Genomic DNA, 144,179 nt, shown 5'->3' with positions numbered 1-144,179 from the left:
TCCAGATGACATTTTGTTTGTTGAATTTTATGTGCAAGACCTGAGACAAGAAATACCTTATCCAAGGACTGAATTTGACCCTCAATTCAATTTCAAACTTCGTCATGGTCTCTGTGATCTTGGACAAGCCTCAGTTTTCTCCTCTATGAAATGGAGATGTAAGCGTCCCTATTTTACAGAATTACTGGAATGATGAAATGGCCCATGTAAGATGCTGAGAATAATGACTGACACAGTTTTTTCTAAACTGAAATAGTATGAGCTGTAAAAATAGGAATCTACCAAGATTCTCCTTTAAAAGAATCATCCTCTTCTTATAAAATTAATTCATGATTATAGTTGCAAGATCATAGCATGGCTTTCACTTCAGTAGCAATATCCTAAAAGACCACAGGATGGGGAGATTTCTCCATGTAAGGAGTAGGCTAGCCATTCTATAGTATAGAGCATATTATCATCAACTGCACGATTTATGTCCTTGCTGGAGGAGAGGAAAGGCAGAATTACATACATGCTAGAGAGGTAGAGATAGAGGTGGAGATAGAGTAGATTCAGATAGAGCTTGATATGTTAGTGTATTTATTTATAGACAGATACCTCTATTGATATATATATGTCGATATATGTCATGCAGACGTTCAATTCTAGGGGAAATTGTTTAAGGCAAATATTAAGAAGAAAAATACCAGCTTAAAGATAAAATAAGAATAACCTTTAGACTTCCAGGATGGCTTGCTAAATAAAACACATTATTAGACATCCAGGTGCACTTAGAAGCAACAATAGCAGTTTCTCAAAAGTTAAACTACAGGCACACATCCCCGCAAACTCCACCAGTTTCACAGAACCTTCATTAGCAAAACAAAAAGGTCTTTCTTTGGAGGAAACAAAAAAAAGGAGAGGACCTTTCATAATGAGGAAATTGCCCATAAACAGACGCGTCCACTAAATGTGGTAAATCAGATGCAATCTACAAGCCAAGTGGGTCAACACTGAAACCAGAATCTTTAAACCCACCACGGAGAAAAGGGGCTGCTAGAAAGAGCCGGGCGCACAAAAGCCGCATTCAGATGGAGATGACTTGGCAGCCTGGGCAGGAACCTACTAAAGCGAGATGTGTGGCCAGGCCAGGGAGGGGGCGGGAGCAGGCCTTGCCTCTCCCTCAGGCTCCCCATCTCTCAGGCTCCTTTCTCTTTCCACCTCCCGCCTGGCTACAGTCTGCTCTTCACCTTCTGTGGGAGGTCCTCACTTTCTTCCTTTCATCTACTTTCTTCTGCACGTCTTCCTCCATTCTCACCTAGCCTTTCCTTAACAGAGATAATATGGAAGTGATAACAGAGGGAAGTATTTATTTCATAGGGTTTTAAGTCTGTGCTTACTTTAATAGCAAGTGGGTTACATTTTTTTCTCTTTAAAGAAAGTTTCCCTTCTTATTTCAGCGCAGTTACATTATATATATGCATTTGTACACATGTATTTTTGTCTACACATATGTGTACATATACATGCATGCACACATGTTTAAATTCTGCACACATTTTCATATATATGTATATATATATTCCTCAACAGAAAAATATTTTAACTCCAAATTACACAATGAAAGAAAAAGGTTTATAAAAATTAATACATTAATAGGAAAAAGGCATACAAATTTAGTTATGCTTTAAATCAAAATTTATTGATTTTGGATTATATTTTCCCCAAAATATTGCATTAGATTATTTTATACCAATACAGCTTTTGGTAGCTTATGATGACAGTGTCTAATTTTTAATACTTCTCTGCCCATACTCTAAGAATTATTATTTTAAAAATCTCATTTAGCTATCAGTCGGTTCCCAAAGAAATAACTTGTTCCAGTGAACTGCTTCCTATGAAAACTCTATTTATAATGACAGAGAAAATAGGTAGCTCAGGCCTGGTATCCTATGAAAGTCCAGGATAATTGCAGTAGCACGGTATGGTTAGTAGAAGTATAATTAATATTATAATTCCTATCTTAGTCATCACTGGCCTTCATGTCAAGTTTAATTTTTAGACTACTGTTTTCAAAAGCAAATAAAGGAGCCCATATAGTATTTAAAACACTTGACAAATATAACAAATAAGTGACAATTTCAAAATAGGAAATCTATGTCCCATTAAGGCAAGAGAAGAATGATGAGAACATCTGGTAATGTAATTAGTATGATTACAGAAACACATCCGTAGAATTTATGCTGCAGGGAAATGTCATGTAACCCGCCCATCTACTGCAGTGCCTGGACAAATGCCAGTCTCTTTAAAAAATAAAGAAGAGAAGATATTCTCCTGCAAGAGATGGTCAACCATCTATGAGCTTTTTTTTTTTTTTTAAGTTTTTTCATCCCGTTGTTTTGATTCATATAAAGCCATGTTCTACCTTTGCTACTGTAGGGGAGGAAAAAGGTTTCTGGCTTGTTCTGAAAGTTAAACTGACAAAGAGATTAATAGGAAAAAAGCATACAGATTTATTTAATAGTTTTTAATAAGTTTTACATGACATGGGAGGCTTCATAAGGAAATGAAGATCCAAAGAAACAGATCTGAGTATTTTCATGCTAGGATTGAGGAAGAATGGGGTCGTGGAAGACTAGGATAAGTTAAGGAGTATGAAGTAAGTGTAGTAAACTGGGGGATACTTAGCAGTGCTTGTTTGTTTGGATTCTTCTTTGAGTCCCTTTGTCTTCAGAGACAAGGGTGCTCCTTTCTTCTGGTTATAAGGCACTCCTCACGTGAGGGTTTTATGGCGTGTTTCAGGGAGAAGGGCAGAGGGAAGGTGACCTTCCTGCTTCTGCCATTTTCTCAAACCCCTTCAGCTTACAGTATTTAATGTGCCAGGGTGTCATACTTTGCAGTAGTTGGTCCTGAACCCCATCGCTACTCTTGAGGGAAAAAAGTTATTTTGAAACATCAATAAATTGTTTCCTCAGCTTGAGGAAAGCAGCAGTTAGAATGTTCTCTTTGGTTCCTCCTTACGTAACATATTGTTTTTTAATGCCATAATATTTATAGTTTATGCCACAATTGTCATTTAAGTCTATGGTAATTATGCTTGTTTATATTAGTTTTACTTTTGGGGCAATACAAATCTGGGAATGGTAAGTAAAAATTAGCATTCTTCAAATCCTGGGGATGGGGTGCAGAGAAAGGGAAAGGCCATAACAAAAAAAAAAAAGCAATTTGTGAAATGATTTTTCAGTTTATTAGACATCAAGGAAAAGAAACTTAAAAAGATTGATGCCTTTTTCTTTAAGAAAAGATTATACCCAACATTGTCATAAGCTCAGCAACTTTTTAGATATTAAAGATTTTTTTTTTAAAGCACAGATTTAAACATAAAAAATATTTTTAAATGAGTCACATAGTTTAAAAGGAGTTTCAAATTTGCTTCTTCTATTGGTTAAAGGTCATTTTAGTTTGAGGTCAATATCAAAGAATTAAAGTAGAACTCAGGGGCTTCTTTCTATTCCAGCATCATTAACAAAATTATCCCCCTCTGCTTTAAGTCTGAAATGTAGAAATGTCTGAAATGTAGAAAATTTAATTCCAGTGCAATCTACAAGACACTCTAAGAAAATGCAAAAGCCTCTGGTTTTGAAGGAAGATGGGCTTTCCCATCCTAAAACCATCACAATTTCTCAAAAAGAGCATCAACGAATAGAAGGGTTTGTTGAATTATTAGTTCATTTAGGGCTCTAGTTTCCTGTCCTATAAAATGAATCCTATCTGTCATACATATTTAATGTGATTATTAACTGAGAAACATAGGTGAGGCCACTTTATTAACTGTAAAGAACTGAACCAGTATTAACTGGCAGGAGGGCAGCAACAATAATAGCCTTTTCATTTTTATAACTGATGCTTAAATAAATAGTTGGTGTGCAGTATATTATTAATATGTATTTGTGGAACTAAACTGAATCAAGACCAACAACTTGAAAAAGAAACAGAAGAATAAATAAGTATGATAGAATTTGAAAAGAAAAAAGGAAATATATTTGAAAGCTCTCTATTGTAAAAGAAGACTCAGATTCCAGAATTAGAAAAACTAAAAATGAATCGCTTAAAAGTTACCCAAATTCAAGATCTCCCTTTTCGTAGTAGAGAAAAGTAAATTAAAACCAAAAGGAACTTGGCAAATAGTGTAGCATAAATAATTAGAAAAAATATATAAAAGGAAAGAACAATATCTGAAAAACATGTCAATATTTATGTACCAAATATCTAACATGCTTCTGAAGGCAATCCAAGAGGAAGAAAATAAGACACAATGATGCAGGTGGAAGTGATGGTGGTGGTGTGGTTTTGTGTTGGTATATTTCCAAGCTCCCACAGGAGCGAAGCACTGACAAGTCAGCTTCTGCTTGTTATCAACCCATTTTGCACCTGGTGGAGAAAAAGAAAACAAACTATTCCAGAACACCGTGGAAATGTTCCAGAGAATTTCATACCATGTCACATAAATCTCTGTAAAGGGAAAAACCTGGTATGCAACTTAATAGCCACTAAGCCTGCATGCTATGATAGAGTAAATTATCCAATTAGTGATTTGTAGGAGGACGTTTTTCTTGGAAAGACTTTCAAATCTTAAGGAAAAAAACTACCACCACAACAAACAAACAAACAAAAAAAAATGATTACCGTTTTTGAGATCATCTTCTAAGGAGAAGTTTTAAAAGACAGAAAATATAATTGGTTACAATGCTAATGCCGTTAAATACATACATACATATGTGTGTATATTTCTAACTAAAACAATTTTGTTCTGTTGACTGCCATATAAGCATACAAAGATACCCTTTTTCTCTTCTGATCCCATTCTCTCTTAATGCTGTTGCTTTTTGTCTATTCCTGTCTCTTCTTTTCTTCTTTGCTGCTTGTCTGCAGTTCCTAAAAGAGAATCAGAGGAAGAAACGGTTCTTAGCGTTGGAAGGAGCCTCACAGGAACATCTGATCCACTCCCTCATATCATTCTCTCCATTTTACTGCTCAGAAAACTGGGTCCCAGTGTGATTAAAGGGCTTCCCCAAGGTCACAGAACTATGATCAAAGAGAAGATGCCACCCTGAGCCACATCACCTCACCTCGTTCTTTTTTTTTTTTTAAGACTTTATTTATTTTGAAAGAGAGAGCCTGCGCAAGCATGTGGGGTATGAGCAGAGGCAGAGTGAGAGAGAGAATCTCAAGCAGATTTCACACTGAGCACAGAGCCCAACATGGGGCTCAATCTCATGACCTTGACATCATGACCTGATCCGAAATCAAGTGTCAGATGCCTAACGGACTAAGCCACCCAGGTGCCCTGCCACATCACCTCATTCTATTTCCTTCCAGTAATTTATCACTATCTGACATGATTTCATTTATTATTATTAATAATTTATGTATGAATTTGTATGTATATTGACAGTCTTCAAATACTAGAATATACATCCATGGATTTAAGGACTTTAACTCTCTTATTAGTACCTGTATCCTCAGGACTCATTCATACATATTTATTGAATAATAAACTAGAATAATGATCTTTTGTTTCTAGAGTATACTTTTATAAATGACACCAAATTATCCTATGGAAAATACTGTAGAATAATTAAGGATATCTGAATTGTTCTATCTAGCTACAGGCCTATCATAAACATTAACCTAATTTATGCATTTTTAAGTAGCAAAAATATCTAGTGAGTTTTAATGTTTTCAACTCTTTGACATGTATTGAATAGTCTGTGCTTCCTTGAGATACCCCAGGGAAGAAGAGCTTTCCTGAATTCTGTTCATTTGGGAAGCAGATATTGCTCGTTGCAGATATTGTGAGTTGGAAGGTGGCCAGGTTCCTTGTCTAAAATATTTACTTTTGGGGCACCTGGGTGGCTCAGTCAGTTAAGCATCTGACTCTTGATTTCTTGGCTCAGGTCATGATCTCAGGGTTGTGAGACTGAGTCCCCCGTCAGTCTCCATGCTCAGCGGGGAATCTGCTTGAGATTCTCTCTCCCTCTCCCACTGCCCCTCCCCCCTGCATGCATGTGTACTCTCTCTCTCTCTCTCTAAAAATAAATCTTTAAAAAATATGTACTTTCTCCAACTCCTTTGCATTGAGGGGTAGTCTTACGGCACAGCTCTAGTCCGGTAAGACATTAGTTGGGGGCCTCTGGGACAACTTTGTTTTCCTGCTAGATTCTTTCCCTTTTTCTTCCCACTGCTCTTTTTGCTTAGAACAGACTGGATGTCTGAGGCAGCAGCTCTCTTGGGACCATGAAGTCACAACTTCGAGAATATTAAGGAAAATGAAAAGTGTCTGGATACCCAATGGAGTCTTGAGCCACACAATTCCAGTCCTGGACATTTTATTGCATGACATAAATCAGCCTGTATGCTACTGTTTGCTGGGTTTTCTATTATTTGCTGTCAAATGCTTGTTCTGAATAATAATGAAGAATCATTTGCCAAACATATTCTAATATTCTGCTACTTCTAGGACTCTAATCCTAGTGACATATACTCTGGGTTTACTGTGCTCATTGCTTCAAATTAGGCTCATTGTTACTAAAAGTAAGAGAAAAGGGAAAAAATACTAAGTCACATTTGTAGAGTGAGAAACAAAAAATGAAGATGAATCCAATACCATTTAATACCATTTTTTCCCCTCAAGTTTTTAGGCTTCTTTGAGTTCTCTCCTTTGCCTACTTCTTCTACTCTCATGTTCGTCTGCCTTCTACAGACCAAGTCTCTCTATCTGCATGAACTAAGTATGAAATGCAAGGAGGAAAGTGACTGCACCAATGTCTGTCCACAGAATGAAGAGGACACACAAGATAAATGTCAAGAATAGTTCTGGAGTTGAATGATAGCCTCTTTACAAAATGCAGTCAAGTACCTATGCATTCATGTAAATTATTTAATTCACATAATATTGCAAAATAGAAACCTTCACCCCCATTGCTGTGTGAATTAGTGGGATGTTTGACAACTTTAGCACCTTAACTACTTACAGTGTCACTTAAAACCAAAGATGCCCTCCATCATTTTCCTAAAATTCTTCCTCTGATATTTAGTTTTCCAGAATATCATGATGTTTGAAATCTAATAATTTAATTTCTTTAAACAGATTTCACATTTTGGCAGCATGGACATTTTTAATAATTAATACACCTGCTGGAGCTTTGAAAACTGGTTTTTAGAATTAGGGTCTTAGAAAAGTAAAGGCATTTCTTCTTTCTTCATCTTCAGAGAAAGCAAATATTCAAAATCACTATGAGCATTAACACTTTAATGTAATTAGACATGATTTTTCTATTACTCAGTGTGCACTTACACTGCTTTTAGATATGGATAAAGAAACAGAATTTTTAAATTAATGCAATATAAGTGGTTTATTTATAAATTCATAAATCCATATTGCCATTAAATGAACTCAACAATACTTACACTTATTTGCTATGACCATACCCAAAACCAGTGTTTCCAAACTTCATTCAATTGTATATCATTTGGTGATTTTGAGGTACCACCTCTACTATGGTTATTTAATATTTTTCTTTAAATTGATTTAAAATATATTCACACATTAACCTTGCCTCATCCTAAGCAACAATAGCAATAAGATCATGATTATGTATCTTTTCTAATATGTATTATGACAGTATTTATAAGTATAAAAATAAAAGTAATTTGTCCCTTACCAACCTAAAATGTTTCCACAATGTAGAAAACATTGCCATAATTGAATTAAAATTTAAAATGGATGGTGAGAGCTTTTTTAAGAACAGAAAAAGTCTGAGAATTTTGTTTTTTATAAAGACCCTTACCCTAGCCAACTCTGGGAAGCAAAAGGGCTTACAATATTATTGTCTAATAGAAAGAATCCTGGTCTAGAATTCTGCTCCGCCCTGCTACATTCTATGCTTCAGTTTCTTATGTTTAGGGAGATTAGGGAAAAAACCCAACATATCTCCCTGACATAACCTTTCTTAGATTCAGTATACACAATTAAAGAGGATCCAACAGCAAGTGGCCAGGATGATGAGAAAGGTTGGGAGGACCTGGTGGTGTTTTAACACAGAGACGAGGCCACTTGGGAGAAGACATCACAGAGCTGGATGGCTGTGATCAAGGAGGTGAAGTACAGAAGAAAGAGTTTCATACAGAGAAGAATAGTTAAAGCTCTTTAGCTGGGTTTGGGATTCAGCTGGAGTTAATCAAAAAGGGAGGGGATCAATCACTGGTCTGTGATGTTGAAGAGGATCATGTGTTGGGTAAGGCTTAGATAGACAGCATCAGGTCCTTTCCCACCTTGATAACAACAACAGGGACCGATTACTAAATGCTCCCTAAGCTGGACTAAGCATTTTAATGTGTCTTATCTCATTTAATTTCCACGATAATCTATAGGGGTAGGTATGATGTTACCCATTTTACAAATGGAGTAACAGTCTAAAATTTGATAGAGATTGAATTTGAACCCAGGCCAGAGTGACTCAAAGCTCATCTATTAGCCATTATGTTATATTATAAATGTGGTCTGGGAAAGATAAAGTTTTTGTTTTGTTTTGTTCAGAAAGTTTCTTTGACCATTCAGCCAAACTGAAGCCAAGTTGTCTTCTTGAAAAAATTTTGTTGTAAACTATAATTGTGTGAAAAGGAAACTGAAAAGCTATTATCTCAGCTGGCTTCCTTCAGATTTCTGAGAAAGCCAACATATTTCCCAAGGAAAACTTATGCTTTTAATTGTAATCTCTGTTTTGAGAGTAGAGAACAGAATGGAAGAAACCAACATTTCCTAAGGAAAACTTATGTTTTTAATTTTTATATTTTTGTATTTTTAATAGAGAACAGAAGAATCCAGAAGCCATGCTACTTATTTATCCAAATGATGTTACAAAATCAGCAAAAGCTTTGATTTCTTTTGTTTGTCTGAATCCTTTTGAAAAAAAAAAAAAAAACATTTTGAAAGTATGTTCAAGGAAAGGGAGGGCAAATTTTATTTTTTAGCACCCTGGGGTTATCTCAAATAGTCTCTAGGGGTATCAATGTTTTCTACAAATAATTCAAAATCATGTAAAACAAATCTGCGCCTTAATCATGTTTTAAGTAGAAAGAAATTTAGGAAATCTAACAGTCACAGCAGGTGGTCTAGAAACTCCAGAAAGTTTTGATTGAAACTGGCTTAATAACAGCAACAAACCCCATAAAAGGCTAGGGGTGGGGGTGGGGAGGAGGAGAGGAAGGAAGGAAGGAGGGATGGAGGGAAGGAGGGAGGGAATAAGGGAGGAAAGGAGAGCAGGAAGGAGGAAAGACACTTGGAACCAGAGTGCTCACTCATACTTGGTGATACTACTTATCAATGAGTTTTGCATTTATTTTCTTGAGGAAAATATCCTAAGAAAAATGACTGTTATCTCTACTGCATTGTCTAATAGATTCACATATTTCTCTTAATCTCTATATTGTAAAACTTGCATTCAAAATTAAAAACAATAGTTTTACTTCTTTGAATCTTGATATAAGATCCCACAGTGGATTTCACATTTGCTTTTTTTCTTTCCATCTTAAGTTCCCTCTTTACTGACTTTTGAGAAACGTTTTCATTTTTTCCATCCATGAAACCATTGAACTTCACCAGTATCATCAGTGTGGGAACCAAACTGAGCATTCCACCATCCTCACTAAATTTTATGGCATAGATATTTTACCTTGAAATGCCATAAATCATTAATGGGGTGCCTGGTGGCTCAGTTGGTTAAGTGACTGACTCTTGGTTTCCCCTCAGGTCTTGATCTCAGGGTTGTGAGATCGAGCCCCATGTCAGGCTCCATGCTCCACAGAGTCTGCTTGAGATTCTCTCTCTCTTTCCCTCCCCCTCTGCCCCTCCCCCTGCTCACACACACACTAAGCTGTCTCTAAAATAAGTAAATAAAAATCTTTAAAAAAATAATTAATATTGTCCTGGAGGCCAGAACTTTGAATAACCAAAAGCTCTATTCAATAAATATATATATATATATATACTGTCCTGGAAAACCTTGCTTTATACTGATGCTTTACCTTCTCTGCCAGTTTTAAGGATGAGAAATTATCTTTCCTTTATTTTTATAACCCCCAGCAAAGTCGTTTGCCAGAGATAAACTCATTAAAAATAGTTATTGAGTTAATGAATGACTATATGCATGAATTAATGGAATTTCTTATTTGATGAAAATAGAAGATTTACAAAATGCTAATCATTCCTTAAAATGCAATAGGAAATAGCTCATATTTCAAGTAATAGCCAAAAAAGTGGCAGGGGAGATTTTGGCATATTTTATTTTAGATTTAACATTTTTCTTTCTTAAAAGCTAGTGGAAATGCTGAGAAATATATCTCTCACTGCTCAGAAAAATGAGAATTCTGCAGTCCTTTAGCCATTAACAAGTTGGAGGAAAATGGATGGTTAATACCTAAAGACCAATATATTATGATCTTTTGAATCAAGAAATTGGGCATTTCTTCATCATTTTGAAATAAATACCACATACTGTTCTGTATACAGAAACATGATAAATGAAACTTAAAAGTTTCCTTAAGGGGCGTCTGGATGGCTCAGTCGTTAAGTGTCTGCCTTCGGCTCAGGTCATCATCCCGGGGTCCTGGGATCGAGCCCCCGCATTGGGCTCCCTGCTCAGTGGGAAGCCTTCTCCCTCTCCCACTGCCCCCCTTGTGTTCCCTCTCTCGCTATGTCTCTGTCAAATAAATAAATAAAATCTTAAAAAAAAAAGTTTCCTTAAAATATTCCTCTGTAAGTTAAACCCAGACACACCATGTCTAAATGTATTTAATATTTATTTTTTACTCTTAAAGTGAAGCTATTTACATTTGACCTTAGAAGGCAAATCACATCAGTAGGACATCAGGGATTAAGCTCTGCAGTATTAAAGTTAGAACACTCACATATTTGCAAATGTCTATGCAAATGTCATTAAAAAGAAAAATCACCATAAAATAAATGCTTATTCTTTAATTTTAAGTAATATCGAACAATCTGTACTTGGCTCTAAAGTTCAGTCAAGGAGAGCTTCCCAGGAGGTGTATTACTACTGTATGGTAGAGAGCAGAGGTGGAGAATGCTTCTGGAGGTCAATCAGGGAGTGGCCTTCCATGGGATATTCAGAAAAGTTAATGGTTCAGTTATTCCCAAGAAGCCTTCTTGCTGCAGACCCGTAATTAATGTTCCCACTGCTCCTCTCTTTCGTTTACACCTTCTTCTTCTTCAGGGAATGCTGATTCATTCTGGCCTTTCAGATGCTTAACCCCTGAAATTATAAAAAATTATGCTCTATTTAAGTGAAATTTATTTCTAGCAGATTCATTGCTTTGCTGCAAGAGATAAAGAAAATGAGTGGAAAGTTTTCGAACCCAGGCCAGAGTGGTATATACACGTTTTCTCCAAGAATTTCAACCATCTAACCCTATATAAACCTTTTAATTCACTGAGAAATCAAAACACACCAGCCAAATTTCCATTAGAGACAGGCTTCCTTTATAATTAAATCTTCTCCATTAAGAATTGCATCACAGCCTATTAAAAACCTGTTAACTAAAAATCTGCTCACAGGCTCTTACTGTAATTCTGATATATTACTTAGCTCAAATATTTCTTTTGGCATCCCTGAACTTCATTACAAGCAGAATCATTGAAGAAACCCCTAGGAACAAAGCGGGGTGTGCACCATTTCTGTAACTTGTAAACAACAAAAGAATCACAATATTGTTAGTCTCCTTCAGGAATCAGAACATATTCATTTGATTACGAAACTTCCATAGACAAAATTCTCCAGTAACCCCCCACCGCCCACAGAGGGGCAACCCACTGGCACCCTCTGCCTGCTCCACAGGCTGATAGATCCTGGCCTCTCCCCACCTATTTGGCCTCATTCCTTCCCAGCCCTTCCTGCTTCCCCCTTTCACAGTAATTTATGAGTTACTAGTTAGGGACACTAACCCACTCTTCCACATTCCCTGATCATTCCGGGCTCCTTCCAGCCTCCATGCTCCTCTCCTTGCCTTCTCCCTGCCAAATAGCTTCTTCCTACTTCCCCACTGATAATCTCCCGCTTATGCCTCCGCCTCAGCTTGCCTCCTCTGGGAAGCTCCTCTAATTTCCCCAAGCGGACTTGGCTAGCTTTTTCTCATATTTCCCTCCTGCTCTTGGATCATTTTCTCTTGTATCAATTAGTTTATAGAACTGATTTGTTCACATATCTTTCTCATTGGAGCGAACTTCTTGATGTCAAGATTACATAGTTTCAGTTTGGGGTCTCAGGCACAATGCCTGGCAAACAGTACGTACTCATCCATATTGACTGAATAAATGACTGATATAATTAATAAATAACTTGGTGTATGTCTTTGGCATATCTTTTTTTAAGATTTCAAAATTAACCCAAATTTGGAGTATAAACCAGAAGGCAACTACCACAACTATATACTCAAAATCTACAGAATTACCTTCTGTTTCACTTGGGTCTGTTCTAACATCATACCAGTGGACACTTCATGTGTCCATTGCTACTTAACATGAAAAATTGTATACATATTTTATATTTTAGAAAATTGGTTTATAAGATTTTTCTAAGTATTACTGAAAAATATTCTGGTTAGAATTGATAAATGAAAGGAAGTCACTGCTCATGTTTGCTATGAAACAAAGAAACTCAAAAAACGTGTGGATTTGCATTTACTGCAGTCAGCAAGCCTCAGAGTGCTGTTTGGCAAAGAATGACATCCTTGGGCTTGGTGGATTATCTTGCAAAAATATTTGATCAGTTGTAATAATATCTAAATACTTTAATTTCATCTGCAAACACAGATCCCTCACAATTCCTGTTGACTCAAAACTGTAGATGGACATTTATTATTAACAAATGGAACTTATTTTATATTATTATAAATTACAGGGTGGGAGGGAGATGTCTAAATGTTAAGGAGAAGGTAAGGGAATTCATTCATTCAATAAGCATCCAATCAGTTACTCTGCTAAAGTCTTACATAGCTTAGTCACTAAACCTCACAACTCCATGACAGAAATACCTGGATGGTGAAATTTAGACTTGAAGAAGGGAAGTAATTTGTTCAAGGTTATAAGGATGGCACAGTTTTAGAAGAAGTTATGACACATCATATTTCCTCAGTATACACTGATGACTAAGTGAATAAATAGTGAATGAGGCATAAAGTTGCATTGTCAGGAGACCCTAATTCATTTTCACCTTTAGCTTTTTGGATGTTGATATAGATTTTCCTGTCATTCTCTAGGATTTATTATAGGTTTACAGTACCTATTAACCTTGCTTAGACAATGTTGGGATTGACTCTGAAATATTAAAGCACAATAATCATTCAGCCACCTGTCACTCTCTAAGCTGAAATTGTCTGTGCCTCTCTCAGTTTGAAAAGGTTCTATTACCTCTAGAGCTCATCCCTTTCATCCACAAGGTAACTACAGAGTAACAAAGTTATGCTTAAGACAATTTTCTTTAAATTAGAGTTAATAACTTAATGGCAACATTGATTCATTTATATGAGGGGCTCAAACATCAAGAAAATATGGTAACCAAAAAGTCCAACTTACTAAACCATTAGTCAATTACTTCCCTTACTTGAGTATAGGCCTACTTGCTTATCCTGACCCATATTTAATTTATTTTATAACCCAATAATGGTCACAAAGTTATATGAGGAAGCCTTTTTAAAAGTAAAATCACTCACTTGGGCAAACCTTGGAGGATGCCTTTTTTAGCCTTTTTCAAGTGTGACATTAACTGTTTCTAGGTGAAAGACGGGAGGTGATATCATGAACATCTCTACAGAACCACACATTCCTTGGTTCTCAAAGCACTTTGCATTCATGTCATCTTTCCATTGAATAACGGATAGTTGGTTAACTTGTGTCTTGAATCTTTTTTCCTATCAGTAATATTTGTTTGGTTACAGATGCAATTGTACTAAGATTAAAGTGTGAGGTCTATGAGGACTTTCTAATAATTTCTGTCTCCCCACGCCCTCCTCCTATTCCCAAACACACATATACTTTGTGTTTACATTTTCTTTAAACCTTCATTTAATATTAAGGTAATTCTGAAGGTGGAAGAAAATAACTTGGTCTGGGGGCCTGCGAAAATCCTCAGAGCCAGAGCCGCCTCTGCTGAATGCTAACGAGCATATATTGAAACACTTCGCCTGCACAGGACTGACTCGGCACAGCATACAGCAAAGAGCCTCCTGGAACAAACGCAGACTCAGCCAGCCCTGCACAAAGCAGAAGGCCAAGAGATCCCAAAAAACACAATGAAGGTTCTCTTCTCCATAGCAAATGAACACAGGATAAGGAACCAAATGTAAGACCAAGATATGCAGTATGAACCCATGAAGGAATGAAGAAAACAGAGTTTGAGGAAAGGAAACTAATGAGTAAAAAAAGAAAAGGAAAGGAAATAAATGTTGCCCCAAACAGGACATAATCCTCCTGCTCTTCTCCATTCTATAGATCAGGCAGTTAAATGTGAGTTGGATGAAGCTGGGAAGTGACAGAGCAAAGAAGGATGAATAATGAATCCACAGAGGGAAGCTTGTATTTGGCAAGCCATGGGTCAATATGTTTATCAATTAATTTGGAGTGAAAAAAAGGGCAGGCTTATTTACATTTGTAGATGGCACAACACTTGGAGGGAAAGATGGCATGATGAAGGACACAACTAGTATTCCCAAAGGTTTCTAAGAGTGGGGAAGAGGCTGATGCGGGTCAGGTGCAGGCCAACAGGGAGTTTTGCTTTTAGAAAGATTACTCTGCTTTTAAGAAATAGAGAATGAGGGCAGTCTCGATTGATTATAGTTAGGGGTTTCAGGTGATCACAATTCCAACAGGACCCAGCAGAGGCACCTGTTTAGGGACCAGGCTCTTGGTGGTGTTAGCAGCCTTCCTAACATCAGGCAGCAGGCAGCAGGAGTGACTCCCTAACCGTGGGTTGTAAGACCTTTTCTGGAATATACTTACTAAGTGTGAGCTCTCTGTTTCAAGAGTTCTATTGAAGATGGTAATTGAGATTAAAAGTAGTCTTATGAAATCACTTTTCTAGAACAATTGTATTTGAAACTGAAATGCCTGGCATAGAGAAAATTAAGAGAGGACAAAAGAGGCTGCCATTGAATCCTAACAGACTGGAAAAAAAAACTGAAATTTATCTATGTAGCTCCTGAGAGCAGAAATAGGGTCAATAGCGGACATTTACATGGTGAGGGCAGACTATAGCTCAAAAAGAAAAGAAGATTCCTAAACTCTTTGTTTGCCCAGCAATAAACATGTGAGTGAGCTCTCGTCACCATATGGGCTCAAGTCTAAATGTCTATCTCTGAGATGGGTCATAGAAGGAGGCCCTGCATTGTGCAGCACGAGGGACTGACCACTTCACTGACCCTGAGATGCTATTAATCCATAAAAGAGATCTTCTTTCTACTGAAAAATTTGCTCTGCTGTATTTTAAATTACAAAAAAGTAATTATGACTTCTAATGACATAAATGGCTCAAATCCACATTTTAAAACTAATTCACATTGGGAGTAGCAAATGTAAATGGATTTTTTTTTTTTCAACCACATACTTTAGACCTTAAAAATCATTCTAAAGTCCTCTAGGGAATATGTGGGTGGATTTTACAGAGCCTCTGACACTTTTAGAATTCTATTTATAGTTGTATTTGTGCTTTTTGGGGGGAAAAAGGCCCATAGTTTTCAGCAGAATCTCAGAGTGGTCTCTGACCCACAAATAATTGTGAATATGAATCCTGGTCTAATCTGCTTAGCTTAAAGATGAAGGAGCAATATCAGATGGCAAAGTGACTTGTTTAAATTCACACAGCAGTCATTGGCTGAGCTGGGACACAAATCTTGGCCCCTAATTCCTACTGGGGGCTCTTCATCTGGGTCACCAGGACCCAATCTTGCCCTGTCATTGGCCTTTTCCCAAGTTAAAACCTGAAGGAAAATCAGGCAACAAGATCATAAGAGCTTTTTTTATTATCACATTCCTTGAAAGAACTTTACATACCAGATAGATTTAGATGTAACTTGCCAGTCTTTTGTTGTTGTTACTGTTTTTAATGGAATTTGGAATCAGAAAGATAGAGAATTTAATCTCACCCAAGAATATTCCCAGAATAGAACCAAGTTATAAATAATGTTCAGGTTATCGGAAAAGAAGCAGCCTTTCTCTCTGCCGTGATCAAACCTGAGACAGGACTCTGGGAGACCCAGAAAACATGTCATGGTCTAGTCTGGGAGATGAGACATAGTAGTCATCAAGCAATATGAGTTAAATATCATAAAGTAAAAAAGCCCCTACTGTGTGTTAGGCACAGGAGAGAGACACAACTACAGATCAAATGGGGATGAAGGTCAAGAGGCGATGATGTATACATAAATGAAGTTAATTCTGTGAATATGTGTTACAGACCAGTACTACAAATAATACATTTGGAGAGTTCTGATATGGGAAAAAAGAGCTCCAACTTGGGAGATATTAATTTGGAGAGCTATTTATTGAGCAATACACTGGATAGAGTAAAGGAAACAGCAAGTCTGAGTTCTATATAAGAAAACTATTTGCAAAATACAGTTAACAGCCATTTATTTTCTGAAGGCCTACTATGTACAAAAGAGTGATTTCAGTGGCCCTAGAAAGATTATGTTCTAATGGTTCCTGGTATATTGACCCTTCAAATTTTATCAAAATAATCATGCTAGATATACTTGAGGGATATAATGTATCTTATAACATGGTACAGCTGGGGGATGCCTGGGTGGCTCAGTCAGTTAAGCATCTGACTTCGGCCTAGGTCATGATCCCAGGATCCTGGGATTGAGTCCCACATCGGGTTCCTTGCTCAGTGAGGAGCCTGCTTCTCCCTCTCCCTCTGCGTGCTCTCTCTCTCTCTCTCTCTCTCTCAAATAAATAAATATTTTAAAAAACAAACAAACAAAACATGGTACAGCAGGGCCCATCATCTCTCAGCTTGAAAATGTGCTTTCCATTTCCCAAAATGCTTTCATATGTATTTGTTTAATCTTCTTGTCATTCTTTTATGATGCCTAGCTATATATTAATACACTTAGGGTCACAGAGATCAAGAGACATATCAACTTCATTCCAAAGCTAAACACATTATCATGTCCTGAACTCACCCTAAATCTATCCCTTTCTACTTTATCTGAAGTAAATTACATATATGCAGTACAGTTAATCTGTTCTAATATGGTAACTGATCAGTTAACATAAACTGCAAATCAACACATTGTCATTTCATTTAATACCCTTTTACTTAGGGAAGCATTTTTCTGGAGAGGAATAAATGTGTGATATGCTTCTCTCTTCATCATACACAGAAATAGGGGCAGCATGTTTACGTGATATTCATAACTGTGAGTATTATATATCTTATGTATATTTTTACTATGATATATTTCACCAAAGCTCTTGCCCAAGAGTAAACCCTAGGTAAAAGATTTAGCAGTAAATACAAGGGAGAAGGTAGGGGAGGAGGTACATTTACATACTGTTTGTTAGAAGTGTGAATTCAAATAATATCTTTGGAGAGTAGTTTAGTCTTACTTAAAATGTAAAGTACCCACATCTTTGTCAGTAAGTATGAGGTAGGAGCCAGAATTTTGTGAGAATCCTACTACTCAGCCTAGGATGAGAATCACTTTGATGGACTGAGTGCCTCTTTTGCCCTCTACACTCAAGTGCCCTTCTAATACTCCTTTTGCTTCTAAGCTAATGCATTCCCTATGAACTCAGAAACAGAGTTAAATTTTTAAGCCTACATATAATGGAGCTAAATGTGTTGAGCAATTTCACTTTAGAAAGGGACAGAATGGCTCCCTAGCTAGCAAGACTTGACTGCCATTGATTGAACACAATAGCATGTCTAAAATAAAGAATGCATCAATCAGCAGGAGCCAGTGGTTAGCCTGGAAAGCACTAAAAATAAAATAACGAAAGGGGAGTTGCATTTACAGCCACAGAAGCTAATGCTGTCTGTGTTTTTTAAGCACGCCCACAGGAGGATGTCCTGTGCTGGCATTTTAAAGGCTCTGTTTCCCAGGCAGGGTAGTTTTCTATTGAAGCAATGATCTCTATAGGCTACCATAGCCTGATGCCAGTATATGCCCAATGACACAGCCAAATCATCCAGCTCTGATTCTAATCTCACTGAGAAACCTTCTGACAACAACAGAGCTTCTTCACAAGGAGAAATGACCCCAATTAGACATAAAGAAGGTAGGAGTGAGTCGTGAAGCTATCTGGAAGACTGTTCCAGGCAAATGGAACAAGAACTGTAAACACTTTGTCTGAAGCACACCTGCCATGGTCAGAGGACAGCAATGAGCCTGGAGTGTTGGGAATGAGGTAGTAGGAGGAGGTAAGCTCAGATAGCCGAACTCAGGCTGGGCAGAGGAGGAGCCTGACAATGTAGGACCTCAAGGGACCTTATAAGCATTTTGCCTGTTATTCTGGGAAGCTACTGACAGATATTTTTGGTGTTTTTGTTTGTCTGTTTGAGTAGAGGAGAAACATGATCTGATTTTCAAAGCATTTTCAAAGAATTACGGTCCAAGATGTAAGAGCTTAGATGTCATCACTCTATTCTAACAAGTAAAAAGATGAACTAGCTGAAAAAAATCAACAACTCTTCTTAGATCCATTAGAGAAGCAAGGTCACAGAGCAAACCACTGCCAAAATATGGAAATGCAGAAAAGTGGCTATAGAAGAACACAGCTTGCTGGAGCAGAAACCCATGTGGAAACCAGTGCCAGGGTAGGAAAACCTGAACTATAACTGATGAATGCCTGAAGGCTCAGTGTGGACAACACAGACAGATTAAAAACTCTGGGGACAGAAGGGCAACTGTTTACGGCCCTCACAGTCTTGTGTATTTTACCTCCTGGAGCTCTAATAGGTTCTCACAGTAGAAATCAGAGAAAAATCTCCTCATGCTTTTGACAAGGAAGGGGGATAGTAGCCATTTTCAAAAACAGAGCATTCTATTCTTCTTAACAAGGTCTGCTCTCAGGAGGTTCTTTACTAGAGCCTAACCTTCTGGGATTATATCAAAGACTAACCTACCTGGGGGCGGGGGGGGAGAGAAATACCAAATTCCATCCCCTTTAGCCATATTATTCCACGTAGGTGGGGAGGAGCAGGACCAAGAAGTACTGGTGAGGTTTATAGTCCATAGGCACAGACTTGCTAAAAGGCTGAGACCTTTTCATAGACCGTAGAACACTTCCTCTCGACCCCTTACCACCACGTTACTAAAGATCTGTTTACCACTGTTCCTTTTAGCCAGTACATCATGTTCACCTTTCCACAAAAATTACAAGGCATCTATAGGCAAATAACACAGTTTGAAGAGACTAAACCATCAGAACCAGAGTCAGATGTAACAGGAATGTTGGAATTATCACACCAGGAATTGTGTTTTAAACTACAATTAATATGCTAGGGACTTTAATGGAAAAAGTAGATAACCTGTAAGAACAGATGGATAATGTAAGGAGAGAAATGGAAAGTCTAAGGAAGAATAAAAAAGAAATACTGGAGGGGCGCCTGGGTGGCTCAGTCGTTAAGCGTCTGCCTTCGGCTCAGGTCATGGTCCCAGGGTCCTGGGATCGAGCCCCGCATCGGGCTCCCTGCTCCGCGTGAAGCCTGCTTCTTCCTCTCCCACTCCCCCTGCTTGTGTTCCCTCTCTCGCTGTGTCTCTCTCTGTCAAATAAATAAATAAAATCTTTAAAAAAAAAAAAAAAAAGAAAGAAATACTGGAGATCAAAAACACTGTAACAGAAATGAAGAATGTCTTTGACAGGCTCATTAGCAGACTGGACATGGATGAGGAAAGAATCTCTGAGCTTGAAGATATGATAAGAGAAAATTCCAAAACTGAAAAACAAAGAGAAAAATACAAAACAAAATATGCAAGAAATATGGGACAACTATAAAAGATGTAACATGCAGGTAATGGGAATATCATTCTGGTATGAGAAAAAAGAGAAAGAAATAGAGGCAATATTTGAAGCCATAATGACTTGAGGATTTCTCTCTAATTAACATCAGGCACTAAACCATAGATCCAGGAAGCTCAGAGAATTCCAAGCAGGATAAATGCCCAAAATACCATACCTCTGTATATAATATTCAAGCTACAGAAAATCAAAGATAAAGAAAAGAAAAAAAATAAAGAACCCAGAAGAAAAAAACACCTTGCCTAGAGAGGAATAGAGATAAGAATCACATCCAACTTCTCCTCAGAAACTATGCAAGAGAGGAGTGAAGAGAAATATTTAAAATGTTGACAGAAAAACCCAGCAACCTATAATCCTTTACACTGTGAAAATATCCTTCAAAAATGAAGGAGGAACAAAGAGTTTCTCAGACTAACAAAAATTGAGTGAATTTGTTGCTAGTACACCCGCCTTGCAATAAATGTTGAAATTCTTTAGATAGAAGGAAAGTAACATAGATCAGCAACATGGATCTACATAACAAAAGGAAGATCATCAATGAAAGAGTAAATGAAGATAAAATAAAAACTTTTTCTTATTCTTAGCTGATTTAACAGCTGATGTTCCAAAACAATAATAGCAACAATGTATTCATTTATGTATGTTTATGTATATATGTTATATGTTTATGCATGCTTATATATAAGTGAAATAAATGACAGTGATGATATAAGGTACAAGAGAGAATAAGATTATTGCATTATTATAAGGGACTCACACTATCTGTGAAATGGTATACTGTTATTTGAAAGTAGACTTGGATTAGTTGTAAATGTATATTGCAAATTCTAGGACAACCACCAAAATTTTTTTTAAAAAGTATAACCAATAGGGTGCCTGCGTGGCTCAGTCATTGGGCGTCTGCCTTCGGCTCAGGTCATGATCCTAGGGTCCTGGGGTCGAGGCAAGCATCGGGCTCCCTGCTCTGCGGGGAGCCTGCTTCTCCCTCTCCCACTCCCCCTACTTGTGTTCCCGCTCTCGCTGTGTCTCTCTGTCAAATAAATAAATAAAATCTTAAAAAAAAAAAAGTATAACCAATAGACTAAGAAAGGAGAGAAAATAGAATGATACAAAATGCTCCATAAATTGGGGCGCCTGGGTGGCTCAGTCGGTTAAGCGACTGCCTTCAGCTCAGGTCATGATCCCGGAGTCCTGGGATCGAGTCCCACATCGGGCTCCCAGGTCAGCAGGGAGCCTGCTTCTCCCTCTGACCCTATCCCCTCTCATACTGTTTCTCTCTCTCTCTCTCTCAAATAAATAAATAAAATCTTTAAAAAACAAAACAAAACAAAACAAAATGCTCCATGAAAACTACAAAAGGCAAAGAGTGGAAGACAAAAATGGAGACAAAGAACAAGGGCAACAAATAGAAAGCATGATATTTACTAATGTAACACCCAACTATGGATTGTCTATAAGAAATTTCTTTAAATAGGGGCACCTAGATGGCTCAGCTGGTTAAGCGACTGCCTTTGGCTCAGGTCCATGATCTCGGGGTGCTGTGTTCGAGCCCTCCATGAGGCTCCCTGTTCAGCCAGGAGTCTGCTTCTCCCTCTGCCTCTCCCCTGCTCATGCTAGCTCTTGCTCTCTCTCTCTCTCAAATAAAATAAATAAAATCTTAAAAAAAATAAATTTCTTTAAATATAAAGATGTGTACAGATTAAAAGTATAAATGGGTGGAGAAAATATATTTTGTTAACAATCAAAGAAAGCAGGAGGGGCTTGGTGGCTCAGTCTTTAAGTGTCTGCCTTCAGCTCAGGTCATGATCCCAGGGTCCTGGGATTGAGCCCCGCATAGGGCTCCCTGCTCAGCGGGAGGCCTGCTTCTCCCTCTCCCACTCCCCCTGCTTGTGTTCACTCTCTCGCTGTGTCTCTCTCTGTCAAATAAATAAATAAAATCTGAAACAAACAAACAAACAAAACAAAGAAAGCGGGAGTAGCCATATTACTTTTTCACCAGCTAGAACCCAAGACCTGACCTTTACGCCCACCTGCTTGTACTAACTCATCTCTGTCCCACATTTTTCTTTAAACTCTTTTTTCCACCTTATCCCTAAACTCAGGTAAATGGAAAGCGAAATTGCCCCTTGAGCTAGAGTGACTGCCCAGACCACCCAGACCAGTTTGAGCATAACCCCAACTTGGGCCTGCACAGATGGACCATGGGGTAACCTCTAGAATGACCAACAATTACACTTACCTCATTGTAAAACTAAAATCTCTGCCCAAGGAGAAGCACAAGCCTCATTTACATTACATACAATGTATGTATAGGCATGTTTCCTTAAGGCATAACATTACTCCTGCCTCTACATGGTGACAAGGCTCCCCTTTTAAAATATTTATCCTAACCCTAAATAAAAGGAACCCATCCACCCTTGTTCAGGGAATCATGGCTTTGGAAGTTACTCCCTGTGATCTCCTTATTTGTTGCAAAAATAAAGTTGACTTTGTGCGACAACTCCACCTGGTGTATCTATAACTCACCAAGGAGGGAACTCATGTTGGTTTGATTACGCTTCCAGACTGAATAGACTTCAAAGCAAGGAAAATTATCAGAAATAAAGCAGGGCATTATAGCTGACAAAACTACAATTGAGATAAACCCAACTTTACATTCCTAATGCCTGAACCTAGACAATGAAACACAACGGACAAAAAGCTTACAACCTTGAAGACCACTTTCACATAAAACTTTTAACCACATTTCTTAAGTAAGCTTTAACATTTCCTGAAAAACACTTTATTTTCCTGTTTAAATCATTAAATTTTTTCACTTCTGGAACAGTGCCTTAGTAGCATAGATGCTCAGTTCATTTTAAGTGAAGAAATAAGTGGCTTCAATCTCACTTTCATTAAAAGTATTTCCCATTCAGAGTATACAGAATTTTCAACCTACTCCTTTCTTTTTTTAGATGAATGAAATTCTGCCCCACCAATATAAGTCACATCTTCTATGGCAGAAAAATTAGAGTGTTCTCAGTCTGAAGTTAGTTTGTTCTTCTCAGGCTCCTATACTTTTTTGGACTTACTTAGCAATTACAATTCAAGAAAATGTGTAGTAAATCTTAATGATGGAAACAAGAAATGGTACTTGCCCCAGGATATAATGTTGCTTCGATACCCAAACACAGGTAATTAATCCCACTGGGTATATAGCTTTTATAACAAATGGATTTAAGTACTGAGGTCTCCCCAGTGTTTCTCTTGTTACTTAAAATCTTCAGGAAAGTGCTAATCCTGATGACTTGCTAGTTAACATCCAGTCTCAAATTGTGCTCAGTTCTCTCCATATCCTGAGGCTGTTTTCCTCCACTTTGTCTGTGGAGGGCCTCAGCTCAGTTTGCTTCTTATTATGCAGCTCGCTTGCCGCCAGGAAGCTTCTGAATGACGACATTGTTCTGCTGTTTCATCCTCTGCCCAACCCAAGGACATGCAGTTCATACTCTGAGCCTTGCAACTGTTTTGCTCTGACCCTGCTTTTCTGTTCATTTACCATTGTTCTTGTAGGCATTCTTGTTCACCGGCAGCTTAACTCTCTGACCATCCCTTTGAATAACAGCAATTCATTGTATTGCCATGGGGCTCACTGACCTACTTTCTTCTTTGATGTGCTGCCCTACAGTTGGTCTGTTCCACTTGTCTCCCATATGTAAAATCACAGTATCTCTTCTTCTTACATATCTTTAGCAAACTCTCCTTAGATGAGCTGATACCATTTTATTTCTTTCTTCTTAAATTCTGATTTTATTAAGAATACTTGATGCAAAGGAGCAATTGTATACTCATTCTACAGGCAGTAGCAATTTTATATGGTTTACGTAAGGAAGAAAAAAATTAAAATTTTTCCTTCAAATTGTAATTTTCTGTTATTTCTATCTTATGATATTCAAATATAATAACTGGGGGAGGAAGTATTCACTTACCTAATTTCCTTAGTTTCTCAACACTTACCTGAAAAATTTTCTTTTCATTACCAAAATTGGAACCCCCCAACACGCTCAGACATTATAAATTAATTGCTCTAAAATCATGGCTTTTGAATTTTCAAATTCTTCTCTTAAAAAAGTAAACAATCTTAGTTTCAGTGTATACACATTGCATTCAATTTATAAAAATTTATTATCTTTGTTTTAGAAAACTTCTAAAATTATTAATAAAAACTGAAGTTTTTCAAACCCCATGTTGAATTTCATTTAAACCCATAGTTTGAGAGGAAGAATTCTCTTAAAGTATATTTATGGCTTATCACACCCCAAAATGATGTAAAATCATTTCAATATGTTCCCAAATTTACTGCACATCTATCTATTTAACTTTTCTGAGTTACTTATTTTTATTTCTCCCTCAAACAGAAACTACTCTGAGGAAAAAAATATATAGATAACCAGTAAGGTAATCACCAGATTTTTAGAAATAACATGAAATTATTGAGAATAAACAGCACTTTTATTTTTGGTTTGATACACTGACTAGAAATAGTCTCCAATTTACTAACACAAGGCAGCAGCATCTCTCACACAAAATGCCAGAGGGTCATTTGGCTAGTGTCTCTTATGCACAATTGGCCATGAATTAAACTTTTGGTATTTTTCTCCAAATGAGTCCACAAATACAATCACAGATATTTATTGACAAATTTAGTGACAATTTTTTTAAAGTATATATCATTAAACTTCACAGACATTTGACTACTGGATCATTCTACCTGGATTATGCCATTAATTATTCTTTTTTATAAATATAATTATGAATAATTTAATTGTATCATATCATAAGTTTTGCTGTGTCATATGAAAATATTGACAAATCTATCCTTTTTGCAATTCTGTTTTGGCATTACTTCATTTGTTAACACAGGAAACCTCAGAAAAGGAGAGTGGCCAGACTCCCCATCAGCCAGAGGGTTTATTAAGAAAAACATATAAATCAATGGACACAGAAGGAAAATAGCTTGCGCTCCTGGCCCACTTCCCTTCTAGTCCCCTCCCCATATAACTTAGCTCAAAGAGCTGTCGTCCCTTAAGTAGCGATAGTGCTGTAAGAAAGTGCATTTTCTCAATCACAGAAGTACAAGAGTTGAAAGCACTTTAAAAACCAGTCTTGAATTTAAACAGCAGTCCAACTTACCCCTAACACACATACATACACACCATCACCACCACCACCACCACCATCATATTAAGATGTGAAAACCAAGACCTGTTTTCTGAAGTCTCACAGCAAGTAGTAGTCACTCAATCTAGAACACAGGTTGTGAGACTTTCATTCCATATTCTCTGCATCATACTGCACCAGACACAGAGAGTGCCTGGGAATCCCAGCAGAGTTCCCTTTCCTGCCTTCTCTTACCCAACCATGATCTGGTTGCTTGGTGTCGACTATGAGATAAATCACTAAGAGGTAAAATGTACCATGGTGTGTGGAAGCTGGGCCCTTTAGAAAGATACTCTAATGAATGTTCAGTGACATTGAAATGGACTGTTACTATAATAATTTAGGCATATTATATTCTACTTCTATAAACTGACCTAAAAAAATACCACTTGTAGCATTGATTCTATATATTTTGAGATCCAAATCCTTTAGAAGTCAATTTTCAGAACACAATCCTTTTTTATAATTGGAGGCTGCATGTTGGGAAAATTCACCAACAGTACTACCAGAATATAATTAGAAGTAGGCAGAAATAAGAGGTATAATTTTCTAAGTTTCTAAGGAAGATTTATTTCTCAACAAATAATATTATCCCCCAGGTGTTCCTGATTTGTTCTTTATAATGAGTATCTATTGATAGTCTTTTCAGCAATGCTCTCTACCCTCCCCTGTTTACAGGGAATGACTCCTTTCCACTCACCTTCCTTCAGGAATCAATCCAAACACAGAGAACCATAAGCGCTGCCCGGTTCTCCTGTCGCCTTGCCCTCTGGCCATCGTGCCAAGATGAAGGGCCCTTTACCCATGCTGGGCCAATCATAATCCTTCCCCCTATGATTTTGCTGTCTGAAACCAAGTCTTTACATTAGAATTTTGAAATTATACGTGGTATAAGATGTTAAACTTGTTTGCATGGCCATACTTCCTCCATGAGGAGAGGGCTCATCTGCAGGGGACTTAGAGGAGGATGAAGTTCACAGGTAAAGTGAAGGACATGGAAGACATGGGAGCCTTTGATTATCTATTTCCTGAGGCTCAGCTGCTTCCTCTCTTTCCTTTCCTAATAGTTTGTTTTCCTTTAATGTAAAGTAACTGAGTAATCTTTCAATAAATTTCCCTTTTGCCTGAACTAATTAGATTTGGGTTTTGACATGTAAAACCCAAAGTGACCTGAACAGTCTATTCTCCCTATCTTATATCTTCCTGGAAACTTATTTCAGCATGGAAGACAGAAAAGAGAAATGGAAGGCAACTGGGGTATCTCTTTTTTGTTCCTTCTTTTCTGCCTCTGCCTCCAGCTTTGAATGTAACATATGATGAGCTAAGAACCAGACAAAATGGGAAATGTTCCATTATATCTCAGGAGTGTCCTTCAAATTAAATCTAAATCTTAGACTCATTACTGGAACTAAAGTAATGAAGAAAATTTAGGAGATTTTTTTACAAAGTCAGTAATTGTCTTCTTATGGGCAAGGCAACTTTTGAAGGATGGATATCATAGACTTGCAGGTGAGATGTCAAAATCATCTTATTTCATGCTTTCTTTGGTTCCTGAGGCAATAATTTTATTATTACAAAACCCTGAACATTTATGGTCAGCTCTCACTGTGTGGATTTGTAAATAATTTGTAAAGATGACAGAATTTGAGTGATTCTAAAAGAAGTGGTTGGCCCAGAATTATCACAACTTAGGCTTTATAATGCTTAAAATTTGTCAGTTTTCTCAGATTAAACATCTACTTCAGTAAATTGTGAAGACATACAAGATATTGACACACATGATGTTATAGCACATTAAAAGCAGTCTTCTGAAGACTCTAGAAAAATATAGCAAAGAAAAACTTTTTAAATACCATAGTTAGCTCTTGAGCTTCCTCCTTACCATTATTTCAATTTGGCTTTGAAATACAAGTAAATAGTATCTACAATTTTTGATGTCATACATTTGCTGTTGTTCATCTCTGTTTTCCCACTCACCTAGTTTACCCTTATATTATGATCTCAGCCAATTCTAGGTAAAATTAAGGTTCAGCTACTGCATGGCTTACCTCAACCTCTTGGTGGGACATTTTTTTAAATTAACATATAATATATTATTTGTTTCAGGGGTACAGATCTGTGATTCATTAGTTTTACACAGTTCACACCACTCATCATAGCACATACACTCCCCAATGTCTATCACGCAGCCACCCCATCCCTCCCACCCCCCTCCACTCCAGCAGCCCTCAGTTTGTTTCCTGAGATTAAGAGTCTCTTATGGTTTGTCTCCCTCTCTGGTTTCGTCTTGTTTCATTTTTCCCTCCCTTCCCCTATGATCCTCTGTCTTGTTTCTCAAATTCCTCATATCAGTGAGATCATATGATACTTGTCTTTCTCTGATTGACTTATTTCGCTTAGCATAATACCCTCTAGTTCTATCCACGTCATTGAGAATGGCAAGATTTCATTGTTTTAATGGCTGCATAATATTCCATTGTGTATATATATACCACATCTTCTTTATTCATTCATCTGTTCATGGACATCTTGGCTCTTTCCATAGTTTGGCTATTGGGGACATTGTTGCTATAAACATTGGGGTGCACGTGCCCCTTCGGATCACTACATTTGTATCTTTGGGGTAAATACCCAGTAGTGCAATCGCTAGGTCATAGGGTAGCTCTATTTTCAACTTTTGGAGGAACCTCCATACTGTTTTCCAGAGTGGCTGCACCAGCTTGCCTTCCCCGGTGGGACATTTAATCTGTCTTGGGGTAGAAGATTACTTTGGAAGGTTCCTTCTCTTTCCTTTCTTTGTACCTTCATCCTATATTATCAATGTTTATGATTAACACTAGCTAACCTAAAATGGGCCTCCGTTCTGCTTTTCCTATTATTTTCCTGATTTTAATTCTATCATCCTGTTTATTAATAATAACAACATATTATAGCACTTTTCAATTTTTCAGGGCAATAAACATTTTTCTATTCTTAACACAATGCTGAAAAGTGGGAGGGACTACTGCTATTATTCCCACTTCACAGTAAGAGAATTTTTATCTGCCAATAATTAAATGAGTTGCCCAAGATCTTTTAGCAAGACAATATCAGAATGAGCATCAGAACTCAAAATTCCTAAATTCTAATTTAGTTCTTTTTCTACTAGGGCATCTGCTTTTTCATTCCCTTTGGGTCAAGATCTCATTATTTGAGTTATAAGCTCTTCCTAAATTCCCTGGAGACATAATATGATGAACATTTTTTTTCCTGGAGAATTTGTATTCTTTTTTCATACCCCTGAAAAAAGGTTCAAATAATGGCAGTAGGTGAGATGATATAGGAAATTAGGACTCTGTATTGCCCCTTTACATCATAATATGTAGATAGGTTTCTGTTCTCTGCCTATTTGCAGGGCTAATGCTACTTAGGGAAAAGGCAGATATTTTTCTAGAACAGTACTACTTTCAAATATTCTTAAGTACTTTTCCCATAAATTATGGAAATATCTTAGGAATTCCAACATCTCCTGAACTACTTCCTGTACCATTATTGCAAAATTGCGAATGACCTCAGTCCTGATTTTTTTCCTAGAAAATATCATCACTAAAAGAATGTAGAGAGATAGATTACATCTGTTGAAGAGTTGATTACTAGAATCAAATTTTTCATGTTTTTTTCCTACAAAGTTATTTTAGGAAGCTTATTATGATCTCCCAATTACTTTTAGATATTTGTTCTTAGGTTAATACTCTGTACACAAATAATTGTAGATTAGTGTGTGTTGAGACAGAACAGCTTGTACCTTTTTGTTACATAATAAATATCATCATAAGAAACCACATCCATCATATTCAAAGAAAATCCAAAAATTAATGAGCATTTTTTTCTATTTCCATTAGTCAAGAAGTCTACAAATTAAGAAGAGATTGTGTTCCAAAAATGTGTTCATAAGGTTTGGAACTCAATCTATTTTTTTATAAGGGCAGATGTAAAATGTGGGGAATTTTGTTTTATTTTTCTAGATTGCTGACATACAAATCCTCCAGAGGAAAAGACCTACATTTGCTGTTTTGATAAATTCATTAATCATGGAGGCTGGGGCTTTGGGGCCTGTGCTATCAGTTGGTATCTAGGATTCAGAGAAAAATGTAGGGCTATGCATGTGAAAGAAAAGGGAACCTTTTGCTTTTGGAAGAGAGGGGACAGAATCAGAAGGGCCTGGGCAGCATCTGAGGTAAGGGAAAGGGAGGGGATGCCATCTGTTGGATTATAGGAGAGGTAGAGATACCTAAAAAGAGAGCAAAGTCTCATGAGAATTTTGAGAGTTTACATTGGAATATTTGATATTAGACCCTCCTCATTTTATCTTATGAAATTGTCAGTAAATTCTACACTGCTGCTTACACCTTTGTGCAATACATGTACTTGAAGGATCAGGAAAAGAAAAATGGGAAGACATAGTTTGGGTTTCATGATAGTTATGAAGGAAGCCTTCAATGCCTATTCAACCCATAAAGATCCAGAAATGCAAAACCGGCAGATCCATTTTAAGCCAAATCAAGACTGGCCTTGTTTCTGTAACCAAATACATTTCAAGTTATAATGGGAAGTTCCAGAAACAATTTTCTCAAATCCCATTATTTCCCATAGATGGAGTAAAGGGTTGAATGGCACTCTTAGTCCCAGTAGTAAACTAATTTTTTATTCTCAGGTCAATTCACTCAAAATTGGTTTGGGGGTGGTGGGGAGGAAAGAATTCTCATCGTTTGGCTTTCTGTATGAGTGATTGATTCCTAACTGGTATGTTTCCTATGATGTACTGAAAAACACATCAGAATAGAGAATGTGATATGTGTGAGGGTACATGTACAGGAGTAAATAAATATGTGTTAATTTTATCTACCCCTTAGGGACAGATGATTAATATTTCAAGTACACTAATCAGGACTAACACTCCAAGGAGAGCTAGCTAGCATTTGAAGGACCCTAATGGAAAAGCCACTTCAGAGGAGCACTATTTGTAACTCTAATCAATATAAGAAAGTTTATTAATTAGTATATAATGTGCTAGAAATAATTTTTCTTCATGGAAATGAGTGTCAGTCAAGATATTTCTACTGGCTAGATACATTGAATGGGCACACTTGTATTTGCATGAGTAAGGTTTGAGTATCTAATAAGCCTAATAGCATATATTCTTCAAAGTAGAATCTAGGGAGTTCAATCTGTTCTGTGTGCAGTTTTTGTCACCTGGTTTTCCTATCAATTTAAATTAATCCTGCCACTAGGAAACCTTCCCCCTTGCCTTGAGTAAACCATTCATGCAAGCTGTTTGTTAGAGAACTTAAAAGGGCAGAAAGCTGAAATACACTGAGATTTCAGAACAACTTGTATGGTTCTGCAGGAAGGAGCTGCTTGTTAATGCATGTTTGCACATGTGGCAAAATTAGCAACCAGCCATGTTGATTATCTGAAGGAAAGAAATTGCAGTAAAGGAAACTGAAAATGTAAAGGCATACAGACTGGAGGGAGCTTGACATATTTAAGAAAAAGGAAGAGGGCCACTGAAGACAGAAAATAGGAGTGCATTTCAAGCCAAGTGGAGATTGTGAATGGAGGTCAGAGGATGGGAGTAGCCAGCTCATGCAGGGCCTGACTAGCCGTGGTGAGGAGTTTCATCTACTTCTAAGGATACTGGAAAATCCCATTAGTACACAAATTACTTGTTAGTTGAATACTATCAATATTATGGATTGTAGACACATTTGCCCAAAGAGGCCAGGCAGGATGAAGCAACCATAATAGGAAAAATAGTAGCTCAAGTTCAATAATAAATGGTGACTGACCGTAGATTTAAGTGTTGAGGATATCCTAGCGAATGGGTAGGACTTTGGCAAATGAAGAGCACATGTTTTATCTTGTGAGACTATGTCCCAGAGGGTGGTGGTGAGGGGAAAGCCTTAAATCAGATCCAGGTGATTGCTGTCATGCAGAGATGAGTCAAATATCGCCACATCCTCTTGCTTTCCAAGACAAGCCATACATCTGAAACTCTGAGTTAAGTCTAGTGTTTAAATGATGGCAACTTATTAAAAACAAAATAAACTATCATATGAGATAAACCAATGATGAACTTAAATAAGGCTTGTGAGCCATTTAAATAGGGCTTGTGAGTTACTCCACAAATAACATCTGATCAATACAGTGAATGTTTAACTTTCAATATATATGAAATCTCTCTTCACCTTACCTTTCTTGTAAGTTGCAGCTTAATTATTCCTACTTAACATGTAAAAAAAAAATCTTTCAAGCTAATCCCAACATTTTTAAAAATTATACAATCCAACATCTTTCAACAAGTATTTATTGAAAGTCCACCATGTTCTAGGTGCTTGAAATATGTGAATGAACAAAAGATAACACATCTCTGCCCCTGTGAATCTCATAGCCCTGGGAGGACACTTCCATTTAAAGGATAAGTGGGAATAGTAGGAAATGAAAGGTTCACAAAAAGAGATTGAGGCTAGAGAGGTGGAGAAGACAAGTGATAAATGTAACAAATACATGAATTATATAGTATTATGGAAACTAACCAATGCTGCAGAGAAAAGAAAAATAGAGCAGGGTAAGGGGGTTTGGGAGTGCTGATGGTCTTGGGAGGATTCCCACACACATCCTCAACTCCAGTCTGCTCAGGGATCTGCCTCTACCTTCTATCTAGAACTTCATTCTCTCCTCTTTCTACTGCCTTCTTCTACTCAGTTTGTAAAACGTACTCAACTATCTTCTATCATAAAAGTAAGCAAACAAGCACAAACCTCCTTTAACCATGCATATTCCTCTTGCTTGTATCTTACTTATCCTGAAAGAAAGGAGCTGTCTATTCTGCTGGGCCCACTTTCTCACCTCTTGTGCACTCAGTCACCTACTCTGATATGATTTCCATTCCAATCTCTTCACCAAAATTGTTTGTAGTGACCTTTGATTGTCCTAATCCAACTGGTGTTCCTCAAGCTTTAACCTAATTTCACCATTCCTCCGTCTTTGCCACTCTTTCTTGAGGATTCAACTTCTCTTGCCTTCTGAGAGATCATTCTACCGGTGGTCCCTGTGCTGCACTTAATTAATCCTCCTTCTCAGTCCCCTGTTTGTTCTATTTTTCTGCTTTTACTAACTTCTTCTTAAATGTCAGTATTCTCCTGATGTAATTTATTACTTCTTTAAGGTTAAAAAAAGTCCTTTGCCAACACAAAATCAACATATCCAAAACTATATACTCGCTTATTCTCTTTTAATATTGATCTTGGTTAACTGCTTTCAGTATCTGTTTGGGGAAAGGAAGGCAAAATTTTTGAATAATTTGATCTGCCCTGAGAATCAGGTTACCTATTTTTTTTCAAATTTTATATTTTTATTTTTTAAATAATGGTTTATAATAATGTGAAGACTGTGCATGTGTGAATAGGGAATTTGGGTGTTAAAAATTTAGTTTGAGGCTTTGCATGTTATGGGATACTTACCAGTTATCATCTGAAAGCACCTGACTTTCAAAACCTGGCATATTACCTAAATTTATTCTTAGAGAAATTAAGATTATATTGCCATTTCTGGGAGATTGCATTAAGAATATTTTTAATCTATTCATCCTAGACTATCTTTTCAAATAAGATTCAGTGTATCGTATGGAAGCTCTATTTTCAACTTTTTGAGGAACCTCCATACTGTTTTCCAGAGTGGCTGCACCAGCTTGCATTCCCACCAACAGTGTAGGAGGGTTCCCCTTTCTCCGCATCCCCACCAACATCTGTCGTTTCCTGACTTGTTAATTTTAGCCATTCTGACTGGTGTGAGGTGGTATCTCATTGAGGTTTTGATTTGGATTTCCCTGATGCTGAGCGATATTGAGCACTTTTTCATGTGTCTGTTGGCCATTTGGATGTCTTCTTTGGAAAAATGTCTGTTCATGTCTTCTGCCCACTTCTTGATTGGATTATTTGTTCTTTGGGTGTTGAGTTTAAGAAGTTCTTTATAGATTTTGGATACTAGCCCTTTATCTGATATGTCATTTGCAAATATCTTCTCCCATTCTGTCGGTTGTCTTTTGGTTTTGTTGACTGTTTCTTTTGCTGTGCAAAAGCTTTTTATCTTGATGAAGTCCCAATAGTTCATTTTTGCCCTTGCTTCCCTTGCCTTTGGCGATGTTTCTAGGAAGAAGTTGCTGCAGCTGAGGTCAAAGAGGTTACTGCCTGTGTTCTCCTTTAGGATTTTGATGGACTCCTGTCTCACATTTAGGTCTTTCAACCATTTTGAGTCTATTTTTGTGTGTGGTATAAGGAAATGGTCCAGTTTCATTCTTCTGCATGTGGCTGTCCAATTTTCCCAACACCATTTGTTGAAGAGACTGTCTTTTTTCCATTGGGCATTCTTTCCTGCTTTGTCGAAGATTAGCTGACCATAGAGTTGAGGGTCCATTTCTGGGCTCTTTATTCCGTTCCATTGATCTATGTGTCTGTTTTTGTGCCAGTACCACACTGTCTTGATGATTACAGCTTTGTAATAGAGCTTGAAGTCTGGAATTGTGATGCCACCAGCTTTGCTTTTCTTTTTCAACATTCCTCTGGCTATTCGGGGTCTCTTCTGGTTCCATACAAATTTTAGGATTATTTGTTCCATTTCTTTGAAAAAAGTTGATGGTATTTTGACAGGGATTGCATTGAATGTGTAGATTGCTCTAGGTAGCATTGACCTCTTCACAATATTTGTTCTTCCAATCCATGAGCATGGAATGTTTTTCCATTTCTTTGTGTCTTCCTCAATTTCTTTCATGAGTATTTTATAGTTTTCTGAGTACAGATTCATTTCCTCTTTGGTTAGATTTATTCCTAGGTATCTTATGGTTTTGGGTGCAACTGTAAATGGGATCAACTCCTTAATTTCTCTTTGTTCTGTCTTGTTGTTGGTGTATAGGTATGCCACTGATTTCTGTGCATTGACTTTATATCCTGCCACTTTACTGAATTCCTGTATGAGTTCTAGCAGTTTTGGGGTGGAGTCTTCTGGGCTTTCCACATAAAGTATCATATCATCTGCAAAGAGTGAGATTTTGACTTCTTCTTTGCCGATTCAGATGCCTTTTATTTCTTTTTGTTATCTGATTGCTGTAGCTAGGACTTCTAATACCAGCAATTGCACTACTGGGTATTTACCCCAAAGATACAAATGTAAGGATCCGAAGGGGTACGTGCACCCCAATGTTTACAGCAGCAATGTCCACAATAGCCAAACAATGGAAAGAGCCAAGATGTCCATCAACAGATGAATGGATAAAGAAGATGTGGTTTATATATACAATGGAATATTATGCAGCCAACAAATGGAATGAAATCTTGCCATATGCAACGACGTGGATGGAACTGGAGGGTATTATGCTGAGCGAAATAAGTCAACCAGAGAGAGACAATTATCATATGATCTCACTGATATGAGGAATTCTTAATCTCAGGAAACAAACTGAGGGTTGCTGGAGTGGTGGGGAGTGGGAGGGATGGGTGGCTGGGTGATAGACATTGGGGATGGTACGTGCTATGGTGAGCGCTGTGAATTGTGTAAGACTGATGAATCACAGACCTGTACCTCTGAAACAAATAATACATTATATGTTAAAAAAAAAAAAAAGAAGAAGAAGAAGAAGATAGCAGGAAGGAAAGAATGAAGGGGGGGAAATTGGAGGGGGAGACAAACCATGAGAGACTATGGACTCTGAGAAACAAACTGAGGGTTCTAGAGGGGAGGGCGGTGGGGGGATGGGTTAGCCTGGTGATGGGTATTAAAGAGGGCATGTATTGCATGGAGCACTGGGTGTTATATGCAAACAATGAATCATGGAACACTACATCAAAAACTAATGATGTAATGTATGGTGATTAACATAACATAATAAAAAATAAAATAAAATAAAATAAAATAAAATAAATAAATCTTAAAAAAAAAGATTCAGTGTAAATATTGAGCACAGAATTTAAAGAAACTGAGTTTGTCTAATCATCAGAGGTTAGAGCAGAAAGAAATTCTCATCTGGTTTTCATCTGTTATAAAGGCCAAATGTCACCCAATTTACTACTTGTTTAAGGTTGAAAAAAAATCCTTCACCCAGCAGCCTTATTTTAAGAAAAGTATATTCAACTACATAGCTTCATCTCTCCCTCTCTTTCTCTCTCTCTGTCACACACACACAGACACACACACACACACAAACTTACAGTTCAAGAGAATCCTTTAAAAGTAATAAAAGTAATATATTATTAAATGCTAAAAGCAAAGTGAAAAAGTGCATATAATATACATACACACACACGAAAAAAGAAATAAAAGCATACACTTATTTTTCTAATGAAAAAGCTTACCTATAGAAGGTACATGCGACAGACAGGAAAGGATGGCAATAGGAAGTAAGATTCCTAAATAGATCTTCTTATATAGTTTTGATTTTAAACATGTAAACATTTTATATTTTCAATAATAAATTTTAAAATGACACAAGATCAAAGACTAAAGTTCAGTATGAACAGTAATAAACCTAAATGCATATTAAAATGGTAACAAATTGGGGCACCTGGGTGGCTCATTTAGTTAAGTGTCTGCCTTCGGCTCAGATCATGATCCCAGGGTCCTGGGATGGAGTCCTGCATGGGGGCCCCTGCTCAGCAGGGAGTCTGCTTCTCCCTCTCCCTCTGCCCCCACCCCCCACCTGTGCTCTCTTGTTCTCTCTCTGTCAAATAAATAAATAAAATCTTTTAAAAAATAAAAATAAAATTGTAACAAAATCTTAGAAAATAAAAATTTGTGCAAGTAAAAAAAAAAGTAATTTGACATAATATCAGATGACAAAATGAATTTTGGCTTAGGTTTTCAACTGCTACCTAATCAGAATTAGTATTTATCTTTATACAAAGTATTTTTTTGGATAGATTTGTTAAGTCTTGATAGACAAGAATGTCCAAATGAAACATATATAGCATACATGTACACTGAAGGAAAATAAATCCATTTCTTCTTGAGAGATTAAATATTTATACTTGAAATGATTTGCTTTTGGTCAGATGTTCAAATGAAAATCAAATTCAAATGTATAATTTAAAATATGTGAGTATTAAGAGAGAATATATTATAAGCATGTAAAAATGGAATAGACTTAAATAAATTGTTTTAAAATATTTGTGCTTTGGAAGATAATGCTGGGCACAGAGTTAAACTAAGGAAACTTATTTACCTAGACAATGAAATTGTTCAATCTAATTTTTAGAGATTGATATGTACTATTATTCATTTCATTAGTTAACATAGTATATAGCTAAGAATAGTACCAAATTAATTAGCAATATAGTGATGATTACTATGGTTAAAGGAAATTGCCAACTGGTTATCTACCATGTTGCTCTGTGAGTATTTTTGTATACTTTAAATAATACTTTATGCTGTGTAATGAAAATGAAATAATCTATAGAAATATCTGTACCTGCTTGCATTTATAAAAAGGCAAAACATTGTGCCCATTTTTTAAACTGGATTATTTGGTTTTGGGTGTTCAGTTTTATACATTCTTTATATATTTTAGATACTAACCCTTTATCAGATATGCCATTTGCAAATATCTTCTCCTATTCCATAGGTTGCCTTTTAGTTCTGTTGATTGTTTCCTTCACTGTGCAGAAACTTTTTATTTTGATGAAGTCCCAACAGTTTATTTTTGCTCTTTCTTTTGCCTCAGGAGACATATCTAGTAAGAAGCTGCCTACTGCCAGTGTCAAAAAGGTTGCCACCGGTGTTCTCCTCCAGGATTTTGATGGTTTCCTGTCTCACAGTTAAGCCTTTAATCCATTTGGAATTTATTTTTGTGTATGGTGTAAGAAAGTGGTCCAGTTTCATTCCTTTGCATGAATAGACATTTTTCCAAAGAAGACATACAGATGGCTAACAGACACATGAAAATATGCTCAACATCACTCATCATCAGGGAAATACAAATCAAAACTACAGTGAGCTATCACCTCACACCTGTCAGAATGGCTAAAATTAACAACATAGGAAACAACAGATGTTGGTGAGGATGCGGAGAAAGGGGAACCCTCTTAAATTATTGGTAAGAATGCAAACTGGTGCAACCATTCTGGAAAACAGTATGGAGGTTCCTCAGAAAGTTAAAAATAGTACTCTACAATCCAGCAATTGCAATACTAGGTGCTTACCCAAAGGATACAAAAATACTGATTGAAAGGGATACATACAGCCAGGTGTTTATAGCAGCATTATCAACAATAGCCAAATTATGGAAAGAGCCCAAATGTCCATCAACTGAAGAATGGGTGAAGAAGGTGTGGTGTGTATGTACACACACACACACACACACAGGAATATTACTCAGCCATAAAAAAGAATGAAATCTTGCCATTTGCAATGATGTGGATGGAACTAGAGAGTACTATGCTAAGTGAAATAAGTCAGCCAGAGAAAGACAAACACCATATGATTTCACTCATATGTGGAATTTAAGAAACAAAACAGATGAACATAGAGGGGGGAAGAGAGAGGCAAACCATAAAACAGACTCTTAAGTACAGGGAAAAAACTGAGGGTTGCTAGAGAGGAGGTGGCTGGGGGATGGGCTAAATAGGTGACAGGTATTAAGGAGGGCACTGGTTGTGATAAGAACTGGGTGTTATAAGTAGGTGATGAATCATTAAATTCTATACCTGAAACTAATATTGAACCATATGTTAACTAACTGGAATTTAAATAAAAACTTGAAAAAAAAAAGAAACAAAACAAATGAACATGGGGGAAAATAAAAAAGAGAGACAAACTAAGAAACAGACTCTTAATTACAGAGAACAAACTATGGTTACCAGAAGGAAGGTGGGCAGGGGATGGGTTAAATGGGTGATGGGGATTAAAGAGGGCACGTGTGATGAGCACTGGGTGTTGTATGTAAGTGATGAATCATTGAATTCTGCACCTGAAACTAATATTACACTTCATGTTAAGTAACTGGAATTTCAATAAAAATTTAAAAAAATAAAAATAAAAAGGCAAAAAAAGCTAACTGTGAAACAAAATACACAATCCACGAACAATTATGACTACTGAGGAAATGCATAAAAAGTTTATCTCAAAACTGGCAAATTTTAAATTTTCCTGGAAAAGGACTATCTTTTCCAACTGGGAAATATGCACATCTAGCAAATATTCATTCTCATGCTTGAAATAATTTGAGACACCAAGGGAATTGAGGTAGTTGGGCCAGTTAAAACCACGAGCGAGAATTAATCTCTTCCTCTTACTATCCTTTCCAAGCTCCTGCTGAATGGGAGGGCTCTTTAAGGATTTGGCTTTTATGTACCTGCAACTCCAACCCAGAATTTACTACTGATAGTCCTTTTCATGGCAGTATTTAGTTGTTCTTGGGTTGAGATAATCTAAATAGCTGGAATCTATTTCAGAATTGTCTGACTCTTGCAGGACATGCCTTTACAAAAAAGCCTCCTGTTCAGAGCTGGATTTTTACTGTAATCACAGAATTTAGTTTATAAAACCAAGCCATAAATGGTGTTCATGCACAGGGCCAGTTTGACCTGGTTGCCTAAATAGAAGAAACCCCAACTGCTTATTCATCCTTTTTCTCCACTATTTGAGATTATCTTAAATATATATATACATATGATATGATATGATATCATATCATATCAAAAAGGTTTGGTGTAGAGGTCTAGTTCCTATTGGGATTTTGTTAAGACAGTATAAATGAATTTAAATAAGAAATGTTGTGTGCACCAAGTAACGATTCTGATTCATTTACATCAAACGTGTTTACAGTGTGCTTGCTCCTAGAAACCCTATGAGCCAAATTGTTTATCTTAGTTTTGATTACATTGAAACAAACATGTAGAGCTAAGGAAAGAAACACATTACCAAGGAGCAGGGGTAAAGGAATAGTCAATGTAGTTGAAATATCCATGAAGCTTTTCAGGGTAAGAGGAGTTGAGTGATAAAAAAACTGCCAAACTCTCAGTCAGCCCTGCCAGATGTCAGTCTCTGTGTCATCATGGGAAATCACACATCTTCCTTATAGCCTCACTCTGTGTCACCATCACCTTACCACTCCCCATGAACTCTGATGACCAAGCAGGTAGATAAACACCACTTATGGGGCAGCTATGGGTGAACATCAACAATCCTCCTCTAAACTTTATCCAACTGTGGTTTCCAGTTTAGTGATAGTTTAGAAGTCTTTTGAAATGTAATTGTGGACTAGAAAATTTCTACAGCAAGAGTCCCCCAAAATTTCTTTTTTTTTTTTTTTAATATTTTATTTATTTATTTATTCATGAGAGAGAGAGAGAGGCAGAGGGAGAAGCAGGCTCCCAAGGAGCAGGGAGCCCGATGCGGGACTCGATCCCAGGACCCTGGGATCATGACCTGAGCCGAAGGCAGACGCCCAACCATCTGAGCCACCCAGGCGCCCCCCCCCAAAATTTCTACAGCAAGAGTCCCCCAAATTTGTAAATTATGTTTTTACTAATCTAAAGCATGGTGGTCAGAATTTACCAATAGTAAAGTCCCTGAGTAGGAAATGGAGAGTTGTTACTGTCTCCTTATTGGTTATATCCTGGGAAACCACAGAAAATGTTCAAGGCAGTTGCCTGAGAGAGAGAGAGCTATCTGTAAAGCTTTGAATCTTCCATGCAATGTCTGTCTACAATTAGAAAATGTATATAGGTTTTAAAATTTTCAAAATAAAAGTGAGGGAGAAAACCACCACAAAAGTTAAAAACAGCTACTAAGAATTACTGGGAAAAAAATTTATTACTCAGAATGTAGCCAAGGAGAGATCTCTCCACTCTCAGAGGACGGGGATAGCATTTGGACCAGGTCATGTTCATAGCATCATCTGCAGCAGCAGGTGATTACCATCACTCCATTTCTTAGTCTATGGTTATGCCCTATGGGAACTCATTAAGTACTTACTATCTTTGTGTAGCTTATAAGGCTTTGTAAGTATTATTAATTTGAAGAAACAAAGAAAAATATATGCTATCATAAACTATGGACTTGTGACCAAAGGTTGTGTCATGATTAATAAATCCACTTCTCGTTCTCATTCATCCATTCATTCATTCAGCAAATATTCCTATAGTATACTAAATGCTAAACCATATGCTAGACTCTGGGAATCCAGCAGTTACCCACATAGACATGATCACAGCTTATAATCATTTATAGTCCATTAATTCACTCAATGGATATTTCTGGAGTATCTACCATATGGCAGGCATTCTTCTCTATACTGGGATATGCAAGTAAACAAAAAAGAAAAAAAAATTCCTGACCTTGTGGGGCTTATTTTTAGTGGACAATTTCCAATAATAAGCACCAAACATGAAAAATAAATAAATGATAAAATATGCTAGAAATATAAAAGTATCATTAATGGCAAAATATAAAGCAGGGGAAGGGATCTCAGAAGTTCAGATCGACTGGTTGTAATTTTAAATATAGTAGTCCACGTAAGTTTCATTGAGAAGGTGACACATTTGGGAAAAAACTCAAAGGAGCTAGGAAGTTGGCCATGCAGGTATCTAGAGAACGAAAGTACTGGGGCAGAGAAAACAGACAGTGCAAAGGCCCTAAGGTGAGTGGATGACTGGCATTTTCAAGAAGGAAAAAAGAGGCACTGCTTCAAGCAGAGAGAAAGTAGCAGGTGAAGAGGTCAGAGAGGTAACAGGGATCCAGACCCTGGGCTTTGCAGGTCTTACGAACAATCTAAAGTATCGCTCTTGCTGATGTAGTTAGAGCAGACTATAGTGTACAAAGTTAAAAACAGACCCAATAAAAGGTAATTGCCATAATCCAGGTGAAGAGTATTGATAGCTTAAGCAAAAGTGAAATATCTTCTGAAAGGAGAGCTAGTGGGATTTCCTAATGGACTAGATGTGAAATGTGAGAGTAAAAAGAAGTCAAGGAAGACTAAAGTTTTTGATCTGAGCAATTGGGAGAATGGAAGTGTCATTACCTGGGAGAAAGAAGGTTGCAAGAGAAGCAAGTTTTGTTTTGTTTTCGTTTTTGGGGTTTTTTTTTCCTCCTTAGGGAGGGAGTTGCCAGAAGTCTGGAGATTATGGTTTCTGTTAGGGGCATATTAAGTTTGAGGTGTCTGTTACATATCCAAGTGAATATCCCTTATATTTCCAAGGTGGTTTGATATGTGAACATGGAATTTAAAGGATATAAATTTTGGAATCATTTGTGTTTAAAGGCACTTGGAGCTGCTAGGCTGGATGACATTACCAAGGAGGTGAATATGGATAGAGCTGAGGACCCAAACTAATCGCTGGGTCATACCACCAGTGAGAGGTCTGAGAAAGGAGGATTAAAAAAAAAAAAGAAAAAAAGGAACCAAGAAGGCATGCCAGTGAGGTGGGAGGAAAACCTGGTAGGAGCAGAGCCTGAAAGTCACCGAGAGAAAGTACATCACGGAGAAGGAAGTAATCACATGTCAAATCCTGCCAAGCAAATCTTGTGGTAATTCACCATAGTAAGGGAAAGACCAGAAAAATCACTAAAAATATGATTAAAGTCACAAAAGAACCATTTGTAATAGACCTTCTCAGTGATATGTAGTAACTGATCACCAGCTAGTAATAAATTTTCTTTCAACTCTACAAATACTAAATTGTGTGGTATTCATCATTTCTCTCATTGATTCATATATAAACTTTAATGGCCTAATCTTAATGTAGAAGGTATAATGTCAAATATACTAATATCCTAAGGTAATGCTATCTAAACTCACCTCAGTAAAGGGGAGAGAGAAAGATATATTTTTTTAAAGATTTATTTATTTGAGAGAAAGAGAAAGAGAGCGCAAGCACACATGAGCAGGGAGAGGAGCAGGAGAGAATCTTCAAGCAGACTCCCCACTGAGCCCAAAGACTATCTCAGGGCTCAATCCCAGGACCCTGAGATCATGACCTGAGCCAAAATGAAGAGTCGGACGCTTAACTGACTGAGACACCCAGGTACCCTGAAAAAGAGATTCTTTATACAATTTTTATGTCACTATGGACCTTCCAATCTGTTTACAGAAGACTATATTCTTTACCTGACAAGAAAAATAGAAGAAAAATGTACTCCCTCAATACTACCCATCCATGAAAATTGTATCAGTCACATAGTAGGTGTTACATAGGTAGTTACTGTGTTAATTAATGGATTTATATGTTTATGTGATATGAGATAGATTTAGATATATTAACTGATATTTTGTGTACAAATGTAGAACCCTATTATTTAAATCCTTCAGTTCCTATCTTGATTTAAAACTACCTTTCATACTGGTAACCATTGTTAATATTGCTGTATTTTTTTTCCCATTTTCACTATAAAATTGAGATCATACAACAGATAAGGCAGGTATCCTTGTGAATCCAGGTTTTTTTCACTTCATGTTTTATATGGTTATTTTTTCCATGTCATGTTTATAACAGATCCATGAATGCAGAATTTTGTAATAAGAGGTTGAGTATTTTTCTGTTTCTTGCAAAAGTGGAATCAACTTATATTCCAATAACAATGTATAAATGTTTCTTTTCCCACACTCTCACAAAGTTTGAATATTGTATTTGTAAAGAGAATTCTAAATTTATAGGTTTTTATTTTATATTTCTTTAGTTATAAAGGAGATTTAGCTGTTTGAGGAAATTAATATTTTTCTACAAAGTTTTCATGCCTTATTTAATTCATTCTTCTTTTAAAGGATTTGTTTTATCAGCCATGTTTTCCAGTATGCCACTTATCTTTCAATAATGTTTTGGTTTTCAGAATTTTTTCTATTCACTTCTATAGTCCTCTCTTTCATTTTTTTATTCTCTGTAAAGTCTCACCTTAACTTTTCATTTATGTCTTAGATATATTCTATAAATATATTTCTATTTCCAGACTCAATATTTTGTACATACCCACATTGTCTTCTAGGTTATTTTACACTATCATTTTAAAGTTTTTATTCTATGATCTATCTAGAATTCATTTTTAAAATATATTTATCAATCTACTTTCATTTGACCAAAACACTAAAATAAACTGGAGGGCAAAATAGACCAAACATGTGTGTTATGTGATCAACTTTCTTATCTGTCCCTTCTCTATTTTAAAACAATTTCCCTTGGGGCATGTTGTAGTGTAGTTTATTCATTGAAGAAATACCAAATATTTGAACTTCAAGAAATATAACTGGGGTCAATTCTGTCATAGAGTCAAAGCCAACAGTTGCTTTAGATAGAAAAAACATTCCATGCAGCAAATTCTTTAGGGATTGCTTTTAGTGTGAGAAGCTAGAGGCGATAAAATACAAGACACTTCCCAGTTCGTCTAAAGTGAATTGAACCAGAATTTAATTATCTCTTAGAAGTATCATCTTTGGCACCCATATTCACATTTATATTCCAGTGGGGGCTGGAGGGTAAAGCTACATAAAAAACTGATAAATATTTTAGAAAATAATTTTTAGTAACTACCTATTTACTACAATAAAAGGATGAATATTCAGAATGTTTTACTTTTATTGGAGAGAACTGTACATTTTCTACAACCAAAGAACAAATACTTAGAACATTTTACTTTTATTGGAGAGAGTTGTATGTATTTATGTGCATGGAGATGAGCGTGTATAATGGAAAACTTGCAAAATAAAATATTTAAGGGAAAACTAATTTTTATCTTTAATCTAATTATTCAACTCTGTCAGTTAGAAGACTCAAACCAAAAACCTATAAACAATTGGAAATACGAAAATTTGGGGCGCCTGAGTGGCTCAGTCAGTTAAGCATCTGCCTTCGGCTCAGGTCATGATCCCAGGGTCCTGGGATCGAGTCACGTGTCAGGCTCCCTGATCAGCAGGGAGTCTGCTTCTCCCTCTCCCTCTCCCTCTGTGCTCTCCCTCTCTCTCTCAAAAAAAAATTAAAAAAAAAAAAAAAGGAAATCCAAAAATTTAATCCTTTATAATTTGACTTTCCCAGACTTTAGCAACCTGAAGATATAATGGGGTCTTAAAAATCATTGATACTTCAAATCTCTTTTTTGACTGCTGGACCCTCCTTAGACCTCTTTAAAAATCCACTCTGTCCTGGCCCTGCGTTCCAAGGCGTTCAGGACTTTTCAGAGTAATAGTGTGTAACAAGTGTTCATGCATAAGTGTATTCCAGTGGGACTGTATTGACTCTGTCCCACCAGGTACAGCAGGCTCCCACTGAGTGTCACCAGACTCCACTGAGTGCTGCAATTTCCCATCAGGTGCATCTTTGCTCCATAAAGTGTTGTCAACTAGACCCCTCTTGATATTAAGGCAAAGGGTGGTCTGGGTCAAAGTAGGAAAAAATATCCTTTCTCCCTTCATATCCCAGTTGATTAGAGGGGCCCCCTAGTAATATTGCTTAGGTCTCTGATGTTCGATCATGCCTTTACTGGAACAGCTCTTTCAATCTCTTAGTCTTTCATATTTCTCATGCTAGCATAGTCAACATATATTTAGCACTTATTAAGCCTACATTCTTCTAGGACTCAGACATGGGGCCAATAAAAGCAGAGCAGGAAACAAGTGTGAGTGACAGAATGGACCCTGAGCTCAGATTCAGGCGTCTTCTATGACTAAGGCTCTCTTACCATGTCAAACTGAAACTCCGTGAGGTGGGTCTCTTAGTCCTTCAGAGTAACTTTCCAAACATGATTCCTATGCCATAGACATGCAAATATGCTTTAGAGGCAATGCTTCATGATTTTGTCAGACACAATCTGAATCCTTAACAATCAGGTGAGATTTCTGCTACAAAGTATTTTCCTAACTGTATGCCCTCTGATCACCTTTCTATCACTTTAAAAACAAATGACTTCCTGAAAATAGAGCTACCATATGATCCAGCAATTGCACTACTGGGTATTTACCCCAAAGATACAAAAGTAGGGATCCGAAGGGGTACGTGCACCCCGATGTTTATAGCAGCAATGTCCACAATAGCCAAACTGTGGAAAGAGCCAAGATGCCCATCGACAGATGAATGGATACAGAAGATGTGGTATATATATACAATGGAATATTATGCAGCCATCAAAAGGAATGAGATCTTGCCATTTGCAACGACGTGGATGGAACTGGAGGGTATTATGTTGAGCGAAATAAGTCAAACAGAGAAAGACATGTATCATATGACCTCACTGATACGAGGAATTCTTAATCGCAGGAAACAAACTGAGGGTTGCTGGAATGGGGGGTGGGGTGGGAGGGATGGGGTGACTGGGTGATAGACACTGGGGAGGGTATGTACTCTGGTAAGCGCTGTGAATTGTGCAAGACTGTTAAATCTCAGATCTGTACCTCTGAAACAAATAATGCAATATAGTTAAGGAAAAAAAAAGAAGAAGAAGAAGATAGCAGGAGGGGAAGAATGAAGGGGGGGAAATCGGAGGGGTAGACAAACCGTGAGAGACGATGGACTCTGAAAAACAAACAGGGTTCTGGAGGGGAGGGTGGTGGAGGATGGGTTAGCCTGGTGGTGGGTATTGAGGAGGGCACATTCTGCATGGAGCACTGGGTGTTATGCACAAACAATGAATCATGGAACACTTCATCTAAAACTAATGATGTAATGTATGGGGATTAACATAAGAATAAAAAAAACAAAAACAAAAACAAATGACTTCCAATATCATGTACATGTACTCATCTGTTGCTTTATGATGTGTTTCTATCCTTTGTGTGGGTGCAGTGAGAATTCCTAACCAGCTCATAAGCTGTTTTTGTGTGTCCTTTTGGGAAGCAGGGTGGTAAGTAAAGGACAATATGCAACCCTGCACAAATTTCAATATGTTGTGATCTACTTTGTCAAAGTAATACCTCAGTGTTTATTTCTTTAAGCTGCTTCAAAAAGACATTTTAAAGATGGATGTGTGTAGGGGCACCTGGGTGGCTCAGTCGTTGAGCGCCTGCCTTCGGCTCGGGTCATGATCCCAGGGTCCTGGGATTGAGCCCCGAGCCCCGCATCGGGCTCCCTGCTCAGCGGGAAGCCTGCTTCTCCCTCTCCCACTCCCCCTGCTTGTGTTCCCTCTCTCGCTGTGTCTCTCTCTGTCAAATAAATAAATAAAATCTTTAAAAAAAAAAAAAAGATGGATGTGTATATACGTAGTTTGAACTTTTTGGTATTTATTTTCCCATGAGGCTTCTCTCTTAGACATTTATGACCTACTACTATGGAGGATATTGTTAATATGTGTAATAAAATATGTATCCATACTGAAATAGACATGGCCTTACACAGGATATGAGGTATATGTAAAGAGTTGTCTGAGTGTTTTCAACCACACACATTAGACTCAATTAACGTAATTGCTGTTAAATGCAGTTTTTATTGATGGCGTGTTATTTTTAAAAGAAGTCATCCCGAAGTTATGAAAGCTCATCTCTATTTTGATCCTGCTAGTTTTATCTCAGAATTAAGGCTCTCGTTCACTTTACTGAGTGATCACTTTCAGCTGATCCAACATGCTTCAGAATCTCAACATTCAATAGGTGCTGAATATATGTTGATTGTTCTAACAGTAGAAATATAAGGATTTTAAGAGCTTCTATCACAGTGCTCTAATTCTTTCTGCCCAGATATCTCATGTAATTTCTGCACCATAATGGATTTTTTGAGTATAATCGACACATAATGTTACATTAGTTTCAGGTGTGCAACACAGTGAGCCAGCTTCTCTGTATGTTATGCCATGCTCACCACAACTGTAGCTACCATCTGTCACCATGCAATGCTGTTACAATATCATCGACTGTTCCCTATCCTGTACCTTTTATTCCCATGACTTACTCATTCTGTAACTGCAAGTCTGTATCTCCCGCTTCCCTTCACCCATTCTGCCCATCCTCCCACCCAGATCACATCCTCTTTTTTTTTTTTTTTTTTAAGATTTTTATTTATTTGACAGAGAGAGAAACAGCGAGAGAGGGAACACAAGCAGGGGGAGTGGGAGAGGAAGAAGCAGGCTTCCCGCGGAGCAGAGAGCCTGATGTGGGGCTCGATCCCAGGACCCCGGGATCATGACGCAAGCTGAAGGCAGACACCTAATGACTGAGCCACCCAGATGCCCCACATCCTCTTTTTGAAAGAATGAAAAGAAGTTAAGAGCACCCATTGATATTCACCTAGAATCTGAGACCCAAAACACTCTATTATGGACAGCCATCATTTACTGAATGCTCACTGTTTGTTGTTTAATTCTTGTAACACATTTTAACCCCTTTTTATAGGTAAGAACACCAGAGAGCACTAGGCTCAGAAAGAGTACATCCCTGCCCTAAGGATTTGCCCAACAGCAGCTAATGACTCTGAAGCCAAGTTCTTCCTAACAATTGCACACACTGCACCCAAATCACAGGGCTTTGTTAAAATGCAACAGAATCTGGAAATACACTTTAAATGAAATGAGCCATCACATGAAACAACAAAGAGGTGCAAGAATTTTAGAGGATTAAGCTCTACAGGATTCTAAGATTATATCTAATAGTTAACATTTATTAAGCATGTGTTAAGGGCATAGTACTATTCCAAAGCATCTTACATATAGTTTTCTCATTTAATTTTTATGTCAAACTTATGGGTAAGTATAACCTTAATTAATGAATGATAAAGCATCATCTGTAGGCTTAGAGAATTTAAATAACTCTTTCAAGGTCACATTTTTACTAAGAAAGCTGAGGCCAGGATTGTAAAATGTCTGGACAGAATCCATGCCAGATCACCATGCCTTTGTTTACATCTTATAGATTAGAAGCATAGTAAATATTTTCCTTTTCCCCCCCAAAGCTTCTCCTTTCTCTATAATAAAGCTAGCTCACATGCAGAACTACTAAGCCCTCTTTATTGTATATTATAGCACATATTTTTTCATTAAATCATTAAATAGACGTAATATCTGAGTTAAAGGAAATGTAGTTATTTTTCTGTCCTCTGAATTACATATGTGTGTGTGTGTGCATTTATTGTGATTTACTCTGTGACTGTATTATGCTACTTCTCATCTGGGGAATATTAAAGAAGCCTGACCTGGAAGGGAGAAAAGAGAGTATAACAAGTTAATTGCTCTCATGGTACACTCAATAGGGCCAAAAGGTTGATTAGATAATATAACAAAGAAGGAGGAGTTATAAATGCTGAGGCTTTGAATCTTGGGAAATGAAGGACAGGTAAATGGGGTTGGTGATACCACTTATAAGAATTGAGGAATCCAGTGGTTCTCGTTTGGGGTGAAATTGAGGGCAGTTTTAATTGGCTTGTGTGTAAGGTACAGGGGGCCACTGTACATATTTGTAACCGGGCATCTGTAATGTGGGTGAAACTGCCTGAGCTACAGATAAAGTTTTAGAAGTCAACCTATGAGTTGTCCTGTGAGGGGTGTAGTAGTTGAATAGTGCCCCCTAAAATTCATGTCCATTTGGACCCTCAGAATGAGACCTTATTTAGAAATAGGGTCTTTGCAAATGTAATTAAGATGAGGTCTTACTGGATTGGATACCAATACCCTCAGTCCAATGATTAGGGTCCTCATAAGAAGAGGGGGGGCACTCAGAGAGGACAGACCACGTGAAGACAGAGCCACAGGCTGGAGATGTGCTGCCACATGCCAAAGCACAGCTGAAGCCACCAGAAGCTGGAAGAGGCAAGGAATGATTCTTCCCTAGGCCTTTTCGTGGGAACATGACCCTGCTGATAATCTGGTTTCAGACTTCCGGGCCTTCCAATCTGTGAGAAAATAAATTTCTGTTGTTTTAAGCCATCGAGTTTGTGGTAATTTGTCAAGGCAGCCATAGGAAACTGATAAAAGCATACACTTTTATATCAGCATTTTATCAGGGAAGACAGAGAAGCAGAGATAAGGCATCCCACGTACTCTCTCAAGGTCACAGTGCCAAATAGACCTAGAATTCAAACCCAGGTTTTCTGACTTCAGAGTTCTGCACTTAACCACTACCTGTTCTGCCTCTATTATTTTTTTATTACCTAATAAAGAGTGACCTAGCCTGTGCACATAGAACTAGAGACAGCACAACTCTCCCTAAAGGTAAACTGTCACTCAGAAAATATAAACATGAGGCTCGAACCACTTTTCCCTATCCTGCTATTTGATTGTGAAACCACTATTTACTGTCTTGTCAAACCTAATAGAGTAAAATAAACACTTTTACTGCATATGTAGCAAAAGAGAGCTATCAAAGATATGAATTTATGTGTAATAATCTATGACAAACTCTACAACTCATTACCTAAATCCTCTTCATCAGAATATACTGTTTACCTAGCTTTACTTTTATAGCCCAATTTAATAGGTTTCTGGGACCTACAATTCCGTAGGGTCAACTATACTTCTGACCTTGTCTCCATATCAAAAGAAAAAAAAAAAAAGAGGATTGGATTGTAGATTGTGTAACCATAGTGAAATCAAATCACATTAACTTTTTTCAATAGAAGTTATATGTTTTATATGATTGAACATATGTTATGTGGCCACACTTTTAGAATTTTTGGAAGGGACGTTGTTTCTCTTTGACACTCTCTGGATCATTTGTTCACTGGAGGAGAAACCCAAATTTCTTAGTAATAGTGGTAACTACAATTAATATATATCTGCTACACGCCAGGCACTATACATACATGACTTTACTTAGCCTTCTGAGGCTAAACAATGACTCTCCGAGAATTTTATCTCCATATTATAGATGTGAACAAGAAAGAGCAGAGAAAATAAATAACTTGAAGAAGACTACACAGATTTTGTCAAACCTGGGATTCAAGACCATGTTTCTCCAACTTCTGACCTCCCTTTTTTGACTACTGTTAGCCTACAATACCAAATGAAGATGCACAGGACTTTAATTGATCAGTTCGAAAAAGATGTTTATTTCTTTACATCTTTCACTTGCCACCCCTCTAGATGGAATAAGGGTAACGTAAGGCCCCCTGTGAATAATGTCCCGACTTATGGAGGGATAGAGCTATTAAGGTGGACCTGATAGGCTCATGAATCTTACTTTTGTTGGAGTTGTCCAGAAAAATTACCTGCCTACTGTTCTAAAGCCTGCTTTTTATTGCAGAGAGTAAGATCGTACAGGCACACAATGGTAGAATGATTAAAAACAGAGTGAGAAGGGTGGCTCACAGCTTAAGAAACATAAAAATAAGGAGCCTTTCTGTTGCTGATTTCTTTAGTTTAATGCCCTTGCATACCTGAAATGACACATTTTTCTCTTAAGAGGCTCTAGTTCATAACATTGTCTATTGTACTTTTAAAACTTTGTGAACCAGCAGAGGGAGCTATAGGGTCACAAGCAGTTTTTTTCTTTTTAAAATGATGTAATAAGTACTGAATGTGAAGCTCTTCTTTCTGGTTTCATTGCCAATGAAGAAAATATGACCCTCCCCCCTTTCCCATATAGTGTTTATTTAAGGGATCAAAATACTCCTGGGGGGGTGTCTATTGGTCAATTACCAGGGGTAGAACAGAACATTATTTACACAGCACACACTGGAGTGGCTCCATGGGATCTGTTCTGTTCTATTGAGTAATTATATAATTACGTGAAAAATATATTTATCTCAGAGATCAGAAGGGATTAAAATGTCTGTCTGGAAAACTAGGAATGCTGATATAAATGAAAAGAATTCTTTGGTTTGGCTTTACAAGTAAAACATGGGACCTATGGTGATTCAACAATTAATTAATCTTAATATGATGAAAGAAAGCTTTGGCATTAACAAGGCCTTGCAATATTTACTTTTGGAATATTTTTCATTGCTAACTTTAATAAATTGATAAATTAATTAAATTTATTTGCATTAAAATGAAGGCTATGCGGGTGTTTCTCCATTTTATCTTGGTTCAGCTCTTAGAAAATATATCTGAATCCAAAAAATTCATTTAAGTTTATGACATTTTAAGTTATTCAAAAACAAATAGCATACTGTAGCAATGTTTAAGTAATATGAAATTTGAAACATATTTTGTCACACTTTGGGATTCCTTGAGGTTATAAAGCACAGTTCTAGTTTTCATTTTTCAAGTGTGTATTCATGTGCTTCTTAAAATTTGAACATAGACTAGAATTTTTAAAAGTTTTCATTACTTTTAGAACACATCTGTATGTCCAAGTAATTATAGATTAATTAAATAATAATCAAATGACATTTGCCTATCATCATCTAAGAAAGCCCAAAGTAAAATTACTTATATTATTATTATTTTTTCATAATGCTTAGGATGAGTAAGACAGGTACAAAGGAGTATGTAGGGATCAACATTATCATATAGGCTAAGATTCTTTGGCAAAGGAATCTCCTTCCCATATTTCTTCATGCTAGAATTTGCAGGTGTATTATAAAAACCCAGTTGAATTTAAATGTTGAAGAAAATAGCATAAGCAGGATACTATAGGCATATGTAATTGGGAAAGATCAACAGAAAAACATTTTGGAGGAAAGTACTGCATAAGTGCCAATTAGTTTATTGTTTAGAGGAGAAATTACATCAAGGAGTAATAGTAGGGTTGGAAGATTTAAAAAAAAAACAACTCTGATCAACTTCATTAGCCATCAAGGCTTAAAGCATGAAAGGGGAGCAGTGCCGGAGGGAAATTTCAACTCCAATAATCCTTTCCTCCATTCTTCTAACCTAATGTTTACATGTGTTCTTTCTTCCACAACATCAAAAGTAAGGGCAGGTATTTTTTTCTTGTGCGTTTTAAGAAGATGAGCAGATGGAAGGAGAGGACCTCTCTTCTTGCCCCATTCTTCTAGAACTTCAAAATCCTTGATAGTCACTGTTGGAGACACTAACCACTGCCCCAAAAGATCTAGACTAATTCCCACAATAATAGAATAAATGTTTTCAAAAAAAAAAAGAATAAATGTTTTCAAGGCAAACATCAAAATAATAAATAGAACTATTTATAACAGTCATTATAAATGCATACTAAAAATACATTTTTAATCACTTTTCAAAACTTTTTTTTTTCCCCCGTACAGACTCTGTATTGAGACCTGTTGTTACACAAGGTAAGGGTCATCATACGGTGGTGATTTTCAATATATGAATATGTTTATTTTTCATGTAAGTACGATAAGAGGCAAAACTGATAATCTAGAGATTATCAAATGAACCATCTTCAAAATTTTAACTGCAATGCTTTGACTTCATAGTTTCACATGAAATGGAGAGAATCTTGCTCAGGGTCAAGAGTCAACAAGAATTTTAAATGAAGTGATATAGTCCTCCAAGTATCATAGTATGGAAGAAAGATTTATTATTACTCTATTAATTATTTCCTGAAATAGTCCATAAAAAGAGCATTTCAGTGTGGTTATCTGTGGTTACAAATCCTGATGGCATTGGCAATTTCGCTCCAGACTGCTCACCACTACAAAATAAAAAATAAAAACACTTCCTATTGTTTCAGAGTGACCCTTTTAACTTTCCAAACCAGATGAAATTCTTTGTAGGGACTGGAAGAAAACTTGAAAGTTGGTCTTCACCTTTAGATTTCTGAGAAAGATTTTAAAGGAAACCTCTGCTGCCCATAGGAGGTAAGGTGCTTACCTAGGAACATTGCTTAAGTAGGCCAACTTTGTTTTCACACCCTTCCGAAGGTCCTGGAATGACTAGAATGCCAGTGTAGGAGCTGCTGAGCTCTAGATCTCTCCCCATCTCCTGTCATCTCACACCCTCATTAACCCAGTCATCACTCTTCAAGACAACAAGAGTGGGTAGGCACCAAGGCTTCAGAAAAAGGAAGGATGACAGAATGTATGCATTTGTATTGCTGTGGAATGAGAATCACATACCACATTGAATACAAACTATTTTTTTTTAAAAGCAGGATCTAAAATCTTTCATTGTGTAGTTTCACTTTCCTGTGTTTTAAAATACATATTATAGGGGCACCTGGGTGGCTCAGTCATTAAGCGTCTGCCTTCGGTTCAAGTCATGATCCCAGGGTCCTGGGATCGAGCCCCGCATCCGGCTCCCTTCTCCATGGGAAGCCTGCTTCTCTCTCTCCCACTCCCCCTGCTTGTGTTCCCTCTCTCACTGTCTCTCTGTCAAGTAAATAAATAAAATCTTTAAAAAAAAGAAAATAAAATACATATTATAATTAAAACAGTACGAGTTTTTCCTTAGTGACTCCAGCCCACTGTTTTGGTCATCTTTTGTCCCACGCAATGCTGTAGTCGTGTACATTTGCAGTGCTTCTGCTTCTTCCCTGCTCAGACGGCTCTCGTAGCTCTTGTAGTCATTTTACTTGTTACTTCTCCTGCTTACTTCTTTCCTTTCTTTCATTTGACTCTAGACTGCCAGGATCTAGGAGGACCAATACACTATCAAGAATTAAATATTTAGGGCGCCTGGGTGGCTCAGATGGTTAAGCGTCTGCCTTCGGCTCAAGTCATGATCCCGGGGTCCTGGGATCGAGTCCCACATCGGGCTCCCGGCTCAGCGGGGAGCCTGCTTCTCCCTCTGACCCTCTCCCCTCTCATGCTGTTTCTCTCTCGCTTGCTCTCTAAAAGATAAATAAAATCTTTAAAAAAAAATAATAATAAATAAATTAAATAAAATAAAATAAAGAATTAAATATTTAACAATAGACTCAGCAACAGCCTCAGATGGAGAAGAGACAGGATGACGTCATTTCAAACGCTCACAGTCCTTTGTCAATTCTAGTCTAGCTGTATGTAAAGCTAAGATGTCTTTTGGCTGTTAACCTGATGGAAACATGTGAGAGCCTTGCCCTATGACGGCTTCTTAGACATAAGATATCAATAAGATAATTTTTTAAGGATTTTTCTTTTTAATTTTTAAGTAATCTCTACATTCAACGTGGGGCTGGAACTCACAGCCCCAAGGTCAAGAGTTACATGCTCTATGGACTGAGCCAGGCTTCAATAAGATAATTTTAAGTTTGGTTTTGAGAATAAAATCTTACAAAGTTACTCAAGAGTGCAGTGAGTAAAATTTCTGTAAAAGACGACGTATAAGGAAAGCACAGCATGGTTCTCATTGGTGATTATTCCAGAAAGTAGGGATTATCATGCCATTTTTATCTTGTAGGCCTAGTAATTTCCTGAAACTGTAACCTTTGGACATTCTTTCTTCTACTTGGTATTTTGTCCTTTAATGAAAAAAACCAAAATAGTAAACCGCCCTCAAAATTTGACCTAGGGTCATTTGTTTAAAGTAACACACAGCTCAGAGCTTAGCACGGAGTTTGAGTTAAATAAATATTTGTATACTGATTGACAGCAATGCTGATACCTCTGTTAGCCTATAATAAACATGCCACAGAAAGAGTACAGCCAGCTCTGGCAACTGAAATGTGGGATATTTGGTCACGAGGATCTTTTGGAAAAGGAATTAATGAAACTTTAAAAAATTATCTTGAGATTCAGACCTTTTTTTTAAAGGTTTAGACAAGAATGTAAGGTTTTTGTTTTTTGTGGTTTTTTTTTTGGTTTTTAAGAATGTAAGGTTTTATAAGGGAAAATGTTTAGAAAAGTTTCATAGACTGGCACAAATTTGTAAAGAATATAATCCTATCTTAAACTTGCCCCACTAAGCACTAGTTTCTCAATTTATCTTGACATTTTTATAATATAACACATTACTAATTGGATTTTCATTAACTTTTTTTGGAAGATGATATGGTGACTATTTTGGCTTCTCACAAGTCATAGCTATTATTTAGAAAGTCTAAATGCAGTAAAGAAAAAGAAAGTGAGGTTGGTACTAGTAGTTAGCCATTCTTATATAAATAAGAGCATTGGAAACAGGCAGATGAACTGAGGCAAATAAAATCTAAGGTAGACTGACCTTTAAAAATTAGCCCTGTAAATCAACTTCTTTGTTCCTTCCCCCTGCCCCCTATTTTCAAAGCACTCAAGAGAACATGGTAACATATCATGGAATTTTAGAAATTGTCCAAAAGTCCTTTGATGTCTTGGGATAAATTCCCAACACATGAGCACATGACATACAGGACCTTTGTTTGACAAGTGCCCACCATCTCTCCACACATTCTACCCCCAGCTTCACAACGTTACAGGTTCACAAGCCCTTTCACATTCTGTGCCTCCCCATCTGCTCCACCCTTTGCCTGGAATCCACCCCTCAGGCTTCTCTACGAAAATCTTGTTGAATCCCTCAACTAACAGGTGATGTTTATCTCTTCTTCGAAGTCTTCACTATCTGTGACAGGGTGAGCTAGTGATTTCCTCCTCTGCATCTAAATACTGCTGTCCAAAGCAAGAAAGAATGTCCAATTGAAAAAAAGATAGTCTCTTCAACAAATGGTGTTAGGAAAATTGGACAGCCACATGCAGAAGAATGAAACTGGACCATTTCCTTACACCACACACAAAAATAGACTCAAAATGGATGAAAGACCTAAATGTGAGACAGGAATCCATCAAAATCCTTGAGGAGAACACAGGCAGCAACCTCTTCAACTTCAGCTGCAGCAACTTCTTCCTAGAAACATCCATCGCCAAAGGCAAGAGAAGCAAGGGCAAAAATGAACTATTAAGACTTCATCAAGATGAAAAGCTTTTGCATAGCAAAGGAAACAGTCAACAAAACCAAAAGACAACTGACAGAATGGGAGAAGATATTTGCAAATGACATACCAGATAAAGGGCTAGTATCCAAAATCTATAGAGAACTTATCAAACTCAACACCCAAAGAACAAATAATCCAAGCAAGAAATGGGCAGAAGACATGAAAAAACATTTCTCCAAAGAAAACATACGGATAGCCAACAGACACACGAAAAAATGTTCAACATCACTCGGCATCAGGGAAATTGAAATTAAAACCTCAATGAGATACCACCTCACACCAGTCAGAATGGCTAAAATTAACAAGTCAGGAAACAACAGATGTTGGCGATGATGCAGAGGAAGGGGAACCGTCCTACACTGTTGGTGGGAATGCAAGCTGGTGCAGCCACTCTGGAAAACAGTATGGAGGTTCCTCAAAAAGTTGAAAATAGAGCTACCCTACGACCCAGCAATTGCACTACTCGATATTTACCCCAAAGGTACAAATGTAGTGATCCGAAGGGGTATGTGCACCCCAATATTTATAGCAGCAATGTCCACAATAGCCAAACTATGGAAAGAGCCAAGATGTCCATGAACAGATGAATGGATAAAGAAGGTATGGTATATATATATATATATATATATATATATATATATATATACACACAGTGGAGTATTATGCAGCCATCAAAAAAATGAAATCTTGCCATTCGCAATGACGTAGATGGAACTAGAGGGTATTATGCTAAGTGATATAAGTCAATCAGAGAAAGATAATTATCATATGATCTCACTGATATGAGGAATTTGAGAAACAAGACAGAGGATCATAGGGGAAGGGAGGGAAAAATGAAACAAGACGAAACCAGAGAGGGAGACAAACCATAAGAGACTCTTAATCTCAGGAAACAAACTGAGGGCTGCTGGAGTGGAGGGGGGTGGGTGGGATGGGGTGGCTGCGTGATAGACATTGGGGAGTGTATGTGCTATGGTGAGTGCTGTGAATTGTATAAGACTGATGAATCACAGATCTGTACCCCTGAAACAAATAATATATATTAATAAAAATAAATAAATGAAAAAAATACTGCTGTCCATATAATGTTATGGAACTTATCGTTACTTCTTTTTTTTTTTTTTTAAAGATTTTATTTATTTATTTGACAGAGAGAGAGACAATAAGAGAGGGAACACAGCAGGGGGAGTGTGAGAGGGAGAAGCAGGCTTCGCACTGAGCAGAGAGCCCGATGTGGGGCTCAATCCCAGGACCCTGGGATCATGACCTGAGCCGAAGGCAGACGCTCAATGACCGAGCCACCCAGGCACCCAACTTATCGTTACTTCTTTTTTTTTTTTAAAGATTTTATTTATTTATTTGAGAGAGAGAGAATGAGAGAGAGCACATGAGAGGGGGGAGGGTCAGAGGGAGAAGCAGACTCCCGGCCGAGCAGGAAGCCCGATGCGGGACTCGATCCAGGGACTCCAGGATCATGACCCGAGCTGAAGGCAGTCGCTTAACCAACTGAGCCACCCAGGTGCCCCTTATCGTTACTTCTTACACAACTTACTTTTTCACTTGACTACATTTTTCCTAAGTACAGAGACTGCATTTAACTCATTCTGAACTAACAGAGCCTAATATATGACCTGGAAGAGAGTAGGCATTTTATACGTGGTTGTAGAACGAATAAGTGAGTGAATAAAATATACACCAGAAATTTATAATTTTTTTCCATATGGCTAAAATTAAGCTATTAAATTCATATTTTTAAACCAGAAAGATTATTCACTCACTGATTCAGCATTTACTAAGAGCCTTCTGCAAGACAAATGGAAGACAAATAAGACATTGGTTGTGTCCTCAAGGAATTCTGTCTAGTTAAGTGGGATTACAGATACATACAAATAGGTGTGTATAATGTATTCTGAGTCTCGAACTACCACAGCTCAAAGAATTTAGAAGTGGGGGCGGGGAACAGAAAAAAAAGCGTTTTATGCAAATGAAGCTTCAGAGCAAATGCTCAGGCTAGAAACCATGTATTATTTTCAAGGAACTCAGTACAGCTCAGCATTGCAGGGGCCTGAAATACAAGAGGCAGGAGGTGGGGCTAGACAGGTATGAGGTGCCAGATCTTACACAGTCCTCCACATTCTTTCCAGGGCCTTATTCTAAAGGAATTGGTACACATTTGAAAGGTCATAAAACAAAATGTCATGGGGTCAGATTTGTGTGGTCAGTTGTCAGGGGTTAGAGGAAAGGTGGATTGGAGAGAGACAAGATAAAGGCAAGCTTAGTCTGAGTACAAAATTGTTATTATATAGGGACCTATAAGGTGAGCCTAAAATACAAAATAATTAAAAACAAAGGTGCTACGCATTCCGTAGGACCTTTGGCAAAAAAGATCTTATAAAAACTTTCCATTAAGTTATGAGGTTGAGGGATCACTGGATTTTATTAGGGTAAACAGGATGGGTACAGTAAATGGAAAACATGAGGCCTATTGTTATTCTAACAAAAAAGCAAAAAAGGCTCATGTCACAAGTTAGCCTTGTAAAGAAGAATGACATTTAACATGGGAACCCTGCTCTTCTGTGAACCTCACTTTCCTCTAAAATAAAAGATCCTGCTTATCTTATAAGCTTGCTGTAAAAACAAATAGATTATACAAAAACATGTACGTTGCAGCACTACACAAGTATAAGGTGTTATAAATGTTACTTCTTTAAATCTCTGATTTAAGTAAAGCAAATAACCAATCTCCAAGAAGACTGCATATCTAACTCCACATCCATAAAACAGCAATACAAATGTCATCCCAGAAACATTGTATTAGGTTTTAAATGAAGGAAGGCAAGCCCATAAAGACAACATCTGCTCTTAGGCGCTGTTTTTTCTTCCCAGAATTTCCATTAGCATTAATAAGAGTGGAGAGTGTACATCTGTATGCTCATAGTGTAGCATTAACCCTCCTAAATGCTAATGGATATGATCCACATACATTTCTGCAGAGCAAGAAATAGATTTCTCTATTTTTAGTAACTACCTACTGATGCATACATACATTTTACAGTATACTGACTCAAACAGAAAATAAAATTGTAACGTGAGGGCTTCTTGGAGAAAAGGTGATTCTAAGACTGGGGCAGGAAATACACAAATGAGCCTGGAGGATCTTGAAGTGCCAGAAGGTAAGAATATGCTAAAACAAACAAACAAACAAATGAATAAAACAACAACAAAACCCCCATAATAATGGGTATGTCCAAGGGAATAGGGATTAACCAGAAAAACTCCCTAGACCCAAACCTGGAAGAATTTGTGCAACAAAATAAAGTCGTGCTGATTTATAATCTAAAGTATAAAATAAATATCCATGACTCCATACTGATAAAAATAAGTGATTGAATAAATAAAGGGAGGAGAAGAAACAAATGTCCTGTGCAGAAAAATTCCAAATAATTTATACATTTCCTTCAAGAAGGCGGAATACAACCTCTCCCTCATTAAGTGTGAACTACATGTGGGGACTTCATTCCAAAGAGTACAGGATGGAAAGGAAGTAAAAAACAGTAACTTTCCCATAGAGCATCTTGGCAAATGCCACCTCCAGTCAGTGATCAAGGTCAACAACAACAGTGGTAAGTCAGGGTAACTGTAGGTACCTTGGATACCATGTGATGAAAAGGTATATCTGCAGTCTTTCTCCCCAAAACCCACAAACCCAGTCTAATCAGGAGAAAATCATCAGACAAATCCCAATAGAAGAACCTTTTAGAAAATACCTGCCCAGTATTATTCAAAACTGTCAAAGTCATCAAAAATAAGGAAAGTCTGAGAAACTGTCACAACCAAGGGGAGCCTAAGAAGACTTGATAACTAAATGTAATATGGTGTCCTGGATGGGTTGCTAGCACAGAAAAAGGACATTAGGTAAAAATTAAACAATAGTAAATAAAATATGGACTTTAGTTAATAATAATGTATCAATATCAGTTTATTAATTATAAAAAATATACTATATTAATATATGGTATAAACCCAGTAGGGGAAACTGAATGCAGGGCCCATGGGATCTCCGTATTATCATCATAATTCTTCTGAAAATCTAAAACTGTCCTAAAATATAAAGTTTATTTTTAAAGTATAATTTGAGCTGGAAATTACTGCTTTAAAAGTAACCTTCTTAAGAGGAAAGACAAAGATGTGAACCAGAACTTTTAAAATGGAATCAAATGCACAAGGATTTCCAAATGCTTTGGAAAGTGTTGTCTTCATAGTCCATTAGTGGGACCTCTTTAAACTTTGTATTGCAGCAGAGGTCCCATGCAGGATTTCACTCTCTACACTAGGCTGTCATCGTAAATGCTTTTCAAGTTCACATGAATAGGAGGAATGAAAATGGTGAGCTACGTATTCCACTTTTCCATGACCTGGTCTGTTTTACTCTCCAAGCATATGTGTACAGATAACTGTTCCTTCTGTGATATGAAAGTGGCTTCACTCTCCTGTCCCCCAGGCCTAGTAAGTCTTCTCAGATCTCTGATAACTCTGTCAAATCCCTGTTGAAGGATTCACTTGGATGTGCTCTACCTGTGTACTTCAGTGTTGCTTCCTTTAGATTGGTCTACCATTGGGAAGAGACTTTGCTTTTCATCTCTGTAGATACGACAGTTTATTGCAGTATTTGATACACAGTGGAAGCTCATATGTGATTTGTGGAAGAATATGATTAGTGTTTATACAACTGAATTTTACAATTTACATATTTGGAAATAATCTTGACACTGTATCTCAATGAATCTGTTCCAACCAAATGCAAAAGTTTATCTCCTTCCCTGCTTCTAAGATACGAGGCAATTTTTAAAGTTGCATATTATTTATACAACAATGTAAATTTAAAAGATTAATTTAAAAATAGGTAAATATACACAAAAACACGAATGGAACCATATTGACAAATAGTGGTCTCCTTTTCAAAGTATAAGTAGTACCACATGAGATTAAGTTTCTTGTCCCAAATATTAAAGTTGCAATTTAATTCATCTAAGGTCCTTTAGGCCTCTCAACCTAATAATCACTGACAATGCTATAAAATATGAAGTCCACTCATACTTGCTGGCATTTTCCTCTTGCTTCACTCTCTCTCAGTGTTGAACTCAGAAAAAAAGACATCATAGTGGCTTTCAAGAAAGGGACAATCTCATATCAGTTTTCCACACTAACACCACCCTCTCCACTTAAAGATAAGAGGAAAGATGAACAAATACTTAGTGGAAGAAATTAAAGAGAAGTGAAGGAAGTGGATCTAGAAATAGAAACATACTTTTTTTTTTTTAAGAAATAAGCAAGACTTGTGTATCTTTAGAATGTTCCTTGTTATCTAGAAATCTGTTAAAATGTTTCTTGAATTGCATAAATAAACCCTACCCTACACAGTAAATAAATCAAATCAGCACAAACAAAAAAGCCAAGGTTTAGAAAGGCAAATGTGATGAATACCTGGAAAACACCCACAGAAGGACAGAAATGTTTTAAAAAGAATGTAGTATGGTAGAGATTGCCTGATGAGAAATTAAAAGATCTTGCAAATTCTCTCTCTGCCTTCAATTTTGACTGTGCAGGGGGTGATAAGAACAGGCTGATCTATTCCTTCTGGGTATTCTTTCAGTCACAATTACAACAGGCTTGATTTCAGGAGGAAAGAATTGGTTACAATTCAATATAATCATTGTTAATCTACCTTGGTTGGCTAATTATAGGCTGAATTTATATGATGTGATTCCTGCTCATCCTTCTGGCTAGACATATCTTTTGCATAATCTTTAGCAATCCCTAAATTCACCATTAACCATCACTTTGTTCTTATGCTTTTTTGAAATATAAGATTTATAAATTAAAAACAAGTACTTCTGCAAGGGCTGTTAGCTGGGAAATGAGGGACACAGTGTCTGAGGTGAAATGAAGGAAAAGCCAGTTGGGTTTTGTTGAAAAGGAACTGAAAGGTCAAAGACTAGTTGCACAAATCCACCTAAGACAGGTGCAAATAAAAGTGGAGCAAATGTTGCAAAGCTGGGTAATCCACATGCTTATCAGATGGGCACTCTTAGGTGGATAGGCACCTTATAGGATTGGACACCTCTAACCCTGACTTTTCAATTCCCACCAGGGTAAGAGCAAAATCCTGGCATGTATTTCATTCTCCCCCAAGTCCTTTTCTCCCCCTTCCATCCCTCTCCTGGGTTCCTTCCTCCCTTCTCCCAGTCTCAGTGGAAATGGAAAAGGAGTGCACCTGACTCTTCATCCAGGGTTCAAAGAAGTATTCGAAGTAGTTCCTGCCCAGCCATGCCTGTTCTAAACATGCTCTTTTCACATATTGTTTTCTTATGTCTCTACAGCAATACTGTGGGGTAAGTATCATCAATATCTTACCGATGAGAAAAGAGAGGTTAAACTCCTTGACTTGCTGAAGCTGAAGAGTTAATAAACAGTGGCGCTGAGGTTTGAACCCTGATTGCTTGCCCCCCAAAGTCCATGTCCCTTCATGTTGGGTCCAGTAAAATTATTATGACCAATGGCTTTCCCTGATTTGAAGATTATCCTTCAGTTATTATTATAGGTCACATCCTTGCCACTGTCATCCACCACCCTCTAAAAACCTATTCAGCTTTTTTATGGTTTCCCATCCTAGGTTATTCCTTATTTGCATTTTTTGCTTAAGTATGAGAAGAGGCTGAGTTAAGATAAAATATTGAGATCACAACCATCCTTGGAGAAAATAAAATGTAGGAGTTCCAATGCTGCAAGCATTCAAAGACCTCTTTGACATACCAGAGGAACAACCTCTGGACACCAAAGTAACTAAAACTTTCTTTTAAAGAAATTACAAAGAATGAGAGGATCCTTTTTAGAAGTACACATAACATCCGACTTACTATGCATTAAAAATGGTAATGTAATACTAACAGAGCCTGCTATACAATGTAATTTTCAGTCAGCTGCTTCATTTCATGTTCAAATTTCCTTTTTAAATCAATAGCATTTGCTTTGCTTTCTTCAGTTGAAGGCATTTTTGCATTCCAGTAAAACACGCACACACACAAAATGAGGATGGAAATGAGTCAGCTATTTCCTGTCCCAAGACTCAAACCTACTTTTGCTTTTCTGGAAACGTGATTCAAGCTATCCAACAATAATTTAATTGGCTACGCTGTAAATTACAAGGCTGACCACCATATAAACACCAAAAAAGTGCACATGAGTATTCAGTAGTCAGCTGTCATTTTTCTGATAATCCTCAGAACTTTCTACTTACATAATGATAAAGCACTATATTACAAAGGGTAATAGAAAAGTCTGTTTTCTATGCAAACTTCAACTTCTGTCATTTCTATGCATCAAACACATTATAAATTTATGACTCATCTGTATAGATGAAAAAATGTAGTCAGCACAAAATATCTGAAACACAACAATGTATCTAACAATAGTGTTCATAATATCCTCTGGTTTTATGGGATGGAGTCCTGATATAGAAGTCTATTTGATAATTGGTTGAAAGGTGGCTTTCAGGGGGATTGATGTCAACTAGAGAGAGATACGTATGCTACTAGGCCCTGTTCTGTTTGATATGTTTTTCACAAATGTGGATAAAAATACCAAAGATAAGCTTATCTTATCTGTGGATGATACATGATTGAGATAAGAAATGGATGATAGAATCACAGTACAAAATATGACATATTCATGTGACAGCCTGATTCTAACAAGAGGAAATTCAATTGGGATGACAACACTGTCTTACTTTTTCGTTAAAAAAAGACGTATGTTAAAATGGGAAATGCATGGTGAGTAAGAGGGCTTAAAAGCAATACATAAAAAAGGCTTGGGGGCGCCTGGGTGGCTCAGCTGGTTAAGCGACTGCCTTTGGCTCAGGTCATGATCCTGGAGTCCTGGGATCGAGTCCCACATCGGGCTCCCTGCTCAACAGGGAGTCTGCTTCTCCCTCTGACCCTCTCCCCTCTCATGCTCTCTCTCTCTCATTCTCTCTCTCAAATAAATAAATAAAATCTTTTAAAAAAAAAAAGGCTTGGAAGTTTTGAGTTTATAGTAAGTTCACTATTTTTCATCAATGCATATGGCTGCCAGAAAAAGTTAATAAGATTTTAGGTTGCATTATTAGAGTTAAATAATCTGGGAGGAAGGAGGTGATAGGCATAATGGAAGTCTCTGTTCTATTCCGATCAAACCACACTTAAATATAAGGTTGCTATTGAATGATGCAGTTCTAGAATAATATAGGCAAAGTGGAGCTTATTAGGAGATCAAGAAAGAATGTAAAAAAAAAAAAAAACCCAGAATGGTAGGCATAACTGATATTGAGATATTTTAACCTTGAAAGACGTAAATTAAGGGTGAGGTGAGGACCCAATAAATATCCTGAAATATTTAGATAGTTGCAATTTTAAATTTTGCCACAAACAGTAACAAGATATAAAACAATACATGAATACAAATTTCTAGGGCCCTCAACAGAAAAAAGGTCTTTCTAATAGACCAGAGAAAAGGTAGATATCATTAGGAAATGACTGATTCACCAACACTTGTGCATTGGGTATATTTTTAAAAATTATTTAAAAATATATTTATAAGCATTGCTTATGTCCCAAGCATTATGTGAAGCCCTGCAGATATGGTAGTAAATAAAATAGACACTATCACTGTTGCCACAGACATTACTTGCAGTCTAGTTGAAGAGAGAGACATTAGTAAATAGCTGGACATCATATTTACTTGCTAGGAAAGAACTGTAGAGATTATAACGATCAATAGGGAGTTTATAGCTATAGAGAATTTAGATTGGAGGGTTAGCGAAAGCTCCTTTCAGAAACTGATCTTTAAGGACAGGGCTTGAATGATAAGTAGGAGTTCGCCAATAAAGAATGGGGATAAGAAGGAGGCAGGGAAGAACATTCTAGGTGAAGGGAAGAATGTGTGAATCTTTCCTGAACCAGCAAAGAGCTTGGTGTATTTCAGAAGCTGGCAGAATACCAGCATGTCTGGGACCTAGTCGGGGAGAGAAGAGGCAGGTTGGAGCCATGGGCCAGTAAGCTTTGAAAACTTTGCTCTGGAATAGGGATTTTATCTAATGGAATTGGGGAGCTATTAAAGAGTTTTAACCAAGGAAATAGCATATAAAATTCACTTTGGCTACAGTATAGAAAACTCCTGGGAGGCAAGAAGAGAAAGACTAGATGTTGTTGAGTAACCAGTTACAGGCATAGCTTGATTTATTGTACTTCTCTTTATTGCACACTGTAGATACTGAGTTTTTTTTTTTTACAAATTGAAGGTTTGTGGCAACACTGCATTAAGCAAGTCTATTGGTACAATTTTTTCAATAGCATTTGCACACTTTGTGTCTTTGTATCACATTTTGGTAATTCTCACAATATTTCACACTTTTTCTTTTCTTTCTTTTTTGAAGATTTTATTTATTTACTTGACAGAGAGAGACACAGCGAGAGAGGGAACACAAGCAGGGGAAGTGGGAGAGGGAGAAGCAGGTTTCCCACAGAGCAGGGAGCCCGATGTGGGGCTCGATCCCAGGACTCTGGGATCATGACCTGAGACGCTTAACGACTGAGTCACCCAGGTGCCCCTATTTCACACTTTTTCATTGTTATTATATTATGGTGATCTCTGATTAAGGATCTTTGACATTACTACTGTAATTGTTTTGGAGCGCCAGGAACTGTGCCTAAATGATGGTGAACTTAATTGAAAGGTGTGTGTTCTGATTAATTCACCGAACAGCTATTACCTACCTATCTCCCTCCTTCTCCTTGGGCCTCCCTATTCCCTGAGACACAACAATATTGAAATTAGGCCAATTAATAACCCTACAATGGCCTCTAAGTGCTCAAGTGAAAGGAAGGGCCGCAAGTCGCTCACGTTAAATCAAAAGTTAGACATGATTAAGCTTAGTGAGGAAGACATGTCAAAAGCCAAGATAGGTCAAAAGCTAGGCCTCTTGCGCCTAGTTAGCCAAACTGTGAATGCAAAGGAAAGTTCTTAAAGGAAATTAAAAGTGCTACTCCAGTGAACACACACATGATAAAGAAGTGAGACAGTCTTACTGTTGATATGGAGAAAGTTTGAGTGGTCTGGATAGAAGATCAAACCAGCCTCAATATTCCCTAAACCAAAGCTTAATCCAGAGCAAGGCCTTAATTCTCTTCAGTTCTATGAAGGCTGAGAGAGGTGAGGAAGCTACAGAATAAAAGTTTGAGGTTGTTTTTTGTTTTGTTTTGTTTTGTTTTTAAGAGAGAGAGCACACAAGTTGGGGTAGGGGGTGGGCAGAGGGAGAAGGAGAGAGAATCTTAAGCAGGCTCCATGCCTAGCATGGAGCCCGATGTGGACTCCATCTCACGACCCTGAGATCATGACCTGAGCCGAAATCAAGAGTTGGATGCTTAACCGACTGAGCCACCCAGGTACCTCTGGTTTATGAGGTTTAAAGAAAGAAGCCATCTTGGGGCGCCTGGGTGGCTCAGTCGGTTGAGCGACTGCCTTCGGCTCAGGTCATGATCCCGGAGTCCCTGGATCGAGTCCTGCATCAGACTCCCTGCTCGGCGGGGAGTCTGCTTCTCCCTCTGACCCTCCCCCCTTTCATGTGCTCTCTCTCTCTCATTCTCTCTGTCAAATAATAAATAAAATCTTTAAAAAAAAAAAAAAAAGAAAGAAAGAAAGAAGCCATCTCCACAACATAAAAGAGGAAGATGAAGCAGCAAGTACTGATGTAGAAGCTGTAGCAAGTTATCCAGAAGATCTAGCCATGATAATTAATGACTAGAGATATGGCTACGCTAAACAACAAATCTTCAATGTGAATGAAACAGCCTTCTGTTGGAAGAAGATGTCATCTAGGACTTCCACAGCTAGAGAGGAAGAGTCAATGCCTGGCTTCAAAGCTTCAAATGATAGGCTGACTCTCTTGTTACGGGCTATGTAGCTGGTGACTAAATTGAAGCCAGTGCTCATTTACCATTCTGACAATCCTAGGGCCCTTAAGAATTATGATAAATCTACTCTGCCTATACTCCATAAATGGAAAAACAAAGCATGAATGACAGCGTATCTGTTTATAAAATGGTTTACTTAATATTTTAAAGCCCACTATGAGAACTACTGCTCAGAAAAAAAAGATTCCTTTTAAAAGATTACTGCTCAATGACAATGCATTTGATCACACAAGATTTCTGATGGAGATGTACAAGATTAATGTTTTCATGCCTGCTAACACAATATCCATTCTGTAGCTCATGGGTCAAGGAGTAATTTTGACTTTTGAGTCTTATTAATTAAGAAATACATTTCATAAAGCTATAGCTGCCATAGAAAATGATTCCTCTGATAGATCTGAGTAAAGCAAATCAAAACTTTCTGGAAAGGATTCACTATTCTAGGTGCTACTGAGAACATTCGTGATTCATGGGAGGAGGTCAAAATATCAACATTAATAGGAGTTTGGAAAAAGTTGATTCCAATCCTCATGGATGACTTTGAGGGGGTTCAAGACTTCAGTGGAGGAAGTATCTGCAGATGAGGTGGGAACAGCAAAAGACTAGAATGACAAGTGGAGCCTGAAGATGTGACTGAATTGCTGGAATCTCATGATAAAACCTTAACAAATGAGGAGTTTCTTCTTATGGCTGAGCAAAGAAAGTAGTTTCTTAAGATGAAATCTATTCCTGATGAAGATGCTGTGAAGACTGTTGAAATGACAACAAAGGATTTAGAATACTCCATAAACTTAGTTGATAAAACAGTGGCAGGGTTTGAAAGGATTGACTTCAAGTTTGAAAGAAGTTCTATTGTGGGTAAAATGCTTTCAAACAGCAACACATGCTACAGAGAAATCATTTGTGAAAGGAAGGGTCCATTGATGCGGCAAACTTCACTGTTGTCCTATTTAAAGAAATTGCCACAAGGGCGCCTGGGTAGCTCAGTTGGTTAACCATCTGACTCTTGATCTTACCTCAGGTCATGACCTCTTAATGTAAGATCAAGCCCCTGGGATCGGCTCCATGCTCAGCAGGGAGTCTGCTAAAAATTCTCTCTCTCCCTCTTCCTCTGCCTCTCTCCCTGCTTGCACTCACTTGTGTGCCCTCTCTCTAAAATAAATAAATAAAAATCTTAAAAAAAAAAAAGTAATTGCCACAGCCACCCCAGCCTTTGGCAACCGCCACCCTGATCAGTCAGCAACCATCAATATGGAGGCAAGACCCTCCACCAGCAAAAAGATTATAGCTTGCTGAAAATTCAGACGATGGTTAGTATTTTTTAGCAATAAAGTATTTTCAAATGAAGGCATATACATTTTTTTTTAGACATAATGCTATTGCAAACTTAATAGACTACACTATAGCGTAAGCATAGCTTTTATATGCACTGCGGAACTAAAAAATTCATTTGATTTGCTTTATAGCAGTGGTTTAGAATACCTTCAAGGTATGTCTATCTATCCTGGCAAAGAGATGATTGTGATTTGAAATATGGTGGTGATATTGGAGATAAGAGAAGAGAAAAGATGGGAGAGATAAGAGATACTAATGGGGGAAACCCATGAGAGCTAGTGTTCTACTATTGAAGAGAGTGAAAGAGAGGGAGGATCCCTGGAAGCTCTCAGAACTCGGCAATATTCAGCTAGGCAGATGGATATTCCACTTGCTGAGAAGGGAAACAGTACAAGACAAACTGATTTGGTGTTGAGAAGATTCAAAAGTCAGTCTTGAACATATTAATTTTGATCTCATTATTATTTTGATCTCCATGAGACATGTTAGGTAGGTGATTGGCTATTTGAGTCTGGTCAATCTTTAGACTTGCTGCAGCAGAATCACTTGGAACTTTTGATTATCTGACTCCACCTCAGGCCTAATATACTGGAATCTGCAAGAAGACATAGCCAATGTAATACCTTGAGGTTAGATGCAGTGGAAAAAATTCAGTCATCACTTGATAGTTGCCCTAGTTAACATTTAAGCTCCTTGAACACGCTGAATGCCTATAATGTTATGAATAGAAAGACAGCCAGACCAAGTACTAAATCTGTTATTACATTCTAAGAGTAAATGTGCTGGACAAACCATGAAACGCCTCTGAAGGAAGACAGCCATATACAGATTCTTCTATTTACATTTCCATATTTATATCATATGGTGCTGCCACCTTGGCCATAAACTAATTGATCCAGGTACCAGGCCCTAAAAGGCAACCACCCAATGATTCCAGTGGTCACGGAGATGATCTTTCTTAAGAATCCAGTCCAACTGATGCATCATTCTGGATGGTAATTCATTTACCAAATCATATTTTTCTCTTTGACCAGAGGGGAGGGGAGTGAGAAAAATTAAAACTAGAAAAACAGAAGCATTGGATAAGTAGACCTGGACATGTCTCTGTTTGCTGAAACCTGGTGGAGACATAAGTACCACTGTTAGTGAAAGAGAAAAACTAAATGTACTTAAGAGATAGACTAACCTGTCCATGCATTAATTGAAACAGAAATAGTTGGGATGTAGCATCTCTCCCCTCTTGCCACTTTGGTTTCTATACCTGGTAATTCCTCACAACTGAGCAAAGGAAGGGAGAAGGAAGGATTTTGGCCAGTTTGTTTTTGTTTCGTTTGTTTTGTTGTATTTTGTTTTGTTTCACTAACCAGTTATTTGCTAGGTCTTTCAAGAAGTCCTCCTTGGCCTTTCTGTAGAGTAATTTTTTTAGAACTATTAATCACATCTGTTGCTGCTTTGCTCTCTTAGCAAAAAAATTTTTTTGTACTCAGTAATGTATAATGATGTTCCACTGCATTTTGAAGAAAATTACACATTTCAGAGCCATTGTATTATTGTATTTAGTATCTCAATAACATTTCCTTTGCTAATTCATCTTTCTTATGATTGATTTCTTAATGTGCCCACAATGCACCATATGTTACCATAGCTTAATTTTGTCTTGAAATATTCATTTCTAGCTCTTGGGGACAGGTAGACTGAATAAAATATGTGGATTTGGCTTTCTCTCTCTCTCTCTCTCTCTTTTTTTAATCAGAAGCAGGAGATTTACCCAGGTATTTACTGGTTATAAATGAGGACCTAAGTGGCTTGTAATAACATCCTGGTAGCCTCTTGAAAGAATTACTGTGCTTTCCCAAGCCTTTAACTCATGACCAAACTGACTGTCACTGAACAGCCATCTTGGAGAGATAGACAGTAGTAAAGTAAGGTCACATGTGAAAATATGCAATATGACTAACTTCCCTAAATGTTAGGATCCCACATTCTTATGATATTTGAGAGCTAAATATAACCAAAGCTCTTGGGGCTTTGATTTTAAGAATTTCCTTTAAAAATAATATTATTCTCTGAGGACATGAGAACAGTATTACTTTATTTAGTTAAGCCATCCTAAAATAGAACAGAGGAAATTATGAAATTGTGAACATATATCTTTTACTGTTGCCCATTCATGCCAAAACTGATGCGTCTTAAAAGTACAAGATGACTTACAATAGGAAATAGATCTTCAAATGAGTATATTAATCTTTGGAGAGGGAAGCCTGATACTCTCAGTAATTACCCTGGAAATACAGTACAATACTGATGACTGTGTTATTTACTGCAGTCTTACAAACAAACAAACAGGGTATTTTATAGCTGCACAGGAAGGAAGTTTACTGAAAGTAGTTATTAATGTGTCCATTTATATTTCACCTCCCTAAAAAAAAGCCTCAAATCTAGAGAGAATACAGAGTGGAAAATTTCACTCCCAATTTAGACATCTCTCCAGACTCCAGAGGAAACTGCTCAGCTGGCCTCTCTTGTAGTAGAAACTGAGCTTGATGAGCCACTGGGCCAACAGCCCAAGTGACAGACTGGAACAGGAGCTACTGGACTGAGCACACTCTGCCTCATGTCAGGAACGTTTTTGTGTGAGAAATAAAAGAAGCCTTCCCTGGAACTGGTGTCAGTCAAAATTCTGACACACTTAGATGTTCTTTTAGCAGTTCCAGTTTTGGGGGAGAAATCTGGGAAAATGCCAGGATCTGAGCTAGCATTTTTAGTTGTTATTTGAACAGCTGTTACATGTACGGCTAATCACTGTTTCATTGGGTTTCTTAGAGCTATTCTTGACATAAGGCAATGAGGCAACACTTTACAATAAATATGCTCCAAATTCAAGTTATTCTACTTTTCATAAGCTAAGAAAAAAAATGGCAATGGTCTGGCATCACTGTCAAGGGTAATTAGGGATTCTGGAAAGATCCCTTCAAAGAAAATATGTGAGGAAGGGTAAAAGAAAAATCTTTGTCATTATTTTGGAAAATGAGAATTTCCAGACTGAAATTCTGAGACATCTCTAGTTATTCCTTTTTCAGCTACCTATTTTACTCTTGATGAAACTAAGTTTTAAATGGGTAAAATATCTTATTGAAAGTCACATTATCAAGTTGTAGAGCTAAGACTAGATCAAGCTTATAATCAAGCATATGGTCAATGAAAAGAGACAGCCTGCCAGCCATGAACTCAACACTCACAGCAACCCGAAACAGTACCTGAACAGTACCTTTCATGGCCGGTGGTGTGTACACGCTCTGCTTCCTTTGCTTTGGGGATGCATTTTGTGACTGTGGACAAAGAGAAAAGAGGAAAAGCATTATTTGAGTAAAAATAAGCCCTGTGAGGGAAACAAACACTGTGCCATATTTCAAAGAGCTTTCTGATTCCCCCTGTTATGACATACAACTCAAATCAATGAGAAATTATATACATGTTCGCTGACAGCACAGTTTTAAGAGATATATAAATCAATTTCATCATACAACTCTTTATCACAGTCCTGAAATTACTCTTTTTCTCACCTAGTAGCATTCATTTATTTTTAAAAGAAAGAGAGAAAGAGACACCAATCCCTTTTGTTTGGGAGAAAAAACACAACTGCCAGAACAATGTATACTCCAAAAGGTATGTCCATGGGATAACTAACTATACCTGCTCAAAGGATTTTTGAGTGGTTCTGGATAGATAATGAGGGTTTGGGTACGTAATATCAATTTATAAACTTCTGGAATTGACATGTTCAATCTAACATCTCCATTTACTTGGAATTAGTGTTGAGATAATATTCTCTTCTATTTTCAACAGATAAATAAGTCCTTTCCTAACAAAACTGCTGTGTAACACTTACCTACATATACTAGATCAGGACTGAATTATTGAAGAGAGAATTTTTGCATTAAAAATTACAAAAATTAGAACATAGAAACATATTTCATGGTTAAAACCACAAACTAATCATATATATGTGAATATGTAAATAGTATTATTTATTATGGTAAAGTACATATATATGGTCTATACCCCAATCAGAATATGTCAAAGATTCCTTTTTAATAGTGTGTTGATTTATGTTTCAATGTGGCAAAGGCAGTGGTCTTAATCAATGAGTTTTTGTGCCTTGATCATTTTTGCTTTGAAAAGGTTAGGTATAAGTAGTTACAAGACTCTTTTTGGGAATTATTCTAGGCAAAACTAGAAACTGTTTCATTGACAGTACACAGAATTTGAGGTATCTTCCCTTGTACATACTAAAGCTTATTTGCCTTCAAAAGTATCATCAAGATAGACATTTACTTGATGCAAAAACAATACATTAAAAAGTAAAAAATTTCAACCAATAGTTGTCAAATCCATATCAGCCAAACATATGGTACAAGCAAATTTCTCCAAAATAGAATGTTTCAGTACCACCAGTTCATTATGCACAGGTATAGACAGAGCGACCCTATATTAATGTTCAATGTGTGGATGATTGATATTTCTGATGTTCCTTTACTGTATTCAGTCTCATCTGGTTGATTTCAAGAAACAATCACTTTTGGGATTTCTCATATTTATTTCCATATACACATTCAAAGATCAAGTGGAAAATTAATCCTACAGAAAAGTTTGTTTAGTACCATGTAGTAAAACTTCTTAAGCAATAAAAACTGCTTTATATGTATGTAAGAGTTCAGTTGTCAAAGCATTTTCACATACACAATCTCATTAAATTTTTAGAAAAGTCTTAAGAGATACTATTTGATATTTTGTTCTTTCTACATTTTCCTCTGGGTATTGTATTGCTCTATGCCTAACTAATGCAGCCATGGGAATTGACTTGTATGTCTGCACACTAGTCAATATTTGTTTTATTTCTGAGCATAAGTTTACTCGCTTCCTTGTATTCAATATATTTTATATTATCAGCTCCCCTAGCCTCCCCTGGTTCCTATTTTTCCATCTGAACTCCTACATGTGTATGTGAACCTCTGACCTCAGGGTTGCTCTTGGCTTCACATTCCAGAAGACCCTTTAAGAGGTGCCTGCTCCCTATCTTCTTGCTCCAGGATTCCAACAGTGGCTGGCCCTAGCCTGTAGTTGGTCATAAACAACTAGTCACTAAATTGAAAGTATCAATACTGTATCTTATCACTAAAAGCAATGGTTTATTTTACAAGTTTTTTCAGGGGTTGGCATTTCATAGGTTGAGAACCAAAGTAGCACAGAGGCAGAGATTTAATGACCCCATTTTACTGTTTCTTCAGTCAGGAAAAGCAAACTAGTTCTTATATCAATTGTCTTGACATATTTTATAAAACATTAAACCAACCTAATTATGTTTTTAATTGATTTGAACACCTATTTGTACAAAATATAAGGAAACTTACTTCGGCTTGGGTGTTGGTCACCCTCTTGTCATCTATTTCTGCAAGAGAAGTAGATATATTTCATTAGAAAGGTGGTTTCTTCTTTATAATATGCATATTAACATTTTCAACAATTTGATAAAAAATAATTTAATAATCACCTTGTGTTTTTTTTTTTAAGATTTTGTTGATTTATTTGACAGAGAGAGAGAGCACAAGCAGGGGGAGCTGCAGGCAGAGGTGGAAGCAGAGGGAGAAGCGGACTCCCCACTGAGCAGGGAGCCAGACGTGGGGCTCGATCCCAGGACTCTGAGATCATGACCTGAGCCTAAGGCAGACGCTTGGCCACCCAGACGCCCTGCCTTATGTTTATATAACATCTGTGGCTAAGGTAAAGGGGGACAGAAGGAGATGGTTTCCTTCTGAGATAATCTTTTCCCTAAGTTTTAAAAAAGGCAGGGGGAAAAAAAAAAGGCATCTGTGTCTTGAAATTCCAAATTGCCCTCCTTCCAGTAATCCAGAAAGGAAACCAGGGAAATGGCCCTTGAATCAACTATTGCTGTCATCAACCTCACAGTGTTAAGGCATAAATAATCTCCTCTGTGGATTTTGCTGCCAGTCTACTCACTGTAGCTTGACAAATTTCCTCAAGTTGGCCACTAAGCTGAACAAAGCTCCTTTCCCATTCTGCCCAATCACTCTGACTCTGAAAGTGGCAGCACCCTCTTTTCCATAGGCCCATGGAAAGAACCAGTTACTTTGAAAGAAATATTTCTTATGACAAACCTAGGGAAACGTGTAGGCTGTCTGTATAAAAAAGAATGTAAGGAGGCAGAGACAGGAGGAAGAGGAGCTCACATACTGCCTTTCAATGGGTGGAGGACCTCTGGGCTGAATTTCTTTCATACCTCCTCATCTACTTTACATGGATCTTGACATTTTTAAAAATATTTAGATGTTTAGTTGACTTCCTTAAAACATCTGTCCCTCTCTCATCTGTACTGCAGAGGCTGGGTTTCTCCACGTTTCAAAAACTAGGACTTGGAGGGGCACCTGCATGGCTCAGTCAGTTGATTGTCCCAGTCTTGATCTCAGCTCAGGTCTTGATCTCAGGGTCATGTGTTCAAGCCCCAAGTCGGGCTTCACCCTGGACATGGAGCCTACTTAAAAAGGAAAAAAATAGGACTTGGAGACTCTCTTCTCCAACCAAACTGCAGCCAGATGTTGTGCAATCCCCTGACTGCCAGGTGCCAGGGATTACTGCAGCATCACCACTACTGGAGGTGGTCAATGTGGGTTCCCACTTGGGGCCCCTGGGCAGGGGTGGGGGGTAGTTGTTCAAGTTTGCAAACCACAAAGCTATCCTATATTACCAAAGCCATCTGACTTTAATTCTCCTGAAACATCCAGACATGCAGAACCTAGAGCTCCTTAGTCTCCTACCTTTTAAAATGTTCACAGGCTTTGCAGTTACCCTAGCCAGCAATTGTAAGAAACCCTGCCCCATGCTGGGTTTCTTACTCCCGACTAGCCCTCCGGCCCCTGTGAGGAGGCAGTCTGGCGCTGGCTGACACACTGGCGACTGCTAATCTCAGGGAACACAGGACAGAGGTAGGAACACTAACCTGGTTTTCTACAGCAGGCTGAGTTTAACGTTCCTGCACTTCATCCTATTTCTCGCTGCAGTGGTGAAGGTAAACCTTTTATTCCACTGAGCGGCACATTTAATACTGAAGGCTGGAAATTGAGCTGTGCTCCGTGGCATTAAATTTGTTCAAGTTTAACAGAAAGGTCCTACACTTTGCACCGCTTGTGAAATTTGGCACTAAATTCACACCCAAGAAACGTGCCTCAACACGGGCTCTGTCTAGAGCTCGCGATCTGGGTGGGATTTCGGAGGGCCTCTATCAGAAGAACCCAGATGTTCTGCACAGGCGTGTGTCTTCACTCCACAACGCAGCCGGAGGGCTTGAGAGTCAGCCGGTCAGTAAACCACCCGGAGCCGCCACTGTAGGCTTCCCGTGGAACAACTAGAAGCGACTCTGAGGATGTCTTCTAGCTTCGCATAGCAGATGAGGGTGCACAGCTCCAGGGCAGCTTTCTGGAACGGGTCGCCAGCACCTGCCTCCCCGCATTCTCGAAGATCACAGGCCTGCACTCCAGGTTCAGCATGAGCATGGACATGAGCCGCGCCTTGGTTCGCTCCAGCGCCACCACCCCCACATTCCAGCCACTAAAATGAATTTCTTCGTGATGATTTCCACCCTTTCTCGAACCTGTCCAGGGTCGGCCCTGGCGTGGACGCACAAGAGGTCCGTGTCCCTGTAGCTGAGGGCGGGGGGGGGGGGGGCCTGGGGGGCGCTGTGCTGTACACCCGGTGGTGCCTGTTGAGCACGCTGACGTTGAGCCTGGCAAATACTCCCGTGCTGCGCCGCCGGGTGAGAAGGAGCCGCCGCCTCCCACCCTGTTCTGCACAGGAAGGGATGAAATCTCCCTCCAAGAAGTAACAGCGCTCCAGTCCTATCCTGACGCGCGTGAGCTCAGGGAACGGGGCAGGGCCCAGGCTAACGTCGGACGGGTCGTTTTCCAGCCTGGCAACCCCTCCCCGTGGACACTGATCTGGCCACGTCCTCAGCCTCCTCACAGGCCCAGGGGCGGCGGGTTCCCGGGAGGTACTTCCTGGCGCGTTCCACCAGGTGCGCATGCTCCGACCCACCCCAGCCCACGCCGTAGTTTGTGAGGAACGAAGTACTTGTCCGTCTATCTTCGCTGTATTTTCTGTGGCGCAGAAACGGTGGCGACCCACTGTGTTCTCCCGCTAAGCGGCCCTGGGAATCACCTCGGGGAGAAGCGGTTCTGGGTCCGGCCGCCTGTGGAGGGCCTCCAGCTCAGACGGCCATTCGCGTCTTGTCCCGTCTTCCCCTGTGAGCCTGGGCTGCGGGACGGCGCCGGCCTTTACAGTCAGCGGACGCGGTGCACGAGGCGCTCTCGACGCCTGGCTGACACGTAGAGTAGCCTGCGCTTTTCCAAGGTAAGCAGAACTTCTTTGCTCAGATCCATCGGTAGGAAAATGCCAGTTTCTCCACTAAGATGTTTTGCCTCATATCGCGATTCTGAATTAATAAGAATTCCTACCGTACAAAATTGTCCACACTGGTTTGGGGATGCCCCCGGAAGCGCGTTCTCCAGTGTGGTTACTTCAGTTTCAAACTCTTCCTGTCCATCCACGGTAGCCAAAACGGGCGTGGGCACTGCGGGGAAGGGTGAAGAGAGCGGGGGTACGGGGAAAAGCACCGCTGCTGCGGAATTGGCTGTGCGCCGGCTGCAGGGCTGGCCTCCCGCGGCGCCCTGGCGCCTCTGCCTCCCCGACCCTAGCCGCCATGCGGAGCGGGGGCGGGACGGGGGTCTCCCGCCTCTTGACTTACTGGCCCAGTTACCCTTTCCTGCCTCTGAGCCAAAGCTGAGAGACTGAGCCCGTGGTCCAAAAACCGAACGAGCAGTTCATCAAAGAGTAGCTCCCTAAAGACAATGATACAGATCTGCATTTATTGACATGAAGGCATATACTGTATAAATTAAAAGGATTTCAAAACTATAGGTATGGTATTTTTGTTTCATAAAGTATAGATAAACTATCTGGAGAGAGATGATAGAGAAATGAATGTATAGTCATAGAAGGATATATTCAGTATCTTAACTGTAATTATCTCTCGATGATTGAATAACTCATTCCATCTTCTCTCTCCCTGTACTGTTTCTTTTTCTAGTGAACATGCATTACTTTTATAATGAAAAACTGTATGTATCGTGTGGATATATAGAAACACGTATATGTAGTGAAATTTCTGTGTAAGTCCACAGTGCAGAGTGTTGATATTTCATATAGTAAGAAACCAAAATAGACAAGCAGCAAAAAATAAATAAGTTTAAAAAATAAAAATAAAAAAGTAGACAAGCAGAATGAATAGTATATAGCGCTATTGTTTATTTTATTTTATTTTATTATTTTTTTTTTAAGATTTTATTTATTTATTTGAGAGAGAGACACAGCAAGAGAGGGAACACAAGCAGGGGGAGGGGGAGAGGGAAAAGCAGGCTTCCCGCGGAGCAGGGAGCCCGATGCGGGGCTTGATCCCAGGACCCTGGGATCATGACCCGAGCTGAAGGCAGACGCTTAACCGACTGAGCCACCCAGGCGCCCCAGCACTATTGTTTATTTTAATCTTATATCTTGATTACTAGATTTTTAGAAGTTATGGAACCTTCTAATGAATTTCCCCTCCCTTGTATAGGGATAGGCAAACAGGAAGTATTGGCTGAGGACAGCAATCACAATTGTTTGATATAATCACTGGAAGTATCTGGGTGATTATCAGATAGCTGTGAATATATTGAATTGAGCAATTCTATCAATGCAAAATCTTTTGCTGTCATCTTTTAAGTAAATATCAAATATGATCCACTTTAACAATGCATGTATTCTGATCCATTGGATCATTAAATGCCAGTGGTGTTTTTTTTTTTTTTTTAAGATCTACTTATTTATTTTAGACAGAGAGCACAGAGGGGAGGGGCAGAGGGAGAGGAAGAGAGAAACTCAAGCGGACTCCACCCTGAACGGGGAGCCCACTCAGGGCTCCATCTCAGACCCTGAGATAACGACCTGAGCTGAAACCAAGAGTTAGAGGCTTAACCCAATATGCCACCCAGGCACTCCAATCAGTGGTGTTTCTTAATATTTAATTTATGCCCTAGGAGTTTTCAGAATTCAACCCAGGACTCAGAACCTATTATTTTAAGAACAAAATGGTGTCCAGTCATTCAGCCTTGTGCTTTCCTACTTTCTGACTATAACACACACTAAAACAGTGTCTTTCCAAGGCAACTGTGTAGACTTCACTCATTGCATAATTCAATGAAAAAGGTTTTTATTCTTCTTGGTTAGTTTTTCTTATTAATATTTGTCTTGAACTGATTAGGTTAGCCAGATATAAAGCCTTTTTAAAAAACATGGAATTTTGTTTTATATTATAAGCCTGTTTTGCCTAACTCCAAAATAGCTTATATTTCTTCTCTACTCTGAGTTTTTGGGGAGTATCAAAGACAGAAACATAAATTACATTTTGTTTAGAATTCAAACATATGTTTTTTTTCCACTTCACTCATTGGAGACTTGTTCTAATTAACTGAAAGAAATTTAGTCTATTTAGTCACCTGACAACAAAATATAATCATACATGTTTGTTATATGATCATATCATTTTATTTTACTGAAAATATTAGAGCACAATAAGAAAAAACTGCACATTTTGTGATTTCAGTTATTCACACCAAAAGACAAAAACAGAAATAACTAATTCTAAAATGTGGTAGATAATTTCCTTTCATCAAGGTTGAAGCAGTGAAGCAACATTCTGTTGTGTTGTTGCAATGATCTTGCATTTGTTTTGATGTGGGACTGTCATAGGAGAAAGTAGTGTGACCAGTCATCATCCAGTCCAATAGAATTCACTACAGTAGGATTGAATTTCACAAAACTACCATTATTATGTGTGATGACAAGTCTCTCTTTTACACACACACCCCAGCTAGATTATTTTATTTATCAAGGCATTCCTTTGGCATTGTCTAAACATAACTATTAACAGAGTTAGAGCCAAATATGCCTGCTCAAACAGGAGGAAGGAAATTGAGATTTCCCAATATGCTTTGGTTTCCGTGGCAAAGACTGTAGGTTTGTTTTCACTGATTCTTATTTTATCTGACCAATTCGGCATGGAACATCTCTGGCCACCTAAAGCATATGCAGAACTTTATTATAAATATCAATTTTGAATTGCTTTTGTGGTCAGTGGCACTCACTTGAGCCAGTGTATATACTCCATCATTTAACTGCAGTGTGATAAATTTAGTTTCCATAGCTTTTTTCTTCTTTGTAGCAGTTGCCATAAAAAACTGTGCTTTAATCTGTTAGTTGCCTATGACTTTGTTGGAATAATAGATTAAGAAAAATCAGATTCTCTCATCCCTATTGACTCTACCAAAGGCAAGTTCAAGAATGAACATTGGAATGGCGTCTTTTAAATGTCTCTTTGCCATCCACATTGAGGTTTCTATTGGATTGTCTCCTTGTAGGGATACTTAAGATTGTCACTTGATGTTCTAATTAGTACATATTTCTCTATCTAAGAAGATGGCTATAAAGTCAGGTGAAAAGAATTCTAAAATCTAGAAAAATTTTGTGTATAACCCCCACATTCTAGTTGGTCATCACACCATGATACCACCAAGCTTTCTGCTGTGTAGGTTTATTTCATATGATAAATTGAATGCTTATGTTACATTAACAAAAACCTGGGTGAAAATTGATTCAAGGTTCTTAATTTCCTATCAATTAAGTATTTTGTTGTATATGTAATTAAGTGTTCAATCCATTAACTTATAGCACTTTCCATAACTTTTATTAATAACTGAAAAAATATTGCCTCTGTCCCATATGAGGCAATCTAAGACAGTGCTTCTGCAGACAGATCCTTCTAAAGGTAGTGATTGTAGGAGCAGAGGTCATTGACACCTTTATACTTAAACTATAATTATTCAAAACCATCCCTTAAAATAAATCCTGAAAGAGATCAGACTAATTTCCTGGATTACCTTGAACCAAAAAAAAAAAAAGTAAATTTTTTATTTATTTTGCTAAAATTTTTGTTACATACAGTGTCACTTAATACTTTTTCTACCAAATTTACCATTAAAAATCATCAATCTATAATCGATGTTTTATAATTTTTTTAAAAATATAAGAAAAATATATAGTATGAATGATTGTATTATCATATTTTTTGTTTTAGAAAATATTAACCATCCACCTTCACTAGACCTGAAATATTTCATATGCATCTTTATATCCAAAAACAGATGGCTTAAATATATTTGAAGAGTGGAAATAGATATGGAGAGGTCATTATTTGTCAACATTCATTCCTATATGCTAGTCACATTTTTTATTAAAAAATATATTCTACGTGTCTTCTGAGGCAGTGAGACTCATCTAATGTATCTCTAAGAATTCCATATGCCTTCGCAGCAAAGTTTAAATTGAAAAATAGAGGTCATGTAAGTTTATGAAGCATGATGACGAAGTAATAATCTCTTGATTGATTTTTTTTACTTTTTAAAAGTGTCCATCAATGGAAATACTGCAGCTCATGTGGTAATGATGTTTAGTTACCAAGAAAAGCCAGGACCAGCTCTTATGAACCTTACCACTTTTCCCTGGTTAATTCTGCACTGAAAAACTCCCTCATTAAACCACAATATTCCAGCTGCCATAGTAAATATTACTAGAAGTTGATTTTTACCTCTTCTACTAATCTACTGACAAGAGAGTAAATACTACAATTGCACAGACTTTACACACTAGCCAGCATCTAAATTATTCTATAAGTTAGTCAAGAGAAAATATTTGACTGCTATAATACAATCTGGTTGAAATTGCAGTCAATTGTGTTCTGGGACTCACACTCTAGGAAATATATATAAAGCACATCCAAATTGATAAATGATGTGGAAAAAAACCTTCTACATTACAGTATTTTTCTTTGAAATTTCCTCTCAGGTTTGCAGTTGTTTTATACTCCACTTTATTATAAAAATACAAGTACTGGCTTATGGATGACAAGTGGACAGGTATGACTAAGTGGGGCAAGATTAGTACTTATTTTGGCAAGGGCCTAGAATAAGATAATTAAGCAAGGCTGTGGGATCAATGCATGGGATCTGTTACCAGAGTGTGACACTGATCAGAGAACCGGTGGGGGTGGCATCTGAATGGGTGGTCCAGAGGTACTATTACGAGTTAACAAGCAGAAGGTTGCAGAGTGTCAAGTGGGGGAGAGAGGCAGCATTTTTGTATCTGAAAGACCAAAGTGGAACAGTGTCATCAGATAGAGTTCTGAGAGGCAATTCAGTCCTAAAGACCAGAACTGGGATTTCAGGTTACAGTACAAGCTGGTGAGGTCATAGAAATAGGTTGTAAAGATCAACTTTCATGAAACTAAGCATTAAGACCAGGGTCACAGCCATGGAGAGTCTGGGCTGTTAGAGAATGTTTACTAAGAGACAATAGAAATTACATGGGATAGTTACAGAGCTAGGAAAATAAACAGAACAACAACAAAATACCTGCTTTAATATTAAATTTTGAGGTTTTGCTTGGGACAGTCTGTACCAGTTCACAGCAGGCCAGTGATACCACTTATTACACCTAGAAAAGCAAGATAAATTACAGAATGCATCCAGACCTGCAGAACAAACTAGAGATCAGAGACATCACAGAGTGAGAGGCTGACAAATCCTCTTCGGCCACTGGCAGAGGGTACTGTAGGGGAACAGAGAATCCAGGGATTTTGGTGATTGTGTGGGACTAGAGTAATAAAACTGAAGACTTGCTCAGCATATCTTACAGTTATATGTTCCATTCCTTGTCTAATAAATGGTGTTATCTGCTTTGACAGAAAACTGGGATACTATCCTAGGTCCTTAGTGTCCTTGCAATCAGCTTTTCTTTTAATTTTTCCTAGCACTAATTTGTGGGAGAAAAATTAATTCTGTTCTGTAGAGGAGTAGCAACGAAGGAAAGCAATTTATAGCCTTCTCCTTGAGGTGCCCTAGAGATTTAATCACAAGGACATTGGCGCTATCTTTGACAGTCTCAGGAGGAATTTACCATCAGATCTCTGAAAACAGCAGTGAAATCTAAATCATCACATTTCAGCAGATTCTCTATTTTGGTATCTAACATATTTGAAGGTAGAACATCTTTCTTTCCAAAGACCCTTGGATCACAAGTGTTGAGGAGATCTTTTGTGGCTGTGCCATACAGAGAAGGACAGAGTTAAAGACAGAAATTCTATAGATGGCTTTAGGTCTACTAGTTGAAGAACAATCACTGACCTGTAAGCCTTCAGGACTGAATAAGATAAATCATTTACAAATGAAAGAAATTGCCATGCACAGCTCAGCTCGTCATTTCCTATGTGTCATTACCTTGTGATTTTAGCATTCTAGCATAGAATCAGCCGGTCTAAAGTGCCAGAGAAATCTATCATGTATTTCTTACATAGAGTAGAGGAGTAGAACACTCACTGCTTCTTTTTAGTAGAGCAATGCAAAATCTCCTAAGACAGCTATAGTGAAGCCTCTTTCCTGACTTACTATCAAACTCTCCACTTTTCAAAATGAGCTCTAGTCAGCAGCCTTTTTGCTGAAAGCCTGCTGGGCTCTGTCGGAGGCCTATCATTTGGGGCTGTGAGTTAAGCCACTAGGCAGTGGTTTCAGCTGTGTTTTTCTTTGAGCTCTTAGATTTAGTCAAAACTGGTGCCCACATTAAAACCACCAGAGCAATGCATTTATATGCGCTGGAAAGGGGACAGGGGGAAAAGAAGCAAACAGTAGAAATAGTTTCATCCTGTTGTGCCAAGATTCACACAGCTGTATTGTTCTTTCAGTGTTATTTATAGCTTTCCACTTTTAATTGATAGAAGTAGAGACCCAACCTCATTACCATATAGGTTTTTATCTCTCAGAAGCCCTCTACAAAATAGTTCATTTTAGATGAGAATCAGGTACAAAGTATTCTATGTGGAAATAGTGAAGGAGATGACAAGAAAAACACAAAATGGATCATGTTGGTTTATTAAGAACTCTCAACCAGCAATTGTCTTGTGAGAGAGGTTAGAAATCTTCCAAACTTCTTTTATGTTTATATTTCATCATTTCTGCTGCCATTTCCAAACACAGTAGAAGAAGAACAGAAAAATCAGATCGTTTAAAACCTCAGAAGTCTGCTTTTCGTTAGTATTTTTGATTTTTATAAACTTAGTTTCTCTTATAAAACATTTTATCCTACCACAGAACTAGCTTACATGAGGGCCAAAGAACTGTTGCATCATCTTATCAGTTGTGATTTTCAACCATTGGTAAAGTTTTTCTGCCTATTTGGAGTTTAGATTTCGCACATTTGCTCCAGGAAAAGAAACTGATTTCTTTAATGCATGTTTTTTATTTTTTTTCAAGAGGCGGTGGGGAATGACATCAGTTTAATCATCTATACTTGTTTTAGTAATTCTAATTTTTAAAAGTTCAATATCCTTTTCACAGAATTACCTAAAGAACTGATTATAAATTATACATTTTATTTTTGCATTAGTTTTATAGATTTATTTAAGATGATCAGATGTTTCAGGCAATGCAGACAACCAATCAAGTCATTATTTAATAAGCACTTATTAATCTTCCCAACAAAGTGCTCTGTGTCATTTTGACCTAATAAACTTAAAACTAGTTAGGATTTGAATAATTCAGCTTTTAACCAATTTAAAACACTAAAATAATTTCATTATTTTATCACATAGGATATCACAAAGATATTCTTAGCAGAGACCCCAGATGAAGTCCTATAACTAGGTGCCTTAAAGGTAAGACTAGGAGAAATGACTGAGGTGAACATGAGAACATTATTCAAATGAGGTCAATCTTTTGAACAGTAATGATAGAAAATTTTGTGGAAATTTTGAGAACTTTAGAGCTGGGTCTGAGAGGCACTGGAGTTGGAAAAGAATTAGCTGCTTAGCAGTATTTGGAATATTTAGTATATTTAGTAGTCTTTTCAGTCTATAGAATATTTCCTCTTTTTTTTATACTAGCTGCCAAAATTGACAGTGACTTATTAATTCTGCTTATTTTTTAATCATGCTATTTGATACCCTCCATTGAAAAACACTTTAATTTTTTCCCAAACTCTTTTGTGTTTCAACTGTGTAGACACACCACTGTGAATTTCAAAATAATTTTATCTGAGTAATTCTACTATGAGTAGACCATTGTAAAATGACATAAAGTAAAATAGCAATCTCCTTTTAATGAGAATGTTCTATAACAAAAGGCAAACGTCCCTTTTTTAGTTGTAAATGGAAGATACATTCCTAAAAGTTACAAAGTGTCACTCTACACACTGAGTGCATGTGAGTACCTATAACAACATGATAATATTTTCATGGTTTAATCAAGTGAAGGCATCCTATCACTGGTGGTAAATATGTTTCTGTTAGTAATGAAAAGAAAGGCCAGTGGAACTATCTTTAAAATTCTACTCTACTTTACATAACTTTTTGTAGAAAAATCTTAAAAGTCCTGGAAAATATAGAAGTTAGCTTTTGTCAGTAGATCATCTATAAACATTTATCTCACATTCTGAGTAATATTTTTCAAGAAAAGATACTTTATTCATTCAGTTTTAAGATTGAAGGAATTAAATATCTATGGAATCATGTTCTCTTTTCAACTCTTGGTATTTTACCTGTCCTGGAAATCTCAACCTTCATGCTATCTCTCAATTTTTTTTGTCTCATATATAATTTACTTGAGGATTTCACGTTATAGAAAGCAATGACTATTTATAGTCATTAGAGGAAAAAGTACTATAATTAGATACTACTTCAGTATGTTTAGCACCAAGTTCAGATAGGACAACAGAAAAAAATGTGTGTGTGTGTGTGTGTGTGTGTGTATCAGGAGGGAAAATAGCTTTATATTTATTTTTATGTCTTTAAACATTTTTTCCTATGAATGGTGATATAAGAGGAAAATTAAATGAAAACCCATACTTAAATGCAGTTTATCAGTTATATGACAGATTGTGTTTTTTAACAAGGCTGTCACCAGGGATCTAAAATACATCCAGTATTAACAATAGTTTATTGCATGTATAATATGCATAGGGCATCCTGCTGGGAAATGGAATCCAACCCTTCTAGAGAACTTAAACTCTATTGAAAGAGACAGGCAAAGACACAACTACGGTACAGTGTGATAAATAAAGGCTGTCATAGAGGATGCACAGGTGTGGTAGAAGCATATGTCAAGGGTATCAAACTTAGCTTTGACAGAGCCAGAAAGACTTCTTGGAGGAAAAGACATCCAAGCTGACATGGGCAGCAAAGGTAGGTGGAGTAGGGAAAGTTGATGGGGCAAGGAACTTGGCTCGAGTGGAACTAGGGAGGAGAAGAGATTTTAATCAGAAGAAACAATTTGTGGGAATGTCCTGAGGTGTGAGAGAGCATGACAATTATTTAGAAATTGAACAGAACTCAAATATTGGACTATGGAATGCCAGGGTTAGGTTCAGAGAGAAGAGGGTGAAGACTTAAGAAGGAGTTGGATAATATGGGGTTTTGTAATAATATTAAGAACTTTGGACTTTATTCTAAAGTGATGAGAAACCACTGATGGGTTTTAAGCAGAAAAAGGCATTATTAGATTTCCATTGTAGAAAGATTGTTCTGACAGTTGTATGGAGAATGGATTGTAGGAGTCCATTTGGATATATAGCTAGTTCAGCTAGGAAGGTATTCCAGTAATTACGGTGATAGAATATGATGATTTGAACGAGGTTAGAGAGCTGATTAAGAGAAAGAATGGACTGGACTTTGTGACTGACTGGGGGAAGGAGGGGAGTGACAAATGGGGAGAAGGAAGCCAAATATTGTATCGATTTCTGACTCATAGTTTGAGTGCTCATGGAATTGTTGATTTTGAGGGACTTACTGATGATCCAAGTAGGAAGAGTTCAGAAATTGTCTTAGAAGTGAAAGCAGAGTGAAGATACAGGTCTGGGAGTCATGAGCATCTAGGTGGTCAGTGATGCCATGGGAAAGGATGACAATGCCCAGAGGGTGGAGAACTAGAGAAGTGGATGGCCCACGTGACAGCCCTAAGAACAAAGTGAAGAGGTAGACTAGGCAAGATATGCCTATAATACAAAGGAGCAGCCAAAGGGTAGATGGAGAAACTTCACTGGTGATGTATATGATTTAAGTCATTCCTCAGGGGGAACATGAATTTGTCCTTGGTCATCCATTCCCCTTTTAAACTCCTGGCGTATGTGTAAACTGCTTATACAAGGCTTGCTGTCTAGATAATTTGTATTATACTGTATCTGGACATATATATAGTAAAAATGGATACTGTGTTGATCTTCTGTCTTTTTGTTCATGTATTATGCTTGGTTTCAGCATGAATGGCAATGTAGCAGATAAATACTTTTTTGCCTGTTTTTTTGCTCTTAATTAAAAAAAACCCAGCATATTTGAGAAGGTTCAGTACAATAGCCATATTTCAGACTTTTTGAGCAGGTTTGGCAGGAGGTCAGGGATATCATAAGACTTGTTGGAAATCAGTTCTTGTAAAATAAAATGTTGGTGGTTTGAGAAAATAATTCGGGAACAGATGGATCAAATTTACTTCCACACACATGAATTTGAACATGAAGTGGTTGACCAAATGCATTTTGCACTCATCTAAACATAACTCTGTGAATACTGAATTTTAAAAATGCTGATTTTTGTGTTATTTTACTCTTCTAATATTTGGCCATCATCTTTTACTAGTTAATTCCTTCTTTGATTTCTCTGGTGGCTCAATGTTTGGAGTTGCATACATAATTTTAAGAAAGGAAGTGCAAATCAAAACTACAATGAGATATCCCCTCACACCTATTAAAGTGGTTATCAAAAAGACAGGAAATAAGCAGTGCTGGCGAGGATGTAAAGAAAAGGGAACCCTTGTGCACTGTTGGTAGGTTTGTAAGTTGAGAACAGTCACTATGGAAAACTGTGTGGGAGTTCCTCAACAAATTATATATAGAACCACCATATGATCCAGTAATCCCAATGCTGGGTATATATCCAAAACAAATGAAACCACACTCTCAAAGAGGTGTCTGCACCCCTGTGTTCATTGCAGCATTATTCATAATAGTCATGACCTGGAAGCAACATAAGTGTTTGTGGATGGATGATGGGATAAAATGTGGCTCTCTCTCTCTCTCTCACGCTCTCTCTCTCTCTCTTTCTCTCTCTCTCTCTCTATATAGCATAGAATATTATCCAGCCATAAAAAAGAATGAAATTCTGCCTTTTGTGACAACACTGATGGACCTTGAAGGTATTTTGCTTAAATGATATAAGCTAGATGGCACAACGGGGGTGATTGATCATGCTTTTCTGTGAGGGCTCACTGAAGAGTGGGGGGCATGAACTTTCAGCTCTGGGGCTAGAGAGTGGGGCACAGCCATATTCATCTGGCCCATCGGTGCTGAAAGCCTTCAGGGGTTGAAACAGCACCACCTAGTGGAGGCTGGAGCCTTGTACACCAAGCCCTGCCTCCATACGCCCTGGAGATTCATTTCCACTGAACTAAGTCAGCCTGAGAATCAGCGCAGCAGGCCCCTTCCCCAAAAGACAACAGCAAAAACAACTTGCTCACACGAAGTCTACTGACCACAGAGTGCTGCAAAGCTTCCTCTCTAAGGGAAACAGGATATAACTTCCTTTTTACTTTTATTCTTTTTATTTTTCATTTATTTTATTTTTTCAATTCCCTTTTTAAAAATTTTTATTATTTTTTCCATTTTTCTTTATATGTATATCTTGTGTGTGTGTGTGTGTGTGTGTGTGTGTGTGTGTGTGTATATATATAGTATTTTGGAATCTAGATTCTTTTAATAAGCAGACAAAAATACAACCAAGATCTAGTTTTTTTGGTTTTTGGGTTTTGTTTTGTTTTGTTTCTCTTTCTTCTTTGCTTTTCTAGACAAAATGATGAGCAGAGAAATTCACCCCAAAAGAAAGAATGGGAAGTAGAACTCATGGCCAGGGGTTTAATCAATACAGATATAGGTAAGATGTCTGAACTAGGATTTAAAACAACGATTATAAGGATACTAGCTGGGCTGGAAAAAGCATAGAATACACTAGAGAATCCCTTACTGCAGAGATAAAAGAACTAAAATCTAGTCAGGCCAAAATTAAAAATGCTATAACTGAGATGCAAACACAAGTGCAGGCCATAAAAACAAGGATGGATGAAGCAGAGGAGTGAGTCAGTGGTATAGAAGATGAAATTATAGAATATAATGAAGCCAAAAAGAAGAGGGAAAGAAAAATAATGGATCATGAAGGTAGACCTAGGGAACTCAGTGACTTATTAAGACATAATAACATTCTTTTTTTTTTTTTTAAGATTTTATTTATTTATTTGACAGAGAGAGACACAGCAAGAGAGGGAACACAAGCAGGGGGAGTGGGAGAGGGAGAAGCAGGCTTCCTGCGGAGCAGGGAGCCTGATGTGGAGCTTGATCCCAGGGCCCTGGGATCATGACCTGAGCCAAAGGCAGACACTTAATGACTGAGCCACCCAGGTGCCCGATTAACATTCTTTTCATAGAAATCCCAGAAGATGAAGAGAGAAAAAGGGGCAGAAGATTTATTTGAACAAATTATAGCTGAAAACTTCCCTAATCTGGGGAAGGACACAGACATCAAAATCCTAGAAGCACAGAGAACTCCCATTAAATTCAACAAAAACCGACCATCACCAAGGCAATGTCATAGCCAAATTCACAAACTACACAGACAGGGAAAGAATCCTTAAAGGAGCAAGGGAAAAAGTCCTTAACCTAAAAAGGAAGATCAGGCTCACAGCTGATCTGTCCATAGAAACTTGACAGGCCAGAAGAAGATGGCAGGAAATATTCAACATGCTGAATGAGAAAAATATTCAGTCAAGGTTTCTTTATCCAGCAAGGCTGTCATTTCAGAGTAGAAGGAGAGATAAAGAGTTTCCCATACAAACAAAAGCTAAAGAAATTTGTGACCAGGAAACCAACCCTGCAAGAAATTTTAAGGGGGACTCTTTGAGTGGAGGAAAGAAAGAAACAAAAAAAGACCCAAAGTACCAAAGACTAGAAAGGACCAGAGAACATCACCAGAAACACCAACTCTACAGATAACACAATGGCACTAAATTCATATCTTTCAATAATCACTCTGAATGTAAATGGACTGAATGCTCCAATCAAAAGACAGAGGGTATCAGAATGGATTAAAAAAACAAGATCCACCTATATGCCGCCTAGGAGAGACTCCTTTTAGACCTAGGGCACCTGCAAATTGAAAGTGAGGAGATAGAGAACCATCTATCATGCTAATGGACATCAAAAGAAAGCCGGGGTAGCCATACTTATATGAGACAAACTAGACTTTAAAACAAAGACTGTAACAAGAGATGAAGAAAAGCATTATATCATAATTAAGGGATCTGTCCAAATCAAAACCATGATGAGATACCACCTCACACCTGTCAGAATGGCTAAAATTAACAACACAAGAAACACCAGGTATTGGCAAGGATGTGGAGAAAGGGGAACCTTTTGCACTGTTGGTGGGAAAGCAAACTGGGCAACCACTCTGGAGAACAGTATGAATGTTCCTTAAAAAGTTAAAAATAGAACTACCCTATGATTCAACAATTGCACTACTGGATATTTACCCAAAGGATACAAAAATACAGATTCGAAGGGGTACATGCACCCTGATGTTTATAGCAACATTATCAACAATAGCCAAATTATGGAGAGAGCCCAAATGTCCATCGACTGATGAATGAATAAAGAATGGAATAGTAGCCATCAAAAAGAATGAAATCTTGCCATCTGCAATGACATGGATGGAGTTAAAGTGGGCTAAGTGAAATAAATCAGAGAAAGGCAAATATCATATGATCTCACTCAAATGTGAAATTTAAGAAAGAAAACAGATGAACATATGGGAATGGGGAAAAGAAAAAAAGGAGAGAGGGAAACAAACCATAAGAGACTCTTAAGGATAGAGAACAAACTGAGGGTTGATGGAAGGAGGTGGATGGGGGATGGGCTAGATGGGTGATGAGTATTAAAGAGGGCACTTGTGATGAACATTGGGTGTTGTATGTAAGTGATGAATCCCTGAATTCTACTCCAGAAACCAGTATTGCACTGTATATTAACTAAAATTTAAATTAAGGGAAAAAAATAAGTCAGAAGGAGAAAAGCAAATACTGTATGATCGCACATATATGTAGAATCTAAAAAAAGCTAAATTTATAGAAACAGTAGAATGGTAGTTGTCAGGGGCTGGGGGTGGAGGAAATGGGGAGATGTTAGTCAAAGGGTACAAACTTCAGTTATAACAGTAAAGAGTTCTGGGGATGTAATGTCCAGCACAGTAACTATAGTTAACAATACTGTATTAAATACTTTTAAATTTCTAGGATAGCCGATATTAAATGTTCTTATCTCATACAAACACACACACAAGGTAATTATGTGAAGTGATGGAGTATCTTATTGTTGTAATCATTTTGCAGTATGTACATGTATCAAATCATCATATTGTACACCTTAAACTTAAACAATGTCATGTGTCAGTTATATTTCAATAAAGCTCGGAAAAAATTCCTACTCAAAACAAGAAATCTTTCTTTGAATCCTAGCAGACTTTCAATATCAGCTGTTTTTAAACAGTTTTAGTAAAAGGGAGTGAATTGAGAAATTTTTATATAATCTGTTATAAAATCTAACCATTAGAAAATTATTTTCTATTCTGAGCTAAAGTCTACCTTCCTGGAGCTTCAGCTAACATCTTCATTACTCTTGTCAGCTGATGGCCCTCAAAACTGATTTTCAGAACTGACTCTATATTCCAAATGAGGGTATATCATAGTTCTCTTAATATCACAAAATATTACATCAGCTGCCATACACAATAAGCTCATACAGCCTATTATCTCTTTAAGTCTATAGATTTGATTCACATAAGCTTTTTCTTCTTTGTTCTTTCTTTCTTTGATTTTAAATAGTTAAAGGATCTTACATTCTTCCCTGATATATTTAATCTGGAAGGCTTTCAGCCCATCCAAACACTTTGTACGATTGTTTTTGTCTTTCATTCTACCATTCAATGCCTACATAAATCGTTCCAGCTTTGGAGTTTTAGCAAGACTTTACTTAGAGTCACTAATAATAAAATATTGAACAAAATGTCTCAAGAAGAAACAAATCACTAAGATACTTACCAGGCCCATATATATCCACTGATCTTTAGGTAGGGTTCCTTGAAAAATTATGAATTGTCTAAATGCATTATAATCCATGATTATTTTCCATTCTCTCTCTCTCTATATATATGAATATCAGGAGATATTTGCCAAATATCTTACTGATATATATATGTTTTGAACATTGTCCTGATCAATTAATATAGTATAATCTGCTAAAAGAGTAGAAATAAAGTTGTGGGAACATGATTTGTTTTGAATGAACTTACTTGTGTCTAGGAATCCACATTTTAAAAAGTCTGCAATAGTCTTTCCTTCAAATTAAGGTCAAATTAACAGTTCACAGTTTCTAAACTCCACTATTTTCTCAGCTGTAAACATCAAGACTTCCTACAGTCTTCTGCCAGCTCACTTATTTTGCTTGTATCTTTAAATGTTGACAGCAATAGCTCTTTGATCATAATTGCTATTCTTTTTATTATCTTATGATATACTTTTTTACTGAGCCTGGGAACCTAAACTTAAAGTAACAAGCAGCGCTTTCATTTTTTTGTTGTTGCTGTTACTAAACTTAACTTCTTTTAACAATGCTCATAGCACATTTTCACTTGGAGGAAAATTCCCCTTGTAGAAAGAGATGAAAGAAATATAAAAGTTGAAGACCTCTTTTTGTTTGTTTGCTCTTGTTTTTAAGCTAATATTACAACATCTTAACAAAAACAATTTGGAATGCTTTTTCCCCCCCTTGCTCCTAAAGGATCTAAAAGCTGTTTTATATGTGTGTTTTATTTTCAAGCTTCAATTTGTTCTGGTATTTAGTCTCTGCTAGAATTTTTACAAATTCACAAAAGTCTCTTAATTTATGTGTTGCTATATGCTGCTTCTTTCATCTTTGTGTTGTTTCTCAAAACAATGTATAAGACTTTATTCTTTTTAAAACTGCTAACTATGGGCGCCTGGGTGGCTCAGTCGTTAAGCGTCTGCCTTCAGCTCAGGTCATGATCCCAGGGTCCTGGGATCGAGCCCCGCATCGGGCTCCCTGCTCGGCGGGAAGCCTGCTTCTCCCTCTCTCACTCCCCCTGCTTGTGTTCCCTCTCTTGCTATGTCTCTGTCTATCAAATAAGTAAAATCTTTAAAAAATAAAAAAAACTGCTAACTAGCGTAACAGAAGGATAGGATAAAAAATATAGGCCTCTAGTGAATTTACCTTGAAAATGCAGCTTACAAATATAAGTACTCATGAATGGGTCATTTAGTATTATATGTGTGTGTGTGTATACACACATATACACATACCTATATATGTATACACACAGTGATCTTTTTAAAACAATATTTTGATAATATACATTATGACTCTATGTCAAATATTTTGTCAGGAAGTATAAGGTATAATTATTACATTGTATTCTCAATAAATATAGAACTATGAAATGTTGATAGTGGGCTGCATAGAACTATCTTAGGAACCATCTTCTAGATGAACATGTAGTTGATTATTAAATACTAATACTAAAAATTAAATTTATACTGAGAAGCAGAATTAAGTATTAGTTTGCATGTGTAGTAATTTCATGTTTAAAATGTTTGTGAATTTTAAATATGCAATGGAAATGAGCAGTAAATAACAATAATAAAATAATAATCTAATAACTGCTCTTTAATGAGTACTTACTTTGTGTCAGGACTGTGCTAAGTCCCTTAACATATGTTACCCTATTTAAGCCTTTCAGCATTATTGGGTAGTTTTCACTATCCTCAATTTTTTAGGCAGTAAAAGAGACAAATCAAATAGTAAATGGTAAAATCAGGATTTGAAACCAGATCTGAGCAGACCCACTGAATCCTTGATAGGAGAAACTGTCTAGACATACAGACTATAAGTGGGAAAGGGGCTCTTGTTCTACCAAATAAATTTAAACCCAATTTGCATTGAATTTGTAGCTTTAGTCTTCTAACTCTTTTCCTTGAAAGGACTTGTTTTGGAGAATGTTTTCCCTTCCACCATTTAGTCACACTCCTTGTTTATGAAGAAGCAGAATAAGATGTGTTTAAAGCACAATGGAATGAATGAGTACAGCAAAGGTCTCTATAGTAAAGCCATTGTGGGATTACTCAGAAACAAATTAGGCTTCTTTTTTTTTACCCTAGGGTATCTAGAGTTGGCAGCAAGAATGCCAAGAAATAAACTCTATGCAGAAAAAAAAAATATATATATATATAATTCTCATGGCAATTATTTTTATAACTGAGGCACTTACATGACTAGTTAGAGGTTTATTCTCCAAAACATAAGTCAAGCAGTTATTAAAAGCTGATGAAACATTGTGAAAGTATTTTACTTAGGCATTTGATTTGAAAATCTAGCTTTGCATCATAACCATTTTTTCATTTATTCACTCACTCACTCATTCATTCATTCATTCAGTAAACTTTGTGAATCAAGTATCCTGCTCCATGCTGGGGTAAGAAGCAATGTGATGTAGTGATGAACATTCCAGATTCTCAGTCAGACTGCTGAACTATTTAACAGAAGTGTGCATGGGCATAGTCACTTTTCATTCCCTCTTTAAGTAGTTATTGAGCAATTAGGTGCCAGGCACTGGGCTAGGTACTGGAATACAGAGTGAAATCAGATACATTTCCTTTCTCTTAAGAAGACACAGACCTGCTAAGTGAAATAAGTCAATCAGAGAAAGACATGTATTGTATGACCTCACTGATATGAGGAATTCTTAATCTCAGGAAACAAACTGAGGGTTGCTGGAGTTGGGGGGGTGGGAGGGATGGGGTGGCTGGGTGATGGACATTGGGGAGGGTATGTGCTATGGTGAGCGCTGTGAATTGTGTAAGACTGATGAATCACAGACCTGTACCCCTGAAACAAATAATACATTATATGTTAATAAACAAAAAAAGATAGTAGGAAGGGAAACATGAAGGGGGGAAATCAGAGGGGGAGGCGAACCATGAGAGACTATGGACTCTGAGAAACAAACTGAGGGTTCTAGAGGGGAGGGGGGTGGGGGGATGGGTTAGCCTGGTGATGGGTATTAAAGAGGGCACGTACTGAATGGAGCACTGGGTGTTATATGCAAACAATGAATCATGGAACACTACATCAGAAACTAATGATGTAATGTATGGTGATTAACATAACATAATAAAATAAAATTAAAAAAAAATAAGACACAGACCAAAAAATCACAGTGCAGTGCAAGAAGTATTGTTAAAAGTGTGTAAGGGGCTATGGGAGTACAATTCAATCTGGATCTGGTTAGATGTGTATTATAAGACTGTCATTCTGTTGGAAAAGAGAAGTATAAAATCAAAGTTGGCATGAGCCAGACAAGGTTATTGCAGAATGAAGATGATAAGGGCCTGAGTTAAGAAGTGGTGGTAGCATTGGAAATGTGGGATACATTTGAGAAACAGAAGATAAAACTGGCAGTAACTGGGGATTGGTTGGTTGTTAAAGAATACATGAGAAGGGGCAGATTTGGGGAAATGCCAGGAAGTGATAAATTTGTTTTCTGATATGCTAAGTTTGATATGCCTCTGGGATACCCAAAATGAAATGTCTAGACAATTTTTAAACAGACATCTGAAGATCAAGCAGTATTTTTGGATCAAGACACTGATTTGGAAGTCATCACTATATGTTTGACAGTTTTCTAGTTTTAAAAAGTACTCTAATATTTCTACAATGTAATGGGAGGAAAAGATACTGAGATAAAATTTAGAAGATGGTACACTTCAAGTAAATTTTTTTTTCACCAAAGAGGTAATAGCTCTTTAAAGATCACTCTAACATTATGAAAATAAAAGGTAATAGGGACCATTATTTTAACTACAATTTCAAGTGTAGTTCTTATCAATTGACTATACTACGAAAATGAAGAAATTAGAACTTTTTTCTTTCCTCAAACTTCTTAAGTCCTGAATTTTTTGGTTTTAATTCCTATATTTCAGAATTTGTAATATTTACATTGATTAACCTTAATTGTAAGAATATAGAAATGCTTGCAAACATAACAGCTTCTTCATCACAAATATTTTTTGTTTTAATTTCTCTTTGAGTTAGCTGGATATCATTATTAATTTCTTTTTTCAGAAGACCTAAGAGAAACTCTTTCTGAATTCTTGCATGTTTGAGAATATGCATACTTTAATATACAAAGATAATTTGGCTAGAGTAAATATGTTGAGTTACACTTTCCTTTAGAACTATGTAGATATTGCCCCTACCACCTTCTGTAATTTAGTGGTGTTGTGAGAAGGAACAATTTTCTTTATATGCCTGCCCACCAGAAAAATCATTTATTATTAAATTGTAATAATTTAATACTAATATTATTTTATCTTAGTCACACTGCAATAGCTTTTATTGGATCATCAAATGCCCTTTCAATCTTCAATCATTTCTTTCATTATTATAATTAAAAATTTGCTAGTATAACTTAGGGTTTCTTATTTCATTTTCCTTTGGTGGAGGGGGTGGGGGTGAGACCAGTTGTCCTTAAGTTGGATTATCTTTGCCCTCTCTTTTTCCTAATTGTTTCCATCTGTCTTTTCCCTTTGCATAAATCCACAGTATCTCAAGCTTTTCCTCTGTATTAGAAATTCCACTTTTGGCTTGCTTATTATGTTTTATTTCTGTTGGTAATATATTCATCAGTCCTGTAGTGGTGGCATGCTGGCCTAAAGTCTCCCTTTTATTTTATTCTCTCTTCTTACCATCTCAAGTTTTAGCTATGGATCACATTGTTACTAAGTATTTTTGTATTAAGCATTGATGAGGAAATTTTCTTCTGTCCTTGCATAGTATGTTCTTCCATACTGGCTTCTTCATCTGTATTTAGCAATGTGCATTGCCATGTTTATTTTTTTCTCTGTATTGTTTACAGAATTGCCATTCTATATCTTTTTTTTCATATGATAAGCTACATATCATTCTTTTTGATAGAATTCCCACTTAACATTTGACTTATTTACCTTCTTGCCAACTTAAAATGGAGAACTGGGGATTTTTATGTCTACTTTTATATAACTTAAGGATTTAATAGGAGAAGAGTGGGGGAAGGGAGAGCTCCATTGGTCTTGCCTCTGCTATTTCTTCAACATCTTACTAAATTCCCCACTTTAGGGTTTACCCCACCAGTTAACAATGTATGTTATTCATAAGAGGGATACCCTTACTCTTCCCATTATATATGGAAGCCTGAATATGATGATCTCTAATGGGTTTTCAAACTTCTACTGAGATCCTGAGATTTTATAGTAGTGGATAACAGCTTTCTACTCTTCAGAATTTTATTTTTTCCCCCACAACTTTTATTGGATGCCCCTGAATAGAGGTCTCTCCAAATTGAAGGTTTTAGATAAAACCAGGATGTATTATTGCACCACTTATGGGGATGGCGTTGAGGATGGAGGAGAAATGAGGAGCTACTCTGAGTTGAGTCATCTATTTCTTTTCTTGGCTGCCACTTTAAAGTTCATGGCATGTGATTTTACTCTCTTTTAGGTACTGCTAGTTTTTACCTTACTATTTTCTTACTGGTTTTACTTTTTTTAAAAAAAAAATATTATAAAGAACTGAGAAGGTACAGAAAGTAATGCAGCTCCATTAAACTGTCTTTACTCAGGTTTATGAGTTATGCTCTCTTTAAAATTCATTTCAAAAATATTTTGGAACTGTAAGTTTTAGGGTGCCGTTCAAGTTCAGGCATATACTCTCAAACAGATACATCTCAAAAAATATTTAGAACAAAAACATTAGAATGATAAATTTTCCATTTACAAAACTCTAAATTTGGAGTATGTTTGGAAAATTCATACTTTTAAATAACTGAATTATTTTAAAGTGGAAATACAATCCACAAACATTGATTAGCTCCCTGCCATTTGTAGAGCAATCTCACCCTGTAAATCTGTCAACTGGAGTATACAGAGGGCACCATAGTTGTTTGTATTAAACATGATTGTTATTTAAATTGGTAAATGCTGAAGGGATGCACAGTTTAGTGGGCAAACTATAGTTAGCTGATAGATGTGCACTTGGTGACATTCATTCTGAAGCAGAGTAAAGAGTAAACATTTGAGCCCATATTGAGGATGGTAGGGACAAAGAGCTACCAGTCAACAGTACTGAGAAAGAGAAGTCATCCTGGCCATGAAAGAAAAGAAGGGCATAGAATCACAAAAGCCCAAGGTGGAGAGAATTTCAAGAAGGGAATTGTTAATAGTTTTAAAAGCAGCTGAGAGATTGAGAAAGATAAGCACAGAAAAAAGTCAAGTATGTTTGGATAAAGTGACCTTAGACGATTTAGTGAAAGCCACAGAGAACTGGGTTGAGTAATTAAAGAGAATCTAAAAGCAAGGGCAGGCTAACCTTTGAAAAGTGAGTCATAAACAGCCAGAGAGAAATCTAGTAACATATAGAAAGGGTTGGCCAAGGTCAGGACAAGAGTTTTCATCTTCTTAAGATATAGGCTACTATTCACATTACAAGGCAGAAGAAAGGAAGAGAGTAAAGATACTGGAGGATGGGGGACTAAGAGCTTTAATAAAAAGAGGAAAATAATCCAAGAATAGAAGGAGAAACTACATGTGAGAAGAGTTATGATTTCCTCTTAGGCTGTCAGGGGAAACATGCAAAACAGTGTTCAGGGTGGAAGGGACCTCAAAGGGGCCATTTATTCTACTTTAGCTTTCTTCAAATTTTCCCTTACGCTTAGGTCCGTCATGGTTAAGAAGAACCCATATATGGTTCTCAGAAAAAGAGATAGAAAAGTACAGGTTGTATAGTCTTTCTTGTTCTTATCCCCCAAATCTAGAATCTAATAATTTTTATTACTTAAGATATTCCTTTTCTTTCCTCTAATTCTATGCAATGATAATATGGAAATTAAAATGTATTATCTATTTACCTCAGGTTTCCTATGAAGACTCTTAGTATGAATATTTATGAATATATTAAAACAATTTATCAAATCAAAAATCAAAATAATGCTACTTTCATTTAAATACCTATAGGGGATTATAGTCCTTTTAATCTTTCCTTCAGTTGTCTGCAATCTCATGCTCTAATCTGAAAACTAATTGTATTTCTAATGAGTTTTCAATATTAAATGTCAAACATACATCTAATTTGTTTAATCCAGTTTTAAGGGGTGCCTGGGTGGCTCAGTCGTTAAGCATCTGCCTTCAGCTCAGGTCATGATCCCAAGGTCCTGGGATCAAGCCCCGCATCGGGCTCCCTGCTCGGCAGGAAGCCTGCTTCTCCCTCTCCCACTCCCCCTGTTTGTGTTCCCTCTCTCACTGTGTCTCTCTCTGTCAAATAAAATCTTAAAAAAAAAAAAAAAAAGTTGCAACATGCTCATATTTTTAGGGAACTTATTTCTTAAGCATCTCAATTATTTAATATATCTGATATATTAAGTTGCTGTTGCAGAGATGTATCTACATGTCATTGTCTACTTTGAAGAAAACTTCACCAAATTAGCGACTAAGCTTGACTTCAGTTCAGGGATTTCTGTTTGTCTTGTTGATTTAATAAGCCTCTGGATCTGATCCCCAGAGCTTATTTCTATGCTGTCTTATGGTACTGCATGACATTCATAATTATTAAAAATTCTGTGGTTAAGAGTACAAGGTTTGCAGTCAGATCTGAGTTTGAATCCCAGCTCTGCCACTGATTTTTCATATAGCATCTGCCACATTACTCAATTTCTCTGAACTCATTTCCTCACCCAAAAATGGGGAAAGGAGCTATAAGTAAAACCTGAAAGAGATACTTCACTTCTAAGCATTTCAGAACCCCACTATTGGGCTAATGCCAAGAAGAGAGAGGCTCTTTTTTTTTTTTTTTTTTGAGAGAGATAAAGTATGGGGGGGTGTAGGGGAGAAGAGGGAGAAAGACAGAATCTTAAGCAGGCTCCACTCTCAGTACAGAGGTGGATGCAAGGCTCAATCTCATTATCCTGAAATCATGACCTGAGCCAAAATCAAGAGTCGGACTCTTAACCAACTGAGCCACCCAGGCATCCTGAGAGAAGCACTTTTGACCAAAGCCTGGTGCCATTGAATCACCAGGAGGCTCAGGGCAGAGGATGGCTACAAACTGAAAAAAAAAAAAAATGTGCCTGCTGGTTGAAACAGTTCAAAGTAGTAGCAGCTGTGCCCAGTGAAGCAATAAAAATAATGAGAAGTGGTACACATGTGATGCTTCACCCAAGGGATCTAAGAAAATATTTGATTAGGGAAAGAACTTTGCATGAAGCTGGAAGACCCACATTAGCAGGCAATGGCTACTACACAAGGGAACTTTAGGAATTATAAATAAGGTCATATCTACATCCATAGGTCGGGAAGACCTAGGAAACTTAAGGCTGCATCTATGACAATATAAACCGCTACTTTTTTAAAGCATCTGATTTTTAAATAGACTCTATCATTTGGCTTTATTTTTTTGAAGTTGGGTTTTTTGTGTATAAGCATGCTGTCATGGCATAAATAGGGTTATAACTATAATATACATAAAATATCAGCAATGTGTATGTTACATATAGTCTATGAATTAGTTTAATATGTTATAATGTAGCTACATAACGATTACTTTTGTATTTATGATTAACTTCACTTTTACTGCAAAATTATTTCCCTCCTCCAGGTCTCCCAATCCCCATAATGGAGCCCTGCTTTACTCTCTGAGCTTCCTCATCATATACCCATTCAGACAATCAGTGATTTAGGGGATAAATTGACTAATTTTCCTCAACACCTTACAGCTTTGTCTTTCACAATCCATTACTTTGACGTTGCCCAGTTTATTTTTTTTAAGCTTCATGAATCCCCTATTTTAAGAATCTCTTTTGCATATGAGAAGAATACTGTTAAAATAAAACATTTTCCCCAAAATTAAAGCGTTATATGTTAATCAAAGTGATTCTGAAAGTTTAAATTTTAAATGTTAGAATTTTATGTTATTGTTAATTGTATTCCTTTTTTTTATGTTATGTTAGTCACCATACAGTACTTCATTAGTTTTTGATGTACTGTTCCATGATTCATTGTTTGTGTATAATACCCAGTGCTCATTGCAATACGTGCCCTCGTTAATACCCATCATCGGACTAACCTATCCCCCCCCGAAACCCTCAGTTTGTTTCCCAGAGTCCATAGTCTCTCATGGTTCCTCTCCCCCTCTGATTTCCCCCCCTTCATTTTTCCCTTCCTTCTCCTAATGTCCTCCATGCTATTCCTTATGTTTCATATATAAGTGAAACCATATGATAATTGTCTTTCTCTGCTTGACTTATTTCACTTAGCATAATCCCCTCCAGTTCCATCCATGTCGACGCAAATGATGGGTATTCATTCTTTTGATGACTGAGTAATATTCCATTGTATATATGGACCACATCTTCTTTATCCATTCGTCTGTTGAAGGGCATCTTGGCTTCTTCCACAGTTTGGCTATTGTGGACATTGGTGCTATGAACATTGGGGAGCATGTGCCCCTTCTTTTCACTACATCTGTATCTTTGGGGTAAATACCCAGTAGTGCGATTGCTGAGTCATAGCGTAGTTCTATTTTTAACTTTTTGAGGAACCTCCACACTGTTTTCCAAAGTGGCTGTATCAACTTGCATTCCCACCAACGTGTAAGAGGGTTCCCCTTTCTCCACATCCTCTCCAACATTTGTTGTTTCCTGCCTTGTTAATTTTTGCCATTCTAACTGGTGTAAGATGGTATCTCAATGTGGTTTTGATTTGAATTGATGGCTAATGATGTTGAACATTTTTTTCATGTGTCTGTTAGCCATTGCCCAGTTTAGAACCTTATCACTTTTCCTAGACTACTCCATTGGTCTCCCAAATGACCCTCCTGCTTGCTATTCCCCTTTCTATACTTGTGCTGCATGTCTGAGCTTCATTTGATTACGACATGCTCTAGCTCATACAATACCAATAATTTCCACTTTGCAAGACAAATTCAGAATTACTCATTCTAGCACCTCTACACATTGGCTCCCACATATCTAAACTCTCATTGGTCTTCTGTGTTAACCATCTGCTCCAGTCCAGTTGACCTGAGCATTCAACTTCACACATTCTACCTCCATAAAGATATGCCTGGAATGAAACTCCCACTACTCCATAAAGTCAACTTGAAGAGCATCATGAGGGTTCTCACTCCTCTGAACCCTTGTAAGCATATACTGTTGACATCATTCATTAAATAATGAATCGTCTGGGTGCCTGGGTGGCTCAGTTGGTTAAGCGACTGCCTTCGGCTCAGGTCATGATCCTGGAGTCCCGGGATCGAGTCCCGCATCGGGCTCCCTGCTTGGCAGGGAGTCTGCTTCTCCCTCTGACCCTCCTCCCTCTCATGCTCTCTGTCTCTCATTCTCTCTCTCTCTCAAATAAATAAATAAAATCTTTAAAAAAAAAATAATGAATCGTCTTGTCTTACTGTAACTATATGGTTTTTCATTTCTATCATTTGTTCTAACTTCCTTGTCTTATTTCCTAAAACTATTTTGTAAGTTCACAAATCGAATCTTGCCATCTATTTTATCTAGTACACGTAGCACAAAAACTGAACTATTACATTCTCAATATTTTTATTTTGGCTTTGTTTGTTTATTTATTTATAGATTTTATTTATTCATTAGAGAGAGAGAACAAGCAGGGGAAGTGGGAGGCAGAGGGAGAGGGAGAAGCAGGCTTCCTGCTGAGCAGGGAGCCCAACGCGGAGCTTGATCCCAGAACCCTGGGATCATTACCTGAGCCAAAGACAGACGCTTAACCGATTGAGCCACCCAAGTGCCCCTAGTTTGGCTTAATTTAGATATATCATTACAACCAAAAGCTATACAGTGTAAAGTCATTTTTTCACATTACTGTCCATTTTTTTCTTTAAATATTGAAGAAGGTAGGATCACAAAGACAAATTTGAGAAAAATCAATAGAAATGGTTATTATTGATTAGTCTGAATGGAGATAAAGGCTCAAAAAACTTGAGCTATAACCATCTCCTTTTCACTGACATTAACTCAGAATAACAGCCATCATCAATATAAACAGCACATTGTTTTAAAGTACAAAATGGAAGAGCATTATTTTTCTTTTTTGACTTATGCCAGAAATCTAGAGCTTTAGCATCTCACATTTATTATGAGACCACAGAAGGTTTGCGGTATGTTAGTTTCAATGAAAACAACCCATTTCGTAGTAAACATGGAGGTGAATGAATGTATTTTGCCAAATACAGCACAGGCTATACTTTTTTTTTTTTTTTTGAAGATTTTATTTATTTATTTGACAGAGACACAGCAAGAGAGGGAGCACAAGCAGGGGGAGTGGGAGAGGGAGAAGCAGGCTTCCCGCCGAGCAGGGAGCCCGATGCGGGGCTCGATCCCAGGACTCTGGGATCATGACCTGAGCCGAAGGCAGACGCTTAACGACTGAGCCACCCAGGCGCCCCCACAGGCTATACATTTTAACTTATTTTTCTTATATGACAGAACACAGACTCACAGAAACTTCATATTGGAGATAAGGACTTAGTGATTAATGACTCTTCCCACTAGTTCCCACTAGAATGTGTATCTCAAAGGAATGTATCACTTCACCACTGTATCTTCAAATGCCTAGAACAGTGCTCAAAGCCTATTAGTTTATTGAATAAATGAGTGAAACAAAAATTATTTCAATTCCGTACATGTTAACATTCTAATGTGCAAGTGCAGTGCTGCAGTCCGTGAAGAGCAGATGCAAGATCAATAAGACACAGAACTGTTTTCCAGAAGTTTGCAGTCAAGTTGAATTAACTGAGGTCTGTTCTAAAGTCATGAGATTTGAGCAACCGGAAATACCTCTATCCTATCTCATTCTAACATCACTCATTTCTCATTTGTATGCAAACCTAAAGCCATATGGGCAAGAACAGTGAGCAAGGAGAAAGAATTATGAATTTTGTAGGAAGTAGGATAAAAAATTAGGTTGAAATGAAAAAACTTTTAATAATACTGAATGTAGCAGTAGGAAAAGGTAACTGGAGAATGGTTTAAAGAGTCAAAATGTATAGTTCTGGGGCGCCTGGGTGGCTCAGTTGGTTAAGCGGCTGCCTTCAGCTCAGGTCATAATCCTGGAGTCCCTGGATTGAGTCCCGCATCGAGTCCCACATCGGGCTCCCTACTCGGCGGGGAGTCTGCTTCTCCCTCTGACCCTCCTCCCTCTCATGCTCTCTGTCTCAAATAAATAAATAAAATCTTTTAAAAAAAATGTATAGTTCTGTCAGAGATTGAAGAATACTTTGGCACAACTCTGAGAGTTTATTTAAAGAATTTCTACAATGGCATATTTACTTTGCATTATGTAACTCATTTGTGGTTTTGTACAAAAGTTTTTTATCTCACCTATAGCTAAGCAGGATATTCACAAGAAGAACTCCAATGAAACAATAAGCAACCTCCAGTTTAGGGATCTACTGTAGCATTTTGGAAACCTCCACCCAGTTTGCTTTGCTTTGCTTTTCTCTTTTCTTTTCTTTTCTTTATTTTTCTCAGTTGCCTTTTTCTTTTTTCCCCCCAGCTTTATTGAAGTATAATGGACAAAACTTTTTTGCTCCCATACTCCCTCTCCTGAATATGAGTGATCACATGTATGTACATGCACATACATGTGCACACAGGTGTGAACATTTTATCTTTGATGTCAGATTTGCACAAAGATTTTGCTTTCTCTCCTCTCTGTCTTTGATTATACCTCAAATCTGCTCTGTTGAATAAACTTCCAGTATCTTCCTCACACTTGCCTAGTATCTAACCCTGCCAAGACCCTGATCTAGACTTAGCCTTGACTCTGAAAGCCCATACTGGTCTCATCTCATCAAAGGTAATAAATAAAACACTATTTTATAGATGAGCAAACCAAATGCCTGGAAAGGTTTATTAACCTGCTAAGTACCATAACAAATTGGAAGCAGACCTAGACTAGAACTCTATGAACTGTATTATCCATAAAATAGAAATATAAATTATTAACTCCAAAATGTATTAACATACCTTTATTACATTTATGTGCTTCCAGAAATGTAGCTTTTTTCTTAATTGATTTATTAATTTATGAATAAATTCATATGAAATGAATAAATAAATACCCTAAAAGTATAGTTGATCCGCTTGGAATGCTTACCTTCAGTGGAAACTTATAAAACCTGTTCGCCCACCAAGTATTTGGCAAAGACTTCAAAGATAGTTAAACCTCTGCAAAGATGGATAGACTGTATTTTGTCATGTATTTATGATGACAAGGAAAGATTCCTTTTGGATCATAGATGAAAGTGGGATTAAAACTTTAGTTCTCTATTAGAAATTTGTGAATCACACAAATTTAATATTTTAGGGCTTAGCCTATAAGTTGACACAAAAATTAAACATGTCTAACCACTTTTAGGCAGTTAATAGAGTGTAAGTGCAATTAACCATATAATCAGGAACCCAGACTCTCACAGTTCATTATCAGAAACAAAGACAAAATTAAAGACTTAGTCTGACTAAATGATGATTTAAAGAAGCTGGATGTTAACATGTTTTAGCTCTAAAGAATAGGAGACTAGGGGCGCCTGGGTGGCTCAGTTGGTTAAGCGACTGCCTTCGGCTTAGGTCATGATCCTGGAGTCCCGGGATCGAGTCCCGCATGGGCTCCCTGCTCAGCAGGGGGTCTGCTTCTCCCTCTGACCCTCTTCCCTCTCGTGCTCTCTATCTCTCATTCTCTCTCTCTCAAATAAATAAATAAAATCTTTAAAAAAAAAAGAATAGGAGACTAGGAATCAGTTTCTCTTCCAAATATTATATATACATATAATTTATATTATTTAGTAATATAAATTTAATAATTTAATACTAATTTTAATAATAAAATGAATTTAATAATTTTAATTATATATATAATTTCTTTAAAAATGCCAAATCAATCAATTTTTGTTTAAAAAAGGAAACTAACATTTCATTAAGAAACTACCATGTACCAATCACTATTATTTTATTTAACCCTCATTTAATATTCACATGAGATGAATAACCCTGTACTGTTTTCCAGGTAAAGAAATCGTGTTTCAAGAAAATTATGTTACTTTTGTAGGATCCCGTAACTACTAGGTGGTAAAACTGAGATACAAACTTGGAACTATCTTTTTCTTTAAAGATTTTATTTATTTGCTTTAGAGAGAGGAGAGAGAGAGCGATCGCACAAGAGCAGGGGGAGGGGCAGAAGGGTGAGGGAGAGAGAATCTCAAACCCTGAGATCATGACCTAAGCCAAAATCCAGAGTCTGACACTTAACCACTGAGCTAGAAACTATCTTACTGAAACCTAGAACTGTCTTACTCCAAAACCCTTATGCTTTGTCCACTACTTTCAGAGGTAAAATTATCACAAAATATTTTCTAAGTTTTCTTTGATTGCAAACCATCAAGAATTATAATAACAGCATTTTAAAAAGTGAACATAATCCTTTATGTCCTTTGAAGGCATTGATTCTGTTGCCCTTTACCAATATGCCTTTACCAAAGGTATGAGCAGTGACTTGGAGGGGTCTGTCCTATCATACCAACCATATCACATATACTCATAGCTCACATTAAATATAATTTATTTATAAATACATTTGCAAATGTTGCAAATAACTAGCTGAAATTGTATTTTATAGAAATTTATTCAAATACATTGATTTATATTTTGAAATATTTTAAAATACATACATTGAGTCCATTTAAAATTTTTAGGCCCTACATTTTTCAGTAAGTCCAGGTAAAACTCACAGTCTCCAGGCATTATACCTTTATTGAGTAGTGGGAAAAGGCTGGAACTGAGAAAATAAAGGCAAAGTGCCTTATTGAAGTTACTTGGTTAGTGGAAGTGAGGACAAGTATCCTTATTGTCTAGTTTTCTTTTATTTCACCATCATATGCCTCAATATGGTATTTATTCTCAAAAGCATAGAATTCTGTACAAGGCATATATACAAGGCATATTTTGGGATCTCTGTTCAAGTGGTCTTGCATATGATGCTCAGGGTTTGAGCAGAATTTCAATCGGGTATTTAATGACATTTGGTTGTTAAAGGAAATATAACTGAGGTATTAATGGTATTAGTATTTTCTGAAATAAATAAACCATAATATACAGTCATAGGATGATGGAACATAATGAGCAATCAGTTATATAGTGTGCTAGAATATCTGGGCAGAAGGTAAATACCTGCGTGTGTGTATGTATATGTGTATATATACAATAATAACCATAAAATTGTTAAATTTCAATCCAGAGAAAGAAGATACCATCTCATCAAATCTCTTCATTTCACAGATACAGAAAATGATGCTCAAAGACATGAAGTGATTAACCCTTTCATATAGGTAGATCAGGTCAGACTTGAAATTAATATCCAAATTTCCTGAATCCCGTATACAATTGGTTTTGTTTTTGTTTTTAATTGTTCCCATGTCGCTGCTGCATAAATAGGGTAACAAAAAGCAAACAATTTCTATAAATAAAACATGGTAATATAGGCAATAACCTAACCAGTATTCCCTTTAAGCAAGAAAATTTGTACCCTACATCCTCATTTTAAAGATCAATATGATGAGTACTCTGAAAATTATTAACAAGCACTGAGACAAGCCAAGTTAACCAGTTCAGATACTGATATTGCAGTATTTCTTCAGTCCATGGTTTTTACTTTGATCATTGCTCAAAACTTTAAGCTTCTTGCTTTTTTTGTAATACCTCAAATATTTCAATAATGGCTCAGGTTTAAGGTTGGGTTTCAACTTCTTTGTATTTCATTCATAATGGTGCATGACCTCACATGCATGTGTCAGCATATCTGCCTGATGGGAGAAACTGCTTAAAACTCAAGGCTGCTGTTAACAAAAGAGGAGATTAGACAGAAAAGATGTCAGGAAATTTTAAAGACAATTTTTAAATTAGTCCATACAATTTTGTTCACATTCAACAGTAACATTTATCCTTCAATACTGAGAACCAAATGGGTGTCACCAGCAGATACAAACTGGCTAACGTGTCAGTTCTTTTTTTAAAGTCTTCTTATTCCTTCAATGCTCTAGACCATTTGTGCAGCTCTGATTAACTTGAAATCCACTTTTAGTCTCTCTCATCTAATCCTTATATTCTAAAAAATTAAAAGACACTATTTTTAAAGAAACTTTGGAAGGTTCCAGTGAAGATCAAAGTAAATATCTTTGATCTTTCATAACCAAAGCCTTCCTTCCAAATATCATTGTTTTTATTTTGTTTAGTAAAATCCTAGGCAATAATAATAGATATTAGTCTAAATTCTCTTTCAGTGGTTTTTGAGTTGCCAATTCCTTAATTTTAACCAGTGTTTTTTGGGACACTTCATCCCCAATTCTTAAAACCACCATTAAACACAACCAGCAAGTGTAATGACCATATTGACAGGTTTTCCAGTTGAGGAAAGTAAATCACACATATTCTTTGCATCAACAATCTAAAATAATTAATGGTGTGCCCTTATTGCTATTGGCTCTAAGACTCTGATGACATGCCAGACATTTTCATTCATTATTTTCATCTTCAAAACAACTGTATGGGGTAGATATTATTAATTATATTTTGTATGTGAGCAAATTAAGCTCAAAGAGGTTGGGTGACTTAAGGCCACAGAACTAGTAAGTGACAGACGGGATTCAAGCCTAGGCCTTTCTGGTTCCAAAGGTTATATCTTTTTTTTATACCATGCTTCTAGACATATAATTTTTCTAAGGTTGAAGTGGAGTGGACTGAGAACAAGAGAATGACCAAGTAGATAGTGTAGTTAGGCATTTACTTGAGACCTGGCAATAATGGGATAAATAACACAAATGATAGAAAATATGTGTGTTTATATGGAGTATAACAAATGCCCTTATTTACAGATTGAAACGGTTTGCTGCTTCTGACTTCCCAAATCTTCAAAACTTCCAAGATCCATACTTAGATAACTTGTTTAGCCACACATGCTGACTTTGCTAAACATTGAAAATGAGAAGGACATAAAACTCATCAAAGAAGAATAAGAAATGGGGGCGCCTGGGTGGCTCAGTCGTTGAGCGTCTGCCTTCGGCTTGGGTCATGATCCCAGGGTCCTGGGATTGAGCCCCGCGTTGGGCTCCCTGCTCCACGGGAAGCCTGTTTCTCCCTCTCCCCCTGCTTGTGATCCTGCTCTCGCTGTGTCTCTCTCTGTCAAATAAATAAATAAAATCTTTAAAAAAAAAAAAGTAGAAGAAATGTTCTGATTGGACTTCGAATTTAAGTAGATGTGTTGAACTGAGGTCATGCAATTTAGGATTAGTTATTCCTTGGAGCCCATGCATATGGAACAGCTGTCAGAGGTAGGATAACACCCATCCCCTAGATTGTCTGGCAGCATGTTAGTGACTCAGCAGATAAGTAGATGTGAGTCGGTAATCTCAATTGCCTGACTAGTGATGTATATGTTTAGTTGGAGTTTTTTAATGATTAAGAGCAATAATTGTTTTTCAGGTAGTTGTAATGAGCCTATAGTAGATATATTGCTAACATTATTAAGATAACAATTACTCGGTAAACATTTCCTTTTAAGCACATTGTGCTTACTCTTAAGAGGCTCTAGTAAACTAATTTTTAATACCAGTGCCTCCATCATTGAGGCATTACTTCCAGGAATGTTATGCATATTTCATATGGAATTAGAGTGAGAGCTATTTATTTTATCCACTATATCTAAAGTAATGTGTTTCATTCTGAACTCATCACCTTTCTCCACTCCTCCGCAAATGTGCTCTGCCTTTGTATGAAAGGCCCATCTATAGCCTTAACTCAAACTTCTTTTTTATCATCACCTCCCTCTCTGCCATCCAATTAAGCAAGTCCACTGACTGTCCATGCACGCAGGCTTTCTCCCACATACCCATTCTTTGCAGCCTCAGAGACCTTTCTAGAATAAAATCTGAGCATGTGAGCCCTTCTGTTTGCTGGTTCCTAATCATAATTCCTTAAAAATATTTATAGTACCCCCCAACATAGTGCCTGCTTGATCTCCACCCCCACGTGATGCCATTCCTTGCTGCATCATACTGGACTCCTTTCAGTTCCTTGAACCTTGAATGCCCTGCCCTACTTCTGATGTTTTCGCCCTTTGTCTTGAATGGTTGGTCTTCCCTGCTTTTTTTTTTTTTTCCAAGTTTCTCTAAACTTTTTTCTCCATTAAGCCTATTGACTGGGTTATGTGCTCTTACTATGTGCTTCTAAAGTATCCTGTATTTCTGCTAGCACAAACTCCATCACATTTCATTGTGAATCATCACATGTTGCACACTACAGGGCCTGTGGTAGATGAGCAATAACTAACTGTTAAATGAGTAAAATTTGGGTACTATGCTGAAAAGTATGAGTATCACCATGGGGCAGAATGGTGAGATTTCTGAAAATCATATCATAATTGGAAAGCTAAATGTAACTGAAAATTTTAGAGAAGAGAGAACTGAGGGCAAAGGAGTTGTCTGTCTCCAAACATATGAAGGGTTCTCAGTTGGAATAGGTATTACACTTTTTCTGAGATCTTTTAGAAGGACATACCAAGATCAACAGTTGAAAGATTCAAGAAAGATATTTCAACTAGATGTAAGGCAGAATTTTCTAACAATTAGAGCTATCCAGTCATAACCATGATGCTTCAAAAAGAGCTAAACTGTTCATCACTGAAATGGTCAAGTACAATCTGACTAATCATCAGTTGGAATTCCTAGAGAAAGTAATCCTGCATACAGTTGAGACCAAAATAGAACCAGTACTGTGGCTTTTACCAGTTTTACTGAATGCTTCCTTTGCTTGTCAAAATTAATGAAACAGGATGTTTTAGTGGAAGGTAGGGTGGCTATTGAGCATTACTTTTTTTCAGTGATTATTTACACTTACGTCAAGTCCAAATGGTAAGGTTCATTTTCACACACACACACACACAGGCAATTCGAAAAACATCATAGAGGTTATCATAGAGTTTATTAGGTTGGAGATGCCACGAGACTGAGTTAATGTCCATCTGTAATTGAATGTGGGAAACGTGAATTTAAGCCACTACCAAACTGTACTCTACTTAGCAGTATTTTTCTAGCTCTGAGCTGCTAGAAGACATATTTCTGATAAATATTTCTAGAAATGAGTAAAATGAAATATAGCTGAGCATATTAAAAATTGCAACTATTTGGTAAAATGAAGTCATGGTAAGGGCATTCTAAGTAGGACAAAATTTCCATTCAAAGATTTCAGGTGGAAATGGTTAGAGGACAACTAACCTGTCTGACCAGTGATGCAGGTTCAAGCCCAGGAATAAAGTTCGAGTTGGAGAATTTGGGTTGATCCAGACTGTCAAGGATCTTGGATATTAGGCTAAGGAATCTAAGTATTATTCCATAAGGAACAGAAAGTGAGCAAAGGTAATGAAACACAGGAATACTACTTGGAAAAGATCAGGCAAGAATATGTAGAGTAGGTCTCAAATATAGTGCAAATTACATATGCCTTATCACAGTAGTTTAAAATTTTGACAATTCAGGTGTTCTTTTATAATTCCAACCATGTTGATAACAGTTGATCCTTGAACAATGTGGAAGTTAGGGATGCCAAATGCTCATGCAGTTGAAAACCTGTGTTTAACTTTTGACTCCCCCAAAACTTAATTACTCATAGCCTACTGTTGACTTGGAAGCCTCAGAGACAACATAACATGTAACCATGATGCTTAACTTCTGTTAAACAATTTATGTCTTTCTTCTTTCCTGAATTTTTACTTTTCCAAACTGTCCCCTGTGACAGTTGATCTCCATATTTAAATGACTTCTAATTGAATTCAGTGTATCACAAAGCTGACTGACTTGTAGTTCACTTTCTACAGAGGCCATTTCCATGACAATGACAGGAGTCTGTGAAATCTTACACACTGTGCATGTGGTCAGTGAATTATAAGTATTTGGCTTTGTGCATGCACCTGTGACTACTTTGCAGTTGAGTGGAGATGCTGTTGTGTACTTATAAAATACGGCATTTTCAAGCATTACTGATTTTATTGTAGCTTTTTATCATTATGTATTATTTTCAGCTGTGGGTGCTAAAAATACAGCTGTATATAGGTATTCTCAAAGTCATTTTCTGTTAAAAGGTCCTCATTTGGAAAATGCAGTATAAGCAAATCTTATAATAAAATAAGCTAGAGACAAGAAAATGTTACTAAGAAGACCTTCAAGAAGAGAAAATACATTTAGAGTACTGTACTGTATTAAAAAAAATTCAATATAAAATACTGTAAAAAAAATCCATGTATTATAATCGGACCCAAATAATTCAAACTCATGTTGTTCAAGGGTCAACCATAGTTGTCATGTTTTTAACCACCACCACCCTTCACCGAAGGAAGCTCCTTGCTATTTGCTTGGCTTCTGGGAGAAAATACAGACCAACCCTGTCCCAACAGGATGATTGACGGCAGTTTTGGGGTTTTGTTTTTATTTTTGTTTTCACCAAAACTCTGCATGGAATAGTTCTACAAGTTACAGAAGAAGAAATTGAGAATTACAATGTACAGATATTTGGGAAAAACTTACAAACACATCTTTTTTCGTATATGCTTCCTACTACCAAATGTTTGGTGACAATTAGTATGGATGCTACTGTATTTGTAATTTGGATTTGGAGTGCTTAAAGCATGTAAATCAGTGCAGATAATGAGGATATTAATGAACAATCTTAAATGCCAGTAATTTTATTTTTCAGTTTTGAAATAATCCACTCAGTGTTTTCTTAGTCATTTTTTTCATCAAAACATTAAACTAAAGCTATTAATAAAAAATAAAATCTGAGTATTCTGTTCTTACTCATTCTAAATCTTATTACATAATTACATTATTGATAAAATATAAATTTGATGACTTATGTATAAATTATGTTTTAAGTTGTTTTTATTTTTGTTTTATCTTATTTCAATTTGCATATATTCATTTGTCTGTAAAATTTGGAGCAGGAAATTATATTCCATTTCTTCTTAATTTATGTCAAAGTTTCAGGTTTCTTTTACATCTAAGAAAGCTGTGTTCTCATAGGAGCTTGATGCTAAAGCTTTTCAGATATTTTACTGAGGTGAAATGTAGGCCTATAGCTCTAAAGACAATGAGAGGAATTCTGTGTTCTAGCTGCTGCACAGAAAAACTTAATATTAAAAGGGGAAAAAAAATCTCAATAGAAAGTGGATTGTGGTATGTCTGGAAAAATTGCCAAAAAGAATGTCAAGTTAAGTTAGAAATAAGGAAATGGAGCTGATGCCTGCAATGAACTCATTTTTATGTATTATACTAGCAGTATATCCATAATGATAGACATGTTAATAAGTACCCAGATAACAGAAATACATAGAATACAATCTTATCTGACTCAGAAAATAATAAAGCAGCTGGAATGTTGTAATGTGAAGCTATGTATAGATATGCTTGTAAATAATTCACTGGGGCCAAAGTAAATTGTTTCAGTGGTTTCCTTGTGTAAAAAGTGAGGGAAAGGAAGAATAAGGTACAAGGTCCACTCTAAAATTATTTTTCTTGCAGTCATTAAGTTCCACTTACACAGAAATCTTACATGCAAGCCAGTCAAATGGATATTTTAGATAAAATGGTGTCATTTTCAATGCTTTTGATAAGTAATGAACTGTTTGATTTTCAGTATTGACTACAGGTTGCTAACTACTCTCTGGTAGCTTATCGTTGAAAAAAGCAGATAGTTTAAGGGGAATTGCTAGGTAAGATGTTTATTTCACAATTCAAAGGAAATGAAAAGAAAACCTACCCCCTAATTATGGACCCACATGCTAGTTAACATAGAAGGAAAGTATATAGTCTTTCAGTGGGATAGATTACTCCTATTTAATGGTATTGAATTGAACTCTTGAACTCCCATACTCTTGTAAGAAAGCAGCCAAACTGATTATATATTCAGTTTTCCACCATCACCATTTTACTAACATTTTAAAATCTGTTTCAGTAATTTAAAGACAGCAAAAGAATAAAACTGGTCATTAGACAAAACATACTCAGGCTTTAAATTGTCCTATAAAACATAAGAAGTCCCCAAATTATTATTATGCAAAAATATCTATGTATCTGCAGTCACTAGTTGCCTGTGGTGCTTAATTCAGAGCATTTCTATATGAAAATAATGAAACAACCAGCTCAAGTCTTCTACAACTAAAATTTACTTTCTCAGATCCTCAGAACCTGATTTTGCAGCCCTGCTACCCAGAAAAGACTTAACTAAAGTCTGTTAACACATGGAAGGCCTTGTGACCCAATCTTTCTTTTTCTGACTCACATTAAAACCTATTACTTCTCTGAGAAACAAACTGAGGGTTCTAGAGGGTAGGCGGTTGGGGGGATGGGTTAGCCTGGTGATGTGTATTAAAGAGGGCACATACAGCATGGAGCACTGGGTGTTATACACAAACAATGAATCATGGAACACTACATCAAAAACTAATGATGTAATGTATGGTGATTAACATAACATAATTTAAAAAAAAAAGAAAGAAAAAAAAACTATTACTTCTATAATCCATTCCTTCAGGGCAATACTAGGTGACAAAGGCATCGACAATCATTTAGAGCAAATGGATCCACTCACTGAGTTGCTATTTCTACTGGAGTAAAGCCTTCCAGCTAGAGTGGTCAATGAAGACTTCATGGAGGAAGGGGGATTTGATCTTAGTCTAGGAAGATAAGAAAAACTACAGTAGGTAGGAACGGAGGATGGCATCCCAGTATGTGTACAAATCAGTCATGTTCAGAGTCAACTAGAATCCAAATGTAAATGTTAGCCTTCCAACTAATGTTTTGAATCAAGACAATGGTTTTTTAAATAAGTGTAGACATAAAGGTAGGCAAACAGAAACATGAATAAAAAACAGCATCTAACTCTAAGAATGGAATAATGGATGAGATTTATTTTTCTGTTTGGTTATTTTTTTGCTTATATAATAAAAAAAAATCTAGTATTAGTAACTCTAAGGTCCTCTTATCTAATAAATTATCAAAGAAAATAAAAAGAAAAAGATGTAGAATTGCCATTCTAGAATGAACTCACTTACATTGGGATAGAAAGAAGTACATTCTGGTATTACATCAAACAGAATCTCACTTGAGGGTGCCTGGATGGCTCAGTTAAGTGTCCAACTCTGGATTTTGGCTCAGGTCATGATCTTAGGGTCAGAAGATTGAGCCCTGTATTGGCCTCTGCACTTAGAGGGGAGTCTGCTTGAGATTCTCTCCCACTGCCCTTCACCCTGCTAGCACTCTCTGTCTCTCTCTCTCTCTCTCTAAAATAAATATAAACAAGCAAACAAACAGAATCTCACTTGGCCAAGCTACAATGAGGAACTTGCTTATTTTAAGTGTGCTTTCTTGCTTCCATGAGGAAGACAGAAATAAAATAACAAGAGTATAATTTTGCTTATTTGTAGAAAGAATGTTATTAATGTAGTGGAAAGTGCTTTGACCTTGGGTAGATAAGCTATGTTTAAATTTCAGACTACTAACTTACTAGCTTCTTTGACCTTGAGCAGCTCACCTATCACCTTCCTTTTGTAAAATGAAGGTTATAATATTTATCTCACAGAGTTGTTGAGCATAAATATTATAGGTAAAAATTATGTTTTCAAACTATAAAATTACCAAAAGGAAGATACATTACTATTAACCACTTTAAATTTGCCTTTGAGGTTTATTTATTTACTTACTTTAGGGAGAGAGAGAGAGAGAGAACATGAGCAAGGGGAGCCTGAGCCAGGTGATCCTACCACCCCCAGACCATAACTCGAGCCAAACCAAGAGTCGGCTGCCCAACTGATCACGCCACCCAGGCACCCCTGCCTTTAAGTTTATATGGTTTTTAAAATTATATGTAGCTTTGAGGTATGCTTTTGTCTTTTATGTCCTAAATATACTTTAGAATATATTTGCATATGTTTCTTATACTGTAAGTGTCCATATAAACAGTATAGCTAGTTTTTGCCTTGATTCCAGTGACAGCTGTGAACCATAGAACTAGCATATGAAATTATCTTTGGTCATCTCCAAGATCTTAAGCAAAAAGGTGCCCTTCATTGGCTGACTAAAGCAGGAATTCTGGGCTATTCACCAAGTCAAATGACCTGTGGCAGAATTTTGAGATGAGCCATTTTAGCTTAGTCATTCATGACATTTTACTTCACTGAAATGTGATGGTGAGTGGGTCTTTGGCATTATTTCTTGAAAACCTTTTAATCATTAGGGGCAAGTGGGCAGTGCTTAGGATCCATGAAGGGAAAGTGGATAATCCTTAGAGTACTTTGGAAAGCAAATCCAGCCTGAGTCTGTCCTGCTTGATCTGAAATTCCTGCACATATGGAAAAGTTATTTTCAGTAGGAAGGTACCTATGGCAAATGAGCAAGTTTCCTGTATTCAGTTTTAGAGCCCTCAGCCAAAAATAAAGGAGGCAATAGAAAAGAAATTATAAAGCAGTAATATTAACCATAATCTAACACAATTATTTTCATTTTTCTCTTTCTTTCCTTTAACTAAATCTCAACTTTAGTACAGTTATCAACAATTTAGATAATATAGATTAATAGACAATGGAGGAAATAACTGACTTATTTAAAGCAAGAAATAGGAATGATGTGAGGATTATGATTAAATATATGAGCTCCTCATGAGAAGACCTCATGTGCCTTATCATAGCTAATTAAGAGCTTGGACAGGTAAATTATAGGATATAAATTACAGCTTTTCACATATCAATTATGAAAAAGTAAAGTTGCCCTAGTCAATCACCAATTATATAATTAAGTCTGCCAAAGTCTCTCACACAAGCCAGAGTGGAGAAAAAACAAATCTACCATCAATAGTGTTGCTAGCATACATTATCTCACTTGATTCCAGCAGCACAACCAGTGTTGGAGTTACCATGATCTGTACTTCATGGAATTGGAAACTAAGACAGCAATTCCCAGTCATGCCATGTTCACTGATACTAACTTTAGGGCTCAACTGTATACAAACCACCTCCCAGTTTTAAAGTCATGGAAAAGCAGTTTGGAGGTTACTGCTTCTACTACTACTGATTTTGGAATAAAGCAATAAATGTCCCAGAAGAAAGAGGGAGGAAGAGAGGGAGGAAACAAATTTTCTAGCTTTTCTTATTTTACACAGCACTTTTTCCTCAGCATTATTGCCAAGGTCAAACTGTAATTGTATTCTAACCAGACTTGTCAATATATCCCCCTCTGATGATGCAGATTTTGGCAATTTATTTCACAAATTAGCATTGTTAGGCACTATAATTGTCACTATATCAAATTACTCCGAGTGATACAAAGTCGTTGAGTTAAATTCAAACATAATCTTCTACCCACAACACAAGGAAGACTCACAGATTTGGATGTAACGTTTTCTAGCATGTGCCGGGGGCCGCTGAAATACTGGGGAAGACCTGAGGGGGACAGGGTATGGAGAAGACAGTGACAGCAAACAGACTGGGAATGGGAGATGAATTCCCAGGTTTCAACTACTTTGCAGCTGGGACATTTGCTTCAGGACATTCCTCTCTCTACCTCAGGCTTTCACAGGTTCCTTCTGATCTCCAGGTATATTGCTTTTCTAGTGTCAGGGACAATGTGTTACATCTAGTAAAGTACTTGCAGTATAGAAGGTAGAGTATAGTAACAGTAACAACTTTGAAAGGTGCAACTTTAGGTCCCATGGAAACTTACCACTTGGGTGCACCCATTCCTCACAGTGTTTTTTCTTTCTTTCTTTCATAGTGGTTTTGTCTATTTGTTTCATCTGAAAGATTTGAATGGAGTTTGCATCCTCCATCACAATGTCCCACACAGAGCCTAGGTACTCATCATCTGTGTCTCCTGACTGATGCCTTGGGGCATTTCAGTTTAATCCCCTGGTAAATTCTGCTACCAGATTGTGTCTGGAATTGCTGGAACAGTGTCACATCACTACTTGGTTGAACTCAAGGGTAGAAAATGGTGGGAGAAGAGGAAAAAACGTCCCAAAGCTTGAAGCTTGTTCTGGAGCTATTCTAAAATAAAGAAACATGGAAATAACTCCTCTCGATTCATTACAGAACTTGACTAGATTTTTTATTAGAGGTTGTCAAGTACCACTAATTTACTGTTTGTCTTAAATATGGCTATGAACTAGAAACAATTAGAAAAAGCTGTTTGTAACTTTTTCAATCTTAAATTTGAAACTGAATGTGCCCTTAAACTCTCCGTAACAATCGACAATGGTGTGGTACTTGTATATTATTCTGAAGACACAAAAATGCACATCTTCTTATTCAAAGGACTCAGAATAGCTTCTAATGAATATATTTTATATTTAGTGAAATATAGTAATGTTAAAAAAAGAAACCTGCATTTCAGAGCCACTTGAATCCAGCTTTCTCACTTAATGGGCCTGGGAGGATAAGCCACTTTCCTGGCATAAACTTTACAGGCAGTAAGCAGCCATCTGAAATCTATACCCAGACCTGAGTGATTCCAGTGTCTCTACTCCTAAGTGCCATGTGCCTGCCACCCCAAAATAATAGTTGCCATTTATCAAGTACCTAGTCTTTGTACTGTACTTTATAGTACTATAATTGAATTCCCCAAAATGTAGACATTTCTATACTGAATTGAAATATATTTTATATTTTTGCCACATGCTGTTGATTCTACTCTCAATATACATGTATCAAATTATAAATGTCTCAAGTAGGTTTCTCCATGAGGGCAGAGATAGTGACTTATCTGCTTTATCTCCTAGAGCAGCTAACACTGTGTCCTAATTAGAGTAAGTACCCAAAAAGTTTGATGGATTGCCATTGGTTTGAGAATCTTTTTTTTTTTTATCCATTTAAATTTAATAGCTCATGGGCATCTAACATCTACTCAACTCGATGCTCAGTCTACTAGTTTGAGTAGCTATATCTATTATACTAGTTTGGAATAAATAGTAAAATTTTAGTTCTGACCCAATCCTTAAAACTTAAAGCCCTAAGATCAAAATAAGTCACACAGATGCTTTATAGATTAATGAACATGTGAAATAAGTTCCTCTATGTCTTGGCCAGAATTAATCTTACCATGGTCTGAGCAGTTGGGATTTCTGTCATTTACAGTTGTATCCTGGTTCATGTAGACATATTATTCTCCACTATCTAAACCACATGTTCCTAGAGGATTTAGAATAAGGACTCAAAACATATTTTTGAATTGTATTGAATATATAAACCAAGAAATAGCTTTAAGAGTTGGAAGTGAGAAGACAGTATTGGAATAAAAATGCCAGACAATGATGAAACTAGTCAGAGAAAATTTTTGAGATTTAAGTGAGTTTCATGCTGCAATTTAAATAAGAGAAATTGGTGGAAAAGATGGAGACTGATTTACACAAATGAGCCTGTCTAGACTAAGCTTTAAGATCTGGCAAAAGAACTAAAAGAAGGAAACAAAAAAAGAAAGCTTAGCTAAAATATGGCACAGGGATAGTGTATGGAAGGAAGTGAAAACAAATGGAGTGGAAATAAATGTGAGCAATCACATGAATGTTTGATAGATATCTCTAAAAGATTTTTATACTTAATAATCACATACTATTAGAATATGGATTTCATTTTTGGTCAAATACAAATCTGCTACAAAGATCTCTATTGCCTTTTGTAACTTTAAAGACATCAGTAGCTTGCCTTTTTTTTTTTTTTAAGATTTTTTTATTGGGGCACCTGGGTGGTTTGGTCAGTTAAGCGTCTGCCTTCCGCTTGGGTCCTGATCCCAGGGTCCTGGGATTGAGTCCTGCATCGGGCTCCCTGCTCTATGGGGAATCTGCTTCTCCTTCTCCGTCTCCCTCTGCAGCTCCCTCTGCTTCTGCTGTCTCACACACTCTCTCTCAAATAAATAAAAATATTTTTTAAAATAAATAAATAAAAATAAAGATTTTATTTATTTGAGAGAGAGAGAGTAAGCGGCAGGGGGAGGAGCAGAGGGAGAGGGACAAGCAGACTCCATACTGAGCCCAACACAGGTCTCAGTCCCACAACCCTGAGATCATGACCTGAGCTGAAATCAAGAGTTGGAAGCTTAACTGACTGAACCACTCAGGCACCCCAGTAGCTTGCTTTTTTTTAAAGAAAATTCTAAAGGACTCCTATTTCATGGAAATTTTATTTGTAAGGAAGACACGCTTACAAATATCACAGTATAAGACACATAACAATTCCGTGATTGTGTATTCTTATCCTGATGAATTAGGAGATAGGATACATCTTCTCTCTTATCAAGAACCCCCATCTCTTGAGGACACTGACACTATCTGACACCATAGCCAGAATTGGAAAGGACCTGGGTCATCTTCTGATAAATGTAAGTTTTAGGAGAACACCGCGTTTCTCAGCATGGGTATAATGATGCAGGGGGTCGCATGTCTTCAGGATCTACTTGGTTGCAGGCACTGTGCTAAGCATTTTCTCACACCTCAATATCCCCCTTACAAAAGGAGGAAACTGAGCCTATAGAGGTTAACTACACACTTAGTACTGGCAAAGCTGAAATTCAAACACACGTATTACTCCAAAGCCAGTGCTCTACCTGCTACCAATACTGTCTCTTCACATCATGCAAAAGTACCTCCGAGTTATTTTCACCTGCAATATCCCCCCACAAGTAGGCAAACAGAGAACAAGAAAAATGAAGTGAATTGACCCCTACTGTCATTCTGTCATATTTCACTAAGGTATTTCTAATTAAAATCAACACAAAAATAAGCAGTATATATTATTATTCAAAATGAGCAAAAGTAGTAATTTTGCTGAAATGAAGTAGAAATAAAACTATTTCATAGTTTTATGATTTGCCCTTTCATTTTTTCATTCATTTAATTTGAAGATTATGCTAGTTCCTTTGAATACTTACAGTATAGCAAACCTTGGCATTACTAAGAACTGGAACCTCGTCTTTGGCTCACAGTTAACATTCTGACTGAATGGGCTACTTGGCTGCCCAGATTGAGTATTTATGGGAAAATAAGTCAATCAATTGTGCAGTACATGAATCTCTGAAAGTCACTGCGTCACTTGTCTTTAAATTATTCAGCATGGTTTGGCATTCAATAACTCATAGAAATAAATGCTGAGGAGAAGAAAAAGGCTTTTCTAAAAATTCCTTAGAAATTAATACCAGTTAACTCCTAAGTAATCTTCAAATATTGGACTTTTCTTTGTTTTATATTGCCATTAATAGTGAAAAGGCAAAATAAATGCTGAATAATCAGCAAGGATTGTGGATCATAATGAATTACAACAACAGTTCCACAGAAGATAAGAAAACTGAGAATGAACCAAAACTGTATGGACTGTGAGTCCCTTATAGCTTTTTTTTGAGTACATTTGATTGGAGGTCCTTGGAGGTGACAGGCACCTCAGGTGTAGGGTTGATGATTTTCCTACCTATCCTTAAGTTCCAGGAAAATCCTCAGTGTGATTCTTGGAGCTTGCACTCAAGGTGCCCATTGCCTTTTGACTACAAATCATTCATTTGGTAAAACAGAAGATCTCCATGATAAGAGATTATGTGCATATGAATGTCCTAACACTGGAAATAAATCTCCACTTTAACTTTGTTGACCCTGCAAAACCTCCCTATCATCAGAAATTCCTGGAGCCCCTCTATTTTGAACAACTCAATCTCAGTCCAGCAATGTTCTCTAGCTATCATCCAATGTCTCAGGGTTATCAATCCAGAGCTTTAGTTAACTTAGTGTCAGAGTCCTAAAGTGCAAGCCCCATTTAGAAAGTCATATGCTACATCCAGAATGGACTGTGGCTTCTTTTTCAGTCTGTGGCGTCAAACAGCCCAATTAATTGGGAGACCCAATTCTCTCTACTGACTAGACTTACTATCTTACTATCTCAAGGTTGAACAGAGATAAGTGTGATATTTAATTCCTGTGTCTCATATTAATTAATTTTTAGGATCCTCACCTATTTGAGAAAATGCTTTGTTTTTATTCCTCATTTCTAAAAATGTTTAAAGCCAAAAGTGTCAGAGAGAAAGTCGATCTCCCCCAAATTCGGCTGTGATAGGAAGTTCAATAAATGGCCCCAGAAAACTATTTTACTTTGTATTTCTGGTCCCACTTTTTAGATGTACAGTAAACTTTTAAATGGCGCCCAAACTCTTGGGTACTTACCCAAACCTTCACTAAGCTCCAGGCCTCTTAAAGTTCACTCATGCATGATAGACATCAGGTCCATTAAATTTAATTGTAACCATATTGTCTCTACTTAAAGTAAGTGGAAGACAATGAATGCCACAAACTTTACTATTCAGAAGACCTAGGTTAGCTTTTTACTGAAAGACCATGTCCAGCTCTGGGTTCCAAAGGCCAAGAGAAAAGGAAAATTTGGATAGAGTTCATTAAGGCCCTTATAGGGACTAGGAGTATTCAATTTAGAAAAGAAAATAATAAAGAAAAATAATAAAGAATAGTAATAAAGAAAAATAATAAAGAAAATAATAAAGAATTATTTTTTGTATTTAAATAAAATAAACTTTTATTGAAGAGCGTAAATGAGTTATTTTAGAATAAAGTGCGGATATCACCCAAGTTTGATAAAACTATTTTCTAACATCTAAAATTATTGGATCTAGAATTGAAGAGTAGGGGTAATTATGGATTCTTCTTTGAGATATATGAAGTGGAGCAAGTCTCAGGGACTTGGGTTGATTTTTTATCTTTCACAAAAATGTGTGGTTAAATTAGGTATTTTCTGAAGTTCTTTCCAATTCTAGATTTCTAATACTGGTAGCCAAATATACAGTCTTCTCATAAGTCTACTTAAAGACAAATAATGTTTAAATCTAGAAATTTGATGAAGTAAATTGCAAAAGTTGGCATTGCCATTTATTTCTAAATAGAGAGGATTTGTATGTATTTCTCTAAATAAAAATACAGAAACCAAAGCAGTTAGCTCCAGATTATGCAAGAGTAAAAGCGAACAGCACACAGTATAAGAATAGACAATACGGTATAGCCTCAGAGAGCTCATCATCAATAGGCCCTTAATCAGAAGATGAATTGAAAATACAGAAAAATAAGCAGTTTGCTACAAGGTCACTTAGACTGGTAGCCCCAGAAAATATTTGAAAAAGTTGAAATTAGGGGCATCTAGGTGGCTCAGTCATTAAGCATCTGCCTTCGGCTCAGGTCATGGTCCCAGGGTCCTGGGATCGAGCCCCGCATCGGGCTCCCTGCTCAGTGAGGAGTCTGCTTCTCCCTCTCCCTCTGCTGCTCCCCCTGCTTGTGCTCTCTCTCCCTCTCTGTCTCTGTGTCAAATAAATAAAATCTTAAAAAAAAAAGAAAAAAAGTTAAAATTTGTCTTTGGTCCTTTTCTAACTTTACATGTCAGGCTTCAAGTCTCTTTTTACTGCCATCTGGCTCTTTAGAGTCATTCCTAGAAGCAAACACATTGTTTCTGCTCTCTCCACCATAAAGACACACCCATTGCTATTAAATTTTGGGGGGCATGATGACTTCAATTCAAAATTTTTAGTTCTGCTTCCCATTGTTTTAAGTTATGGTTGTTAACCTATGCCCAAGGGTGATATATCCTAAACAGGTTGTGTATCTGTTTCCATAGTGCTTCTGCTGCTGAGAATTCTGGGCCATTGGATGGAAAAGGACTGAGAGCACATTTTGCTGCCCTGAAATCCTACCAATCAAATGCCTGCCTCATCTATATGTTTAGACCAGCATAGATCAACTAGCAAGCAGTCTGGATGTACATGTTAACATCTTTCTATTCTGTTTCCCCTCTATCAAATACAAACAATGCATGTTTTTCTGAAACTAAAAGCAAATCAGTCTTTCAAATACTTCTATAACTGACTATTTCTGCAAACTCCAGGAAAGGTTAGAGGGAAGCTATGTTTAATTCATTTAACAGTGATTATAAGATACCTGTCTCATTAAATGAATTGGGAGGGTTTGTTAATTATGTCTCTATAATGGAAAATTTAATTTTCTTTGCTACATTAATTGGAAATAAGGAAAGATTTTCAGGGATTTGAATTTTAAGTAGCATTAATGATAGGTGATTCCAAGAACACTCAGTTATTTTCTGGGAAATTTCAGTAAAATTGAAGAGTTTTTTTAGTTTACCAGGATTTAGAGCTGTACACAATTGTTATTTGTTAAAGAATATATCGCTTTTTAGGGCTCGAAGAAACAATTGCTTAAATAAGGTCATTTAACACTTGAAGTTTTTGTTGTTGCTGTTACTTTGTTTTGTTTTGTAGAGAATGTTCAGGTAATATTTGGAAAAAAATTTTGGGTCAGTCAGAAATATTAAGTACAGATGAGATTATGAAAATTCTGTTCCTATGTTAACTTTTAAATATCACATGCAAAGGTTGTATTCCAGAACACATCAGCTAATGACACCTAACATTTGCTGCACTTTACAACTTTTAAGGGTGTTCACATTAATTCTTTCAATCATTGCAACAACCTTGTGAAGTAGAAAGGATGGACATTATCTCTACATTATAGATGAGAAAATAAAGCTTGGAGATGTTGTCCCTTACCCAACCAAGACCACATCGATAGTGAAGATTAGTATCTAGGTTTCATTTGGTTCAGTATGGTGTTTGTTCTTTTGTTGCTGTTTATTTGGTTTGTTTGGTTGGTTCTTATATTTATTTCTCCAGTAATCATGGTTATAGATCATTTTTACTAGGGAAGCTATGTAGTGTTTGGCTTTTTTGCTGCAGGAACCCAATGTTAGTCCAGAAATCTCTGGTTGTCATACACATTACTATGCACAGGCAAGGGCTAATCAGTCCCTTTTAAACTATTCTAGTTTCCAAAAAGAGGCTAAAGATGCAGGGAGATGACATTACTAAAATGACACAGTTCTGTGTGAGATGCTATTTGCATCTAAGTTCTTTCCAGTGGTGATTAAAAACAGAGAAGTATGGAGTCAATAAGGGAAATAGAACAATGCCATCTAGTGATTAGGAGGTCTGGTAAGAAAAGGATTTCTAGAGAAAATCTAAATTGGATTCACAGGGACACTTAAGTATAATTCCTAATCTACTAAATTTAGTGATCTAGACAAAAGATTTATTTAAGGTTCAGATTTGCTTGTCAGTAGGACCTGAAAGTCTAATCCCATTTACAGAGAATTCACTATGTAATGCAAACTGAAATTTGCAGGGCCAGCATCATGCAGTAGAAAATGCAAGGGCTTTAGAATCAGACTTATCTGAGTTTGTCTGTATAATCTGTCACTTACAGTGGAGTAACTTCCACAAAAATTACTTCACCACTCTGATACTTATTTCCCTCATCTATAAATGGCACATATTTGGCTTTCAAAAAACATTAGTTACTATTTTGGGGGGCTTGAATGAGAGCCACAAGGGTCATTTACATAGCTCCACTATGTTCAAACAGTAATAATACCTGTAGCAGGACACTTAGAAATCAAGTTGGGCAGGGTGCCTGGGTGGCTCAGTTGGTTAAGCGACTGCCTTCGGCTCAGGTCATGATCCTGGAGTCCCGGGATCGAGTCCCGCATCGGGCTCCCTGCTCGGCAGGAGCCTGCTTCTCCCTCTGACCCTCCCCCCTCTCATGTGCTCTCTCATTCTCTCTCTCAAATAAATAAATAAAATCTTAAAAAAAAAAAAAAAAAAGAAATCAAGTTGGGCAACACCTTATAAGGTTGGCTTGGGGGAGGTAAATTCTAGGACATTGTAGAAAAGTTGCTGCTGTGAGCAAAGACAGTGATGGAAAATTGCTGTAAAATGACTTCCAATCTGAGAAGATTTTATTTTTCTATTTATTTATTTATTTATTTATTTATTTATTTATTTTTAGAGAAGGGGGCAGAGAGGGGCAGAGGGAGAAGAAGAGAGAGAATATTAAGCAGGCTCCACACCTAGCATGAAGCCCGCCACACGGCTCCATCTCACGACCCTGAGACCATGACCTGAGCCAAAATCAGAGTCGGATGCTTAACCAACTGAGCCACCTAGGCGTCCCAGAAGATTTTAGTTTTATGTTTATTTGTAAATTGTAAGTGCATACCATTTGCACTTCTTACTAAACCAAAATAAGTTAACATTTATTGAGATAATACATTTGAAAATGATTTTCAAATGCTATAGCACTTTAAAGAAATAGAAATAGAAACAAACCCTATTTTCATCAGGAATAAATTTGCTTTGGTTTCCCATCAGCTGAACACCTTCCTGGATTTAGACTCAATGATGAATATTCTATTAGAATTTTACTTTCTTATGTATGCTTCTGTAATTAGAAAGGAATTTGAAAAAAAAAAATCAAAGACTATTTTGCCTTGGTATTCTTAAAACAGATTATTCACTACAGCCTGTACTTAGACTTATTATGTTTCTGTTATTCAAACTCCTTTTGTCCACCCATATTGTTTAGACCTATAAAAAACCCAACACCAAGTCCTGCCTGTGTGCAAATTAATGCCATGACCTTTGCTGTCTTACTTGTATTTCTAGAAGCAGCACTTAAATGTGAGATAAAAATCACCTCCATTCAATAAGTAAATAATGTTTGTATATTGCAGATCACAGTCATTTATCAGGAATAAGGCAGCTTTACTTCTTACAGGAAATGGAAAGTAAAACCACAACAAATGGATGCAACCCTTCAGAATGACTCTCAAATGGGCAGTACTGAAAATTGATCTGATTACTTGTCAATTGCATTATTCAGACATGACATCAGCAACAAAGCTGTGGCCAGTGCTAGCTCATTGCCCACCCCATGACAAGCTTTCATAAATAAAAAACCTACTCTATAGAGATATAAGCATCTCTTAGACTGTAATTTGAGGTTCGGAACCTAATTCAACAACTTTCCACCATGCTCATTAATAAGCACTAAACCGGTCTCTATACAAACAGGAAACCATTTTGTAGCGTATCATCACCAATGTGTCATTCTAGAGGAAAAGCAGACTGTTGACTGAGTTTCTATATTTCTGATGTTGTTTATGATCCATTTTTATAGACTAGTTTGTTAGATTAGGACTGACTGAAATCCTAAATTGAAACCTTTTGGCAATGACATACTCTCTGATGTTCTTCAAACAATTCTGTTCTGTTCTATCAATGCAAAGACATCATCCTTCTTTACCTGGGGGATTATGTTCATTGAGAATCACAAGCGATGCTGGTGTAGGTCTTCTTTTTCTGATCTGTGAACAACAAAGGCCCAGCTAAGGTCAGTGAGAGTCAGACGCTGCCCCAGGTTACTCTACAGCTTGCAGAACTGTTCCATCCTCATCTTTTCCCAACATAAAAAAGCAAATTTCTGGAGAGCACACAGTAGGTGCTCACTATTTTGAATTTTGGAAAGCCAGAGAGTAGAACTTTCAGGTATTAGTATCACCTTCTTTGACCAAAAAAGCTACCTTTCCACAGAAAAGAAATAGTTGTGTATAATCAAATGATGCCACTGAAATAATATGCAGCATAGGGACAAGGATGACTTGCTAGTTTTAATGGCTCTCTTGGAGGCCCATAATGATGATGCTTTCAAGATCCATTATCCTTATTTCTAAACAGGTTAAGAGAAGCTCAGAAAACTTAAAACTTCTAGCAGGTTAAATTTAACAGCCTGAGTTCTTAATTTCAATTAATATTATAAGGTTGTCTTATTTTCTAGTAACATATTTAGGACAAATAAAGAATGAGTATGGATTTTAGGAAAGTAATTCATTTAAAACTAATAGGTTTGATGTGGGGTTTTTTTTCTTATTTTAAGAGTTACAGGAGCATATTATGATTAGACTTTCTAAAGTGTTCTTGATTTCTTAAATATATAGGTAAATTCTTAAAATATATGTCTGTAGGATAGAGGATAAAATTTACCAATGACATTTTGTCTAGGACAGAACCAATGTTCCATTCAATATAGATATATGAAGTTCAAGGTTATATTTATCTGGCCTGAGTCTGGGAGGATCTATTTCAGATTATCAAAACATCCTAGAAAGTTATGAGTCTCAGATTCAGTAAGTATTTTTAAGACTTTGTGTAAAATATTTGGAAAAGGATTCAATGATAATTGAGGTTGTAAGAAATTAATGAATTAGATTGATGACCCCATAAATTTTTTCTGCTTTTGCCTCCCCACTGTTGTAATTTTACCACAAATGGTCTTTTAAGGGGTTTCATTGCATCAGGAGTCTAAATAAATCTGAATATGAAAGGTGATACAGATGTAAACCAATTTTACATGAAAGAGAGAGACAGAAATAGAGATATATAGGTATATTAGACATAGAAAAGGAATCCAGGAAATGTTTAATACTCTTTTAATATCTGAATAAAATGTCTTTTAAATTATACATAACACCTACAAATCCTATCTATCATATATTACACATACTTATAATTACTGCTTTGAATATATGATGAAAAACATTAAAAAAATATTAACCCTATAATCTGAAATTATTTCAAAGTTTAATGCTTTCATTGTTAAATGAATCTTTTTTATTTTATAAATAATGAAATAAAAGGTTGCTAATTCTGAGAATTGTTTAAGGTTTCTCTAAATGTTGAACTTGCTAATTTAGTAAGCAAAAGCAAACAGATTTTTTGATCCAAATCTGAATCACTAATATAACCATTTTTTTTCTCTAACGGGTGCAATTTTTTATCACATGAAATGCTACATTTTAGTCAATAGGTCACCCAATGCAACTCAAATACAAGTGCCATATGGAAACCAACTTATTTCTTATTCACATATCCTGGGAAGTCACCAAGTTAGGCAAATTCAAGAGGTAGAGAAGCTTTCAATTAATAAGAATGTATGTCCGTATTACTTTATATACAGGAACTGGTCCCCACCCAATTCCACCTACCTGCTCTGCTGCTTCAGGTGCAATCTGACTCTGGAATAAAGGCACAGCAAATTGTATCTTTTTGGGACTGTTGGGCTCCATGATAATGACGAGAATTAGTCAGAGACTGGAAGGGCTCAGAAAGACTAACCCCAGGTGGTGTCTGGGATGTGTTTCCTCAGGCACACTCCACCCAGCCACACAGGGCACTTCGTAATAAATAGCTGTAATTCCAGAGCGAGCAAGTGAAGATGCCGAGGTCTGAGTAAATCCCTTCTTCAACTCCACAGTGATGCCTGGCTTGTCTGTTCCCCCACCAATCTCTTAGAACGTCTCAGCACAATACAGAAAGAAACAATAAGCTAATTGTGTGCTTCTTCACTAATACACATGCCAGGCATTCACTCAGCAGCTAATTGAAAATGCAATGCTTGCCTTGAAGGACCCACTGCCCTGGGATTTGAAAGAAAGGCTCTATCCACTGTACATTACTAACCGGCTGCTCAAAAGTGCAATGTAAGCTCCCTCTGAGTATTGCAGGGATGGGCCATTCATTATTGATGAACATAAAGCAGGAAGTTTTTAGAGTTGGGGGCAGGGTTTGGGTATGAAATAATTTCATTTCTCTTGTAGCAACTTGTAAGTCAGACACCTTTGCCATTTCACATTCAGGCACCAAATTGATGAATGGCCGCAGAAGGTAAGCCACAACCAATAATATCAGCTATATTTCTGCTGCGAGATCTAGTTAGGTAAGACTGACCATGGGAAGCAGAGCATCTGTGGTGTAGTAATATGGACACCGCTGCCCCGGACTGAGCAGATTTTAGTTCAAGTTGCATCTCTACCATTAACAAGCTCTGTGTCCTCAAGCAAATCTCAGACTGTGTCTAGGCCCCCATACCTTCATCAGAAAAACAATGGGAGATTGGACTCGGTGACCTTTAAGCTGTTCTGTTCCAGCATTCTATAATTGTAGTTCACAGTTTTCATTAGAGTGGAAAGTATTGGACAGCTAAATTTAGCAAACAGCTTGAAAGTCACTGCTGCTGTAATGACCTCTATTTCATTTCCTGGTGGAGCCAGTTATATCCTCTGATTTGGAAGAATACAGAAGTGACTAGAAAACATTAGTGAAACTTAATGATATCCAACATTGTGGCTTATTGTCAATAGTAGGGATATACATACAGTAAAGGACTTAGAAAAAAAAAAAAAAAGCATAAAAGGGGTTATCTCCAGAATGCTGGAGGATGATGGTCATATTGGCTAGTGGTGAAGGTAGAGGGAGAGAGTGACCTGGTCTCCACATCGGTTAAAATCTAAGGGGAGGCAACAGCAGAGCTAAAATGGCCTTCCTGTATTCAGATCCTTTTGTGAAGGAAGCCTGAAAATGAAGCTGTTTAATGGGAGAAAGAACTTGAGTGCTCTACTTTCTTATTTGAAAGACTTTATTTGAAGAATACTAGGTTTTTGATACATTTTTGGATTTATAGAATATATTTAGGTACTGAATATTATTCCAGGTATTTACAAATGAGGTTTTCTTTCTTTTGTTTAAATTCTGAGTCCGTACCAGGAATCCATCTTAATGATTTAAGTATGCAATGTTCTGTTGAAAGAATATGGAAAGTAATATGCATTACTCAAGTAGTTTTCTATACCCACTAGGGGAAAAAACAAATGAAGATGTGGATGTGGATGTGAAAACACTTTCAGCTGGAGAATAGTGCTGACGAGCAAGACATCTTGAGATGTGCTCATCCTTGTAGTGTTGAAGGGAAACTTATAAATTACATTTTGCGTAACAGTTTACAAAAGTCCCAGCATGAATCCTGAATCAATATCATTAATGTAATTTTTCTGAATATTTCTTCAAATTATACAAAAGGAAAACAAGACAGCATTTCTAGTGAGTGATCAATCCAAAATTTCGCTTAGTGTAGTAATTTAGAGCATGCACTTGGCAGCCTTGAGTTCAAACCCTGACTCTTCTACTTGCTTACTTTATCAGTTGGCAGTAAGAGAACTTTATTCTTGTGAGGTTTAGATGAATTAATTCTTTATGAGTTCATTATAAAGCCAGTACATGATAACTACTCAGTAAAAGATAACTATTATTTTTCTTTCAATTAGACTTTTCAAAAGGCCTAAACATATACATTTTTAATATGAATTACTAGGAAACCCTTCCTGTTTGGAATAATTTGATACCGGTTAGAACATGGGTTGATAAATTGCAATTCCAGTGCACGTTATGGTATAAATAGCAACAAAATCATTCTCATTTACTAATTGCCCTATTTTGAATAGTTTGACCAGAATAGTATAAAAGAACTATCTAGACCCATTAAATTTCTTCTTCACCAGATCAACTCCTGTGCATCGTTCAGACTCAGCTGAGTTTTGTGCCCTCTAGGTAGATTATATAGATTTACTTCTCTCTGTGGAGGGTTTAGACTCACCTTTTCTGTGCTCCCAAAGCACCCAGCATACTTCTACCTAGTATAATAACTACCCGTTTGTCTTTTCTGTTTTGCAATGTCACTCATTCACATAGGGCGTATTTATTGAATAGGTAGTACATCTACTCCATGCCAGGCCTTTTGCTACGGCACTGGAAGAGAAATTGTGTTAGAAGATGTTTGAGGTCTTTTCCAAGCTAAATTTTATTCCGAGAATCACTTAAAATGCAACTTAAATGTGAAATTATCAAAAATTTTAATGAGCTTACATGAGCAGTATAGTTATACTAAATTCAGATGTACATTTTTTCTCCCCATTAGAGATAATAGTAATAGCTAACATTTATATATCACTCACCATGTGCCCAGTGCTGTTTTAAGTGCTTTATCTGCATTAATTTATTTAATATTCATAATAACCCCTTGAGGTAAATACTAATGCTATCCTCATTTTTTAATTTACAATGAAGAAACAGAACCAAAGAATTTAGGTAATTTGCCCAAGGTTACCCAGCTAATATGTGGCAGAAACAGGATTCAAATGCTCATGATATTGCCTAGAGCCTGGGCTTTAATCAGATGGCTAATAGCACATAAGGGCCTACAGAGAAGTTGGTGGAAGGCACAGAACCTACAATGGTTAGATGTTCTAACCATTCAAGTTCCATGGTAAAAGATCTTAAGATGAAGTGGCATATGAATAAAGGAAAGAAAGTAGCAGATTATAGGATACTAGTAACCAAGAAGATTTTACATTTCAAATTAGATATCAGAATAAAATGGAGACTCTAGAGCTGAGTGTTAAGTCACCAAGCTGACTTGAAAGAAGACAATTTTACTTTTTTTTTTAAAGTAATGGGTTCTATCATTAAAGATTTAAAATGCCTCTAGAATAAGCAATAACTATAGTCTCTCTTCAAGGTAAGTGATACTGTGAATAAAGAAGGTAGTACATTAAGAGAAGAGTCCATTAGGCCTTCCTGATTTTCTTTATAATATCTGACCCTATTTCCACAGCTCTTCAAGACTCCCCTATAGGCCACACTTTAACCCACAGCCAGCCTTTCTATGGCCTCCCCTACCTTCCCAGGAAGCTTTCCTGCCCTCCCTCCTTTTATCCAAATTGGATTCATCCTCTAATCCCACTTCTTAGTAAGTTACCCTCAGATTCTCCAGATAAAATGCATTGCTCTTTTTGTTCCTCTCCTGGTATTTAATTATATGTAGTTTTATGTTATTCTATAACAATGTGTTATGTGTTCCTTCAGGCTTCCTTCCTAGACTGGAAATCCTTTTCTATCCTATCCTAAATATATACAGAACAAGCATAACGTTGGCCATCTAATCTTACCAAATAATTCCATTTAGGCATCACCTATCTGATATTGTCAGGAAATAAGGTTTTTCAGTATATTGAATATCATGAGGTATTATTTTGTTTAACATTTGGTTAGCTCGTTGAATATCACCAAAATAAAAGCAAATATTTATTAAACATGTTTATAAATATGTAGGATTACATTAAATGCTGAAAATACCATAATGAACAAAAGCAGACAACATATGATAGTGTCTAGATACATATCTGTTGAAAAGATTTCTAATCCTAATACAGTGGTTTTCAACTGCATGTTTTCAACATTCTGATGATGGCAGACATATTTGAGATGCATTCCCTTTTATGTCTCCTCCTTTAGTTCTAGCTATAACTTCATTTCTTTCATTAAGGAAAGCCTATCATAATGCAAGCAAGAATGACATTATAATTGGGATTATGTAGAATAATCTCGGTTATTTTTAATGCAAATAGTTGGAGAATTCCAAAACTTCCAATATTAATATTAGCAAATTACTAGTAAAGCACCAATACCTAATTGGGACAAAGAAGTGTATCTGTAAAATGTGGTCAAATACCACTAATATAAATGAAGTGGGCCACTAGCTCCCAGTACCTATTTAAATTAAATTTCTCCCAGGGAAATCATTAATCATATGAATTCCTTCATAACATCTTCTAATTTCATCCATTTTATTTTATTTTTTATTTTTTTTTAAGATTTTATTTATTGAGTGGGAGAGAGCAAGCAGGAGGAGGGGCAGAGGGGGAGGGAGAGAGAGAATCTTAAGAAGGCTCTACACTGAGCACAGAGCCCATTGCGGGGCTCAGTCTCATGACCCTGAGATCATGACCTGAGCTGAAATCAAGAGTTGGACGCTCAGCCGACTGAGCCACCCAGGCACCCCAATGCTATTTTAAAATCTTATATTTTTTTCAAATTCTATACTTATAAGAAGACTTCTTGGCCTAAGCTCGCTATTTTAGAATCTTATAATAAAATCTGAATCCCCACAGTACTTAAGTATAAAAGTGTACTTGCAATCACTCTTATTGCTTAAAGGCTGACATCATTGATTCATTCATTCATTTAGTGCCTGCCATGTTCCTTAAAATTGTTCCTTAATTGCTTTATGATTGCATATTTTTGTCTTCACTTTAACAATTTTGATTTACTCTAGGATCCCCATATTGACTAATGCAGTGTTTACAATATGTGTTGAATTGAAGAATTACTACTATGTTATATAAATGCTCAAGTTATTTTTTCCTCTTAGCTATGGACATGTCATTTTGTTTAACGTATAATATTTTCCTGGGTCATCACTCAATCGTTTCATCTTTATTCTTGTTGAGGCAGGTTCACTAAAGAAAATCAGAAACCCATGAAGGGTTTTCAGTAAGTCTCTATCAGCCATGAGGCTAGAGCAATAAGTTCACCTCAGAGACAGGGAACTCTAGGGATTTGTAGAGTTCAGCTTCATTTGAGAGACCCAAGGCACTATGCAACTTTATTGACACCACCCTTGGGGAAGCAATTCACTGGACAGCTCAGGCAAAGGAACTTCATGGGGAGACAGAGTCAATCACAGCCTGATGTGGACCAGGGGACCTTTGAAATATTAGGCCAGGTGAACTATAAAGAAGACTTTCAGCTCAGATCCAGCAAAGGCACAGGAGTAATGGGAAGAAGAGTGGGAATCCAATCTTACTCTCTCCTTACCCAACCCCTTTTTCATTTGTTTTGGTAACTTTCACTTTCATTCATTTCCATAGCTTACTTTTAGTCTTTCCTACCTTTTATTTGGAGGAGATGATTATTATATGAACTATAGAAATTGCAATTCTTGACTCTACATAAAAGTGTATTAGTTTATAAAATACTTTCATAAATATCATTCATTCATCCAACAAATATGTATTGAGCATCAAATTCAATGCCACACCACTGGGATATGAACAAGATAAGGTCCCAACCTTCAAAGAACTTATAGTTAAGGGAAGAAGGCAAAATCCTAAACAAGTGAGCAGCATTGAGGTAAAGATGCTATGATAGAAAGTGGTAATAGGAAGTAGAAAGGAGACCTGGGTAGGAAGATGATGGGTGACGCTGGGTCACAGAAAGTTTTTGTTTGCCTACACGGTATTTTTTTAAATTGAGATGACATTTTAAGACAAAAATAAAAGATATCTAGCTTCTCTTAATACAATAGAAGGTCTGGAAAACTGGGCTCTCATATCCACAAGGTCACAATCAACTCCAGTGACATAAAGCTACCTTTTGTAAATATGGTGATGATTTCTACACTGCAAATCACTCTGACACAGTGTATGCATGGTATTACTACATAACCCAGCTAGCTTCAGCCAGCCCCTGACCTAGAGGAGAGGAAGATAGGCATGACAACATTGTATACCATGCAAAGAAATGTGGGATTTACTGTGAAGGCAACAAGTGTAACTAGACAGATTTAAGTAAGAGAGGGTCATAATCTGATCAGAGTCTTAGAATGGTCACTGTGGTGTCTGTGTGGGGGATAGATTGGAAGGGGTCAAGACCAAAGGTGAGAAAATCTGAGGATGTTATGATATTCTACTCAAGAGATGACAAAAGCCTTAACTAAAGAAATAGTAGTGAAGATGGAGAGGGAGATGGACAGAATGTGGTTATTTAATGGAATTGGATGGTGATAGGGGAAGAGAGAAATGGAAGAATGAATCCAAGATTTCACATTCAGCAGCTTGGCATACAGGGATATCACTCATTAATATGTGGATGGTTGCAACATTCTACATATTCTTCTGCAATGTGCCCTTACTGCTCCCTCATTAAGAGGTGGAGTCAAGGGGCGCCTGGGTGGCTCAGTCGTTAAGCGTCTGCCTTCGGCTCAGGTCATGATCCCAAGGTCCTGGGAGCAAGCCCCGCATCGGGCTCCCTGCTCGGCAGGAAGCCTGCTTCTTCCTCTCCCACTCGCCCCCTGCTTGTGTTCCCTCTCTTGCTGTCTCTCTCTCTGTCAAATAAATAAAATCTTTAAAAAAAAAAAAAAGAGGTGGAGTCAAATTCCCCTGCCCTTGAATCTGCCAGCCTTAGTGACTTGTCTGTAACCAACAAAATGCAAAGGAAGTGATGCTGCATGAATGCAGAGGCTAGGTCATAAAAGAACATACTAGTTCCACTTAGTTCTCTTTTAACACTTAACTTTCTAGTCCCTCCGTCTGGGAATGCTCCCTCTTAGAAACCAGCCAGCATACTGTGAAAGATGGAGGATACACATGAAGGATACCTGTAACCACTCTGGTCAACAGCCCCAAATGAGCCTACCCTTCAAGTCCTTCCTGCCACAGTGTCAGACATGTGAGTTAATAAACCTCCAGAGCATTCTAGTCCCCAGCTGCTCAAGTCATCCCAGCTGTTTGAGTCTTCAGAGCTGATGACATCAGGTACAAAGAAAACACTCCTGCTCTGCTTTGTCTGTCTGCACTCCAGATGCTCCATCTTGGGACATTTTCTTTCAGAACCCAGGTGGTATGCAGTGAGAAGCCCAAGCCATATCATGTATTGACTCCAGTCAGTTGCCTCAGTGAAGAACAGCCTTTGAATCACCACAGCCATCCCATGAGACATTGAGTGAAGAAGCCTCCAGATGATTCCAGCCTCTAACCATGAGTTACTTCCAGCTGTTTGTGTGTTCCAGCTGAGACCCCATACATTTTGGAGCAGAGACAAACTTTCCTCACTTTACCCTATCTGAATTCTTGACCTATAAATCTGAATATAAATTGATAGTTGTTTATAGCACTAAGTTCGGAACAGGGATATATAGTCAAAACTCAGTAATTGTTGGCTACTTTTAAAGTCACTATTATTTTCTTTTTACAGCTGACCATTAAAAATGTGTGTTTATAACTCAGAAGTGAAGTCTGTCTGAATAAAGATATACATATAAATATATGAGTGATTGTCAAATAAGCCTTTTTCATGTAAGTCTTAATTTTCATGATTAAGATTATTTTTACATGGAAGTAGATAAAGTAATCCAGGCAGTATGTAGAATGCAGAGAAGGAAATTAAGAATTTTGAGAATCCCAAAGGTTAGGGAGAAAAGAAAAGACAGAATGGAAACAAAAATTAGAGAGGTAAGAAGATCAGGGAAGAATCGTAACATGGAAATCAAAGTTGAAACAGTTTATTTAGGAGCATTGTAATCCACACTAAAAAATAACTGTAGAGAATGTAATTATGATCTTTCAAAAATATCTGTTGAATTTTAGTAACTAGGATGAGGGAGAAAGTGGGAGATACATAACTGAAAACAAAAATTGAAACTAGTCAAAAAAAAAAAAACCAAAAATACCTTGGCAATTAAAAAAAAGTCTCCTTCAAACACAGGACCTTGCAGTAGACAGCAAGAGCAAGAATGGGATTTTTAGGTCTGTTTTATAGATGCATAAGTCTCAAGTATGTCCTGTGCTGTAAGGACGTGGCCAATAGAGAGAGAGGTTGAAAATATAGAAGAGAGAGGGGAGAACTTGTAAAAAGAAATGCAAATATAATTTTTTTTTAAGTTGAAGAGAATAAAATGTAGCAATTTATTTCAGATCTATTTCAGATTACACATCTCTTTTCTGTGCTGGAATTACTACTCTGGATTCCTAAATAGTAGGCCAGTTTTCTTTCTATGAGGCCATAGGTGCACTTCTCAAATAAAGAAATGAATAAACAAATAGTCCATTTATAAAATTCTTCACATTTTATCAATTTCTGATAATACAGTGGGATAAAATGATATTATAATGGCATTGTGTTGGGTTTGAATTTGGAATGACTTCTAAAATCTCACTCCTGATTGTTGGTATGGCTTTCAATAATTAAATTTTTTTCAAGGTGTATTGTTAACTACAGTTAAGTAAAAAAAAAAAAACAAACAAAGTTCTTAAACAGTATGTCTAATCTAATTCCATTATGTATTTGTGTGGATATATACACATATACACCATACGCATGTCATCATGCATAAAATACATATTGACATATACATATACACATATTTATGTTTTTGTGTGTGATGTGAGAGAAATGTTTGGAATAACCTGTTCTGATATGTTACTAGGGATTTTCTCTGGATGATGTGATTATAGATCTATCTTTGCTCTTTATGTTTTTCTATTTTATATAATGGGCAGGTATTAATTTTGTAATAAAAGATTAGCTTTCATAATAACAAAAATAATACTTTCTTTAAAAGGTCTTAATTTTCATGATTAAGATTATTTTTACACTCTCCCTTAAATCAGAGAAATTAAAATAGTTTTTCCAAAAACCATATTTTGTCTTTTAATTAAGGACAGACTGCTTTGGATAAGATCATTATTTCCATAAGCATATTGAATTTACCTCACCTATTCAATAAAAAGAACACTGTTCTTAATACTCATATTTACCTTACCTAAAGGACACAAAAATACTGATACAAAGGGGCACATGCACCACAACGTTTATAGCAGCATTATCAACAATAGCCAAATTATGGAAAGAGCCCAAATGTCCATCGACTGATGAATGGATAAAGAAGATGTGGTATATATACACAATGAAGTATTACTCAGCCATCAAAAATAATGAAATCTTGCCATTTGCAACAACATGAATGGAGCTAGAGTGTATTACACTAAGTGAAATAAATCAGAAAGACAAATACTGTATGATTTCACTCATATGTGAATTTAAGAAACAAAACAGATGAACATAGGGGAAGGGGGAAAAAAAAAGAGAGAGGGAGGCAAACCATAAGAGATTCCTAGCTATAGAGAACTAACTGAGGGTTGCTGGAGGGGAGGGGGGAGGAAGAGGGGCTAAATGGATGATGGGTATTAAGAAGGGTACTTGTGATGAACACTAGGTGTTATATGTAAGTGATGAATCACTAAATTCTACTCTTCTACTCTAAATTCTACGAAACCAATATTACACTGTATGTTAACTACAATTTAAATAAAAATGTAAAAAAAACCCACTCCTTTATCTATAAGAGCAATATTGCAGAAAAGAATGCAGGTACACAAAGGACTTCTTAATAGATTTGCTGATATATGCAATAAAATGCCTATGAGCTACAATAAAATTGGGAAAACATCAGGAGAAATTTATTTTCTTATAATTTTCTTGAGGAACACTATTATTTTCTTGTTTAGCTTAGTTTAGTTCTTTCTCTAAGCTGTGGGTAACAAATGGAACATATCCTTACTTTTACTGTTGCATAATTAAGATAGTTTGAATGAATCAATGAGAAAGAATTAACAGAAGAAAATGTAGCTCCTTAAACTTTAAGGGACTTCAAATCTTCTACCGCAAAGGAATGTTCAAAATGTGATCAGGCAAGGTGTGAAATATATTCAGGTAATATTTATCAGTCAGAGAAGTGTGAAGGAACAGTTTTCTCAAAGTCCTGACAGTCCTACTTTTTAAGATGTCTTTCAAAAGAGAGACTTGAATGGACAAAACATTCTGAAGAAAACAAAATAGGCAACAAGTAACTCCTCAGCTAATATACTATCTTCAGTTTAGGTCTTTAAAACATGCCCTGAAATGTCAGCTAGAGAGCGATCAACATCAATTACTACAAATATTTTAGATTCATAATTTTTCAAAGCAGGATTTTGTGAGTCACCTAAGTGCCTTGTAACTTCATATGACTGATGCCAGGCACAGTCTTTATTGTCATTAAAATTTTGGTGGACTCTTAAATCCGTTCATTCATTTTACAGGCATTAGGAAAAGTATGCTGTGTACTACCTTTATCGAGAGATTGTTTTGAAATGATTAAAGAAGAAAAGACTGCACTCCTGAGATGGTGAGACACTTACTTTAAAATGTATGTAATCTTTCGGGGTGCCTGGGTGGTGCAGTCAGTTGAGTGTCCGACTCTTGGTTTCAGCTCAGGTCATGATCTCAGAGTTGTGAGATCGAGCCCTACGTCAGGCTTAGAGCAGAGTCTGCTCTCCCTCTTCCTCTGCCCATCCCCCACCCCGTGCTCACTCTCTCTCTCTCGCTAAAATAAATAAATCTTTTTTAAAAAAAGGTATATAATCTTTTAAAGAGTACCCAGGTATAGTTAGTGAACGATCAGGTAGATCCCAGCCAGCTGCTGCTGCCAACCTAATTATGACCTCTGGGGACCAGTGAGGGTTCTGATTTACCGTTCTCAGTGTAGGGGTTTCTTAAACCCAAACCTGACCTTCCGTTCATCTTCAGTTGCTTCCGTTCCCCCTGCCCCACCCTCACCCCTTCATGGTTGGACAGTCTCAGTTTCTTACAACCCTGGGACACAACCAGAAAACCCGAGTTCTCCAGAGGAATTCCAGGAAAGGCCCATCCTGTGTGTAAGGTTGTGATTGAGATGCTTCAGGTTTATCTTAATTCTAGAAAAATCCCATCTCAAAGTGGATACTAAATCTTTATAGAAGGAGTATGACCACAGTCTTTCCCAGTTACAATTTATGACAAAAATAGAACCTAAGTTCTGGGATGACATAAAAAAGCAGGTAAGACTTTTCCATTGAATTTTTGGTTGTTCTGTGAAGTGTTTTAATAGCATCTTCTGCTCGCCTCATTTGTACCTGCAAATACTGTATAAAATCCAATTTGAAATGTATGTAGTAACATGAAGTTCATGAAGTAACACTGAGACACATGTCAAGTAAGAAACAGTCTCAGGGTATAATATCCTATGTTACTTTAATTAATATGCACAACAGTCTCTTGGATTACTGTAGGAAAGCATGACAAACAGCACATACGAAATTTAAATCAACTCTAGATATTGGTTCCAATTTTCTTTCCTTAATGATTTTTTTCAAACCTAAAACTCTCTATACATGTATATAGAAACCTTGTGTTAGAAATACTCCAAGGTGGCATAATTGACTGACTTAAATTTTATCTCTTATCCCTAAATTTCCCGCCTCGGGTAAAATGCTAATACTTAGGAGATTGCTTAAAAGGCAGGATACAGGGAAGATAAGACTGGAGGCATAAGTCTGCATAAGCCACAAATTAATTCATCAATCTTCAGAAACAGAAAGCTGATGCTAATAGTAATTGAATTGATAGGCTTCTCAATTTTTTTTAAAGAAAACAAGATATAAATTAAGTATATATGTGATTTCAAAGTTTCAAATAATACAGATGTCAGTGAGACCATGGTATTGTATGAATGAATATTATGTTCATATTGAATATGTTTTCACTTTTAAAAAATATATTTGTTTAGAACATCTCTGTGAAAGGAAGCCAGTTGTTTTCTGTGCTCTCGGTTTCAAAGAAAGATCTACTTCAGCAAAAATCCCTTTTGTTCTGAATCACACCTCAAGAAATGATTATTTTAAGTTGGTACGTTAACACTTATCATTTTGCCTTTTTTAAATTATCAATATAAAACTTGATAAACACTCTCTTCTGTCTTACTTTTTGTGCATCTACATTCCTACTACCTATTATTTACACATTTAGTACTTTGTATATGTTCTCTTTGTTCTAACTTCCATTTAAATAAAAATAAATTCTTTTTAAGACATTGCAAATTTTTGGCTTCATATTGTTGCAATTTAGCAATCTTCTGGTTCTGCATGGACTCTAAAAAGGAACCTGATAGCTGTTCTTGAGTGTTTGCCTATGTTTCCACAAGCAATATACACTTATTCATATCCACAAATAATCTGAACTAATGGAACATTAAAAAAATAGAATAATTTACTGATTAGGATGAGTCACTTCCAGGAAAAGCAAACCTCTTAGTAAGAACATGAAAGCTATATTAAATATCTGAGGGTGTTTGCCATTGTTTCTTGGTCATGTTGGTCTGTAGTGACTGGAAACAGTTGGTCTGTAAATTAGAATTGCTTATTTATCACATTTATTTCATAACAACCTGCTGTGGGGATGATCAGTGCTATCCCATAATCTCTGTTTCTTGACAATTTAAAATATTATAAACCTTTTTTATGATTCCTATCCACTTAGTTTTAAGAGCATATGACTCATTATACTGTTTGTGTAATATATGCATAATGATTTTGGAAGCAAAGCAATCATTCTTGATTCAGAAAGAACATGAAATTTCTAGCAGGTTGTAATGTGCTGAGCCTTATTTTCCAGTGCAAATAATGAGTCATGGATCAAAAGGGATGATAAGAGTAGATAATTAAAAAAGTACAATAAGGAAGTCAACTTAGATCATCATCTGGCCCTTTAGAGAAGAAAAAAGATTTAAAAATCTTATTTTCTAGACACATCTCAGGCCACACACCCTACAGCTACCACTGAACTTCTTATTCTTTCTTGAATAACCTAAACCCTTATACAATGCTGCACCCTTTGTACATGTGGATACTTTGTTCAGAACATCCTTCTACTCCAGGGGCACCTGGGTGGCTCAGTCAGTTAAGCCTTAGACTCTTGATTTTGGCTCAGGTCATGAGCTCAGAGTTGTGAGATCCAGCCCCGTGTCGGACTCTGTGCTGAGCATGGAACCTGTTTAAGATTCTTTCTTTCCCTCTCCCCCTTCCCCTACTTCCTCTCCCCACCTCTAGAAAAAAAAAAAAAAAAAAAAGAATATCCTTCTTCACTATGTCTGTTACTTGACAAAATACCTCTTCCTATAGGATTGTGTTCAAATGCTCCCTCTTCTGAAATGTCCTCCCAGAATCCTCTGGGCTTTCACAAGGCGTGGTTAATACACTGTTTTCTGCTCTATTAAAAATTAATTATACTAATAATTAATGTAATAGATAAATAACATTCATTGTCAGCATACACGCCCAAACAAACAAGAGGCTTAGCATGTCCCTTTTCCCAGTCTTCACACAACCCGAGATGGTGAAAGGATCTTTTATTTTTAACTTCAGGGTTTTTTTCTTTACAGTATATTTTGGCTATTTCATTCTATTGGTTTATTTGCCCACATTGGTCCTATATCCAACTTCATCTTGGATTCATTCTCTGTTTTGCTGAACTGTGTTCTTCAGTAGTTTTTTTTTTTTTAAAGATTTTTTATTTATTTATTTGAGAGAGAGAGAATGAGAGACAGAGAGCATGAGAGGGAGAAGGGTCAGAGGGAGAAGCAGACTCCCTGCCGAGCAGGGAGCCCGATGCGGGACTCGATGCGGGACTCGATCCCGGGACTCCAGGATCATGACCTGAGCCGAAGGCAGTCGCTTAACCAACTGAGCCACCCAGGCGCCCCTCTTCAGTAGTTTTTTTAGAAATGATTCATAGGTAGTAAATTCTCTAAGTCTTTGCATATCTAAAAATGCAAATCTTTATTTTGCCCTCCCACATGAGGTGGTTTGGCTGGGTAAAGAACTGCAGGTTAATGTTTTTTCTTTCAGAACTTTGATGATATTTCTCTGTTGTCAACTTGTATCCAGTATTGCTGATTTTAATTAGAAGAAAACTCTTTCATAGGCAATCTGATTTTTTCTCTTGAGAAACTTTAAGGATTTTATCTTTGTTTCACATTCTAAAACTACATTAGGGTGTGTCAAAATGTAGGTAGAGGCTTTTTATTCATACTACTCAGAAACTTTATGGATCCTTTCAATATTTTGAATGACTCACTTGCATGGTTAAGTTTCTTCAATTAGTTTGTAGTTTGGGGTTGCTATTTATATTTGTGGCTGGCTATTTTTATCATAATAGGGTTGTTGGAATGTGTTTTATCAGATCAAATGAGAACCTCTTTTGCAGTAAGCAACATTAAATTCTGAATATAGAAGACTGCCTTGGATGTTTGGGAGGAGGGTCGAGCTGGGAAAATTTGCAAGGTGTACAAATAACTTTGATGTAGGGTGTGAGGGCTCCTGAGCCCTGCTGGTTGTTACACCTTATCTAGCGCACTGCCCTGGGAGTGTCCTGTGTCAGAACTCCCATTTCAGAGTGTCCCATTCCCAAATTTTTCCTGTGGATAAAGGGAATAAGTGGTTCTCCTTCCTTCCCCGTCTTTGCTGTGGATTTGGAAGTTCCAAGTTAGCTCAGGCTCTACTTTCCTTCATCTCCGACCCCAACCTTCATACAAGTACTCTCCTAAGGAGGTAACTCACTCTGTATATGAAACAGTCCCCTAGGCTTCATCTTGGGGCAAACACAGCTGCTGCCAACTGCTTTTGGAGGGTGGAGAGGGGGCAGTCCGCTGGCACAGATTATCCAAATAAAGTCTTTAATTAATTGCCCTAACTGCCCTCAGGGGCCCCTCCCTCTCTGATTTGTTCAATCTGAGCATGATATTTCCCCTAGTTTCTTTAAGAAATGCCAAAATGGGGACGCCTGGGAGGCTCAGTCGTTAAGCATCTGCCTTAGGCTCAGGTCATGATCCCACGGTCCTGGGATCAAGACCAGCATCAGGCTCCCTGCTCCGTGGGGGGCCTGCTTCTCCCTCTCCTGCTCCCCCTGCTTGTGTTCCCTCTCTTGCTGTGTTTCTCTCTGTCAAATAAATAAAATCTTTAAAAAAAAAAAGGAAGAAGAAATGCTAAAATAGTGTAGAGCCTTCTCCAGCTACAGCCTTTATTTTTTAGTTCTCTTTTATGGTTTCTCCAGCTAGATGGTCCTATCTGCTCTTCCCCATCAAGAAATTCTTCAAAATTTCTGGTGTGCTGAGTTTATCCTTTTTTTTTACTTAGGGTGTATTATGGATGTATTATCTAGTAAAATATTTTCTGTAATTTCTATGTAT

General features: G+C 37.0%; 1 protein-coding gene, 2 long non-coding RNA genes and 1 pseudogene across 3 annotated transcripts in view; 1 reads left to right on the top strand and 3 right to left on the bottom strand.

The window, feature by feature from the left end:
- LOC135363899 (uncharacterized) overlaps positions 1-41,959 on the top strand; it is a 43,443-nt gene extending 1,484 nt beyond the window's left edge. The window contains exon 2 of the long non-coding RNA XR_010410238.1: positions 37,020-41,959. This is a non-coding gene — a long non-coding RNA (uncharacterized LOC135363899). The remainder of the gene's footprint in view (positions 1-37,019) is intronic.
- Positions 41,960-53,582: 11,623 nt separating this feature from the next.
- On the bottom strand, positions 53,583-63,739 carry LOC135363776 (uncharacterized). Its single transcript, XR_010409841.1, has 3 exons — positions 63,728-63,739; positions 60,482-60,493; positions 53,583-53,595 (listed from the first exon to the last, which is right to left on the bottom strand). It is a non-coding gene; the product is annotated as an uncharacterized LOC135363776 (long non-coding RNA).
- Positions 63,740-71,394: 7,655 nt separating this feature from the next.
- On the bottom strand, positions 71,395-129,035 carry PPP1R1C (protein phosphatase 1 regulatory inhibitor subunit 1C). The gene is made up of 4 exons (XM_045868408.2): positions 128,674-129,035; positions 126,936-126,996; positions 73,702-73,739; positions 71,395-71,619 (listed from the first exon to the last, which is right to left on the bottom strand). The coding sequence occupies exons 1-4, from the start codon at positions 128,752-128,754 to the stop codon at positions 71,395-71,397; spliced, it is 405 nt and encodes a 134-aa protein (XP_045724364.2). The 5' UTR covers positions 128,755-129,035.
- Positions 75,657-118,900, bottom strand: LOC123838394 (mitochondrial-processing peptidase subunit alpha-like; annotated as a pseudogene).
- Positions 129,036-144,179: the final 15,144 nt, after the last annotated feature.

The sequence above is a fragment of the Mirounga angustirostris genome, unplaced genomic scaffold (assembly GCF_029215605.1).
Source record: "Mirounga angustirostris isolate CCGP_5_RB_7025 unplaced genomic scaffold, mMirAng1.0.hap1 SCAF_3, whole genome shotgun sequence".
Classification (NCBI taxonomy): domain Eukaryota; kingdom Metazoa; phylum Chordata; class Mammalia; order Carnivora; family Phocidae; genus Mirounga; species Mirounga angustirostris.
The sequence above is the reverse complement of the archived record's forward strand: the minus strand, read 5'-3'. Positions and strand labels throughout refer to the sequence as shown.

Bases quoted from the DNA above. Each gene is read 5' to 3' on its own strand.
- PPP1R1C (XM_045868408.2), bottom strand. From the start codon at position 128,754: ATGGAGCCCAACAGTCCCAAAAAGATACAATTTGCTGTGCCTTTATTC. The intron at 126,997-128,673 runs GTAGGTGGAATT...TGTTGTTCACAG, and splicing joins CACCTGAAGCAGCAGAGCAG to ATCAGAAAAAGAAGACCTAC. The intron at 71,620-73,701 runs GTAAGTTTCCTT...CTTTGTCCACAG, and splicing joins TGACCAACACCCAAGCCGAA to TCACAAAATGCATCCCCAAA.